Here is a 141184-nt window from a genome sequence, read left to right on the forward strand (position 1 = left end):
GTATTATGAAGTCAATAGAAGGCCCTGCCCACCCATGGAAGACTCACAAAATTAAATCGTTTATACAATTTAGCCCCACGAAACATTTCAGCAATGAGCGTAGTGACAATTGTTTATTTAGCCTTAAATGTTCCAGCTGTAGAGCAGCCTTCTCTTGGGAAAGTTCATGTGGACTATGCAAACTTTTGTTGTACTCCCATAGATTTCAAGGGAAAGCTTTCTAGGAATGCTGGGGGTGGGAGGGAAGGGCGGATAACATCCACTAAATAAAAAGGTTCCAAACAAAAGACTAAATCCTGGCAGGCTGCCACTTTTTACAACATCAATGGCTGCTTGGCAGCCTGCGTGTGGCCGCTGCGTGCAAACACATGCCACCAGCTCTGTACTGCAGCTGTACCCCAATAAACGTGCTATGTCAGAGGTGGGCAAAAGCCTTTCAGCGGGCCTGATCCGGCCCGCCTAGGCCTATAATCTGGCCCATGTGGCAGTTCCCAGCCCTGCCCCCTAGCACATTGCCTGGCAGCCATGGGGAAGTCATGAGCCCTTTAAATAGAAGCAATCGGAAGGGGTTTGGCCCCATGCTAGCCCATTGCCTGGGAGCCGCTAGCCCTTTCAACTGCTTCTATTCAAAGGGTTTGCATCTCCCAGGCAGCTGGGAGGCAAGGAGCTGCCAGCCCTGCTATGCGAATTCTAGGCCTCTCCTGCAGACAACTCTGGGAGGAGGCTCGCCCCCAGCACCCTCCCATCTGCTCCCGGCCCCTTCCATTGGCCAGAAGTCAGGGGGCAAGGTCCCCAAGCCAAGCAAAGTTCCTGGTAGGGTCGCTCTCCACTCCATCCCTGCTGCCCCAGGTCCTGCTCCTTCCCGGTCAGCCCACGACTGCTTTGGAAATTTCTGAAGTGGGCCCCCCTTCAAAACTGATTGCCCGCCCCTGTGCTACTGCACTGCAGCTCAGCTACACTGGTGGGCGGCCCCTCCACCGCCTGCAGCAGCTGGGGAAAGCCCAGGCCCCAGGCTGCTGCAGGCTGGGCACCAATGACCCAGGACAGGCAGGAGCTCAGAGCTCAGCCCCAAGCCAGCAGGAACTCCTACAGCCACCAGGGGGCTGCCCACCCTCCCCAGGCTCGCGCACAGAGCAGCGAAGCCGCGCACGCGCACACCCTTTCGGGGAAGGGGGGGGGAGGAAGCGTGACGTAGACGCCGGCGCATGCGCAGATCTACTCCTTTCGCGACGGTGGGGCTTTCCCCCAGCCCGTAGCGGCAGCCGCACTTGGCGGCAGCGCGGCTTCTCGCTGTTACCCCCGCCGCGCTTTGCGGCAGCGTGGCCGGCATGGCGTCTGCCTTCAGCGGGGTGCTGCAGCTGACTGACTTGGATGATTATATCGGGCCCTCCCAGGTGGGCGGGGGAGCGCGCGTCGGCGGCCGAGGGGCGCGAGCCAGGGCGGTGGAGACGCCGCGCGGGGCTGCCTGGAGGGGCCCTCAGAGCCCCGCCCCCTCCCCGACTGCCCCCTCAGAGCCCCGCCCTGCGGAGAGCTCCGAGGGGCCAGGTGGGAAGGGGGCGGGGCTCTGAGGGGGCAGGTGGGGAGGGGGCGGGGCTCTGAGAGGCCCTGTGAGGGGGCAGTGGGGTGGGGGCGGGGCTCTGAGGGGGCAGGTGGGGAGGGGGCGGGGCTCTGAGAGGCCCTGTGAGGGGGCAGGTGGGGAGGGGGCGGGGCTATGAGAGGCCCTGTGAGGGGGCGGTGGGGGCGGGGCTCTGAGGGGGCAGGTGGGGAGGGGGCGGGGCTCTCAGAGGCCCTGTGAGGGGGCAGTGGGGTGGGGGCGGGGCTCTGAGAGGCCCTGTGAGGGGGCAGTGGGGTGGGGGCAGGGCTCTGAGGGGGCAGGTGGGGAGGGGGCGGGGCTCTGAGGGGGCAGGTGGGGAGGGGGCGGGGCTCTCAGAGGCCCTGTGAGGGGGCGGTGGGGGGCGGGGCTCTGAGGGGGCAGTGGGGTGGGGGCAGGGCTCTGAAGGGGTAGGTGGGGAGGGGGCGGGGCTCTGAGAGGCCCTGTGAGGGGGCAGTGGGGTGGGGGCGGGGCTCTGAGGGGGCAGGTGGGGAGGGGGCGGGGCTCTGCGGGGGCAGGTGGGGGCGGGTTCCCCCAGGGCCCAGGGCGATGGATTGCCTGGCGCAGTGTTTCTCAGGGCTCCGCGAGACGTCTCCAGGGGCTCCGCGAGGTTGACAATCTGGAAACATGGATCGGTACAACACATGCAGTCAGTGGACCGCTGGGGCTCCGCAGACGTTTTTACACATGTAAAGAGCTCCGGAGCCCAAAAAGTTTGAGAACCGCTGGCCTAAGGGATTGGGGGGGGGGGGGTTGCTGGGGACCCAGGGTCTGCCTGGGGCTATGGCGGGTTGCAGAGGGCCTGTGCAGGGGGAGCTGTAGGTCTGTGGGGCTCTGCAGAGTGTGTGTGGTGGTGGGGGGGGATGTAGCGGGTTGCTTTCTCTTTCCTCAGTCCCCCCTCCTGGCAGGTGAATGCTTGGAAAGGTTCCTCCGGGGAGCCCTTGAGCCAGTACCTCTGTCTTCTCTCTGCTGCCAGTCAACGTGCCTTATAATTTTTTTATGACCAAAATTCATTCCACACCAACATGGAGATGAGTGACAGTAGGAACGGGCCCTCTGTGCATCGCAGACCTTAGCGCCAGTGCAGGGCTGATTAGGTAGCTTTGTGGACACACAAATTTAGAAGGAATCTTGCTCCAAACCCATGCCAGGGTCCTCTGGGCTTCTTTGCCCTGGGCTGGATAGCCCTAGGTTGGGGGAGCTCTAGGTGTAATTGTCAGATCAAGTACTATTTCTTTCCCCAACTGGTTGCCACTGGGGGCTTTTCACTGACCTGCCTTTCATCTCCACCCTGCCAGACTGGACCCATGCTGACAGGTCACAATCAACCCTACATGAGTTTTGTTTTCTGGTTGATTTGAAATAAGTTTTCTGTTTCAATGAGCTGTGGATGTCCCTGTATGTCTCCTTTACAGTTCTGAACTCTTAGGGTGGAAGGTGTAATTGACATGCACTGTTATTACATTTATGTTCTAATTCCTCCAGAAAAGGGAGTTTGTTCTTTGTTTAATTGCTGAAGTGCAGCCATCTCTGAAATAAAGCACAGCAGCTAATTAACAGTTCAACAGCACCACACAATCAGTGGAAACTTTCTTCTGCACTTCTAGGACATTTGGAAAACAAGCTGAGATGAAATCTTCCAATAACTTTTTTTTTTTGTTCTTTCAAGGGCCCCTGTAATATTACTTTTAAAACAGGTCTAAGATATTTTATGGATTACAATAGAATATAATTTATAAATAGTCTCTTCCAAACAGGTAGAATTGCTTAAAAAGGAAAGGTGACATAGAAGAGTAGAAAAGACATGAGTCCGAATCCTAAACAAAGCAGCTGTGGTATGGAGGGAGTAGAAAGTGGCAGGATCAGAGGTGAACGAGAGTACAGAAAATCCCCAAACTTACAAATGGTTTGTGTTCAAAAAGTTACTTTTATGAGTTGGTTATTTGGAACCTGGAATGCATTTTCACACAGAATCCATGTTATCAATGGTAGTTAGGTTCCCAGGCTGGCCCACAAAAGCCTTTTTAACCCATAATGAAGCTGAAATCTCTCTATATATATTTTAGACATTTGTGTGTCTATCTGAAAGTCTGTTTGCTCAAGAGCTGCTCCTAAATGGTAAGAGCTAGGACCACCAAATGTGGTAGGCAGCTTCCTCCTCTCCTAACACAAAGCAAGGACAGGGTTTGACTGCCAGGAAAATGAGATGTCCGTGGAATTCTGTTGTTTTCCATAATATGGAAAGGGAGGGGGCAGAGAGGACAGATGCTATAATGCAAAATGACCACTGGGGGCAGTTGCACCAGGAAGGGAGTGGCCAGCTGGGTACTGGACTTAACATCTTGTCAGCCACCTGTGCAGGCGGATGAGGCGGTAGGTGGAAGTTCTGAGGGGGGCTTCTGGGAATCCTCTGGCCCCTCTCCCGCACCCCCTCCCCCACCGTCCTTCCCCTCTCCACAGGCTGCACCCAGCTGCTGCTCACCAGAAGTAGCAAGCATGGGCCGGAGGACTTCAGAGGAGCAGGGGGTGGCTTTGCAGCCAGTAGGGAGAGAAGCGGCAGTTTCTCCTTCAAAGTACCGCTTCTCTCCAGCCACTGGCTGCGTGACTACTCCCTGCTCCTCCGGAGTCCTCCAGCTAGCACTTGCACTGCTCACCACCGCCTGTGCATTTTGCCTGCTCCCCTAGACTGTAGGTGAGCTTGTGTGTGTATGTGCGGATGTTTGTAAGTTGGATGTTTGTAACTCGGGGAGTACCTGTATTTGCTGTCATTTGAAAACCAGAGCAAATAGGAAAGCAAGCCTAGAGAGTAGGGATGTAATAGTATAGTTGACTAACCAATCAGCAAAAGCATATAGGTTAATGCTATAGACTACATGCATTTCCCTACCCCCACCCTTGCCTGTCCAGAACCTACTTCTGCTGCACCTCTGTATTGAAAGTGTATTAGGAGCCAGGCAGGCAGCCTGGCTCAGTTCCGGCTCATGCTGGGTCCAGGAGCTGAGACACACCTTAGACAGGAGCTGCTACCACTTTATCAGAGGCAGCAGCTCTGGGCAACAGGCAGCCAGTCCACAAGGGGAGCTGGTTTTTAAACTGGGTCCCCTCATGGACCAGCTCCTGCCTGACACCCTGCACTGCTGTCTCTGGTACATTGGCTACCTGCCCTGCCCCAGGGGACTACAGAATAGTCCAGTAACCAATAAGAATTCATTAGATTACTCAACAATTCAATTAATCCATATTCAGCATCCCTACTGGAGAGTTGCTAATACAGCAGCAGTAGCAACAGTGAGCCACAAGAGAGGAGGAGTATAGGGAGAGGTCATAGAAATGCAGATTAGAAGTGGGGAGTAAATCCATGGACAGGTTTTATTTATTCATTCATTTATGTAGATTCAATGAGCATAACTGTGGCTTCAGAGTGCTTTGTCCCTCTCTGCAATGGGAGCATTTTGAAGCCCCCTAAATTTAGAGCAGAGATTATAGGAGCAGGATGTTCTGTAGTCAAGATGGAGAAAAGGATTTTGATAAAATAAGCGTGATTTAAGGTAAGGATGAATTCTGGTAGGGCTACTAGCCAGACTTCTAGACAAAGGAGGTGTGGATGCACAAACAACGCAACTTTTGTAAAGTATAAAAAAAACCCTCAAAACTTCAGTTACTGAACTCTAGCACACTAAACTGGAAACAATCCACATAAAGTCATCTACTTGCCCTCAATATCAAATGAAACTTTATTGGTAGTTGCCACACCTTGAATGTAATGACCACGCCTCCTGTCTGCTAAACCTCACAATGAAGAATGCCTGATTGCCCTTAAAGATTCTGGGAGGGACAGAACTTCGAAGACAATCCTTTAAATCTGAGTGTTTCACTCTGTCAGCAAAATTGTTCTTCGGTTTTGGTTATTATGTTAGAAAAATGTTCATTCTGTAAAAATAAGGTAAGCAGATTTTGTCTGTTTGATTATGTTTTGCTTGTCTGCTTTATGGTTACAGGAATTGTAAGATTGTATACTAAACAAAGAATCTGATGCAGCTTTAAGCAGTTTCCACTCCGGAACTGATTTTTGTTTATACTCCGTTTCAGTCTTTTTCTCTCCTGCCTCTTTCCTAGCTAAAGTTTCCTCTCTTTACTTTTTTGCTTTTATTTCTGTTTTAGGAATGTGTAAAGCCAATAAAAGTTGAAAAAAAACCTGGAAAAACAGCAGCTAAGATCCGCATTGAAGATGATGGAACCTATTTTCAAATCAATCAAGTAAGAATGTTTTCCCTTGTAACATATTTAAATGCAGAATAAGGTACTTTCTGGGCATGCTACACAATGATTACAGCTATTAAATATATGATACCAAATGATTGCAATAGTGATGACAATCCAGATCACTCAGTTTGAGATGATGCTTGTCACTAGATGCTGATTTATTTTTGGTTCTAATTCTTTACAAGATAGTTGTAAAGTGGCTTATGTAATTGCATAACCTTTGGAATTAACTGATGATAGGCTCAAAGCCTACAGAATTGTACCAAACTATTTTTATGGTTGCAAAAGTAGAATTACAGTAGTTGGGGAATAGTTTATGGACTATATAAGATGGGAGCATTGTGGAAATGATACTTTCAACTTCAGGGAGCTAGGGTATACTTTCTGCACAAAATTGGGATGGTGCTTTTTTAAATAACTTGATCTCTATGTTGAGATGAATGTGGGATGCTGTTGTATTACTGCTGTCTGTTTAGAAACGTACCTGGAAATAGGTACCATGCAGCCGGTTGTCTTTGACATGTTCTGCGTGTGAATCTGAGTCCTATGGCTAAGACTCAGTCTAATCTCTTTTATTCCCCCCTAAGGATGGAGGAGCACAAAAGCTTGAAAAGGCTAAAATTACCCTGAATGATTGCTTAGCTTGTAGTGGCTGCATCACATCAGCAGAAAGTGTGTTAATCACACAGCAGAGCCATGAAGAACTTTACAAAGTGTTAAATTTCAATAAGGTATGTGATACCTAACCAATGCAGTAACCAGCAGGTTGGCTCAAGAATTTGAAAATCATACTGTGTATGAGTGATTGGTTTGCTGAAGCATATGCAAAGTAACATGTAAAAAGGTATTCTGTATCCAGATTAGTCTTCAAAAACCAAAATTACTGTAGCACATCTATAGCACGGCATATTTATCTGTTCTTTTGTTTGTCAAAATAAGTTTGTGAAAGGATCATAATATTTAATGTAGCAATCTCTTGATTTAGAAGTGCAACATGTCCCCCACTGAATCAAACTTTAAAAAGAAAATACTTGGTCATGAACAAGTATCTTATGAATTACTAAAAAAAAAAAGAATGGTCCTGCAGCACCTTAAAGACTAACAAAAAAGTAGGTGGTATCATGAGCTTTCGTGGGCACAACCCACTTCTTCAGATGAATGGAGCAAGGGGACTCATTATACCATCTACTTTTTTGCTAGTCTCTAAGGAGCTGCAGGACCATTCTTTTTTTGGTCACAGACTAACATGGCTACCCCTCTAAGACTTCTAAATTACTAGCATATCAAAGACGCTGTATCTTAATTATTCAGGAAATGTTCATATTCCACTTCTTGTTTTTCAGACTGCAGCTCTGAATCAACAGAAACTAGTTGTAGTTTCTGTTTCCCCACAATCCAGAGCCTCACTAGCTGCAAGATTTAACATTACTCCTCTAGAGACGGCAAAAAAGTTGACAGCATTCTTAAAAAATTTAGGTGAGCACAGATGAAATTTTGGGATATATCTTACTAACATTCCAAGTGCATCCTCTGTTAAAGTTTGTGGAAATTGCATGAATAAGCCTCCAATTACTGTTTGAAAAATCTTAACATTATTGGGAATTCAAACTTCTGTGTTTTTCATGGCTTTTTACCCTCAGTTCAAGGAAAGGGATCCTAAAACACTTTATCATCAATTCAGTTTTCTAATCCAGTTTTACTATTAGTCTTTCTTATTATGTACTCGGGAACGGTTCCGTTTCTAATTACAAGTCTATAGGTATGTAAAAACTAGCAGACTTACCGGTGTTGCCTGGGTGTAGCCCAAGGAAGGGACTATTCAGGCCTTCCAATGACACTCCCCCAGGCTGGAGGGAGGAAGGGGCCATGACGGTGGGGCCAGAGTGGGGAGAGGGAAGAAGAGGGCTGTGGAGTTGGCGGGGCCTCTCAGTCCGACACTGGGGACAATGGCAGTGGGGGACAGGATAGGGATGTAAACAACCGGTCGAGTAGTCAACTGCCCAATAAGCCTAGGCCTTGCTTTAAGTTAGGATAAGAGAAAGCTGCAGACCAAATTTTGGTGGTCCTAGCTCTTACCGTTTAGGAGGAATTCTTGAACAAATGGGTTCACAGACAGATGCACAAATCTCTAAAATATAGATACCAGAACTTAATCTATTTGGATTGGATTGTTTTTGGTGTCGTTTGTGGCATTTGTCAATTTCTTGGTGGCTTTAAAACAATCTTTATGCTATCTAGGTGTGCATTATGTATTTGATACAACTTTCTCAAGAAACTTCAGCTTGCTGGAGAGCCAGCGAGAGTTTGTACGACGCTTTCAAAGGAAAACTGAAGATAAAAAGGCTTTGCCCATGTTAGCTTCTGCCTGTCCAGGTATACTGTAAAATAGTTAAAATCTCTATAGAAGTGATTAGATAATGTAGCTAACTAACAGCAGAGAAAAATGTAATAACTACTGAAAGGGGAGGATATGATAGAGGTATATAAAATCATGAGTAGTGTGGAGTGGGTGAATAAAGAAAAGTTATGTATTAGTTCCCATAATAGAAGAACTAGAGGACACCAAATGAAATTAATGGGTAGCAGGTTTAAAACTAATAAAAGAAAGTTCACACCGCACATAGTCAACCTGTGGAACTCCTTGCCAGAGGAGGCTGTGAAGGCTAGGACTATAACAGAGTTTTAAAGAGAAGTTAGATAAATGCATGGAGGTTAGGTCCACAAAAAGCTATTAGCCAGGGGATAGAAATGGTGTCCCTGGCCTCTGTTTGTCAGAGGCTGGAGAGGGATGGCATGAGACAAATTGCTTGATCGTTGTCTTCGGTCCACCCGCTCCGGGGCACCTGGTGCTGGCCACTGTCAGCAGACAGGCTACTGGGCTAGATGGACCTTTGGTCTGACCCAGTACGGCCATTCTTATGTTCTTATGTAAAGAGTTAATAATAGCTAAATCCACTTGTAAGTGAAGTGAGACTTGCTCTTCGTGCCATGAACTTCTGTTGATGTTCTGTTACATTTAGACAGGGACTACTGTGCTGTGAGGGTATTAAAAATGTATTTACTGCTCTTAGAAAGAAAGACACTTGTTCCTGATTGGGATTATATGAAATATAGAAATTCTTACCCATAGTGGTACAGATGTTTAAGTGGATTGTTACTTTTTGAAGCTAGTCTCTTGTCCCAGACTCCTGGGCAATGTCTACACTGGCATGATTTTCTGGAAATGCTTTTAATGGAAAAGTTTTCCGTTAAAAGCATTTTTGGAAAAGCGCGTCTAGATTGGCAGGACTCTTTTCCGGAAAAGCACTTTTTGCAGAAAAGCATCCGTGGCCAATCTAGACGCGGTTTTCCACAAAAAAGCCCCGATCGTCATTTTCGTGATCGGGGCTTTTTTGCAGAAAATACTACTGTGCTGTCTACACTGGCCCTTTTCCGATACAGTTTTCCGGAAAAAGACTTTTGCCCAAACGGGAGCAGCATAATTTTTCCGGAAAAGCACTAATGATTTTACATTAGATCGTCAGTGCTTTTCCGGAAATTCAAGCGGCCAGTGTAGACAGCTGGCAAGTTTTTCCGGAAAAGCACTGATGATTTTACATTAGATCGTCAGTGCTTTTCCGGAAATTCAAGCGGCCAGTGTAGACAGCTGGCAAGTTTTTCCGGAAAAGCAGCTGATTTTCCGGAATAACTTGCCAGTGTAGACACAGCCCTGTGGTAAAAGTTATGCTTATAATGTGTACAGGAGAGAGGCTGAAAATGGTTGTTATTGGTTGGTAATAAAGCTGTTTCTGAAACCACTGAAAGTCTGTGCATTAATTATACTTCATCTCATCTCAGGTTGGATCTGCTATGCGGAGAAAACTCATGGAAGTTTTGTTATTCCTTATATTAGTACCACTAAGTCCCCACAGCAGGTCATGGGCTCCTTGATCAAGGATCACTTTGCAAAACAACAGGTAGTAAAGCTTTACATTGACAATGCTTAACAGGAAACTGTAGAAATTCAATCTTGATCTGTATCTAAAACACTGCTAAAGACAGTGTATCAAATTGGACTGATTTACAGGTATGGAAATTTTGTAGAGCACTAGCAAGTCAGCCTGTCATCTCCTTTTTGTTTCATGAGAAGCTGAGTTGGAGAGAAAGTGTTAAGATCACTCTCATGTCACCAATTGTCTCCTTCACATACTTAATCTTACAGCAGTCCTCTTCTCCTCTCCCTCCCAACTGCACCTTTAGCTGCCCAGCTCTTTCCCTGCAAGTGCCTATTAGGAGTGGAGTTTCAGGTTTGGCATTGTAAACGTCAGTTAAAGCCTTTATCTGTTATTCACCAAATCCAGAAGAATTGGATTTGTCACATCCCTCATCCCACTTTATTTGCTTTTCTGATGGTTTTCATATCTAAAAGCATATGACTATCTTAATCTCACACAGAGTTTGAGTTCGTTTACATGCAGTTATAGTCTGTCACTAAAAAACTGTGCTTTTTCCAAGTTTAATGTTTGTATTTCATTATCAATTAGTGAACATTCATTTTAACACTTTTGTTGAATAAACTCAGACATCTGGCACCTACTCAGAACATTTGGCAAGAGATACTAAAACAATGACCTTGATTCAATAACTTGTTTCCTTAGTCCCTAGGAGCTTCTTGGATTGTGATGAACTTCTGTACTTGTCTTTAGCTAACTTCCTGAAGTTGTTGTTACAGAATGTAAATTGTCATGGCTTTGAGACTGGCCAGTATATGTGAAACATCTGAGTACTCATGTAATTAGAGACTCTTAAGTGACTAAATTTGCCAGGGTTGACTGGCTTAGTAGAAAAAACAGCACCCCCAAAAAAGCTATTCAAGCTTACTACACAGATTGATACTCTTAATATTTTCTGCGCAATTGAGAAGGAACAGAAAGTATTAATTCAACTAGAATTATCCAGTATTGTCTGGGGTGGGTGGGGGCCTGCATACCTACTCTCCGGCTTCTCTTTGGGGCCAGCCTGAAGGGTTGAGGGTCCATGCAGGCCTCCTGCTGACAGACACTCCCCAGGGCCAGCTCAGGGAGGCAGGGGCTGGCAGCTGCTCCCTGGGACAGGCCAGGGTAGCAGGCGCCATGCTGCTGGCCAGGGACTGCTCACTAGGGTGCTTGCTGCCCCCTGTGGCCATGTATAACTGTCCCTGCTACTATGAACCCCCCCCCCCACTACATATTTAATACAAAACAGTCATCTTCCATGCACATCCCATTATCCTAGTACAACTAAACTGTGACCTTGCTTTAAGTTATAAAAAGAAGAAGCTGCCTACCAAATTTGGTGATCCTCGGTCTTACTGTTTAGGAGGAGTTCTTGAACAAACTGACTCACAAATGGATTGACAGACAGATGCATATTTCTAAAATATATTGTAAGATTTCTGAAATTGTTAATAGCAAAAGAGATTTCCAGAGGCACAGTTGGCTTCTAGATGCTTCATGCCTCCTTATGCCTTTATTAATTGAATTAACATTAGTTAGTGTAACTGTACAATCTTACTTTATTTTTTGCAGAATTTTTCACCTGATCAGACCTACCATGTGACAGTAATGCCCTGTTATGACAAAAAGCTAGAAGCTTCAAGACCAGACTTTTTTAGCCAAGAGTACCAAACTCGTGAGGTTGACTGTGTAATTACTACAGGTAAGGGAACAAGAGATGCTCCATTGGTTCTTATGATGTACAGTAATAGTTGCTGATCCTTAAAGAAAGCTCTGAAATGCCATGTAGACAATGCTGTCTAGCTTCAACTCACTCATCCTCTAATCTAGTGCATATCTGTGGGTTACAGTGCTTTGTAAAATATGCTTTCATGACCTCATTTGTTCTGTCAGTAATTTTGCATTTGAACACTTGATTTTCTAGGACACGAACCAATGAAAACTTGTCTGCTTGGAATGGTTTTTTGCATTCATCTTTGAGATATCTAAGTTCAGACCGCTTTCCTGCATTGCATTTTGAACTACCACACAATAGAAGTGAAATAAGTTATGGAAAAATAGGCACTAAGAGATAGCTGTAATTAATTACATTTATGGATCTAGGCTTTCATTCCGATGAACATTTTCCTTTCCCCTAAAAGAGAACACTTACATCTATGGTTCTGTCTCAGGAGAAGTTCTACGGTTGTTGGAACAAGAGGGCGTCTCCCTGTCAGATGTGGACCCTGCTCCTTTGGATACCATGTAAGAACAAATGATCTCACTTATACATGTACTGAAATGCTCTCTCAGCCAGGTTCCACAGCAGAATTTGCCCCTTCCTCAAATGGTTTTAACACCACAGAAGTTGCAGGTATTTGGATCTTTTGTGGATCTTGCTCAGACTTTAGCTGTTGTCTTACAGGTTTTGAATCTGTTAAGAACAATAGTGCATCATAAGGGGCTTGTTTAGTAAACCTTTTAAAAGAATCTGAAGTTAATGTCTTCTGTAGGCTTATTTTCATAGCCCAACCATTAAGAGCTGTTTTTCTGTAAAGCACCAAGAGTGGAGGAATTCACTTAGTAAGATTATAGTAGTGACATAAATTTTCTGCTGTCCACACTTTTCTGTCCTGTCTTCATTACTTTTAAATTGCTAACATTCATACTGCATCTGTTTTCAGAGATGTTTCTCCAAACACAAATTTAGAAATTAATCAGCAGATGGAAAAAAGTCTAGAAGGGAGAATATAATACAGAAATGTACAGGTCTGCTATATTTAGTTTTTTAGTATTGTATGTATTCCATTGCTAAAGAACAAATGAGAAAATATCAAGGTAACTTCAGCTATCGTTCTCTTATTCAATAGCATACAGACCATGTACAAAGCAAATGAGACTAATGTACAAAGCAGGTGAGATGCTTTAACTCGAAAATTAACATTGCTGGCTATATGCCAACTGCATTGAGAGCTAAGTGACTACAAGAATAAGGAGGATTTAGAAATCAGAGGGTTTTATTAATGTAAATTGGCATTAGCAGCAGTATTCCACAGCACGTTAAACTAAAAGGATGTGTTTTCATCAGTGCATGGAAAGTGACTTTGCAATACTTTGATACATTAATGAAACTGAAGTGTTACAAATTCAGTATTTCCCTAGAAGCTGTAAAAGGGGGAAAAATCCATTCACATGGCTTAGTAGACTAGTGTACAAGATTTTGCTTTTCACAAACAGATTTTTAAGGTTCCAGTCCTGCAAACTGAACCACATGGGCAGCGTGCTGCATCTACACAAAAACGATTTCAACAGAACTCCATGCAGATACCGCTTTCCATCTTCACATTATTATTTACAGGACCAGGGTGTTTATCTTGATTCAGGTTGCACATGAAACTGAGATTGCTGTTGATCCTACTCCCTGTTTAGACATAACAAATCTAATATACCTCAACCCCATTAGCTGTGTTCAAGAGAGCCTCTGACTGGGATACCTGGTCAGGTTAGATTTTTGTACTTTGGCAGAGCTGTGTAAGGAAACTTGGATGGAAGCACATTTGCTTGAGACCTGCTTAATCAGTCTTTCATTTTTGTGAAAGTTGTTCTCTCCCATACTTCTACCTAGTAAATGGGAATGTGCAATGAAGATGGCCTCTTTAAATCTCACTTAGTTGAAATCAAACTGCCTTAGTTAAAACAAAAAACAAAAAAAACCCTCAGATGTGTGTATTGCTGCCTGTTCCTCATATCCACGTAGTTCCACATAATTGACAAGTATTTTGATTAAAAATCTGCCTTTAGCCATTTGTATGCTGTGATGGATCATGTGTTCCAGTGCTTTGTATCTCAGTGAAACTGCAGGAGCAGATGTGTATTTTGGATTAAGGGCCTGATGCAGAGCCAGTTAAATTCAATGGTCTTCTTTCAGATTTCAAAAAACAGAAAACCACATCTCTGATGGTTAGCGCAGTGGCTCAGGAGTCAGTATTCCCTGTATTATTTTCAGAACTCGGACTCTGAACCAGTTGCTTACTCTTTGTTTGTTTCCTTGGCCAGTAAAATGTGGATAGTACACATACGCCTCACATGATGTGAGTCTTAAATACATCAATGTTTGGTTTGTAAAGAGTTTGGAATGCATGATGGTGGCAACTTTGAACTACTTCCTGCTTATGAATTAGAAGACTTGTCTGGTTGGCATGTGTGTGCATGAGGCTTTGCTTTTGTGTTGACTTACGGCTTGTCTACATAGGTAAGTGGAACCGTTAAGATAGAGTTTGAATTGTAAGTGCTGTAGTGGTACTGGACGTGAAAAGGAATACCAGTACAATAATGCCTCTTCACAGTTCAGTATAGGTTGCTTTGGAAGCGGTTTAAGCTAAACCTAGAACAGTCACCTTTATTCTGGAGTAAGTGTGTCCGCAGGGGGGAGTTATACTATTAGGCTGTATCTACACTGGCATCCCTTCCGGAAAAGGGATGCTAATGTAGCACATCGCAATTGCAAATTCCGGGGGGGATTTAAATATCCCCCGCGGGATTTGCATTTACATGGCTGCCGCTTTTTTGCGGCTTGGGGAAAAGCCGGAGAAAAGCGCCAGTCTAGACGTTATTCTCCGGAAAATAAAGCCTTTTCCGGAGGATTTCTTATTCCTGCTTGAAAGTAGGAATAAGAAATCCTCCGGAAAAGGCTTTATTTTCCGGAGAATAACGTCTAGACTGGCGCTTTTCTCCGGCTTTTCCCCAAGCTGGAAAAAAGCGGCAGCCATGTAAATGCAAATCCCACGGGGGATATTTAAATCCCCCCCGGAATTTGCAATTGCGATGTGCTACATTAGCATCCCTTTTCTGGAAGGGATGCCAGTGTAGACACAGCCTTATAGTTATACTGATATAACAGGAAAAATCTCCTATGTAGATATGTCCTTTAGTTTTATCTGTATACTTGTTAAGCTATTAGTCAAAAATATAAGCAATTCTGCAGTTTGGATATGGTCAGAGAATGCTGCTATGGAAATATCAGTTATAAAGGAGAACAAAATCTCTTAACTCTTTGATAAAATCTTTGGCTAACTTATTAGAAAAGCTTGTTTAATGTTGTATTTCATGATGATGCTCCTCTCTAACCTTTTGCTGTCCTTCTAGTAGATGATTAATTATAAACAGCACGTATTCCGCAGAGTCTGGAGGACTTAACATAAGCAGTCAGATGTCTGTTATTCCACTTTATCCTTTGGCATGTGGAAAAGGCTGCTAAGAGGTTCTGAAATTTGGCAGGAAAAATGCAAAATAAGTGCCAAAAAATCCTTGCATTTTGGCTACTATAATAACTGCTTTCCTTAGCCAGTGATGGGGCTTACTATCTGACTCTCTTTCCGAGAGCAGCAGTACGTGAGACTGGACACTGCAACACTTAACTAATGAATCTCAGTTCCTGTGAACAAGAACTGAGTTAAATATAGCCTCTGAAGCTGAGTACAGGGTGCAATACTGTTTTTCACCATTCTAAGGCTGAGATTTTATCTGCAAGAAGCGATATCTTAGATCTGACAGAAATCCCAAGTGTTTTCCCTTCTGCAACTGTGAGCAGCAGCGTGCAAGTGTCACACTGTTTGAGTGGGTATAAGCACATAGTTCTTCTGATTATTCTCTCGGAACAAAAGCCATTGTTGTGGCTTGCATGTGGTTTGCTACTTTCAAGAAGCATTACAGTGACTTTCCAAATAGCCTGCTGTGCTTTGATAGATTACTGGAATAGAACTGTTTGAGATGTTGGACCTATGGCTTTTCTTGGGCCATATAAAGAGTGTTGCCCTTTTGCTTGCAGGCTTCTAGGAGAGGCTGAGGTAATGTTCAAGAAGTTTGACCTCATTAATTTTGTTCCTCCTGGTTTCCTAGAAGTTATGTCATTAAAGATGTGGAACAAGCTGGCCAGAATTGATAACTGAGGCCATTTTCCCTCTTCATTAAACCAGTTGTACTGGAATATCTGCTGCGTAAATGCTTTTGGGAGATGTCCCCATTTCTGAGTCTGAAGTTGGTTTGCAGAGACTGTTCTTTTGGTATTTCCCAACTATTGGAGCAAGGTGTATAAATAGCAAAACCACTTTCAGTTAAAAAAAAAAAATCCATAGGGTTGCTGGTTATTCTGCAGGGTGGCTGTGACCCTGAGCAACAGCATTACCATCAAAATAATCTGGGTCCTTCAGGAATGGAAGTGCATGAGATATGAAGTGCAAGATCTGTTTAAATGCCCAGCTGCAATTAGTGTCCTAGAAATTCCTATGGGTAGACATGTTTGAGGATGGTTTCTATTGAATGGGTTCTCTAAATAAGTTGTCTAAGACTGTACAGTCATGTAAAGTTAAACATTGCAATCTCTATTTTTTAATGGCTGCTTCAGTTGAACATTTGTTGACATGGCAAATTAATGTCCGAAGAAAATGTATTAGGATGTTTAAATAGCCTCTTGTAGGAGGGATTAGCAAAGATGTTACGCATTTAAGACTTGAACACTCTAATAGTGTGACAGACTTACCTGAAGATGGCATGTTTGACTTGGAACTAATTTTCCTTTCAAAAAGTTTTCAGTAAGCATTGGATCAAGCCCATACCTAACAGTGTAAAGTTAAATTTACATTGCCCTGGAATTATAAATAGTCAGTACCTGGCATTTCACAGCTATCCTGAGGGTCTCATGGCAGTTACAGCTGGCTCCATATTACTTCTGAATTCCACAGATTCTTGTTACTGTGCGTGGTGTGGTAATTTTGTTTCAAGAGGGGGAAAGGAAGAGTGTTAACACAGTGACTTTTTTACTAGCAGTCTGAGACTATTCATTGTACTTGAAATCTGATTCTCGGTGCCAATGGACTTGGAACTGGGTATCTTATTATATAAGCAGTTGCAAAGAGGCACCTACATTTTCTTCCTCTCTCCCTAGGTTTAGCAGTGTTTCAGAAGAGGAGCTCCTTGGCCATTCGGGTGGTGGTTCTGGTGGCTATTTGGAGCACATATACAAGTATGCAGCGAATGAGCTGTTTGGGATCCAAGTGGATGAAGTTCAATACAAACCTTTAAAGTAAGGAATCGAAATTGTGTTACACAAATACTATGTGTCAGTGCCGTTCTTTATAGACTGGGGTGGGCAATAATTTTTGCCCAGGGGACGCTTCAAAAATGTTTGAAGTAGCCCCGGGCTACCCCGGAAAAGGTGGGCCTAAATGGGAAGGGGCGGGGCTACCCACCCCCACACCATGATTAGTCTGGGGGTGAGGGAGTCCCTCCGCCTCTAACCCCCCATTCCCACTAGGCTCCCATGTCCTGGAAGAGGCTCAGCACACTCCCCCACCACTAGGCTAGTTGGAGGAGGGGAGCGCGCGAAGCCTCCTCCGCTCTCCTCCTTCACCGTGCGGCACTTCAGAGCGCCACATGGTCCTGGCAAGGCGGGAGGAAGCTTCGTGTGCTCCCCCGCTCCCAGGCCCTAATTTGGCCTGGGGGCAGGAGAGCAGCAGGGCCTCCGTGGGCCAAATCCACCCGCTTGGCGGGCCGGATCCAGTCTGGGAAGGCCCTTTTGCCCACCCCGTTATAAACTGTTTTCCTGGTGGCAATCAAAGAGCAATATTCATAGTTAAACATTTTACAGCAAGCCATGGGAATTGGCTCCCTGCCCCCACAGTTAATTTAGCAATGAATTAGCCAGCAGTGTATGTAATATTTTCTTTGGTATCTTCTTGACCCCTTTCTCATCACCCACATAGTGTTGTAGATTAAACTACAGAAAAAATGTAGAGCAGCCAGGCAGCTGAAATTCTCACGGAAATGAGGTAATTCTGTGCCTGCCATCAGACACTGACACCAATGCACTGAGATTTTTAGTTTCTTCGCTTTAATTATGTTAGTGTTTAGATTAAAAGACCAGGTGTCAGGATTCCTGGATTCTATTTCCATCTTTGCCACCCAATTGCTGAGAGACCTTAAATCTCACTTAAATTGCTGAAAGTCACTTAAATCTCTCTGTGCCAGACTTTACCTGTACAGAAAATGAGACTCCTGCCTACCTCCCAGATGTCAGTTTAATGCATCATTTATAGGGCTCTATAGAAGTACATACTAGCAATATGGATTTTTATATCCAAACACTGATGCTCTTCAACAGTTCAAAGCCAAACAGCCGGGTGAGAGCATCTCTGGGCCTCAGGTACAAAGAGGAATCAAGGCACAAGTTCGTCTCATCTTTCCCAGCCACGTTTGCAGCGCATAGCTATTTGGCCAGGGAGTAACTCAGGTCAGACAAGCTGTGCTAAGTACCAATTGTGAGACTGGAGAGAGTTCTGAACTTGAAATGAAGAGATGTACAAGCACCAGTTTGGGGGAAATGGTTTCCACAGCGCACTGTTTCTAGTTTGGTAGTTGCTTGCATTGTAACTCTTCTGTTGTTGCTAAAGACACCAATAATTAACATTGACAAACTTACATCTGCATTATGTGGACAGCTTTACGTTAGAACATTTTTCCTTTTGGATTTGTTGGAATTGGGGTTTAGGTCCCTAACTGAACTAGATTTATGGAGGTTGTTTTCTTCCCAACAAAGTCTCTTGTCCTCTACTTCCTCACACAAGGACATTGTTTCTTTACTAGAATAAGCTTCTGCATAAAAGGTCACCTTGCTGTCTAAATTCAGTTGAGTGCCAAACAGAGAATTCATTTAGACAAAAGATTTTGCCTGTTTTTCATGCCCAAGAAACAAGGATTTCCAAGAAGTAACACTGGAAAAGGATGGCACAATCCTGCTGCAGTTTGCCTTGGCTTATGGATTTCGAAACATACAGAACTTAGTGCAAAAACTGAAACGAGGAAAATCACCTTATCACTTCGTTGAAGTCATGGCTTGCCCGTCAGGTAAGATGACACAGGGACTTTTACAGGTACATCGCTATATGTCAAGTTTTGCTGTGAGGCTGTTTAAGATTTCTGAAGTTCTGAGTGTTGGATTTGAGTGTGAGTGAGACCAGAGGTGATGTATTAGTGGGTTGTTAAGTCAGGCCTGTTGCATTTGTACTCTAACAGTTGAGTTCTTTAGCAATTACTTTATAGTCATGATTGCAACTGTGCATGTCAAAAACCTGAGTGAATTTCTTAATCAATAGTTCAGCTTTTAAAAGATTGCTCGCAGCTCTGGCCCTAGCTTTGTAAACCCAAATGTGTCCCAAGCCATGAAAAAATGGAAGTTTCACTCTTCAGCTAGCTTAGAGATTAGGTGGTGCTCTGTTCTAACAAGCTAGCAACAGCTTTGGGAGAAGTGGTAATCTCTCTCCTTTCAGCTCTGGCAGTGACGTTAAATTACCTTCCCTGTGTTCACAATTCATAACTCCTTCCATTTGGCTGGTGAGTGGTAGAGTCATAGTCTCAGCTCAGGAGTGACACTACCACCTCTAGAGAACTGCAGGGTGAGAGACGTGGAAGGAGTAACAAGTAGAAACAATTCTTAAATGTCTTAGAAAGTATGAAATAGATTCCCTTACTTTTCTGGTGTGGGAAGTGCTTCTGCCTCAGTTTCCTTCTTCTGGCTGGCTATGTGGGCTAGCCAGCTAAACTGGGGAACTTGGTCATACTGGGGTAAATGAGTCCAAATCAAACACTGACTCTGACCAGCCACTCTTCATTCTCTCTGGGCCACAGCTGCTCTGCTAGGGTCCATGTAACCTTCACCAAGTAGCAGTGTTCCCCAACACGGAAAAGTTGATTGTAAGGACCAAACTAGGCATTATGCAGCTGACTCTGGTAGCTCTGGTTCCATGCATGCTGCTCCCCTCGCTTGCAGTCCCTGGCTTCTTCCCATGGCCCCTCACAGCTGCTTTCTTCACACATCCATCACTCTTGCAGAGTCCCACTCCCAGTGTTCTGCTGATGGAGACTTTCTAGGCTCCTTGATTTAGTTGAGACTCAAAGGCTGTTCCTACCTTGCTCTAAGCATGGCCCTTTTCCAGGCTATCAGAAGGAGAGCCACAAGTTCTTGCTCCCTTTCCTCTCTCTGAGGAACAGGAAGTTCTTCTCGCTTCCTGGCCTTTTACCAGCTTGCATTGCTTTCCATACTGAACTAAGACTAGGCCATGACTGACCAATATGTCCTTTATAGCACCTATGCGGCTCCCCCTTACAGTATTTGATTTCATTCCCCTCTCATCTGTGCTTTCATTTATGAAGTCTTATGTGGCTACTGTCAGTTGCAGACTGAAAGAATTGCTTTGTAGTAGTTGCTTTTAGTTGCTCTAAGTTTTGTTAGAACATTTTCATCCCCACAGTCATGTTCTCTTGTTGTACCTAGGCTGTTTAAATGGAGGTGGTCAGATCAGGGCAGAAGGCGAATCCAGCAAAGATTTGCTTCAGCGAGTTGAGAAGTTGTACGAGCCTGTTAAAACTGAAATTCCAGAGAGGAACCTCGGTGTAAAAGAACTTTATGAACACTGGCTGGGCGGCACGGACTCGGAAAAGGCTGGGAAAATGTTGCACACGGAGTACCATGCAGTGGAGAAAATGAACTCTGGATTTAATATCAAATGGTGAAGATGTATAAACGCACTTTGTATTTCTACAAGACTGTACATTTATGTCGTCTGTCATTTTTAAGGTGCTGAGAAGCCAACATGGGCACTGAAATTCTGTGACACTGAGTGGAGGAACACAATTTATACATTGAAAAAATGTCTTGCAGCTAGATGAGAAGGTGATCTGTATACACCCTGGTACTGCTAATGAAGCCCTACAGCTTCTAGGGCCCTTCAAATGATTTGAATAAAAACAAATGCTGACTGGGGATGTGAATTGTCTCTTTAAAAGAAGCAACATAAGTCTCCATGCCACCTGTATGGACCCAGCCCTGCATTCCTTTTCATAATCCCATTCAAACTGGAGTCAGTGTATTTAAAGAACACAGGGAATTCAAGACTGACCCCAGGGCAGCAGAAACATCTTTTGGATGTTCCTGATGTAAGTGAAAATCGTATCAGTTCTGTACCTGAACAACACATCTGCTGTATTTGCACAGCATGACGTTTTAGGGCTGTGACTCTTAGGACGAATTAACATCACAGCAGAGTCTACCCAATCTTGCAGTAACAGAGTTCAGTGGTGAATGCTACCTGAAACAGATGAAGCAAATGATCTTTGTTGGGTAAGTTTCATAGAAGGGTTAAACAGTCACTTTCCTTTTCACTTCTGAATGACACATAATGCTCAGCATAAGTGTGCCTCAATTCTGAATGGGGCCTCTAGCTTCTCCTGTAATACAAATACTAAAACCAAACTATTAAGCCTGAGAGAGAGAGAAGAATCAAATGCAGTAACTTACCAGAAGGAATACCATGGTAGTGAGTATAAAGTCTGTCATTATTTAACACAAAGCACCAACACATCATAAGCAAAATGCTGGTCTATTTGCACTGTTTCACACATGTATACTTGAATTGGGTTGTAAGATCAGTATGTCTGAATTTTGCTTATTGCATTCTGAGAACTATTCATGTTCACTTTTCTTTTTGAGTTTACGGTCACTTGTTCCTGTTTGGGCACCTTTTTTTTTTTTTTTTTTTTTTTTTTAAACTCTTCTCTTCCCCACCCTGCTGTGTATGAGACCCACAAAGTGAAAGGAAGGTAACTAACGACAGAGAAAGTGTTGTGATGTGCACAATGTAGAAATTCTTTCAAGGAATCATTTTCCATTACTTTCAGCGATAATATATATGATTTTAAGCTTCTAAGACCCAGACAGAAACACAGCAGACCGTACTGTCATGTTTTGGTTAAACCTCGACCATCAAATTGGTTTCTTTTGATACCTTTTTAAGGAGCAAGCTTTCATCCAAAACATGCCTTGACAAGCTGTTAGAAACCCTCATTTGGAGAATTCAGACTAGGAATGTACTAGTATAGTCGATTAACCGATAAGCAAAAGCTTATCGGTTATAGCTATAGACTACATAGCATTTCCCTCCCTGCCCCTTGCCAGTACACTTTTTAGCAGGTTGGCCAGCAGCCCTACTCTGTTCTGGCTTGTGACGGGTCTGGGACCTACTCCTGCTGCAGCTTTGCATTTTAAGTGTGTTAGGAGTCAGGTGAACAGGCTCAGTTCTGGCTCATGCTGGGTCTGGGAGCTCAGACCCCCTCTAGACAGGGGCTACTGCCACCCCGTGCTGCTGTCTCTTTATCAGAGGCAGCAGCATGGGGCGACAGGCAGCTGGTCTGCAAGGGAAGCTGGGTTTTAAACTGGCTCCCCTCGCGGACCAGCTCCCACCTGGCACCTCATGCTTCGTGGAGTGGCAGGGGTTCCTTTGGAGTGTGGCCGGCTGTTGGCCCTGCCCTGGGGACTGTAGAATAGCCGACTAGTCGAGTAACCTCATGAATTCATATTGTTATTCAATTAACCAATATTCAAGTAGGCCCACGGAAGTCATTAGGAGTACTCGGATCCTTAAAAATTGTGCATGCATATTTGAAGAACCAGAGCATTATCTTTTCTTTAAAAAGAAAACACATTTAAAATGCAACTCACATTTTGTTCACTTACAGTGCTTTGAAACCAGTATCTCTTTTTGCATGTCTAGGTTCCTGCCTTTCAAATAAGGTTACATAGGCCTAATGCAGCATGGGGAAAATTAGGGAGAAAGATCTCATTTCACTTAACTTCTGCTTTACTAGAGGAAGGACTGGCCTTTTGATGTGACTAACTGTATAAAGTTTGAAAATCTCAAATTCCAGCACCTGTCAGATGGCTGAAGTATTCATGCAACAGCTGACCTCTCTTGCTTTTGGATCAGCTTGCTGTCTTTCTTAGGTATTTGTTGGTTTGGGTTCTAAACAGCACATCTGATCAAACTGTAGCTACCGATCTACCTCCGTTTTGTCAAAGCTAAGTTGTTCAAGACAATGATTGCCTTTTATACCTGCAAAGAGAAGTCTTTTTTTTTTTTTTCTCCTTGCTACCTCACTTTTTAAACTGATCAATCATTTGGTCAAAAATAAACAGTAACATGCAAGACAAAGTTTAAAAAAATTTATTAAAGCTTTAAAAGTTGTCATTACTACTTAGCAGTGAGTACACAGTGCTCATCTGGCAAGCCTCTTGCTCTTCTCCTATTTTGCAAGCAAGGGGCTACTTGTAAGAGAATGCCTTCTTATGTGTAGTTTTGCATAGAGTATTGCATTAGAACTGCAGGTTTTAACTGCAGCAAGATATATGGATTCTAATGATAAATGATGCTTAAGTTTAGTGCTATCATATCACAAGTACTATCATTCTGAATTTTGTTCTAAAGTGCAAAAGACCCAAGTTCAGTTTCTATTTAAAAGATACAAATAAAATGCTAATTAGCTATTGCACTGTAAAATTAACCCATTTAGTGATTTGCTTTTTGTTTTGCTACCCTTTTACAAGACCTGTGTCATACACATCAATAAAACAACCTTTGTCACACATTCAGTGGTTGTTAGTATCAAAGTGTTACATCTTAGTTCTACACCCAGGTCGTACCATGCAACCCTACAGTAGAGACTATTATATTGGTTTATATAAGAAAAAGTTCAGGCTCTTAACTCTCAGTACATAAAAGAAAAATCAGATAATCTATAATCCAGTGCTTGAGTTTTAAAGTTTAATAAGTCATGTGAAAAAAATTTATAGCAGACATTTTAATAGGCCCCAAATCCCTTCCTTTGATCTTCAGTCACCTGTGTAAAGGAGATGCAGAATCTCTGCAGGGTTAGAGTAGTGCTTATCCCTACTTGTGCACTTTGGTGTAAACAGTAATTCAAGGCAGTTCGCAGAGACCTGCTATTTAATAGTAAAAGCTACAGAATCATGAAACAGAGCAACTAGCTTCCTAAACCGGCTCCAAGTCAAGTCATGTGGATGTTCACAGCTGTTTACTGAGTTACTATCCATTTTCTTTCAAAGGAGACAACAGTTCTAAAAATGGTAGTAAATCGCTTCCAGATTAGAGATTTCAGATTTAAAAATAATTGTGGTATTCATTTTAACTAACTGGAAGGATGACATCATTTAAAAACTGATCATTTTTATTTCTAAAAAAAAAGACGTAAGTGCAAGTTTCGTCCACATATCTTCCCCTTGCCACTATGTTTAACATCCTTCCCTCAGGCACATAGGGGGAGAAAAGCAGAAAAACATATGCTATGTGCTGACCCTAGACCCTAATGCTGCAGGCCATGGATGTGCTTAATTTCACAAATATGAGTCATTCCCCTAGTCAGTTGCAGAGTGTTCAGTAGGCATAAAACTTGCATGGTCAGGCTTGTAAAATCCTTAATCTGCCTCTGCTGGTAAAGGGAGTGTTGAAGCAAATTTTAAAATGAGGCGGCAATCCTGTATGCAGCCGTAACTCCCAACGATGTCTTCCTTCGAAGCACCACAAGTGAAGCACTGGGGGGGTTAGTCTGTTCAGAAGCCCATGCTCTGTCCCTAGTAATTTTTTCTTTTGCAAATCCTTCAGTAACGTTTTGATTTGGGGTTATTAAAAACCAGGATTATTTGTTATGCTGCTTTTGACTTAAGACATTGCTGAATATTAAGCAAAAGGACAATTCCCCTTCAACCCCCTCATTCCAATCACCCGCCTTTGAGTTTCAGGACAAGACTTGCTGTACTTGAGTGACAAGTTTTCCCTTTTATGCTATTATTCGAATACGAGACAGTCAAGCTTCCAGAGGCCTTTATCACCACCTCTCAAAGATACACTTCTTTAGATACGTTACTTAATATACATGCAACCATCGGCTCTCACTACAAGGTGGCCCATTCGCTATCCATTTTTATTTTCTTCAGACAACTGTCTTCAGTTTTTAAGAGGAGTTCAGCACATAAATCAGCACCTTCAAGTTTCTCAGTTACAGTTTGTAAGAGTCACTGCTGACAAACAGGCATGGCTTAGTGCAACATGGAAGTGATTTTTTTCTAATGTTACATTGGTTCACAGAATAGCTCTGTTCCATTCAAAGAGGTGCCCCCTCTCCCCGATTATTAGAAGAATTAGAAATTTTAGATGTCCTCAAAATAGCTTGGTTTGGGGAGCTGGGGAACAGCTTCTAAAAACAAATGGGTCTAATAGCTGTTCCATTTAGAACCCTCAAGTTTGTCTTTTCAGCTGTCCCTGTTTTCCAGAAACTCGCCATTTCCCTCCAGGTACAAAAATGAACCTGGCTTTTACCCCTTTCAAGAGCCAGGCCTCAGAGAATGAGACCAGATCTATACTACACCTGGAAGGTCGGTTTAAGATACGCAGCTCCAGCTACATAAAATTTGTAGCTGGAGTCAATTTACCTTAAGCCGAGCTTGGCACTGTCTTCACAGAGGGAGGCAAATGCTTCTGTCAGCTTCCCTTACTCCTCGTGACTGCAGAGGAGTACAGGTGCTGACCGGAGCTGCCCTCTGTGTTCAATTCACGGGTCTTAACAAGACCTGCTAAATCAAACGCCGGAAGATCGATCTCCGACATGGCAAGTGAAGACAAGTGCCTTCAGATAAGTCTCAGACAGATGTAAGGAGCGAGGGGAATTGCTGAGGGTGGTTCAAACAGTTACAGCTGCAACTAATGGGATCAAGAGGAGTAAAGTTTAACGAGGCCCATGTGCTAAAGGAAGCCTCAATGGCCAAGTCATTTAACGCTAGGCAGGACCGAGCCCTACACAGTGAGCTGTGGGGACCAATTCTTGCCCAGCTGGGCACCAGACTGGCCTAGCAGCACTCCCCCACTACGAGGACCAGGATACTGCCTCACTACCACCTTTGCTGCATGTATATATTGGCACACAATCAACCCTGACAAACCCAGCTGCGTTTCACTTCTTTTCGACGAAAGGGCCGAAGAGTCCCCACTCGAACGCCAGCATGGCCTGCGGGTTCAGCCTCTCCTTCGGCTTCTTGAAGTTATCTTTTGCGGTGCGGAGAGCCCTCAGCACGTCCACCGGCGCCGTCTTGCCCGTGAACTTCTGCACGGACTCTTCCCTGCAAGTCAAAGCAACACCCACTGGGGAGAGCGGCAAAGGGAACTGAGAGGCAAGGCCGGGTTCTGTTTCTGCCACTCGGGGGGCTCTTGTTTTCAGAGACTCCCTTTGGCTTCCCATTGGAGGAACAGAGCAGAAATGGGCTGTAGTCTCTCTCCTCCCACCAACCTCACTGGTGGGGAGCAGGCCAGGGGAGATGAGGAGAGAGCTGCCCTCTGTCCCTCCTAACAGGGGAGGGTATCTTCTTCCTTAGAGGGGCTGGCCAGGAGTGAGTGATCCTGGATGGAGAGCTAGGAGCAAAAGAGATTCCCCTCCCTGCCCTAGGCCGCACCGAATGCTTCTCATAGTCCTATTGGATTCCGGGAGGTCTAAAGGACCTTCTCCCAGCCTATGGGAAGGGTCCACAAAGCCCAGAATGCCAAGTGCTCACTGGGGACAAAAAGAAAACAGGGATGGGGTGGAAGTCCTAGGGTCAAGACGAGCCGGGTGAGGACACGGAGCAGAGAACCCTGGACAGCGCCCACTGCCCCAAAAGGTATCGAGAAAGTCAGCGGACACCGCCCAGTGGAACTCTGCCTGGATGCGTGAACGGATACAGGAGCGGAAATAGGCCCCAAAGCCACAGGCCCCTCCCTCAGCCAACCTCTGCCCGCAACGTCCTAGGCCTGCCTCGTCGACTTTGCGGGGCCCCGGATGGAGTGGGCATGAATGAATAGGTACGGGGAGACGTGTAGCCAGAACCTCAACAAGAGGTTGTGGAGGAGCCAAAGGAGGGGCTGGAACCTGGCGCGCTCGAGGTAAACGTGCGCCGGGGTCTCGTGGTGGCGGGGAGGCAAGATTTCCCTTCCCCGAGAGCCCCCAAGTGAAAGGCAGAAAAGCAGCAGCATCCCCAGACCTCCCTTGCTTTGAGCACTCGGCCAGCTCTATCTCCCAGTGTGGGGCAGGGGTGTCTCCATGCCCACAGCTGGCGTGGAGCCCACCGTCTCCTCCCGCGCCAGTGGGCCTGGACGCTACTCACGAGACCCGCAGGAAGGGGTTGTAGTAGAACTCCTCCTGCAGGGTGGAGGGCACGGTGGGCAAGTCCTCGTCGTCTCGGAGCTGGGGAGGAATCAGACTCGCTCAGCAAAAGGAGCATCACGGGGGGCAGAGGCCGTTCTGGGGCCAGGCACCTTGGACCCCTGTTGACGGACTAAGAGGCGATGAATCTAGTGCCCACCCAGCTCAGTGTGTGCTCCAGCACCGCCCCCTCCCCCCGCTCCGGAAGAGGAGAACACCTACTTTGGCCCAGGCGAGTTTCTTTTTCACAGTCTCGTTCTCCGGCTCCACTTTCAAAGCAAACTTGAGGTTGCGCACGGTGTACTCGTGCCCGCAGAACACTTTCTGCAACAGAAACCAGACAGCCCCTGTATGGCCTGCTCCATGCCCTGGGCTTGGGGCCTCCCTGCCCAGGAGAGCCCCACAAGCGGAGGTATCCCGGGGCCAGCGATCCGCAGAGGTGGATGTGGAACATCCTCAGCCAGAGCCACGGGCTGCTGGGCTACCGGGCGCCGCTTCTCGGCCACGCAGCTGCTTGACGTTGGGGCGAGAACCTAGAGGGGCTGGGGTGGCAAGGGGAGGAGGCAGCGACTGCAGGGAGGAGGGGCGGCCGGAGGACAGCTCTGGGCTTGATCCCCCGTGTGCCGAGTGTCTAGAAATTATCTGGGGGAATCTGTTCTTCCTGAAAAAAAATGGCAGAACGGCTCTTGCGCAAGAGGGGGGTTTTGCCCAAAAAGGAGCCGTGTAGATGGCCCCTTTTTCGGCACAAAAGCCCCTTGCACAAAAACGGTGGCTCATTAAGTATGCAAATGAGGCACAGTGATATTCGCGGCTTTGCCTCGTTTGCATAGAGGGGGCAGTCTAGCCGTAGCCCAAGAGGCTGGTCCCAGGCGCAGAGAGTCCGGGCAGGTCAAGCAGCTCAGGCCGATGAGGAAGTGCAGACGCCAATCCCCCTGGACATAAAGCACCGGCCGGCCTGCTCCGAGACGCAAAAAAGGCAATGGAGGGAAACGGGGGGCAGGGCCTGGGCACCCCCGGCACTCACGGTCTCCTTCGGCAAAGCCCCCAGGATTTCAGTCAGGTTCCTGTACATCTGCTCGGCCGTCCCCTCAAAGAACTTCCCACAGCCACCGATGAACAAGGTGTCACCTGTGGGGGGGACACGCGGCATCTTATTTGGGTGAGGCCCTGCCGGCGGAGCAGGCGGGAAGCACGGATGCACTGGGGTAGCCTTCCCTGTGGCTGTACCTCTGCCGAGGGGCAAGACTCCCTCAGGCTGGCTGACAGGCACTTTTTCTGGTCTCGGGGGCAGGCACCTAGCCCTAGCTCTGCCACAGGCTTCCTCGGTGCCCTTGGGCAAGACACTTAGCCCTGTGCCTACTGGGTCTAAAGGAGGAGGGAATATAATGATTCCGGGTAGGATTCTCACTTGATGATCTGTCCCCCTCCTTGTACGTCTCACTCAGAGATCCCAGTGAGAGATTTTTCAGCTCCGTCGGGCTTCTCCAGAGGGTGCTGCCTACCTGAAAAGACTGCGGGAGCGTCAGGGGAGTTCTCTTCCCACATGAAATAGCACATGTGGCCGGAGGTGTGGCAGGGCGTGAACAGGCACCTCACGTTAATCTCCCCGAACTGCAGAGACAAAGGGACAATTGGGGCTGGTAAGACACAGAGGACCTGCCGTTACTGGTATTCCCACGGCACCCAGGGACCCTCCGTGACACTAAACACAGCACAAACCCGGAGCAAAGTGCGCTCTGCCCCACAGAGCTTCCAATATGGACGGCTCTGCCTGCTGCTCCCGCAGATCAGCCTGCTTCCCTGCCAGCGGAGAGCTGCTAGCAGGCGCTTTTCAGAAGTCACCGTGCTGACATCACTAGAAAGGCCCGGCTCTGCAGCCCTTTTCGAAGCTGCCCCTACCTGAGGAAAAGAGATGGATCTTCTTGTTGGGAACAAAAGGTGCATCAATAGGCACATATGCGTGACGGGGACCCCTCCCCAGGAATGGGGGGAGGCCATCAGTCTGCAAATCATGGCCCCGCCCAGTGTTCCCTGTAAGCTGTGTCCTTGTGCAGCCACTCAGGAGAGATTCAAATGCCCCCCCAATGCATCAGCAGAGCACTCGCAGCTAGGTTTGTGTTTCTACTGGTGGTGCACAGTCACACATGCCTCGGTGCACATACAAAATTATTCCACACATGGATGGAATGGATTAGAGGGAACATTGGCCCCGCCCATGCGCCATCCCTTCCCTGAGGCCCCGCCCTCTCTTTGCCCCCCCTCCTGGCTGGTAAAAAGCCTTTTTGGCTGTTTTCAAAAGTGGTTCAGCCATGGCAGGGTGGCCTCCCCCCAGGTTTGATGCCCCTCTCTCATCTCATCTCAATCACTAGATGACTCAAGATGGAAACGGGACGACTGAAGAAGAATTCCCAAAGCCAGACAGACGTGCGTGAGGATTTTTCCCATTCTCCAGCAGCTAATGCCAAAGACAACGTACAGGCCAGTAAGTGACGATTATGTTTTGTATTTGTTACGGCAATTTTCCTGACACGTCCCAAACAGGGCAAAGATTAGCAAATTAACATTCACTTGTGGCGGCTGTTCTCCCCGGGTTCCACGTGGGGCAATGTAGATTAGGAATTGGTTGTTTCTGGCTCGTCAATCTGTGCTCACCTTCACCCTACAGTGTATAAAGCCAGCTAGGCAGTTTGCTTACTACAGGATCTATTGTGAATAGAGACCGGCTGCAGAATTTTGATGCAGATTTCTGGCACTGCTGTGACTGGCGATGTTCAGATCCAGGAGTCTGGGTCAACCCATTCTAAAAAAATGAGTCGTTTTGCAAACCTCTGGCCCAGCACAAAGCTTTCCAGTAAATCCAGCCCTGCTAAATTTATTACTTTAGGAAAATGCCACCATCTACTGGCTGTTCAAAATGAGAATCTGCTGCAATTTCAACCGAGCCTCCCGCCTTTTCTCCACGTACCGGGAGTTCGCTGCGGAGATCGATCTCCTGGGGAGCGACTTAGCAGGTCTAGTAAGGACCCACTAAGTCGACTGCTGATCACGCCCCCGTCGACTCCGGTACTCTACCAGCTCATGAGGAGTAAGGGAAGCAGATGAGGGACTCCCCGCTGTAGGGATGCCACAAAAATTTGACCTAAGGTATGTCAGCTTCAGTGACGCTAGTCACGTAGCTGGAGTTGCGAACCTTTGTTCAGCTTTGATCTGGCCTTAGTGAAATGGGGCAGGGATTTCCCAGAGATTTTTGATGCTGGAGCCTAGCGCCCCGTGCCGAAATCCCACAGACTCCCAGATCAGAGAGTGAGCTAACGAATTGGCAGCGGGTCTTCGGGAGCACCTGACGAGCTGTAGCTTTTAGCTTCCTCGCCCACCCCCCATCCACAGCAGAAGGAACCAAAGCCATGAAAAATGTGTCGTGGGAACATGGGCCGAACTCTTCCCAGGGTTCCACCCCTGCAATCCCGTCCATTCAGCCCACGGCAAGCAAAGGACTTTCTCTCGCTCTCTGTTCCCAGCTCTCCTGATGACTCAGGTCACGGCCCAGCTCTGACCGTCACCCCGAGCCTCGGTAAAACAGGGGTCCCAGCACCAACCCCCCTGCCAGGGCGTGGAGGTGTTATTCAATCCCTGTGCAAAGAGCTTTGAGACCTTGGGGGGGCAGGCACTGAGCAAGACAGGAGCAGCAGCCACCTGACTAATAAGCCTCCAGTCTCGTACCTTTAACTCCTCGTTGTGAGCCACCTTGTGCGTCAAGGCGCCGATCCGCTCGTCCGCCCCATACACCTGCAGCTCGGGATACGCCTTGGCCAGCTCTTCGTTCCCTCGGGCGTGGTCCCTTCGCAGACAAGGAGCGCGATTAGCCTCCCTGCCACGCCCCGGCTGACGCCCCTGAGCACGCTGAAGGGCTAACGTGGGTCTTGTACCACGGTCACCCTGGGGGTGCCATCCTGCGGGGACAGACCCAGCGCGGGGTGGGACGTGAAAAAAATACCACGGTGCAAGATTTCGGTGCCTGGTTAAAAGGCCCCCATGCCTTTGGGAACAGGCCGCGACTTCCCCGTCTGCGAGCACCTCTGGCCAACAGAACTGCTCTGCACGGGACCCGATCCTGGGCGGGGGGGCGCACAGAGAGCAATGCGGCTCCACTGCGCAGGGTCGGGTCCCTTTGAGACATCACAGAGGGGTGGTGTCATGAGCAAGCAGGGATTTGTGCCCGGACCTTCCCCCTCGCTCCATGCACTCGGAGGAGCGCCCGGCACGCTGGGAGGGGGGAGTCGGGACTACCCCCCACCCCCTTTTTCACCGGTGATAAGTGTGAGTGGCGTGGGAACAGGGGCAGAGAGGAGCAAGTGGGGGCAGGGTCTTGGGGGGAAGAGGCAGCACGGAGGCGAGGGTTTGGAGCAATGCACCAGTGCGAGGGCTCAGGGGCCTCGGGAAATGGGTAGTGGTGTGAGGGGGCGGGACCACAATTTGGGCCCCGCCTCCCACACACCCCTTTAGGGCACGCCTGACGAGAGCACACTGAGAACCTGGGAACAGCCGCACTGGGTGTCACCAGTGGTCCAGCCAGTCCAGCAACCTGGCTGCCGACAGCGGCCAATGCCAGTCATCCCAGAGGGCAGGAACCAGGACAGGGATATTATCGAATGATCCCTCCCATCCTCCAGTCCTGGCGACTCTCAGTCAGAGGTTGAGGGACATACGGAGCATGGGACAGCGTCCCTGAGCATCTTGGCGAATAACCATTGACAGATCAATCCTTCAGAATACCCCAGCAACAAGATCCAGAGGTTGCCTGGGCGCTGGGTGAAGAACTTCACTATGCATGTTTTAAACCAGCTGCCTGTTCATTTCATTGGCTAACCCCTACTTCTTCTAAAAACAGCGAGGAGTCCTGTGGCACCGCAGAGGCGACCAGATTTATTAGCTTTTGTGGGGAGAACCCACTTCATCAGATGAATGGGAGTGGCGTTTACAGAGGCAGCGGTGTGTGTATATATACGAGGAAAACAAAAGAAAGCGGGTACTTGTGTAAATGAGGCTGATCAGGGCAGGGTGGAAGTGACTCATTCACAGCTGGCGGTGTGGAAATGTGAATATCAAAGGCAGGGAAGCTGCCTTTGTAATGCGTTATCCAGTTGAGATCCTTATTCAGTCCTAAATTGCTAGTGTTGAATTTGCAAATGAACTCCAGTTCCGCGGCCTCCCTTTATCATCCGGCTTTTGGAAAGGGACTCCAAGTGGGGCTTGACCCACAAAAGCTGATGCCCAAATCAATCTGTTCGTCTCTAAGGCGCCACAGGTCTCCTTGTTGGCTTTGCAGATACAGACTAATGTGGTGGCCCCGCTGAGACCCTACTTCATGCGTTAGGTGACGGGGCAAACAACCCTTCCTTATTCACCATCTCCCATCATTCATGATTGTACCGACTTCACAGCCAGCCCCCACCCCCACCCCTTGTTTGGTCCTCTCTCTTCTAAATTGAACAGCTTAGTCTTTTTTCCGTCTCTCCTCTGTTGGAAGCTGTTCCATCTCTGTTGCCTTTCTCGGCCCCTTTTTAACCTATCGCACTGTGCTCTTTTCCTCTCCCCAGCGCTTACCAGTGGTGATGGGTGGTAAGAATGGCTTTCAGGGTAACGCCTTCTTTTCTGACAATTTCTAGTAACTAAAATGGAAAAATAAAAAGTCGTGTCAAAGATGTGGATTTTAAAAACGACCCCAGCTCCTCACCGGGGCCAGGCGACTTATCACTGAAGACCCGAGTGGTGATCTTGAAAGTTGTGTTGCTCTCTCTGACACAAAGCTAGCCTCAGGCAGGGTCGCCCAGTGACTGCCGATCAAATGTGGCCTGTTCGCATCCTAAAGAGGCAGTGGTTCTAACTCACCCTGGGGTTAGAATAGTACTCACAAAGCCCAGCGACCGAACGGCAGCCTCAGAAACGGCTGACCGGTTTCCTGCCACTCAGTATGACGTGTAAATTGCAAAATGTCATTTGTAAATCAGAACAGGGGTATTATATTTAGTTTAATCAACTGATCGACTAGGCGATGGATTTTCCGTCGATTAGTCGATAAGTGGGGAGCCGCAGCGGGGTTAACTCGGGAGCTAACCCCGCTACAGCTTTGCCTTTTAAATGGATTAAGAGCCTGTTGGCTCTTAATACATTTAAAAAGCAGAGGTGCGTCTGGGGCTAGGCGCGAGCTGGGAATTAGCTGATTCCTCGCTACCACCTGGCTTTTCAGTCGGCTCCCCCCAGCACCGGCTCCTGCTCCCCGCCCCTTGGCAAGGAGCTTGCACTACTAAATGACTCCCTCTAAAAGCTCCAGACAGGTCACGCAGCCAAAACAGCAAGCCAAGGAGGGCTCCAAATTAGTTATGCTCAAACAAACATCAGACACCCACAGCATTTACTAAACTCATCAATGAATGGACATCAAGGGTCCACAGCCCCAGAACACAACTGAGAATTTTCAGTTCCGGTGCAGTCTCGAGGCTACGATACGGCTGCAAGAACTGGAGGTCTGCTGAAAAGTCAGACAGAAAACTAGAGCCCTTAGAAAGTAAGGGCCTACAAAAGAGTCTGGGCAGTGGCTGGAGAAACAGTCACCAGTGATCTGACAAATCACAGAATCTTCGCTTCACTGCCATGATCGATCTTCCGGAGTTTGATTTAGCAGGTCTAGTGAAGACGTGCTAAATCAAATTCAGAAGGTGCCCCTGCCAGAGTCTGGTACTCCTGCTCCTGTGAGGAATAAGGGAGGCTGACAGGAACTTTCCTCCCGTCTGCCTTCTGCTGTGGGAACGGTGTCCAGCTCAGTTTCAGATAAGCCAACTCCAGTGATATATTCTACACAGCTGGAGCTGCGTACCTTAAGGCGAACTGCCAGGTCTAAAGTAGACCTGGCTATAGAATCCTAGAACTGGAAGGGACCTCGAGAGGTCATCAAGTCCAGTCTCCTGCCCTCACGGCAGCACCAAGCACCATCTAGATCATCCCTGACAGGTGTCTGTCCAACCTGCTCTTACATAAATCCTGTGATGGAGATTCCACAACCTCCCTAGGCAATTTATTCCAGTGTTTCACCACCCTGACAGGAAGTTTTTCCTAATGTCCAACCTCAACCTCTCTTGCTGCAATCACCAACGAGCAGCTTATTTTCACCAGCCTCATTTCCTCCCACATGTCGCAGTCCAGTGGAAACAAACTGGCGGAAGGAAACAAGGACGTCCAAGAGAAACCGTTAGAACCCCGCTAGCAGGGCGGGCACAGCCATCTCTCTCCACATTGTCCGGCACATAGAGGAAGCAGCACATGACAGAGAGAAAGGGAAAAGACTAGTTTGCACGCTGTGTGCTCCCCCTGGGTGCACTAACGTCCTAATCATGCCCAGTGCTTTGGGGGGGAGGAGGTTTAAAATCAACATGAAATATATTTTTTGTACCAAATTCTTAAGGCTGCTTCTGATTAGGCCTTAAGTTAATTAATTGTTCGAATCAGCAAAGCAACGATCCCTAACAAACATGGCAGATTTCCCTTGGTACTGATGGGTGGGCAATCATTTTTGACTGGGAGCAGTTCACAAATTTTTGAATTGACCTCAGGCCACCCAGGAAGGGAGTGTCTTCCTGCTTTTCCGTTGGGGGCCACAGTGAGGGGTATTTTTCCGCTTCTCACTTGTGTGCAGCCCCTGACCCAAAAAACCTTCCCCGCCCCTGTTGTAGGGGAACATTTTAACCTGTCTGGACCCTCAATCGTGGATTTAAAAGTCGTCCGTCTGCTAGAAAGGAATTTCACCAGCCAATTACAGAGAGTGCAGCATTGACCTTCATGTGCAAATCTGACACCATGTCCCTGGGCTTGAACAAAGGCATTAATGGGATGTCGCATTACAAAGCCAGGCTCCCCTGCCTCCAACAGATGCATTTTTACATCAAAAGCTAAGACCAGGACACGTCCAGCCCACTTAATTAGCCTCGGTCCTACAATTGGCAGGTACCTTTTTTTTTCCTGTTATAAATAACTTGGCTGCCATTATTTCCACTCCATCTGAGGAAGTGGGTTGTGCCCACAAAAGCCCATGATACTCCGTATATTTGTGTTAGTCTCTGAGGTGCCACGGGAGTACTTGTAGCTCTTATTTTATGTCATTGTGTGTTGCTAGTGGAAGCCACATTTAACCCAATGCTAACCAGTCTCACTAACCAGTTAGGCTACGTCTAGACTGGCAGGATTTTCCGCAAATGCTTTTAACGGAAAAGTTTTCCGTGAAAAGCATTTGCGGAAAAGAGCGTCTAGATTGGCACGGACGCTTTTCCGCAAAAGCACAAATCTGAGCTGTCTACACTGGCCCTTTTGTGCAAAAGTTTTGCGCAAAAGGACTTTTGCCCAAACGGGAGCAGCATAGTATTTCTGCAAGAAGCACGGATTTCAGACAGTAGGAAGTCAGTGCTCTTGCGGAAATTCAAACGGCCAGTGTAGACAGCTGGCAAGTTTTTCCGCAAAAGCAGCTGCTTTTGCGGAAAAACTTGCCAGTCTAGACACAGCCTTAGTGTCTACAAACAAGTCAGCCTGATCTGAATGGCCAGAGCCCCGACCCTGCCTCTTTTAACTTTCAGGCTTGAAGTAGCCATATTCCTAGTTACCCTCTTGGGAACGGTCGCGTCCACCACGACAGCTTCCTTCGTATTTTCCTCGATGACCAAGTACATGTAGTTGTCTTCCAAGACTGAAATAACCTTGACCTTCATGGCCGCCGGGTTGCGCAGCTCCACATGTGAACTGGAAGGGAAATGCAATTATTTTCAAACCACGCCGTGCAGTTAAAAAAAAAAAAGCCCGATCCAGCAGCCGCTGTATCAGAACATAAGAACAGCCAGACGGGGGTAGAACAAAGGTCTAGCTGACAGTGGCCAATGCCGGGTGCCCAGAGCAGGGAATCAAGTGATTTCTCTCCTGTCACCCATTCCCAGCCTCTGACAAACAGAGGCCGGAGCACCATCCCTGCCCATGGTGGCTAATAGCCATCACTGGATCTATCCTCCATGAATTTATCTAGCTCTTGCTGAACCCTGTTCAAGTCCTGATCTTCACAACCAGGGATGTTAAATATCTGTTAACTGACTAGTCGATTAACCTCATGAACTCTTATCGGTCACGTGACTATTCTGTAGTCCCCAGTGGTGGGGCCTCTGGATCAGAGGCAGCAGCATGGGGTGCCAGGCAGGAGCTGCTCTGAGACGGGAGCCCGTTGAAAAACCGACTCCCCTCATGGACCAGCTGCCTGTCACCCTATGCTGCTGCCTCTGATACAGAGGCAGCAGCTCAGGGCGGCAGCAGCCCCTGTTGGGTGCAAGCTGGACTTGAGCTGGGCTGCCTGCCCACATGGCTCCTAAGGCATTTTAAATGCCCAGCTGCAGAGGGGGTAGGTCCCGAACCCGGCGCAAGCTGGGACTAAGCCATGCTGCTGGCCAGCCTGCTAAAAAATGTACTGGTGGTGGTGCGGGGGAGAGGAATGCTTGTAGTCTATAGCATCAACCTGTAAGCTTCTGCTTATTGGTTAATCGACTACACAATTACATCCCTATTCACAACATCCTCTGGCAAGGAGTTCCACAGGTTGACTCTGTGCTGTGTGAAGAAAAACTTCCTTTGGTTTGTTTTAAGCCTGCTGCCTATTCATTTCAGGTGGTGACCCCTAGTTCTAGAAAAAGGCCCTGGGGTGGAAGCAGTGTCAGAACGGCCCAACGGCCCAGGAGTCCTGCAGCTCTTTGCACACACTCCACCTCTGGCAAACAGACTCAGGCCAGTCACTTAATGGGCCGGGGGCAACTCCAGTATGAAAACCGGCCTTTCGCTCCTCTCCCCTCTTGGTCTGCAACACCCGCTGGCCTAGGCAGGAGGACAGTGGCCACACGGTAGCAACCCGAGCCCAGCCTCCACTGAGTTCGCCGCCTGTGCAAGCCAGGGAAAATCACCAGTTTATCAAGTGGGCTTTTTGGCCACTGGGAACCTCCAACTGGCTGGGCACATAGTCCTCAGGGCTCAGAAACCGTGTTGGGGACCAGGCGCTTTGGAACCGGCCTGGAGATCGTGTCATTTGCTTATGATCCTCATGGCAGGTTTTAATTATTCCCTCTGGGGTTGGGGCCTTGACAACCCCCTGGCTGAGACGTGGGGCCTGCCAACGACTAATTCCCTACACCGAGGGGGTCATGGGCGCCGACTTGCCAACAGAGCGTGGGGGCCACAGACACCTGTTCCCAGACGGGGGACAGGGCTAGCGGGAAATGCGTTCCCAGCATGCACCGTGGGAGAATTAATAAGCCACATGGATTCGCCCTCCCCCAGTATGAACATCGCCCCAACCCCCCCCCCCTAAAAAACCACGGCCTCCCCCCCCCACGTAACAAACCCACCTGCATGGTGCCCATCCCAAGACCCCGCACACCGATCCCCCCCCAGCACAGTACTCAACGCTCTGCCAGTGTCAGCCCCCCCCCCCGGGTCTCTGTGCTCCCCTTTGCACACGTGTGTGCACCAACCTCCCGGCTCCTCTCGGCCCCGTGTGACAGCCCCTCCCCCCCCCCGCCCAGGCTGCACCCCCCCCCCAAAACCCCCCCCCCCCACCCACGAGCCGAGTGAACGTCCCCAGCCCCCCCCCCCCCCTCCCACGTGCACATGAATCAGCTGCTCGTGTCAGCCCCCCCGGCCCGGCGCCAGCCCTGCAGCCCCGCGGCTGGCACCGGCTCGGGGCGGGCAGCGCCCTCCGGGCCCGGCAGGCTGCGGCGGCGGGGAGGCCCCGGCCGGCCGCTGGGAGCGCAGCGCCAGGGCCGGTCCCCCGGGTACCGGGGCCCGCCCCTCACCTGCCGCGGCGGCCCGTTCTCCTCCGCCGCCCGCCGGGCGCAACGCCCCAGCCGCAGCTGCCTCTGTGACACTGCAGGGCCGGGCCAGCTGCTGCGGGGGGGGGGGCGAGTCTCCTCCCCCCACCTGACCCTCCGCGTCCTCGCCCCCCCCCCCCCATAGTCCCGCCTCACCTCACCCCCCAGTGGCCAGGCTCGCCCTCGGGGGGGGGGTCCTCTCGCTGCCCAGCCCCCCCAGCCGGACTGGAGTCCGTAGGCAGCAGGTGCCGGCCTGGCCCGCGCAGAGCTGGCACCGGGGGCTGGGCACGGCCGCTCCCAGCTGGGCCCTGCTGCCAGTCACCGCCCGGGTCCGTGCAGCAAAACCTCCACTGGGGGGGGCAGGAGCAGGCTGATGGGGGTCGAGGGGGCAGGAGCAGGCTGACGAAGGGGGGGGTCTGGGTGGGAGGGGGTGTAGGAGCAGGCTGATGGGGGGTCTGGGGGGGCAGGAGCAGGCTGACGAAGGGGGGTCTGGGTGGGAGGGGGTGTAGGAGCAGCCTGATGGGGGGTCTGGGGGGGCAGGAGCGGGCTGATGGGGGGGGGGAGGGGGTCTGGGGGGGCTGGGGGGGCAGGAGCAGGCTGACGAAGGGGGGTCTGGGTGGGAGGGGGTGTAGGAGCAGGCTGATGGGGGGTCTGGGGGGGCAGGAGCAGGCTGACGAAGGGGGGTCTGGGTGGGAGGGGGTGCAGGAGCAGGCTGATGGGGGGTCTGGGGGGGCAGGAGCAGGCTGATGGGTGGGAGGGGGTGTAGGAGCAGGCTGGGGGGGCTGGGGGGGCAGGAGCAGGCTGATGGGGGGAGGGGGTGTAGGAGCAGGCTGGGGGGGCTGGGGGGGCAGGAGCAGGCTGACGAAGGGGGGGGGTCAGGCTGGGGGGGTGGGGGGGCAGGGCAGGGTGTGGGAGGGGGTGCAGGAGCAGGCTGATGGGGGGTGGGGGGGCAGGAGCAGGCTGGGGGGGCAGGGGGTGGGAGCGAGCTAGGGTGCAGGGTCTCAGCAGGAGCAGGCTCGGGGGGGGCAGGAGCGGGGGGGCAGGAGCTGAGCAGGTGCAGGGTCTCAGCAGGAGCAGGCTGCATGAGGGGTGCTGATCCTGCCAGCTCAGGCAGGACGGCCTGGCAGGGGCTTGCCATCAGAGGCCTCAGGCAGTAATTTATTGGGGGGGGGGGGGAGGAGAGGAAGAGAAAGGTCTGAAAACAGTTTCCGTTCACTCTGGAGAGGAAAGGAAACCGCCGCCCTTTCCCCTTGACATTCTGGAGCTTTTTAAAAACCGAGTCTCGTCCGCTAGCCTGCCGCTTCACAGCATGGGGGCTGCTGGCACCTGGCCAAACCCCACGCACACGTTTTGTGTTTCTTTGCTCCTCACAAGGCCGTTCAAGGTCACACAGTGTTCCATTTCACTGCTGGGGAAACTGAGGCAAAAGCTAAGTGCATGGACCGTGTTAGTACATCCTGTCAATACAGCACCTAACTCCTGGTCCCTGGGTAGCGCCCTCAAACCCGACAGTGACACAAATCGCCATCCAACGGCCGTCCCAGGGCCCCGCCCCGAACTCAGCAGCTGAGGCCCAGAGAAGAGGCTGCCCTCGTAACAATCAGCATTTCAGAGGCAGGAACCGTTCTGGGTTTTTAAACAACAGTAGCAAGATTTGGCTCCTGGGCTAATACAACTAATCTGAGGGCGCATCCGCCGTTCAGTCCCCTCTGTCCCTTTCTGCTCACAGCGAAGTCTTCTTTGGCTTTGGCATATGCTGGCAGCCAGTCAAGGAGAACCCCTGTTGCGGAAGGGAGGAGCTAGAGATCAGCACCCCCCTGTCTCAGCTCCTTACGGGTAGTGGCTGGCAACGATTTCGGTCCACGCCCACCCTGCACAAGGCCCGACCTTTCTATGGACCACCAGCCCTGATGACAAAATGGTGCAGCAGCGAGTGGAAGTGCAGGATCCAGCTGGGAAATAGGGTGCAGGGGTGGGCTGGGGGTGCAGGGTCTCAGCCAGAGGAGAGGGGTGCGAGGAGAATGAGGGCTCTGTGCCTCCTGCCCCTCCCGCTCCCATTGGCCATGACTGCAACCAATGGGAGCAGCAGGGAACATCTCCAGCCCCGCTTTCTTGCACTGCTGTTCCCCCAGCTAAGGGGAGACAGAGCGGCCGTATACAGGGCCACTTCCTCCTGCCATGAGCTAGATCCAGCGCACGAGGATCAGGCCTTCCCCGTACCCCAGCCACGCACAAGGCAGTTGCACGCTACACAAAGCCATGTCTATGCTCACAGCGTCTTGCGCCAGAAATATGCAAATGAGGCTAAGTGTGGACTATCACCATGCTTCATTTGCCTGCCCCAAAATCATGACACACTTGGGTTGGCCTTTTGCTTACTGAATCGCCCTCCCCCCACTCGCGTTGCCAGCTTTCTCCAAGAGAGTAAGGTAGTTTGCGTGCTGCGCAGAACTTCCCTTTTCCCTCTGCCCCCAAAAGTTGTAATTAGGGCCATTGATTAACACCTGTTAATGCCTGGGATTAATGCAGGGAAGAATTATCAAAAAAAATCAACGGGTGTTAATCGCAGGCGTTCTTGGGGAGCCCGGGATTAGAGGGGTGGCACTCCCCCTTTGAAATGCCACCACATTAATTTTTTTTTAATCGCCCCATTAATCAGGATTACATTTTTTTTTACTCGCTTGGCAGCCCTAGTTGTAATGAAGGTTGTGCTCCCCAGCGAAATTAACGATGCCCCTCCCACTTCCCTCAGCCAGTTTGCTTCTTCCTTCTCCTCCCTCTCCCACCCCCAAAAAAATCATTTATCTCCCTGCAACAGTGCCCCGCTGTTGAAGGGAGGCAGGCTTCTGCCAACAGAATTGACACTTGGAAAGGCTCAAAGGTCAGCGGGTGGTTTGATTTCAGTTCCAAGCGGAACGCTGTTAAATAAGAGCCGACCTACTTTTGAAAACAAGGCAGCAGGCCCTGGCTCACGTTAAGAAACGTCAGCACTTTTGCCAGGTGCTTTGCTTATTCCTAATGCTTAAGCAGTAACATTTCATTTTTCATTCTCCCCGTTTTGCGTATTGCCACTGGTTGGGCTGCTTACAGAACAGAACATAAGAATGGCCGTACTGGGTCAGACCAAAGGTCCATCTAGCCCAGTATCCTGTCTGCCGACAGTGGCCAGCACCAGGTGCCCCAGAGAGGGTGGACCGAAGACAATGATCAAGCTATTTGTCTCCTGCCATCCCTCTCTAGCCTCTGACCCACAGGCAACAATGCAGTAACAATGGTCCGCGGGGGTTTTAAAATCCAAGACGTTTCGGTTTTAGAGGCAGTCGGGAAATCTTGGTTACTGCAGGAATGTAGACATTTATATTAAACTGGGGGGGGGGGGAGTGTAAGTCACGTCCCTTGAAAAATATTTTCATCCTGCCACATTGCTGAAGACCAAGCAAACGATTAACTCGAATTCAAGAGGAGACAAAGTCCGCGGGGCCTGGGTTACTTATCAGGCGATACACAGAAGAGGAGGGTCCAGATCCAGCAGAAGCACAAAATGACTCAGCATGACTGTGTATGAGCTGCGAGGCGTTTATTGAAAAACATCCATTGAGTTGGTCACGGGAGGAGCAGAAGAGACACAGGAGGAGAATGGAATTAGGAGCCCAGTCCGTGAAGACGCAGGTGTCAGCACGGTGCCAGCGTGTGCTGGGGAGACACAACTGTGCCTATAAGCTCCTCCCATCCCCACACCGTGCCACGAAGGCTGTTTGCACACGGTAGGCCTCAGACCCCGAGCGTAAAGACACAGCCCTTGCATGGCAACAGGTGTCAGAAGACAAAGTATTAATAGCAACTTGCATCTTTGCTGCATTTCAGCAGTAACCCCTGCAGAGCTCAGAATAGCTACTCTGGGAGTCGCACACTGGATAGGATTCGCCCTCCCAGTTGTGATCCGGTATCAAACCGTGGGCACGACTGCCAGGCTTATGGCTCTTTCAAAAAAAAAATAAAGGTGGAAGGGGGGGAGTGAAAAGTATTTATAGGGAGCCTTTCCCTGCAGGGGACTCAGAGCATTTTACAAGCCTACGCCCGTTGGGCCTAGCCCCGGGCGGGCAGGGTCGTAGCGTGCACAGTCTAACCCCGCAGAAACCCAGAGCTTATCGGAAGATCAATCAAAGGGCAGCGACTTTGGAAGAGTCGGGTGAGCCCAGCTCCAAGGTGCAGAGGAGGAAGCTGCTGAGGGTGACAATGAGCAATGGGATGAACAGGCGGCTTTTGGCCTGGACTTTAGGAGATGCCTTTTCCAGCCAGAGACCAAAACTAACCCTGCTTCCCAGCACGGGGGTAAGGGGGCACCGCAGCCATGCAAAACCTCCCACCAGCCCCACTCAGCTCTCCAGGCCGATCTGCTGCCGCAGAACCCTTGGGGCAGCAGTTCTGTGCCCTGGCAAAAATCCCACAGGGCCCTGGACCGGACACTTGCTTGGCCCCTAGAAAACCACTCTCCCGGGCTCCAGATAAACCTGCAGCCCCTGAGCCCCAGCTGGTAACCCTGCGCATGCCAGAGGCTTTTTCGGATTTGCAGGAGCTCTTCGAGGCCAGCGGTTCAGAGCGAGCTGGGAGAGCGGCTTTCACGCCACGTGAAAACAGCCAAGTTGTAGGACACAGAAACCCACGAGGGAGGGAAATCTGCCTTGGCTCACGACCTCGCCAGCAAGGGCTCCCCCGGAGAAGCAGGGGTTCCTTGCTGGCACTTGGCTTCCATCACATTATGCTCTGCTCACCGTGGGGAGGGAGGGGAGAGGAGAAGGGTTCGAAGAGGACAGGGGGCCGGGGAGGAAGGGCCCACGGCTGCAGTTTCAGGCGCAGGCTCTGCTCCCCTACATCGGCCCCCGGCTCACCCCAGGAAGGGCTCTTTCAGCCGCATGCGCAAGGAAAGGGAAGGTTACCGGACAGCGGCACGGGACGCGCCCCCTGCGTCTGCCTAAGAGCCAGGCGTCAGCACCGCTGAGCCACCGGGACGCGCTTTGGCTTCCTCCCATCGAGCTGGACTCCAACTGGAAGACAAGGCGCTTGCAGGAGCGCAGGGGTTAAAAGCAGGCACCTCGCGCTGCTGCTCCTCAGTAGCCAGACCCCGAGGGGCAGCCCCAGCTCGAAAACAGCTGGGAGCTGGATGGAGCTGGGTCGCCACCCGCACCAGAGTTCTCAGCTGTTCAGGTGGGAAGGGCCTGCCTGAGGCTAACTCCGTTACACTCCAGTTTATTCACCACACAGCACCAAGAAGCGCTCCTGCTCACACCATGGTCGGAAAGGGCCTATCGACTCCTTGTGGGACACGCGTTCAGTCCCTCGACCAGGGTTAGTGCCGGTTAGGGTCACACTGGTCTATCAGCAGAGTCCCGACCTAAGGCAAGGGGTTGTTACAGGCACTATACATAGTGTATTCGGAGGGAGGGGAAAGCGGGGTCCTACAAGCTGCTTTAAGCCATTAATACTCGCAGGGGACAAGCAACATCATAGCCCATCAGCCGGGAAAACATGCTGGCTTGAGAAATGTTGAAGGGGTACCGGTGGCAGGGAAAAAATTATAGCCTCTAATGCAAGTGTAGACAGTGATTTCTGCAATCAAATACCAAGCCAGTTGGGGCAGCAGATTACATGAATTAGACCCTTAATTGTTGGTGGCAAACAGAGCCTGAACTATGATGCATGTAGCAGATCTTCAAGTGACAGAATCAGCCAGGTTAGTTTCTTACGTGGCAAAAGGATTCTTCTTCAGACAGCTGCTCGGTTCGGTGCCTTCCACGCTTTGGTGTTTCAGTTGTAGAAGGCTCATGCCCCAATCCTTGGGTCTACATGCAGGAAGACCTCCCCAAAAGCTCGTTGAGTTTGGGCCTGGAGAGGACTGGGCCTCCAATCTGCTTTCCCCTCCCACCAGCCCCTGCTGAACATCTGTAAGGGTTCATGCAAAACCTCCCTGCATCAGGCAGCCAGGAATAAATATTTTTTAACATCTTATAAATATGCCATAGAACATCTCAACAAGAACAAAGTGCTTTTCCCCCCCACTTAAGACCATTAGAAAACCTAACAGTGAATGCATCACCACCACAACAGACAATGAAACTTCTAGTTCCTAACACAGGGTGAAACTGACGTGGAAGTGGTTCCGGTAAAGGTCTCAGTCCTTTGGTACCTTGAAATTATCCTTCTCTTTTCTGATGGCTCCCATCGTACGGATGGGATCGGTTTCCCCCGCATGCTGCTGGACCGTCTTCTCTCTAGCAGAAGAGAAAGAGACAAGCCAATAGCATTTCCCTACCATAAGATTTAAATTTTAAAGAGTAACCAGAAATATTAGCACTCAGACCGGAGAGCTGGCGTTCACAACTAGCTTAAGAATTTTTTAAAAGATGCAATCGGCAGCCGGAATCGATGGCAGGTGTTAAAACCAGCAAGCCGAGCGGGGATTCTTACCTCTCTGTATTCTAAAATTGCACAGGCACATGCCACTCAAAGAAAGCATCCTTGCCAGGGTCACAACTTTTAGAACCTGTCTTCACTGGGAAATAACTAAATTCGAAATAACTCCCGGAATAACAAAGTCGAACTAGCGTGTCCCCATTACGGGGGAGCCTCAAAATGAGTCCGAGGCAGGCTCCGTTACTGCGGACGTGCTACCTCGACTTAGAGCCACAGGAAGCACCGGGAATAATTACTTCGAATGACTCCGGGGAGTCGTTATTTCGAAATAGCAGCAGAGCGTCCAGATGACTGTGATTTTGGAATCAGCGTTATTCCCCGAGGAAAGCAGGAGAACGGATTTCAAAAGAAGCAACCCGGTAGTTCGAAAGAACGGGCTTGGTCGTGTGGAGGCTCCATGTATTATTTCGGAATCAGGCGGGTTATCGCGAAATAACTCCCTAGTTTAGAGTGGGGCTTAGGTTCAGCCAGCCGGCACCCCTTCGCTCTGCTGATTCACGTCTTCTCAAAAATGCCCAGTTATTTATCATGGCGAGGAGGTCGCAGAATAACAAACTCCACTGTTAGGGCAGGCGACTCCGGCTCAGCTGGACCGTGCCGATGAAAGAGCACAAGAAGCGTCGACTGTTGCTTCTCTTTAAGAGGTTGCGCCCTCCGCCCCTTCCCCCCAGAACCCAGGCCCAGCGGTGCGCACGCAGATACCTCACGCGCATGAAGGGGTTGTATGTGAACTCTTCCGCAATAGTCGATGGGATGGTGGGTTCGCCGCTGTCATATTTTGCCTGTAAAAGGGGAGAGGTTTCCTGTGAGGTCGGGTACAGACGTTAAAAGCAATGACCTTCAGTAAAGCATTGACCGTCCTAGTGTCTTCTCTGAGCCCTGGGCTACACTAGGGCTTGATTTCAAAATAAGCCCCCTTCCCCGCTCACAACTGAATTTATCAGCAGAATGTCCGCACCACCGTTTTGAAAGAACGGGCCACGGAATGTGAAAGCTGTACGCCTGCCTTTCATCGGGAGTCACTTCATTCCAACAGCGTTATTTCGAAATAGCAGCCGTGTGGACGCTGCGGTGCCGCTATTTCGAAATAACCACGCCCCAGAGTCAATCGAAGTCAGGACTCCCCAGTGCTTCCTGGGGCTCTCAGTCTGAGGTAGCGGGTCCACAGGAACGAAGCCTGCCTGGGACTCGTTTCGAGGCTTCCCCGTCGTGGGGACACGCTAAGCTCGAATGTGTTCAATCGGGAGTGACGTCGAATTTGCTAATTTCGAAATCGTGTCCTAGTGTAGACGCGGCTGGAGTGTTCTGAGGGCATGGGCCAGCCACAGGCCAGACTCCTCCGAGGAGAAACGGCGTAACCCTCCTCCAGACACCGACGGGCAGCATTCCACAGGAGCAAGACGCGGGCAGGCGCCGAGTGGCCCTGTTCCGGCCCAGTTTGTACCAGGACTAGCCCCTGGTAGTCCCACAGGGGAGGTGGGACGGGGAGAAGCTAAGGGAAGCCGAGTGCAGGGGTCGACATCTGAAGTGCCCCTTTGGCTTCGCTCTGCCCCATTCTCTCCACGTGCTTCGAGGGGAAGTCCCCTGGCTGTGGCCACCAGCAACGTTACGGCTGCGGCCCCTTTGGGGGAGGGGCCATGTGCAAGCTCCGCCCACCTGCCTTGCTACTGCCGCCAGCCCCGACTCTCTTCGCACTGTTGGGCTTACCCCTGGGATGCAACCGCCCTCAGCCTCATGATCCCTGTTACTGCCCTCTTCCCACTCCCCTCGACTTCTCTCAGCCTTCCTGCCCCTCCCACCAACCACACTCGGCTACACCCACCATCCCCGCAGTACTTCGACTGGGTGCACACTAGGGATGGAAGCAACTAGTCGACTATCTGATAAGCAGAAGCTTATAGGACGGTCGACTGGTCCCTCGACTAGTCGCTCCCCGCCCCTTACTGCCACTATTAGAAGCAGCGGAGGAGGGTGTGGGGGGAGAGAAGCAGGAGCCGATGCTGGGGGGGAGTTGGCTTAAAAGCTGTTTTGCGCCAATGCCGTATCCGCGGGGGGGAGGGGAGGGTAGCGGGGACCAGGCACGAGCCGGCAATCCCGGTCCTGGCTTGCATTGGGTACCCCCTGCTACGCTTCAGCCTTTTCAATGTATGGAGTCGGCAGGTGGGGTTCGATCCTGGGACCGGGGACTAGCCCGCTGATCGACTCGTCGATTCAACTACATTTAACATCCTTAGCGCACACGCTACCTCTGCCCCACATGGCCTCATTACGGTTGTGACCAGGGAGCCGAAGAAACCGACGGGCATCTTGTCCCACACACGACTAAGTTCTTTGAGGCAGGGGCTGCGTCGAGCCGTGTCCGTACAAGCTCCTAGCCCTTACAGGGCCTTGATCCACAAGAGGGCTCGGGGCCTACCCCACTATAAACAAAGAATTACAGCGATCCACTAAGTCTCATACCAGGAAGCACTCCCTTACCTTGGCCCAGGCTAGCTTTTGTTGGATGGCAGCGTTATTGGGTTCAACGTGACGGGCAAATTTGAGGTTGTTGATGGTGTATTCGTGACCACAGTAAACTCTCTAAGAGAAGGCAAACAAACAAAGTGAGTGCTTTCCATCGCAGGACCTCAAAGCACCATTCGGTACAGGCGCTACTTTAACGTCCAGGTGCCAGGCTACGACAGTCCTGCTGCAATTTCACATTTGAGTTTCTTCAGAACTCTTGGGTGAATACCACCCGGTGTTAGTGACTTACTAGTTTAACGTATCAATGGGGTCTAAAGCATCCCCCAAGGAGACCTCGGCCTTAGGACAGCTCCTCAGACACGCCTCAGCTAAAAAGAACAGCTCAGGTGTGGGAATCTCCCTCACATTCTCAGCTGTGAAGACCGATGCAAGGGATTCGTTTAGTTCCTCCGCAACGGCCTTGCCGTTCTCAAATGCTCCTTTAGCACCTTGGCCATCCAGTGGCCCCAGTGGCGGTAGCACCTTGGCCATCCAGTGGCCCCAATGGCGGTTGAACGGGCATCTTGCTTCTGATGGACTTAAACATGTTTGTGACACCCTTCTCCACAGAGCCCTGGCTTTTCTACATGCCAGACAGCCCCTGGACATCACCCTCAGGCATTCTGAAAGCTCACGCGACCATTTTGGGCAACCTGGTATCAGGAAGGTGGCTGCTTCTTCAGTCTGTAATAGATGGAGCTGGGTTAGGCTGCTGACGCGCCCGGAAAGCTAGGTACCGTTTCAGGGTCCAGGCGGCCTAAGACCTCGATCAGAGCTTTGTACATTTCTTCTGGGGTCCCTTCGAAGAACTTCCCACAGCCGGCCACGAACAGCGTGTCACCTGGGAGAGGGGACAGGACACGGTAGGACAGCCAGAGAAGACCCTAGATAGCACATGGCAGGAGATAATTCCCGACATGACATAAACCTCTATCATATCCTCCCTCCCTCCCAAGTCTCCTCCTTTCTAAGATGATAAGTCCCAGCCTGATTCATCTCTCCTCATAAGGCAGCCGTTCCAAACCCCTCATTTTTGTTGCCCTTTTCTGAACTTTTTCCCCAATGTTCCCATTGCTCTCCCTGGCAGTAAACAGCCCCGGGGAGCTGGTGACCCAACGAGCAGCCCAAATTCCGTGATGGAGCCTGGTCACATGTCACAAGAGACACGTGGCGCCCATGCTAAGAGAGCCACGAGTGTAACAGGAAAAGAACCAGAATCCGGATAATCAGGAGACGAGCAGAGGAAAGATCTGCATGAGCCGCACAGAGACAAGGCAAAAGAAGCCACCCAGCTCCTCACCTGTAAAGACAGCCGGGGGCTCCGAACTATTAGGCTTGGTCACGTAGTAACAGATGTGTCCAGACGTGTGACACGGCGTCGAGAGGCATTTCACATGAAGCGATCCCACCTGAGGGGAAGGCAAACAGACTGAAGTTGCCCGGGAGTTTAACTCGAGGGGTTTCTAGATGGAGGATGGCACAAAATTTGGCAGGCAAGTTCCCAAGCTGCAGAGTAAAGAGCGCAAGTCAGGTTGCCATGGAGTCCAGCAAGCGTTCAGCGAGGGCAGCTTGCGAGATAATCGAGCGCGTTACTTCAGCGGGTACAAAGGGGAACTTCATTTCCTTCCATTACACGCAGAGACTCTGGTTGGCAGTGAGCGAGGCCAAGCAAACAGATCGAGACACTTACAAAACCCAGGCAAGTTAGTCAAGTGTAAACAGCTACTGTCAAGTAGGGATGTAAAATTTCAATTATTTGGCTAATCGACTAGTCGATGCAATCTCCCAAGGCAAAAGCACTGCGGGGACCATGGGCCAACGGGGGGCTCAGGCAGTCCCCAGAGGACCCTGGGCTCCATGTGGCGCTGCCGCTTTGAAATGCCGCAGAGAGCCCGGTGTCAGCCTCCACGCAGTGTTTCAAAGCAGCGGTACTGCACGGAGCCTGGGGTCAGCTGGGGACTTGGGCTCCACATGGCGCTGCCACTTTGAAACGCCCCCTGTTCTGTCCCTCCCCTTCCGCCTGCACTTGCTGCCTCTTTCTGTTAAGAGGCAGCAAGGGGGGAGGGAAGCGACTAGTCACCTAGCCTATCGACTATCTGAGATGAATTGCTTATCAGGTGGTTGACTAGTTGACTTGTCCTTCACATCTCTACTGCCAAGAATGGGGAAAGCGAGCTATATACCTGGACACACACTCAACTGCCCACTCAGCAGGCTAGGTGGCAATGTTTCCTCTATCTTTTTTCATCCATGTGTGGAATAAATGTTATTAGGTGCAGACGTGCATCACCAGTAGAAACACACGCTGCCAGCTGTGGGCACTCGGCTAATCAGCTGGGCAGCATTTGCACCTGTCTTGGGTGGCCGCCCAAGCGCTCAGCTTACAGGGAACACTGCCACAGGGCTATTTACTGCACACATGGCTGACCGACAGCAGCTCATTTTTAAACGCGTGGTCTCCACCACCAGCACCTCACAATCCAATGCATTTACCCTCCCCGCCCTGCTGTGAGCCAGGACAGTGGTACGATCCCCCAGGGCAGATGCGAAACAAAGGCACAGTGACTTGCCCAAGGTCGCTAGGAGTCCGTGGCAGAGCAGGGAGCGGAGCATGGTATGAGCTCTGGACCCTGGAGGGGATGTCTACGTAGACAAGTCCGGCCAGTTCTTAGTGGGAGACACGTGTTTGCTTGTTACCTGGAAGGACGTCAAGTGCGACACTTTCTGCGTCAGGGCTCCCACGCGGTTGTCTCCCCCGTAGACTCTTAGCCCAGACTCCATCTTCACAAGCTTCTCGTTACCCCCAGCATGGTCCCTGAAAGGCCCAAAGGTCAGAGTCTGGGCGGCCACAAAATGCGCTTCTTACAACTCGGGCCTTCCTCCGGCTAGGCTGGAAGTATTACCCCGCAGAAGGGCTGGCTAGTTCCCAGGCTTTGAACGTGACCCCCTCCGGAGCAGTCAGCTGCTCTGCCCTGTCCCCTGCACGTCACCTCCTCGCGTAGCCTCGGGGAGGACACGAAGGCCACGAAGCTACTGAAGTGAAGTCCCAGCAAAGCTCCTGCTCCACTTCATCGCTCAGTTCGGTTTTGAGACTGGGGTGGGGAACCGACGGCCCGCGGGCCCCATCCAGCCCGCAGCTTGCCTTGACCTGGCCCACGAGCACCCCAGCCCGCTCCTGCCCCCTCCCGCCCACACCCTGCAATCCCAGCCTGCTCCTGCCCCCTCCCGCCCACACCCCGCAACCCCAACCCGCTCCTGCCCCCTCCCGCCCACACCCCGCAACCCCAGCCCGCTCCTCCCCCCTCCCTCCTGCCCACACCCCGCAACCCCAACCCGCTCCTGCCCCCTCCCGCCCACACCCCGCAACCCCAACCCGCTCCTGCCCCCTCCCGCCCACACCCCGCAACCCCAACCCGCTCCTGCCCCCTCCCGCCCACACCCCGCAACCCCAACCCGCTCCTGCCCCCTCCCGCCCACACCCCGCAACCCCAACCCGCTCCTGCCCCCTCCCGCCCACACCCCGCAACCCCAGCCCGCTCCTGCCCCCTCCCGCCCACACCCCGCAACCCCAGCCCGCTCCTGCCCCCTCCCGCCCACACCCCGCAACCCCAGCCCGCTCCTGCCCCCTCCCGCCCACACCCCGCAACCCCAACCCGCTCCCTCCCCAGCCAGCTCCTGCCCCCTCCCACCCACACCCCGCAACCCCAGCCCGCTCCTCCCCCTCCCTCCCACCCGCAACCCCAACCCGCTCCCTCCCCAGCCTGCTCCTGCCCCCTCCCGCCCACACCCCGCATCCCCAGCCTGCTCCTGCCCCCTCCCACACCCCCAGCCCGCTCCTGCCCCCTCCCTCCCAGACAGACCTCACACCCCCCAGCCCAGATCCCGCACCCCAAGCCGGCTCCTGCCCCTCCGTCCCACACAGAGTTAATCCAGCCCTGGGGAGTGAACCCTGAGCCTCAGCACCCCCCCTCGAGAGGAGTGTCATTTTTCCTTCTTCTCAGGTGGGGGCCAAGTCTGTGAGGATTGCGGGTTCTCCCCCCTCACTTGTGTGGCCCCCAACCCAAAACAAGGCTCCCCACCACCGTGTTAAGAGCAAGGGTGGGGCAACTTCTTCCGGGGGTGTTCCCACCGCACCCGGCTGATGGGAGGGGCAGGCGTTCACTGCCACGAAGCTGCAAGGCCCGTCTCGGGGTTGGCGGCCAAGCCGGGGGAGGCCCGAGGGCAGCCGGGCACTGACTTCGTGGGGTGTGGACGCCCCCTACCTCCGGAGGGGGTTCTACTCTAGGGGCGAGAGAGACCGTCGGAGAGAATTACCAGTGGTGGTGGGTGGTGAGGACCGTCGTCAGCTTCACGCCGTGTTTCCGGACCACCTCCACCACCTACAGACAGAGCGCCAGAGACATTGGATTTCACAGCACCCGGCTTGGGCCCCGCCTGACTACGCGGAGGGGCTTCCCTGCCTCTGCGAAGGCGCTCGGAGACGGGACTGCACCCCTCCTCGGGCCAGGCGCCCATCAGCTTTGCGGGGAACTACGCCCGAGTAAGGACTGCATTCCCCGAGGGGATCAGCACATCCGGCCAAGGTCCCGCCGCCAGCAAATACATGTTACACTAAAACTCCGGTGGTCCGGCATCCAATGCTCCGGCACTCCTGATGGCCCGGCACCATCGGGAACCCGGAAGTGCTCCGGGCAGCCGGACAATTGGAGCTGCTCTTGCGCCCGGCTTCCCCAATTCAGCCGCTGCTGAAACTGACCAGCGGCTGAATCAGGGAAGCCGGGGGCAGAGCAGCTGGGGCGCTGCCGGGTTGGTCCCCTAGCGCTGCCCCTCAGGGCTGCGGGACCAACCCGGCAGCACCCCAGCTCCTCTGCCACAGGCATCCCCGATTCAGCTGCTGCTGAAACTGACCAGCAGCGGCTGAATCGGGGATGCCTGGGGCAGAGCCAGACTATCGGAAGGGGGGGCTATGAGGGCTCTGGTGTGGCATCCCCCCTACCTCAGTCCAGACCCTTCATAGTCTCCCCTTCCGATAGTCTGTCATATCTGATAATCCAGCACCCCCTGGGTCCTAAAGGTGCCGGATTATCGGAAGTTTACTGTACTTCATAAGCAGCCAGGAAAGGCTCCATCCTGCACCTCGCCAATTGTGCGTACAGCAGAGTAAGAGTCAGGACTGGACGAGACCTCAGGAGAAATTGAGTCCAGCCCCCTGCCCAAAGCAGGACCAATCCCAACTAAATCAACCCAGCCAGGGCTTGGTCAAGCCGGGACTTAAAAACCTCTAGGGATGGAGATTCCACCCCCTCCCTAGGGAACCCAGCCCAGCGCTTCCCCACCCGCCTAGGGAAATAGTTTTTCCTAATATCCAACCTAGACCTCCCCCACTGCAACTTGAGCCCATTGCTCCTCATTCTGCTCCCACTGAGAACAGCCTCTCGCCAGCCTCTTTGGAACCCCCCTTCAGGGAGTTGAAGGCTGCTCTCAAATCCCCCTTCGCTCTTCTCTTCTGCAGACTAAATAAGCCCAAATCCCTCAGCCGCTCCTCGTTGGTCACGTGCTCCAGCCTAGTCACACCCCAACGGACGCAACTGAAGCACCCGGATCTCAGCCGCCACACCGACCCGCAGCCACGGCCTCGGCCCCTCACCAAGAGCCAGGCTCACGGCCAGCCACCTCCTGCATTGCCACGCGGGGCTCGCACAGGCGGCCCTGACCCAACCTGTATCCGCTCTCCCCAGGCCGAGCCCCGGGCGCGCTACCTTCTGGGGCTGCACGGGGTCGACGATGGCGGCCTCCTGGGTCTCCTCATCGATGAGGAGATACATGTAGTTGTCCGTGAGGGCTGGAAGCAGCTCCACCTTCATGTTGGCCTGCGTGACTACCGCGGACCGTCTCAGCTCAGCGTCGGCGTGGAGGAAGCCAGTCCCCGGCCGGGCTGTCCCTGGGGACACAGGACAAGGGAAAACAGGGTCAGTGCGGCAGGAGCGCGGGGAGATGCTGGGGCTCAACGCCACGGCTCTGAGGGGCCCACGAGAAGAGCAAGGCGTGGCTTCATGCTGCCTCCTGCTGGAGGAAGGCCCAGGGTCCAGGCAGGGCGAGGTCTCCCAGGGAGGATGCCACCTGCCCCACCCAGGAGCCCAACGGCAGCCACCTGGCGCAGGGCCCTGCTCTCCCCGGCAGCACCCAGGAGTCCCCCCTGGAGCGGGGACACGGGCCCGGCACGCCCTCGTCGGCGCGCGACGGGACCCAGGGGCGACGGCAAGGCAGGACCGGGCCCAACGGGAAACCCGGCAGAGGAGGAACCGAGCGGGTGGAGGAGAACCGATGGTTCCCGTAGCAACCGGGCTCCGGAGCCCTGAGCAAAGCCCACGGCACGGCAGAGCGGAGGCGAAATGAATCACTTGGCTCGTTCCGGAGCAGGGCTCGTCGCCAGCCCGTCCAGCGCCCGGGCCCTGAGGTCTCGGGGACACGTTCGGGCAGCAGCTGAGTGACCCCGGCTCTCAGAGAGCTGGAGAAAGGCCGTTTTAGAGGCTACGGGTGCTCAATTTGCAGGCCAGGACCCTTCTGGGGGTTAGGAGGTTATCACGTGAGGGGGGTCATGAGTCAGCCCCCCCCCAACCTCTGCCCAGTGTTTGTAATGGTATTAGATATATCAAAAGTGTTTAATTTCTTGGGGGAGGGGAGAGTCACTCTCAGAGGCTCGCCAGGCAAAAGGGACCCCAGACACCAAGTTTGAAACCACGGGCGTAGAGAGACCTTTGGCCAGAGGCGCCAGAGCAAGCGAGTCGGGCAAAGGGGGAGAGAGCGCAGCCTCCAGTAGAGCGCACGGGACGCCTGTCGGTACCCGAGTCACGCACCAGCCCGCCGCGGGAGGGAAGGTTCGGGTTCGCCGGCCGCAGCCCCCTCCTCCGAGGCAGCCAAAAAAGCTGCTCCGCTCTTTGCTTCGGGGGACGCGTTTCAGCTGATCCGCAAAGAGCCCAAAGATCCCTCGCTCCTTTGGGGAACTCGCGCCGGGCGAACAGGCTGGGCAAAAGGATCAGCCCTTTCAATGGGGGAGAGGAGCAAGAAACGGCTGCCCACTGGGCCTCCCGTTTCTAGCGCCTCCAGCCGCCGTCGCGTCCGTTTCTGGGCTCCTCTGGGTAGTTAAAGGGAGAGGGACCCCGAGACGCTCCATTCAGGAGGAAGAGATTGTAGCCTGAACATGGCACTCCGGGCACACCAGCTACCTGGGATGAAACACCCCATGGAGCCGGCCAGCACACGGGCCAATACAACAGTATTACAGGATCAAGACCAGGCCCCATTGCGATGGGTGGGGTGTGGAGACAGTTCAGGATGGATCCTGTCCCTAGGCAGGTACAATCAGTGGAGGGAAACTCGTGACCTACACCCTCCCCCCCCATGTCCTCTCCCCCACGTCTCTCGCACCCTGGGCGCTTTCGGAGCATCATCAATCTGCTGATTCACACTCCATCCCAGCTCCTGTCCCAAGCCACAAATCAGCTGCTTGCGGCAGTTCAAGCTCTGGGAGGGAGGGGGAGAGGCAGGGCTGGGGCAGATCTGTGGGGTGCCGAAAGCGAGAGGCGCGTGTGGGGTCGTGGGGGAGCGCAGGCTGCATGTGGCCTGCTGAGACGGAGAGCCGCTTATGCAGCCTGCTTCCTCATCTCGTGGACCCCTCGCTGCGACACGGCAGAGACCCAGAGAGGGCAAGGGACTCAGCTAAGGTCCCAGCCACTCAGCAGCAAAAAGTAGGAACCGAATCCAGCCTCCCCCACCACATGCCCAGTGCTGGCCTCTGCCTAAGGGACAACGTCACCCACAGCAAGAGAAGAGGAAAGAGCTGCAACGCTGGAAGGGTTCCAAAACTAGGCTTTGGGATGCACAATACACAGGTATCGCCCCGCAGACCCAGAGTTACAATCCCACCAGAGCTGTGAGCACTGAACATGTAAAATCACAGCCACACGCACAGGCCGTTGGAACCCCGGCAGCGCTCGCTCTAATTTTTTTCCACCCATGTGTGGAATACATTTTTATGTGCACTGGGGCATGTGCACCACCCTTTGAAACACACGCTGCTGGCTGCGGGTGCTCCGCTAATCAGCTGGGCGGCACTGGGATCTCTCCTGGGTAGCTGCCCTGCTTACAGGGAACACTGGCCCATCTGCTCCCAGGAACACTGAACATACATTTAGAAATACTTTAAACACTCAGCCCTAGAACTGCAGGAGGCATGAAGCCTTTGGAGCCCCAATGCACCTGTTGGAAGCTGAGGGAAACAGACTCCCCCCTCACCCCTTTATAGACAGCTCCAGAGATCAGTTCAACAATCGACCTCACCGCACTTGCTCCTCCGCTCAGGACCTTCCACCCACCCCCATTCTCCTTCCTCACCTAGTTTGGAAGCGTCCAAAAGGCAGAGTTTAAAACTATCAGAAAAGTTTTTCTTCACTCAGCGCACAGTCAACCTGTGGAACTCCTCGCCAGGGGATGTGGTGAAGGCTAGAACTTTAACAGGGCTCAAAAAAAGAGCTAGACAGATTCATGGAGGTTAGGTCCATCAATGGCTATTAGCCAGGATGGGTAGGAATGGTGTCCCTAGCCTGTTTGTCTGGAGAGGGGTGACAGGGGAGGGATCACTTGACAATTTCCCTGTTCTGATCACTCCCTCTGGGGAATCTGGCATTGGCCACTGTTGGCAGACAGGACATTGGGCTGGATGGACCTTTGATCTCACCCCGTATGGCCATTCTTAGAGGCTTGACAATGCAGGACCTCAGCAGAGACCAACAGCAGCGACAAGAGTAGACAAGGATGTGAAGCACCAAGGAGCAGTTCTACTGAGCCAGCGTCACTTGCTCACACGGGCCTCGTTCGGTAGGTCACGGCATCTCAAGAAGAGACAGTCCCCCACTCTAGCGTCCCAAAATCTGAAGCCAAGTCAAGTTCCTCCGGGCAACTGCTGACCCATTTAGCCCAACGTGACACACGCCCTGCTGACAGCAGCAGCTTTGCCTAAGCAGCGGAACCTGTTTCTATCCCAACCCCAAGCAGACTGTTCAGGCAGCCTTGCCAGCCGATCTCCAGTCGGCTTTTATCCTAAAGACACAGGCTGCGTTTAGACTGGCAAGTTTTTCCGCAAAATTTGCCAGCTGTCTACACTGGCCGCTTGAGTTTGTGCAAAAGCACTGACGTTCTACTGTCCGAAATCAGCACTTCTTGCGCAAATGCTTTGACATTCCCGTTCGGGCAAAAGCCCTTTTCTGGAAATCTTTTTGCGCAAGAGGGCCAGTGTAGACAGCTAAAAACTGTCTTGCACAAAAAAGCCCTGATGGCGAAAATGGCGACTGGGGCTTTCTTGCGCAAAACCGCGTCTAGATTAGCACGGACGCTTTTGCGCAAAAGCGTCCGTGCCAATCTAGACGCTCTTTTCCGCAAGTGCTTTTAATGGAAAAGCTTTTCCGTTAAAAGCATTTGCGGCAAATCATGCCAGTCTAGATGCAGCCTCAGCGTCTGGAGGTAGGGGTGGTGATTTTTGGATGTGGGCAGCTGGCGACGTTGCGCTTGCCAAGATGAAATGCCCTTCGCCTCCAATACAGCGTTTGCCCATGATTCTATCACAGGCATCAAGATGAACGAAAGAAAAAAATACCCTGAGTAGTCCGGCAGCACCGTAGAGACTAACAAATTACATATCGGATCACGGGCAAAACCCACTTCCTCAGATGAGTGCAGAAAAAAAAGAGAGAAACCTCCCACTGTATGATGGAAAAAGGAAGAGATGGGAGAAAAAGGTAACTGTCACTTGTAGTGCGGGTGCTAATGAGGCTAATTGAGTGGGCTGGGTCTCATACTTAGCTTTTGATGTCATTTGGGTGTTGAATATAATGGCCCATCGAGTTCATGTCTTTGATCAAGCCATGAGAGATGGTGTCAAATTTGCATACGAAGGCCAGTTCCACGCTCACTCTCTAGTTGGTTTCTGAAATTCCTTTGGAAGAAGACTGGCTACTTTTAAATCCACGAGTGAGTGCCCAGGCAGGTTAAAATGTTCCCCTGCAGGTTCGTGTGCTCCCATTGCTGAGATCTGATTTGTGGCTGTTTAACCTTTGTCATAGAGACTGCCCTGTTTGGCTAATAGGTCAACGGATGTGAAAGATTAACCAGTGACCCAGTTAACGGGTAATGTTCACTGGTTCTGGTTAACTGGCAACCAGTGGGGGCTGGGGCAGCCTCCCACCTGACGCAGGCAGGGGCTGCTCTCCTTTAATGTTTAACCCGTGAACTGATTAACCCAGATTTCGCATCCCGAGAATGAACTTTCCGCCTGATCTTGCTCCTGAGGAAGCCACTGGCTAGAACTGGCCCAGCGGGAGTGGAACCCTCTTGCCCATCCAGTAGCCTCATACGGGTTTCAGCCGTTCCATCCCCCTGGAACAGAACCCAGCTGTCTGGACGCCAGAGAGAACGGAGACACAGCAAAGGCGCCAAGCATGCTCCTTTGAGCTGTGCCGGCACGAGGCGCTGCTGTTTTGGTTTACTCCCACGACTCCCAACCCTACGTTTTCAGAGATTTGGCAATTTGCCGTTTTCCTGGAGTGCCGCAGGCACAGCTGGAACGAGAAAAGGCAAATCGAGGCAGCTTCTGAACATGCCTCAGACAGCTCAGCAATATCCATGTTTGAGAAGAGACTTTTTTTAAAAAAAGGCCTCGTAGTCTTAGACTGGGCTACAAAAGCGAGCCCTGTACAGTTAAACCTGCTGCGGAGCATCACTCTGTAACAAATCAGAATCTCTGCAGCCATCTCATTACTGATTACAGGAGGCAGACAGTTGTAGCTTATCCCTTTTGGCTTATTTTTCTAGCCCACCGAGCGTTCTTGGTTTTTCCTTCCACATCTGCCTTGTACTAAATTAGAGCTGAAAAATGAGTAAAGGAAGAGAGCGTGAAAGGCTATGTCTACACTGGCGCGATCTTGCGCCAGAAATATGCATATGAGGCTAAGCGTGGAATATCGTCAGCCTCATTGGCATATCTAATGAGCCGCCATTTCTGCAGAAGAGGCTCTTGTACCAGAAGGAGCTGTCTACACTGCCCTTTCTTGAGCAAGAAAAGCCTCTTGCGCAATGCCGCCACGCTGATTAATTTCAGGAATAACGGCAATGCGCAAGAGGGGTTCTGTGTTGAAGGGCATTTTGGCAGGTAGGAAATTGGTCATGTTATACAGAGTATGGATATTTGCTGGGTACTAAGAGAGAAGCAGAGTTTGATGCAAAATTTCTTTACGAGAGAGGTCACGAATCCATTCCTGCGACATTATTATGTTATTAGGGATCAGAAAGGAAATTTCTTTATATTCTGAATCCACTAATTGCCTGTGTTGGGTTCTAGATTCCCTATTTCTTCTCCATCAGGAATAGACCACAAGACCTACTGCTTACAGCAACTGAGATGCTAACGTTCTGGCTGTACCAACTGTACGGTCCTCAGAATTTCAATACGACTTATGCTCCTATTCGGGTTTCTCCCCCCACAGGGACCAATACAGCTCCCACAGAAGCTCCCAAAAAAATCTGGGAAGGGCCCATCACATCCATTCTGCATCTGTAAGAATGTAAGTTACCCCAACACGACTTGGTACTTCCATGTTCAAAGCACTGTACAAACATTAACGTCCTCGCAAACCAGGGATTCCCTAACGAGATCGTGATGCTGCTCTAAAACGGGGCACAATTTTCAAGTTTGACAGCAAATCTAGTCACTAAGTTAGGTTAGGGCCACTCCTACAACTGGATTCCTGTAAAATCCTCTGCTCCTTATTTCACTGGGATTGGGGTAACAACTTCACATTGAAATCAGAGCCTCAAAGTAGTCCGGTGGCTGCTTAAGTCAAACTTGGCTGCTGTTTCTAGCGTGACAAATAGGTCTGCACTCATAAACTCCAGTCATCTGAAGAAGTGGGCTGTGCCCACGAAAGCTCATGATACCATCTACATGTTGCCTTAGTCTATAAAGTGCTACCAGACCATTTGTTGTTTTTTTAAGTCCTATACTGGGCTATCCCCCGAAAGTTGCCCAATAAAACTAAGCATTGTGGCTGTGGGTTGTACAGATCAATAAAGCGCAGTTAGGACCCAGTTTTCCAGACCCATTCCCAGCCTATGTCCCGCAGGAAGGCCAGGAGGAGCAGACTACAGGCAGTCCCCGGGTTACATGGATCTGACTTACATCGGATCCCTACTTACAACCCCGCACTAGCTGCTTCCCCCCCCCAGCAGACCAGGGAGACGCAGAGCAGCTTTTCTCAGCAGACACCTCAGCTTGAGAATAAAGGCCTGAGGGAAGTGAGGTGTGGGAGAATAAAACTGAGCTCTGGAGAAATGTTTGGGTAGAGTTTCCCTTACAATATGTACCAGTTCCGACTTACATACAGATTCAACTTAAGAACAAACCTACAGTCCCTATCTTGTACGTAACCGGGGACTGACTGTACAAGCAAGGGCGAAGCGCTCCCTGCAGTCAGTGCGGGGGGCGGGTTGTAGGTTCCCCCATGGGACTAGCCCCAAGACGGCCCGGCGGGGAGCAAGGCGTCCAGGGCTCCGACCTGTAACCCCCTGGCGCACGTTTAGCCAGGAGAGGGGCTTCCCCTCCTGCAAGGTCATTTCCAGCCCAACCCCGGGGCGGTGCCAGGCTCAGCGCAGCCAGAGGGGGACGCGCCCGGCCCCAAAGCGAGAGGAGCGCAGCCCGGCCGCGGAGGGGGGTACTGGCGGCTCCCGCAGCAGGGGGCCCGCAGCAAGCGCCCCCCGGCCGCCGACCTACCCGCTCGGAAGGCACCAGCAGCTGCTCCCAGCACCGCGAGCGCGCCGCCGAGTCCCCGCCCGCCCCAGCGGCCCATGGTCCGGGCGGCGGCGGCGCGGCGGGCGGGTTACATAAGCGCCGCGCCGGGCTCTGTTTGGTCCAGCCCCGGCCGCGGCCCCGTTCGCTTTCCTCCCCGGCCCGCCGCCAGCCAATGGCGCGGCCGCTCGCCGGCCCGGCCCTCCCAGCTGGGCGGCCCGGCCCCTTGCACTCACCGCGCTGCGGGGCGGGCGTGGCGCCGCCGAATGCGCATCGCGGCGCAGCTGGATTTGCAGGGGGGGGCGGGGGACGCTGCCCCGCAGCTGGACTTGCAGGGGGGGGGACGGACGCTGCCCCGCAGCTGGACTTGCAGGGGGCGGGGGGTGTTACAGTCGCTGGCTGCAGAGGAAGCTTCACCCAGGAAAAGAAACGCCGGGGCGGGGCGCCGCGCTCCAGCCCCGCTCCGTGGCTCAGCTGCGAGCCAGGGGATTGGCGCAGAAGACACGTGTCGCCCCCGGCGTCCCGAGCTGTCAGAGCGCCGCTCCGCGCTGCTGCACTTCGCCCCCGGAGCTGGCCGCGCTCATGGCCTCGGCCAAGCCTTTGGGCAGGTTCTGGGAATGGGGCCGGAACATCATCTGCGTGGGGAGGAATTACGCCGAGCACGCCCAGGAGCTGAAGAACGCGCTCCCCAGCGAGCCCCTTTTTTTCCTGAAGCCTTCTTCGGCCTACGTCCGGGAAGGAGAGCCGATCCTCAAGCCCTATTACTGCAGCGACCTGCACCACGAGGTGGAGCTGGGAGTGGTGATCGGGAAGAAAACCCAGGCGGTCCCCCAGGAAGTTGCGATGGACCACGTGGCGGGTTATGCCCTGTGCTTGGACATGACCGCCCGGGATACCCAAGCTGAATGCAAGCAAAAGGGCCTCCCGTGGACTTTAGCCAAAGGCTTCAATACATCGTGCCCGGTCAGTGAGTTTGTGCCCAAGGAAAAGATACCAGACCCGCACAAGCTGCAGATCTGGCTCAAGGTCAATGGTGAGCTGAAGCAAGAAGGGGAAACCTCTTCTATGATCTTCTCCATTCCCTACATCATCAGCTATATCAGTGAAATAATCACACTGGAAGAAGGGGACCTGATTTTGACAGGGAGCCCCAAAGGTGTTTCAGCTGTGCAGGAGCACGATGAGATACAAGCAGGAATAAAGGGCATCCTCAGTATGCAGTTTAAGGTGGCCCAACAATCACGCCGCCGGTCTTGTTAAGAAAATCAGTCGTTTTCCAACTTCTTTTTGGAGGGAATGTTAATTTCGCTCTACAGGTGCCTTTTAAAATAGCTGGAGAATGAAGAACTACCCAGATGGCTGTGCAAGTCTGTGCCCCAATGGCCTAAAAGAATGTATTGTCAGCTCGCTTGGACACAATCGAGAATTAATTATACTGAGGTAGAAAACTGGTTTTGTAAGCTTTCTTTATAAAGGCCCGGATAAGGACTACCACTGCTCTGAAGGGCCAGCTTTTCACATAATTGAATGGCATTCAGCTCCAGCTAAAAATATGTATATATGAGAGAGCCACTCAAGCTGTCTGGTTAATAAAAGGCAGCAGCTTTAAGAAAGTACTGGTATGAGAGAAAGGAAATGGTAATGAAATGCTTCTAATAAAATTGGTTTACATTAAATGTTCTGTCATATCTTTGCCCTAAGCTTAAAACAAATTTATTGCATGAGGCACAGGATTTAAAATAAACATTGATTTTTTTTCCCCTAAGGCCTTTGGAAATGTGTCCATAAAATTAAAAGTGTTTAAGAAAATCAGCATTATCTTCGATGCTTTTTATTTTTTACTTTCCATTTCCTTTTTGTTGGAGCAAGGAGACATTATGGGCATATGAAATCTGGTCTTGTTAAATGAACATTTCACTGCAATATGCTGCACCACAGGTATATGTTCCATTATGTGACTGTCATTAAAAATAATTTTTTTCAAAGGAAGTTTAAAAATGAAGGAATAGCTGGCATACACAATATACAGTGTATTTACAAATGGGTTGATAATGTATCTATTTATCTAGGCATGGCCCACTAGCCTAGCATATAGAAATCAGTCAAGTAATCTTATTGCGCTTGTGTTCCTTGGTGGAGACCCTGACCATAAAAGGGTAAAAAGTGAAACTGAGGGTGTACAAAGTGCTATCAAATACACAAAAAGAACACATTGAAACCTTTTTGTCCTTCACTAGCTTCTTTCAGTTACAATAACCTTAGGTCACAATCCTGCAAAAATTAAACATGTGAATCTTAATAAGAATACTCATGCTTAAAGTTAAGCACATGCAGAAGGGAGCTCTAGTTGTTACTTCTGAAATTGCACCAGACACAACATTTTGAGACTGAAATATAATTTTCATGTACATAACTTAATGTTGCTGCCAATGCTATTGTGAAACAAGGATCTGAATTAACCTAGCAAAGTATCCTATTCCACAAAAAAATCTCTTGATACTCTCAACAGCGAAATCATAGTTTCTGCAAAAGGCCAACGTAGCGAGAACAAACTTCTGACTTTTACAGAAGTCTCAAGTCCCACTAACAGCTTTCCATTTAACACTGTACACAATGACCAAATTTCTGTTAGTTTATGGATAGCCTTCGGGTATTGGCGCTCCTTGTTACCAGATTCTTGAAAGTATCAAAATACAGCGAAAAGTATTATATTTTCCCAATGATGCTTTCCCAGATAAACAATTCCCTTTGTCACAGAAAGATTACAAGTTTATGAGTGGAGGGGAAAGATGGCCAGTGCACTCCTGAATCCAAGAAGAAGTAAGTCCATGGTCATTTTAAGATGTGATATGAACTATGAAAAAGTTTGAGATTCCTGGTGTAAAAAATCCCTTCTTGTCAAATACAGCTAAGCACAAATAAGTGAAACTAGAATAGGAGCCATGCATAACCACAAGGAGAGAGGATATGTGGACTTAGAAGCGGATCAGTAGCTGGTAAAGCTTTGTAGACAGACATTTTTTAAGTGTAAGTGTATTCAAATAGCATTTTTTTTACATCTGGGACATGCATATTGGGCTTTCTATGGTCTTCCCACACAGGCTTCCATTCTTGAAGTCTGGGAGAGCTGTTCATAGCATGCTCCGGGCTCTTTCTTCCCATACGTTATAGGATCCTCTCTCTATTACAAACAGAATTGTACAGAGGATCTGGTTGCAACACAGTTATCCTCTAATACGTTTAAATGGTTCAATTTTAAAGCAGTCAGCCATATTTGGAATCAACAGCTCATCTTATCAGTTTTGGATTGTGGCCCCTTCCACATTCATGTCAAGCTGACTAATTTCTGTGGGGGAAAATACTTTCATGGCATTCTGAGGGATTCAGTGGGCAAGCTCAATGCAGCGTCATTCTTAAGTAGTATGCTGGCCCTATGTAGAAAATGAGCTGGAGAGTATGATGGCCCTATGTAGAAAATGAGCTGGAGTGGGCAAGCTCAATGCAGCGTCATTCTTAAGTAGTATGCTGGCCCTATGTAGAAAATGAGCTAGAAAGTCTACATGACTCCATTATGGAGAAGCAGGAAACACAATGTCTATTCTGGTGTCTCTCAACCTTTCCAGACTAGTGTTCCCCTTTCAGGAGTCTGATTTGTCTTGTGTCCCCCAAACTTACACCTCACTTAAAAATGACTTGCTATCAGTAAAAACCAGACATCAAAAATACAGCACAATATTACTGAAAAAATGCGTTCTCATTTTTATCATATAATTATAAAATTAACTGAAATATAAATATTGTACTTACATTTCAGTGTACAGTTTATACAGTAATATAAGCAAGTAATTGTATGAAATTAGTTCATACTAATTTGCTAGTGCTTTTTATGTAGCCTATTGTAAAACTAGGAAACCATATAGATGAGTTGATGTACCTGGGGCTATGCAGAGATCTTCCAGGGGGTACAAGTACCCTTGGTTGAGAATCACTTGTCTACTATGCTTTGTGGTTTAGAATTACAAGGATTTTCCCTAAAAAGGAGTGATTATCCTCTTTGGCTAAAGAACACAGAACTTCAGTGAGCCAGCAGTCTCAGAGAATAATTTTTGGCTAGACAGAATTCTGTGATCTGCTACTCTCCCATGTTATACAAGATCACAGATTATATCTACTAAAATAAATCAAGAAATATATAGTTTTAGAATTTCCTTTCTGTGGGATATATTGTAATAAAAACATGTTTGCAGTTTAGATTAAATAACGGTTTTTATTCCTTTGATCAGTTTTCAAAATTTACTATAAACTGAATGAAAAATTGTTTCCCTCTCTACTTAAAGAGCTTAATTTACCAGAAAGTACATCTAAATGTCAGACAGATTTTTTCCTAAAATGAGCCCTAAACAAGCTTTTCTAAGTAGAATAACATAAAATAGAAAGATCGAGAAGATATAGACCTGTTTGTAAAGATCAGTAAGTAATAAACCTGTTTCTCTTTTACCAATTTAAATGCATTTAACAAATGGAAGTATTGCATTAAACTTTTTTATAATAATGTAGTTTCAATGAACTGCAAACTTTTAAAATCTTTCCAGCTGTTAAAAAGCCAAACAATGTTATTTTCTTCCTTTTCCTGACAAGCTCTGACTGGCCTCTACAGGATCTGCCAATTTGCACGAAAGCAAGTTCACTCTCAATCCGGTTCTCAAACTGGGCGAAAAAACCAACTGTAAAAATAAAAACGTGTATTTTTTCTGATAAATGTTTCAAAACTTATTCTTTCCAAATCTAAGTGAAACATATTGCTTATAATAAATATCAAAGTTAGTGCTTCCATTTTATGGGAACCAGAGTATATGTAGGTTAAGGAAAGGTATGTGTTATAAACTGTAAATTTAATGAACGTTAAAAGTTTTAAGTCTGATTACAGTAGTTCTATAACAGCCAATGTTATTTAAACAGGAAGTACTGTCCAGCTCACAATAAAGTGTATGATTTTAAAAAATCCAGGAATGTTCCATCAAAGGAGCAAATGTTTTAAATAATTCCCTTCTCCATCTGTGTGGGTCTGTAGCTATTCCCAAGACATGTAAAGACTAGATACTATTACATTTCCTTCCCCAAAGGCAAAACCAATATTTTTTTAAATTTTAATTTGCATAATTATATATGAAAGATAATATTTACACAATCCTAGATATTGTATGCACAGCCCCATGTGAATACAAAACTGTATCTGCATCTGCATCCGCAAAAAAGATGAATGGATGTGGATACCTATGGATTTAAAGCAAATATTTACAAATTTGCAGGGCTCTAAATAAAAAATTTGTATCCATATCTGCAAAAATTATCTGTGGATAGCCACATTCACATCCATGGATCTGCAGGACTCTAACTGTATGATATAATCAAACATGTAACTTGGTCCCTGATCCTACAAACATACATGTGCTTAAGTTTATGCAGGCGCAGTCCCAATTAAATCAGTGGTTCTAATATGTTTACAGTTAAGCACATGCATAATTCAAGACCAAGGTTCTACTCAGCAGTGGCTAGATCCTGCAGGCCTCACTCAGATTTTGCGCATACTACTGTCAAAAACCCAATAATAAGGATTTTTGTTGTTTTCTTGGAATAATTACAAATATTAATAACATAAATTCACAGGCTGCATCTACATTGGCACCCCTTTCCGGAAAAGGGATGCTAATGAGACCAGTCGGAATTGCAAATGCCGTGGGGGATTTAAATATCCCCCGCGGCATTTGCATGAACATGGCTGCCGCTTTTTTCCGGCTCGGGGTTTTGCCGGAGAAAAGCGCCAGTCCAGACGGGATCTTCCGGAAAATAAGCCCTTTTCCGGAAGATCCCTTATTCCTTTTCTGGAAAGGGGTGCCAATGTAGACACAGCCTTTAACTACATTAACAAGTATACTAGGTGACTTTCTTATCTAAAATAATCCTTTCCTTAACTGACACCAACAACTGGTTTACTAGTATAGTGTTAACACTACATACTAACTTTAAAATACATTTTGCTTCGTTCCAAAAGAAGGTGCCATTTTAATGCTGTCTTCTGCTCTTCTGTCAGAGTGAGGAACTCATGGACCTATTAAAATGATCAAACAACATACTTATTTCTGAAACACGCAAAGATATACATAAAGGCTACGTCTACACTGGTCCCTTTTCCGGAAGCGGCATGTAAATTTCATGAGTCGTAGTAGGGAAATGCGCGGGGGATTTAAATATCCCCCGCGGCATTTAAATAAAAATGTCCGCCGCTTTTTTCCGGCTTTTAAAAAAGCCGGAAAAGAGCGTCTACACTGGCCCCGATCCTCCGGAAAAAGCGCCCTTTTCCGGAGGCTCTTATTCCTTATTCACTTCAAAGTAGGAATAAGAGCCTCCGGAAAAGGGCGCTTTTTCTGGAGGATCGGGGCCAGTGTAGACGCTCTTTTCCGGCTTTTTTAAAAGCCGGAAAAAAGCGGCGGACATTTTTATTTAAATGCCGCGGGGGATATTTAAATCCCCCGCGCATTTCCCTACTATGACTCATGAAATTTACATGCCCCTTCCGGAAAAGGGGCCAGTGTAGACGAGCCCATACAACAAGGAGTCACTTATTTCTTTGGTCTAATGTTCTAATAATCACACCTCACAAAAAAATTGCAACAAATATTTCCCACTGAGTGGGAGATGGAAAGAGAAGCCGTTCATTAATAAACTTGTAAAGCAATCAAATATCACAGTGTTTATGTTCTATAAATACTTAAATATATTGAACAGAATACACTACTTAGTGTTCAGGGAGACAGAAAAATTGAAATATCAATCATGCCTCCACAAAAGTGTAATTTTAAAAATGAATCTCTTTTATTCAAAGTAAGGTTTTAAGAGGTACCATTATAAATTCTTAAATAAATTTAAACATAGTTTTGTTAGTTTCTATTCTTTGACAGGAGCAATAGTTGGATAGTAGAACCTCTGAGTTAACAAACAGGAGTTACAAACTGGCCAGTCAACTACAAACCTCACTTGGAACCAGAAGTACACAACCAGGCAGCAGCAGAAACAAACAAAAAACAAATACAGTGCTATGTTAAATGTAAACCTCTAAGCAATAAATAGAAAGCAGCATGTTTCTTCTTTGTAGTAAAATTTCAGAGCTGTATTAAGTTAAATATTCAATTGTAAACTTTTAAAAGAGCAGCCATAACATTGGAGTTACGCACATTTCAGTTACAAACAACTTCCATTTCTGAGATGTATATAACTCTGAAGTTCTATTGTATAAGAAGTAAAAACAAAATAATTTTTGGCTTGTTTCACATAGCTGAATCTTCACACTAGAAAACAGGTCATATCAAGCAGGGGACACTGATTTTTATTTACCGTGCAACTTAATGTTTCCTCAGCTACAACGTCTGAGAGGTTACAAGAATTTAAAGTGCCTGTGTGATCTGTAAGATCAACTAGCAAATCAAAACTGGTAAAGACAGACTTAGCATTTGAAGAACTGTCACTGCAGAAAGTGCAGGTGTCTGACATTTCATTGACCACATAGTGGCACCCTGAACTGCAAGGAACAGGAAAAGACAAAGAATTCATTACAACAGGTACACATTTATTATTGTCAGTTTGAAATTGTTCCCTGTACCACCTGATTTTCTTCCAAGCCCACCCTGACAGTGGACTCTTCCTTCCAGCCAGAGTCCTTCATCTTTTATACACAGACACAAAATGGCTCTTACTCTCCTCTCTCTTTCCAAAGGCCAGGTGGGGCATGCCCCATCTCTAGCAATCTCCGACAAAATACTACATATGAAATCCTCCATTCTAAAGAGACAAGATCCCCTCTCTTCATGGGTGAAAGTAACTTACATTTCTTACAGGTACTGTAGTATCAAAACCTGTTCCCCCCCCTTAGGAAGGCTAAAGAGGGGGAGTGTGACACAACAGTATCTGTAAGAAATGTAAGTGTGAGGTGGAGTGCGGGCTGTTCAGGGCAGCGGGTGGACCTGTGGGTGCAGGAGTCAGGGCTAAGGATTTTAAGAGGAGGCTAAATGCCTAACCATGTAGTCGATCTAATCATGTAGTCGATCTAATTTGTATCAATTACATGATTAGCCAATAACAGGAGGTACTCAGAAGGAGCTACCCCCTCTGCAACTCTGCAGTTTAAATGTTAAAATGCAGTAGGAGCTGGGCATGCAGGTAGCCTGGCTCCTACTACATTTAAACTGCAGAGCTGAAGCAGGGGTAGTTCCTAGAACGGTGTGAGCCGGGATTGAGCTGGGACTGCTGTGGCTTTGCATTTTAAATATAGTAAGAGCCGTGTGTCTCTTACTACATTTAAAATGCTGAGCTGCAGCAGTCCCGGATGGGTGGGAGCCATGACTGAACCAGGCTTGCTCAGTCCTGGCTTGTGCTGAGTCCAGCAGCCCCTGGTCACAGCCAGCCCGAGCACTGTGAACAGGGGCTGCTGCCGCAGCAGCCTCTGTTCATGGTGGCTGTGGGTGGCTACAAACAAGGGCTGCTGCTGGAGCCGCCTCTGCCTGTGGCCAGCCAAGGTCGCAGTGGACAGGGTCTACTTTGTGGCAGCCTACCCTAACCCCCGCCCACTGCTGCCTCTCTTAGAGGCAGCAGCGTGGGGCAGGGGGGCAGGTGGCACCGTGGATATTGTGATGAGGGGAACCAGTTTTTAAGTCAGCTCCCCACAGCACTGGCACCTTTTCCTTCCCCACACTTGCTGCCTCTCTGATGCACTACTTGATTACCTCCCTAGTCAGGGCAGGGGGTTGGAGATACGTAGGGGAGCAGGAGTCAGAGCTGGGATGTATGACCCACTACCAAACCCTCCCGCAGCAAATGGGGAGCAGATCTTTAAGGCTATCCCAGAACAGGAGACAGCTAACACAACTGCAGCCAAAGAGGGGCCAATTCTGCAATCCACCCCACCGACAGGAGCAGGGCCAGATACTGTAGCCAGATGGAAGCTGCTGCCAGCCCCTCCTACTAACCCAGCTGGGAGCATGCTTGCCTCCCGCATATTCTATTTGGCCCCATTAAATTGCCTGACTGCCTCCCGCAGAGTGGCATGCCCCAGAGGGCTCTTACCGGAGTGCAGCCCACTCTTACCGGAACTGTGTACTGGGGTGCACCCGCTTACTTTCACCTCTGCCTTCCTCCCTCCCATCCACCCCAGGCAAAACAGTTTCATTTTACTGTTCTGGAACTAGGCTAAACACTGTTTGATGTCAACTGTGAAAGGCTAAAGGAGAGAGGGGCAAGAGCTTTTCATATAGATTTAAAATATAAACAGTTACTTACCACCTGTTTCGTATAAATTTAGATGTATCATTATCAATATTCAATGTAGAAATATATGCATAAATAATGCCATAGATTGGTTCAAGTTTTCCCTCATTCTGCAAAGCTTTTACCTTTAATTGCTCCACAGTATAAATGTCAACTATAGTCTGCACTAAAGTTGAAAGGAAAATATTAAATAAATCCTAGAAAACACCACTAAATAAAAAAGAACGATTAAGTTTAAAAATAAATATTGGGCCTGATCTAAAGTCCATCTGAAATTAATGGAAAGACTTCCACTGTCTTTAATGGGGTTTAGAGTAAGTTCACAATAAATATAAAAAAGTGAGATGTTCAATAAAATACCTAGGAGCTCCATCGAAAAGAAAATGAGGTTTACTGTAAAACATTTTCAAATAAATATTTGTTCTAATTTATTCTATGCTTCTTTTTCTAAATATATTCATGTATAGGTGTTTTATGTGTGATAGTTTGCCCTCGCTTATGTATTCAGATTTATTCAGTTTAGGCCTCTTGCTCCAAGGCCGGTGCATTTCTAAGAATAGCATGTCAAAACTATGCAGGAAAGCAGTCATCCACAGTTGAGGTACACAACACGGTCAGACAATGTTTAAAGTAGCTCAGTAATGGCTGGCTCCTGAAATTCTTGAGTGAAATTTTCCATTGAAGTCAATGAGTTTTACCCCATTTAAAAATAAAAACGCTTTAGGAACAGGCCCAAAAAGCAAACGATAGTACTACACAATAGGGATGTAATAGTGTAGCCGGTTAACCGATAAGCAAAAGCTTATAGGTTAATGCTATAGACTACACGCTTTCCCCCTTCCCTGCCAGTTACTTTTTTAGCTGGGTGGCCAGCAGCCTGGTTCAGTCCTGACTCGCTGCTGGTTTGGGACCTACCCCCGCTACGACTCTGCATTTAAAGTGTATTAGGAGCCAGGCGGGCAGGCAGTTTGGCTCGGTTCCGGCTCATACCAGGTCCGGGAGCTCAGATCCCACCTGGACAAGGGCTGCTGCCACCCCACACTATTGCCTGTTTATCAGAGACAGCAGCACAGGGCAACAAGCAGCCAGTCTGCAAGGGGAGCTAGTTTTAAACTGGCTTTCCTAGTGGACCAGCTCCTATCTGGCACCCTGCACTGCTGCCTCTGGTACAGTGGCAGTGGGCTCCTTGGGAGTGAGGCACACTGGCTGCCAGCCCTGCCCCTGGGGACTATAGAATAGTCCACTAATAGATAAGAATTCATGCGGTTACTTGATTATTCAATTAACCGATATTTAACATGCCTACTACACAACAGTTACATGAAATCAAAGGCATCTGGATGAATGCTTACAATTTATAGATTCTTGTAACTGATCGTCAGTTATATCATTCAAAGTTCCCATTGCTGCACTCTCTTTTACGAAGTTGTAAAGAATATTCGATTCTGGTGTGTCTTGAAAATATAAAATAAAAACTAGATATGAATAAAAGTTCCCTGCAAAAAATGACAAGTAAAACATCTGAATTCTGAAGTTATTGCTATTTTTATTCTGGTAGCACCACAACCACATCAGTCTGCAATTAGCAGAGAGATGCTTCTCTCTTTCCTTCTCCAACTATTAATACATGCATGGGATGCATGAAGGAAGCTTAGATGGAGATGCAGCAGAAAAACTAGAAATTATTGTTCCCTCAACACCTGACTCTCTCTTTCTGCAAGAGGGGAAAATACTCTAAAAATATGAGCAAAATATTACAGTATCAACATCATATAACTAACACAAAGATAAGGCCTCGGAGGAGCAGAAAAGTCAGAAAGTCAAATTAAATCAGGCCTAGCCCTGCCACCCAGATCTGTAAAGCTGAGATGCCCCGTGCACCATCCAGGCACTTTTCCCTGGCATCAGGACCAGCTTCAAGACTACACTGCCACGGCTACTCTCCTTTATGGAGATCTTGTCACAGTGAGGGTATGTCTACACTAGGAAACTATTTCAAAATAACAATTCAATTTAATAACTCCCGAAACAACAACATTGAAATAGCATGTCCCCACTACAGGGAAGCCTTGAAATTAGTCCAAGGCAGGCTCCATTAATGTCGATGCGTTTCCTCAACTTAGAGCCCCAGGAAGAACCCGGGGAGTAATTAATTCAAATTACACTGGGGAGTAGTTATTTTGAAACAGCAGCACCAGACTGTCCACGCTAACACTATTTCGAAATAACTATTTCAGAATTAGTGTTATTCCCCGGGAAAAGCAAGAGTAGAGATTTCGAAATAACGGGCATGGTAGTGTGGATGTCCCCCATATAAATTCAACCTAAGGGAGTTATTTTGAAATAACTCCTTAGTGTAGACCAGGGCTGAGGGAGCTAAGATCAGTTTGCATAAGCACCTATATATGTGCCATATGTCCAGAGACTGCATGGCACATTCAATACACAGTAAGCTGTGTTTATCAGCTCTTGTCTGACATTTTCTCCAGTCCCCAAAATCAAGAGTTCTCAATGTACCGTGTTCACACAAGGGTCTTCCCTGAACTCAAGTGAAGTGATTGGGAGCCCTGCTGCTGATCCAACATTCTCCTGCACAGAGGATGACTCAGCCCAGATCAACACCTGTTCTCTCCTTCCACCCCATTTACACAATGAAATAAAATATCTGGCCCTCAGAAAGGATGCAAATATTAATTTCACAAAACAAGCATAATGCTATTTGCAGGTGAGACAAAGCCTTTAGAGAACATTTCCAATTGAACATAAGAATGGCCATAATGGGTGAGACCATAGGTCCACTTAGCCTAGTATCTTGTCTTCCAACAGTGGCCAATGCCAGGTGCCCCAGAGGAAATAAACAGAACAAGGAATCATCAAGTGATCCCACTCCTGTCATCCATTTCCAGCCTCTGACAAACAGAGGCTAGGGACATCATTCCTACCCATCCTGGCTAGTACCCATTGATCAACCTAACCGCCATGAATTAATCTAGCTCTTTTCTGAACCCTCTTAAAATTCTGGTGTTCATAACCTCCTCTGACAAGAAGTTCCACAGGTTGATTGTGCACTGCAAGAAGAAAACTTCCCTTGTTTGTTTTAAACCTGCTACTTACTAATTTAATTTGGTGACCCCTAGTTCTTACGTTATGAGAACAAGTAAATCACTTTTCCTTATTCACTTTTTCCACACCAGTCATGATTTTATAGACTTCTATCACGTCCCCCCAATGGCTACATTTACACTGAGGAGGTATCCCAAAATAGCTTTTCTGCATCTTTTGAGCAAGCATGTTATTGTGAAGTATAATGGGCTCACTATTCCGACTATAGTCAACAATATGTGGGTTTTGATAGTCTCTTACCTGGATTAGTTGTAATAATAGTTTTTGATATAACAGTTGCAGTCATACAGTTCCTGAATTTGTCAAAATTTATTCTCACATCTGATGCAAATATTACTGGGTACAAAAACATAATTATTTGTTATTTAAAATAAGTATCACACTAAAGATAAACAATAGCAGAAATCATTCACAAAAAAGTCGAAAGGGGATACCTGTTTCTCGTGGCATCCAACTCTGCGCAAGCTGGATAGATTCATTATCCCAACTAAATAAAAAAAACCCTATTTAATAGTTAAAGTATAGGAGAACATTGATGACAATATATGAAAAACATTAGGTATTAGCCTTTATGCCAGGTGGGGAACCTTTTGTGTGTCGGGGCCACTGACTCACAGAAAAATCAGTTGGGAACCGCATACAAGTGAGAAGGCAAAAAACCCAAAATAACCCTCATTGATATGGGCCCTGACTAAGAAGGAGACACTCCGCACATTAGGGAGGTTAAATTTAGATTAATTGTCTAATCAAATAGTCGATGCAATTTACATCAACTATTCAATTAGTTGATAGAAGGTGCCTCCACCTTTGAAGTGTATTACACTTCAAAGGTGAAAACACAGCAGGGCGCACAGGGTCAGTAGGGGACCCAAGCAGTCCCCCATTGGCTCCAGCCTCCCTGCAGCGTTTCAAAGCGGAAGTGCCATGTGGAGCCCGGGGTTAGTGGGGGCGCTGCTGCTCTGAAACATCACATGCAGCCCAGGGCCAACTGGGGACTCCTGGGACTCCCCAAATGGCCCTGGGCTGTACATGGCGTTTCAAAGCGGCAGACCCAGGGCTACATGCAGCGCTGCCACTTTAAAATGCCACATGCAGACCAAGGCCGGTGTTTCAAAGCAGTAGCACCGCACGGAGGCCTGGGCTCCATGCAATGCTGCCGCTTTGAAACACCTCCTCTTCTCCCCCTCCTTTCCTGCCTCTTTCTGATAGAGGCAGCAAGGGGGAAGAAGTGACTAGTCAACTAGTGTTTCAACTGTCCGATAAGCATTTGCTTATTGGCTAGTCAACTAGTCATTTACATCCCCACCCCATATTCCTCTCGCACATCAGGGCCTATTGGGGCCCAGGCTAGTAGATTTTGAGTGTTCCTGTCCCATAATAGGCACAGGCTCCCCAATGCTGGAGGGAGAGGAGCCCTGAGCCTTGGGAGCCGTATCCTGAGGTTTCCCCACTCCTGCTTTCTGCCATTAAGAAGCATTTATTCCTCTCATCATCCGAAAATATTAAACAAGGATGCAATTATAAGTTAAAATTGTCAGAAATACTCCAATCCAGCTTTTGATTGTCCATGAACAATTTGTACATGCAAACTACTGGGTTTAAACAAACAAACTGAATATGTATACTATGTGCACAAGCACAAAGCATTTGGGTATACAAATTATGTCACAGGTACATTCAAGTGGTCATATAAACAAAACTATGGGAACACCAAGGGTGTATTTTGAAAATATAGCCCACCAAATAACTATACAACTTTCCTAGATTATTTCAAAACATTTTTATGTTAATGCTATTTTACACTAACTCCACTTCCTATTATGAATTCTTAGTCTTTTGTCATATTTTATATTCCCTTTATAACTGTTTGGTTTGGGGAGGAAATGTGCTGCACTTGTAGATCTTTTAAAAAATGGCAGGTGCTACATAAATGCATATCCAATAATATGTTTACTTGATATTTTCTAGATTTAATTACAGAATGTGCAGACAGGCATGAATAAGTACATTCATGCAAAAGTAGATCTATGTTCGGGAACAAACAATAAATCTCTTTTCATAAATAAAATGTCTAGTGGTCTGATTAGGAACAGTTTCTTTATTTTTCCATATCACTGATGACCTTTCATAATTTATTTGTAGTTCAGCTTCATTCTGACACTACTGGGCTGTAAGTTTGTCAATAACTCATAGAAACAAATAACATATCCAAGGTCATACAACCAGATATCCTTTATACGTACTATTGTTTAATGGACACTGCTACCATTCAATAAATATTGCTGCCTCATCACACAGAGGCCACCCAATTAATAATGTATGTCAATTAACTACTTCAAGATTATGGCAATATTTACAGCATTCAATTTTTCTACCTTTGCTTTGTATATTTGAATAATGTATATAATTTACCATATCATCGCAAAGGAAAACTCTGTTTCATCATACAGCTTTACTTCACACCTTTGACCCTTCCTTTTGTCTGAAGTTGTAAAGTACTTTGGCTCCCCAACCTTGACAAGTAAGAACAATGTTATTATCCACCTAAAATATATAGAAGAATTAAGAAGAATCAAGCTAGAAAGGAAGACTCAAAATGAGCAAAACATATAAAAGTGACAAGCAAGGATACACCATGGGGTTGCATCCCTGACCATCTTAGCTAATGGCCATGATCCTCCATGAATTTATCTAATTCCTTTTTTTAATCCAGTTATAGTTTTGCCTTCACGACATGCCCTGACAACAAGTTCCACAGATTGTGTATTCTGTTGAGAAGCAGAGTTTGACAGTGTTGTCTTTTACTCACAAAGGGCCAAACTTGTGTGTTTCATAAACATGGAATGAATTATGTATGTGAAGGAATCCCTAGACACTCTGATTTACTTTGAAAAAAAGTTGATTACCAGATATTTATGTCTTCTATTCATATGATGAGATGATCCCAAAACATGCGTGTGTTTTTGGAAGGTTCCATTCTCATAAATCTGTACTGAAATCACCTAAACAAAAAAATAGCTACTTACCGTCTCTTAACTCTTGTTCTTCAAGATATGTTGTTCATATTCATTCCAATCAGGTATGCGCATGTCACGTGCACAGTCATTGGAAGCTTTTTCCCAATGTCAGGGATGGTGTAGATGGAGCTTGGTCCTGCCTTGAGGGCGGGGGGCTGGACTCGATGACCTCTTGAGGTCCCTTCCAGTCCTATGATTCTATGATTCCCTTTGCACCTTCCATCGGATCAAGTGGGAAGCCCCCTAGAGTGACACCTTCATGTCACTCAATATTAACTCCGCCAACCCAACCACTCCTTTCATTCCTTCTTGCCAGCTACTCCAACAGAGGGAAAGGAGGATCCGTATGGAAGGGATAGGAACAACACATCTCAAAGAACAACAGTTACGAGAAGGTAACTGTTTTTTCTTCTTTGAGTGCTTTTTCAAATTGATACCGATCAGGTGACTCGGGGAGGTACGGTCGAAGCTAAAGAATTGCTGATTGGAGCAGGGGTGATGTGGGGGTGACAAAGGGTCACCCCCCCAATTCAGTGCTGGGGGGAGGGACAAGGGGCCAGCAATTGGTATGCAGAGCCCGGTGCATCCAACTGCCTGGGGCCCCTTATTTTGGGGTAACTAGCAGGAGGGACCTGGTGCCAGCAGTAGAAGTCCCTCCATATACTCAGTGGCAGGCAACAGTGACCTTGCCTGAGCCTAATGCACTCACCAAGATCTCTGCCACATTGCTCCGCTTCTCATCACCAGCGAGTGTGGGGGCGTTTCCACAACCTCCCCCAAGCCTCCTCCCCTAGGCAAAACAGCCTGAGGAATTAGCTAGAGACCTGAGTGATCTGGTCCCAGCCTGCTCCGAGGAGTAGGGGTGGGATGAGGAGGAGAGGAGGGGACAGCCAGTGCTCGGGGACGGAGGGGGGAAGAAAAGGAGGGGAACAGGCGTAAAAGCTAGCTCCTCACAAACACTGGCTACCGCCTGCCCCTCTATGTATAAAGGTATTTTAACATCTCTAGTGAATACCAATAGAAGGAAAATTGCTTTTGTAGTGAACCAGCCATTCAAACTCAGATTAATAGTGTCAAGTATGGAAAAGAATTGCAGCTCTGCAGTTTCTCTTTAAAGTCTCTTTCTGAAGTTTTGTTGAAGGATGGCAACTTTTAAATCTTTTCTGAATGTCCAGGGAGACTGAAGTGTTCTCCTACTGATTTTTGTATGTTACCATTCTTTGGGTACGTCTAGACTACATGGCTCCATTGATGGAGCCATATAAAATAGTTTACTCGGCATAGTCAATGAAGCAGGGATTTAAATAATCCCCGCTTCATTAAAATAAAAATGGCCGCCGCGCTGTGCCGATGATCAGCTGATCCGACACAGCGTGGCAGTCTAGACGTGGCGTGGTCGACAATGGAATCCTTTGTTGACCGCTCTGATAAACCTCATTTCATGAGGCATACCGGAGCAGTCGACAAAGGCTTCCCTTGTCGACCGCGTCGCTTCTAGACTGCTACGCTGTACTGGATCAGCTGATTGTCGGCATAGCATGGAGGCCATTTTTATTTTAACAAAGCGGGGATTATTTAAATCCCCGCTTCATTGACTATGCTGAGTAAACTATTTTACATGGCTCCGTCGACGGAGCCATGTAGTCTAGACTTACCCTTAGTGTCTGTTTTGTGTCCATTTATTCTTAGGGACTGTCTGATTTAACCAGTGTATGTGGCAGAAGGGCATTGCTGGCACGTGATGGCATATATCACATTAGATGTGTTGGTGAATGAGCCCTTGATGGTGTGGCTGATGTGATTAGGTTCTATGATGGTGTCACTTGAATAAATATGCTGGTAGAGTTGGCAACAGGGTTTGTTGTTGGGATTGGTTCCTGGGTTAATGTTTCTGTGATGTGGTTTGTAGTTGCTTGAGAATATTTGCTTCAGGTTGGGGGGCTGTCTAGACTTTTATACATCCCAAAGAAGTCCTAGCATGGCAACACTTAAATACTACATTCATTAACTTAACTGTATAATCTAATTTTTAGTTTATAAAAGTGGACCTTTATGTAGGATATAACAATTTAAATAAGTTTGTCCCTTTGCTTTTTGTATCAGATAAAGCAACATATATACATCAAACCTTATGTTACATTTTCTTATGAATGTTAAACCAATAATTAATGTCACTTGTTACCCTTACTTCATATTAACTCAATCCATATGACTGCAGACCAAGACAAAAGAAAATAATTATTTCAGGCATACATGATTCCATAAATCTAAATCTAGACTGAAATCAATCATAGCTTCAGCAGGAAAAAAACAACAACATTTTATTATAGCATTTCTAACTTACTGACTTCACTGCTGCGAGCACATTAATGATTCTTCCATCAAGGCTTTGCCCATTTGCAACAATGTCACCTAGAGAATAGTAATCCTGAGGATCTTTTACAGGTAGATGTGACAAGGAAAGCAGTTTGGTGTCCACTTCATAGCGGTAACATATTTTGACCACTGAATGAGACTCACTGAGCAGTAATTTGTAGCAGCTAAATTGAATGCACAAAAATGTATTTAACACATCACTGATATACTATCCAGTGAAGTTATATCAGTTCACAGCAAACAATGTCAGTTAATTTTTTTTCTACAGAACTTATGTGGAGGATGATAAAAAGTTAGGAAATGAAAGTTGTTCTATCTTTATAACAACCTGCAATTTTTCATCCTAAGGAACAAGGACATGATGTCAACATGGATTGTAAGCAATTGTAAAACACAAATCCATCACACTTTCAGCACTTCTCAGGTGATTTCTATTTTGTGATATATACGCCATGTAGTGAAACATTTAAAAAGTGCTTTGTAAAGTGTTAAAACTACATACTCTTAGGGTAGCTACTCAGTAACAATGGATATAGTCTATAGTACTGTACTTAGATTGTAAACTTTTTGGGACAAATACAAATACTACTACCACCACCACCACCACCACCAATAAAACACACACAAGGAAAACATTAGCTAGGATAAAAGAGTTCTCTCTTCACATATTCAAATGACTGAAGAATATATGGGGGAAAAAAGGTTGTTTCTCTCTCAAACAAACAATCCTCAATCAATATTCCACACTGGAATTTGTGTAGATAAAAGTTTGCACTCAGCTGTTCAGCATCTGTGAAAAACTTAACTCTGAGGCTAGTTAAACTCATTGTGCCATCTCAGATTTCCAGATGCCTTTCACAAAGTTAAATAAAACCAAAATCATAGTGATACCATGTAAACACATTTTTAAAAATAATACTTTAGTGTACTTAAACTGCCTTCCAGACAAAGACATGCAAATGGCTTTTGACAAGATTAAACACCTTTCCATAAAATTATTCAGTGTTTAAATAAATACAATGGGCACAATCATCTTTTGAATAAATTCAATTAACTTCAACATACCATACTGCAGACATAATGGAAGTCCTACTTAGCTATTGAGGAGCTTTACTATATTAATATAAAAGCCAAAGGTCCACATCATGACTAAATAAATTTTTCCTGTAAGACTGTTTGGAAGAATATATATCTATACTTAGAAGATTTACCCAGCATTGCTCAGGTCCTTAATTAAAATATTTGTTTGTTTTCCTTTATTTAAATCATTGTTCTGGGGTGGGGCTAGGAATGAGCTGGGTTCAGTATGCAGGCTGCCTTTGGGAGAAAGGACAACCCCAGCCTTCTATGACTATAGCAGCTTGGGACTAGACAAGAAGCATCTCTCCATGGCGACTGCAACTGTAGTAAGCACAGCCAAGAAAGAGGTGCATGTCCCTCCCCCCCCCCCCCCGGGGGACAGACAGACACACAAATTCTCAGAAATATAGATAGCTGTGCCTTTCTACACTCCTGCCCCATTCTGGCCTAATGAGGTTATAGCTGTCCTGGTCCCCATCTCTCTGGCCTCATGCTGCCTCCTTTGGTCATTCTCCTGTATAACTGTCTCCTGCCCAAGCCCTTCCTTTCCATTTTATGAGAAATAATTGAATTCCAGGCACATTCCATTGTCCTGGCACAACCAAATCCTGACCTTGCTTTATGTTATGACAAGAGGAAGCTGCATACCAGAGTGGGTGATCTTAGCTCCTACCATTTAGGAGGAGTTCTTGAGCAAACAGACTCACAGACAGGCAGACAGACAGACACATTTCTAAAATATATAGTAAGTTGAAGATATTGTTCAGGACACACATTGAATGAGGACAGACACGTGAATTCATTTTAAACAGCAGGCTACAATTGCATTAAAATGTAACACTACTTTCTTCATCGAGTAGTGTCCCCAAGGGTGCTCCACTCGAGGTGTTGGGCTCGTCCCAGCACCGCAAACCGGAGGATTTTTCATTAGCAGTAGCCCCTACCGGACTGCGCATGCGCGATGGCCCCTTCGCGCCTTTCATCTGAGCGCAGTCCGGTCTTGTCAGTTTCTCTCCAACCGTCTGCACCCGCAGACGGAGTTAGATTGGGCTCCCTTCTCCTCTCTGAGAAGAAAGGGAAAGTCTCTTAGTTAGAGTTAGTTTTCTTGTTTAGTCAGAGATAGTTATCAGTTATAGTGTTAGTAGTTGTAGTCCCCCTCTTTTTTTCCCTGTTTAAAAAAAAAAACAAAAAAAACCACCTGTTTTTCTTCAGCGGTCAGTCAGTCTGTCTTCCTGACTGAAATTGACAAAAGAACTAATTAACAGAAAAAAAACTCAAGGATGCCAGGATCACCTGGCTTCAAGAAGTGCCTTCAGTGCCAAGAGACTATCCCTGTCTCCGATGGACACTCCCGGTGTGTCCGGTGTCTCGGGACGCGCATGTCCCAGCAAAGTGCAGCCATTGCGCGAAGCTGACAGCTCGCACCAGAAGAGATCGGGAGCTGAGACTGAGGGTCTTTTTATTTAATAAGGCTCTCGAAGCTCCAGAAGACGCTGAGCCGCGCTCTGCTCCCAAAGATCAAGCTGGGCAAGAGATCTCCCGCAGGATCCATAAGACGCCGGGCGGCAGTTCAGACAAACCGGGGAGCTCTGGCTGTGCGCCGAGTTTCCCCGTGGACAAGTCGGGCAAGGGCCACTCCTCTGCCCCAACTGCAACCCGCCACAAAAGCTCCGCTCTGGTACCCGCAAAGGCTTTGCGAGCGGAGTCGGTGCCGGCAACGGCTTCAACGGCCATGGTGGAGCCGGCAAGAGAAGCCCCAGCACCGGGAGTTCCTGCGCATGCGTGCCTGCAACCAGCTGTGTCGGCACCCGCAGCACCTCCTCTGAGTGCCGTTCCATGTTCCTCAGTGCCGGGCACATCAGCCGCTGATGCGGCACCGCAGCAAGAGTCTCTGCCACCCCAGCCCCCGGCTTTCACGTCATCCCCGGCTGATCCAACGGCACCGAGCCCTTGCTCTGCCAACGATCAAGTGGTACAGGCTCCACTGCTGCCTGCTGTTCTGCCACAGGCACTTCCTCAGCCTGCCTTCAATTCCTCAGTGCCAACTAAAGCGCAGCAAAAATCTGCAAGGGTCTGGACACCGTCCCTGACACCGGACCGTGTCACCTTCTCCCCTGGGCCAGATTCACCTACCTCGTCCCATGCTGGTTACCATCGTCATGTTCATCGTTACACGGCCCCCAGGGAACTCTACTATAGGTCACCTCGTCGTTCGCCACCACGTCGATACTATTGGGACCACTACTCACGGTCTCCTTCACGCTATTATAGGAGATCCCTTTCACCAAGGTCTCCAAGACGTATAGAGTGTCCTCGTCGATATGACATGATGAGAAGATACAGCCGTTCTCCCTGCCACAGCCGCCGGGACAACCGATGTTATCACGAGTGCTCTTCTCATTCATCTCGCCGCAGAAGGTATTCGCGATCACGGTCACCGCAATCTTCTCGGCCTGAATCTCCACATGGTCCAGACGAGCCTACTCCTCTTGTTGCTCCACCATCCTCGGCTTGGGATTTGGATTCACATGATCAGGAAGATAGGCAGGATCACACTCCTCTTCAAGGACACCAGAGCCCTGATTCCCTGGCGCAGCGTTCCTCTTCCTCGCCGGATGACGCAGTTGTCCCTGTGGACTTGTCTCCTACGGAGGACCACAAGCAGTTCCAGGAACTCTTCAAGAGGGTTGCGCAATCTCAAGACATCCAGACCACGGATGTACAACAGAAACAGCATCGCCTGCTGAAGAACTTACAACCTTCCCAGAAGTCAAAGCTCGCTTTTCCCTTTGATGACGCTATACTGGAGGTTGCCAACGACATCTGGTAGACTCCGGCCACATCGCTACCAACTAATAAGCGGTCGGATAAGAAATACTTCATAACTCAGAAGGATATGGAGTTTATGTTCAAACATCCTCAGCCTAACTCCCTTGTTGTAGACGCTGCACAGCAGAGAATAAGAACGTCTCAAACCAAAAATTCCTCAAATGACAAGGAGGCTAAAAGGCTGGATATCTTGGGCAGGAAAGTATATTCCTCCTCCACTTCTGCTCTGAGGATGTGTAATTTTGCGGCACAATTGGCAAATCACGATTTCGACAACTATTCAAAACTGGTCCCTCTGTTTGAGCACTTGCCGGATTCCAAACGTCAGATTCTTAAGGCGGTGATACAAGAGGGCTATACGGTCGCCCGAACAGCCTTACAGATCGCCCTCGACACGGCTGGTGCAGCTGCTAGATCCACAGCTTCAGCCATAGTCATGCGTCGGGCGTTTTGGCTACACCAGGCCGCTGTCCCAAAGGAGTTGCAGGCCAAGGTGGAGGATTTTCCCTTTGATCGCAAGTCACTATTTGCCCAGTCAACGGATCAGGTCTTCCACTCAGGCAAGGATACACGTACAACTTTGAGGACACTGGGGATGTACACGCCCCCCTACAAACGTAGGAAATACATACCCTACAATAGGCAGAGACCATTCTCGTATGCGACACCTCGGAGCAGACCATACGATCAACAGAGGCCAAGACAACGTCCCCAAAAGTGTCGCCAACAACCGAACAAAGCGTCCGTCCAACAACAGGGCCGGCAGCAGGTTTGATGTGTTGATCGAGGGACTTCGGATCACCCCGTTAACAGAGACTCTAGGCATCACAAAAGGCGTATTCCATCATTGTCTCAGGCCTTATCACCATCGTTGGGCTCTCATATCCACCGACTGGTGGGTTTACGACGTAATCACTTCAGGATATGTCATTCCCTTCACCTCTCTTCCTCCTCCCTCCCCCCTTCCCCGTCCCTTTTCAGGGACCCCTCTCACAAGACTCTTCTCCATCAAGAGGTGTCGTGCCTTCTCACATTAGGGGCAGTGGAAAGGGTGCCAACACGCTTTTTGGGGAGAGGATTCTATTCTCGCTACTTTCTCACCCAGAAAAAATCAGGGGGTTGGAGGCCTATCCTGGACCTAAGTCGGCTCAACCGTCATCTGAGAAGGCAAAAATTCAAGATGGTTACGTTATCTTCGATCATCCCTGCTCTAGACAAAGGGGATTGGTTCGCGCCCCTCGATCTCCAGGATGCTTACTTCCATATAACGATCCACCCAGCCCACAGAAGATTCCTTCGGTTCATAGTGGGGTCCGACCACTATCAGTATCGCGTGCTACCTTTCGGACTATCGACGGCCCCACGGGTTTTCTCCAAGACCCTTGCGTTAGTGGTGGCCTACCTGCGGCGCCTCGATTTTACAATCTTCCCGTACCTGGACGATTGCCTGCTAAAGGCTTCCACACTCGACGAGGCCACGAGGGCAGTGTCGGCAACTACCACTCTGTTTGCAGCCCTAGGACTCATAATCAATGTTGAGAAATACTTCTTGACACCTACTCACGACCTGGAGTTTATCGGAGCAAGACTCGACTCCCTGACCGCGAGGGCATGCTTGCCGGTAAAAAGGTTTCAACTCATACAGGACCTGGTGAAGTTGGTATCAATTTCTCCCAAGTCCCGAATACTTACCTGTCTACAGCTATTGGGGCACATGGCGGCCACCACGTATGTGGTTCCGCATGCCAGACTCTATATGCGCAGTCTTCAGCATTGGATGTTCACCGTGTACACATCCCGGGTTCACAGTACGAACAGGTTGGTTTCTCTACCCAGCCGGGTCCGGACTTCCTTGGCATGGTGGGACAGCCCCAACAATATGCTAACAGGGGTCCCCTTTCATGCCCGCAAACCATCACTGCAAATCACCACAGATGCCTCTCTGCTCGGCTGGGACGCTCACCTTCAAGAACACCGGACACAGAGTCTCTAGACGCCCCAGGAATCGCAACATCATATAAATTTTCTCGAGAGCAGTCTTCAATGCTTGCAAACACTTTCTGCCCATCATCCGAGGATGCTCCATACAGATTCTCACCGACAACATATGCACAGTGTATTACATCAACAAACACGGGGGGTCGCGTTCCCGCTCTCTTTGCGCAGAGGCTGTGCGCCTGTGGAATTGGGCGATTCAACAAGGCATCACCATAACCGCAGAATACCTTCCTGGCAAGGACAATGTGATCGCCGATACTCTGAGCGGGCATTTCCTCTCACAACACGAGTGGGAATTACACCCCGAGGTGCTCCGCGACCTCTTCCTGTTATGGGGCTTCCCCAAGGTGGACTTGTTCGCCACTCGACACAACAGGAAATGCCCTCAATATTGCTCATGAGCGGGCATAGGCACAGACTCTCTGGGGGATGCCTTCCTCCTGGACTGGGATCGGCACCAATTGCTATATGCCTTTCCTCCTCTTCCACTCATTCCAAGAGTTCTGGAAAAGATAGCACTAGGCGGCACAACAGTAATTATGATAGCACCCTTCTGGCCCAGACAGACCTGGCTAACACAGCTGTCGAAGATGTCAGTTGCCAATCCACGACGACTACCGGAACTGTTCAATTTGCTCTCTCAGCAACACGGCACAATTCTTCACCCAGCCATCGACCGCATGCACCTCACGGCATGGCTCCTAGCTGGCTCCAGGCTTCCGAACTCTCCTGTTCTCAAGAAGTGAGGCGCGTGTTGATCAACAGTAGGTGGCATACGACGCGTAAAGCCTATCTACAAAAATGGCGTCGTTTCCATTCGTGGTGCTTGGCAAAAGATCTTGACCCTCATTCGCTGTCTATACAACAAATCCTAGATTATGTGATACTTCTAAAGACGACGGGAATGGCTATTTCTTCCCTAAGAGTACATCTGGCGGCAATCTCAGCCTTCCGTCTTTCAATTGACGGCCATTCAGTGTTCGCCTACCCTATCACCAAAAGGTTTCTGAAAGGATTAGACAATCTGTATCCGGCCCATAGGATCCCACCAGAGCCTTGGGACTTGCCTCTAGTATTGGACACTCTGACTCACTCCCCTTTTGAGCCGCTCGCAACATGTGATCTACGAATGCTCACGATGAAAACGGTGTTCCTACTTGCCATTACGTCGGCGCGTCGAGTAAGTCAATTAGCAGCTCTTTCTGCCGATCCACCGTATACGCAATTCTTCAGTCATGAGGCAGTATTGCGTGTTCAACCAGTGTTTTTGCCAAAAGTCAACTCTGCTTTCCACATAAATGAACCCATAACCCTGCCGACTTTCCACCCAAAGCCTCACTGCTCATTGGAAGACGCACGTCTACACACTCTAGGTGTCAGGCGAGCACTGGCCTTTTACCTGGACAGAACTCGAGTCTTTAGGAAGTCTCAGCGGCTTTTCCTTTCTACAGCCGAGCGCTCCAAGGGAAAGCAACTTTCTGCGCAGCGTATTTCCCGCCTGGTCGTCGCTTGCATCACACAATGTTATGCCTTGCGCAACAGATCTCTTCCAAGTGGTCTTTGTGCTCATTCCACCCAGGGCATGGTGACATCCATTGCCTATCTTCATGGAGTACCGTTGCAGGACATATGCCGTGCGGCAACCTGGTCATCTACCCTCACATTCGCTAGACACTACGCCCTCGCGAACATACTTACCTCTGATTCAAGGATAGCTCAGGCTGTCTTGTCTACAGCATGAGGACGATAGGCCCGAAGCACTCATGTAATGTTAGACCACTGCTGTGTACTCACCTCGAGTGGAGCACCCTTGGAGACACTACTCGATGAAGAAAAGAGAGTTACTCACCTTGTGCAGTAACGTCTGTTCTTCGAGATGTGTGTCCCCATGGGTGCTCCACGACCCACCCTCCTCCCTGCTTCGGCGCTTCTATTTATATATCTTTCAGATGCTTCCGGTTGGGAGGAAACTGACAAGACCGGACTGCGCTCAGATGAAAGGCGCGAAGGGGCCGTCGCGCATGCGCAGTCCAGTAGGGGCTACTGCTAATGAAAAATCCTCCGGTTTGCGGCGCTGGGACGAGCCCAGCACCTTGAGTGGAGCACCCACGGGGACACACATCTCGAAGAACAGACGTTACTGCAAAAGGTGAGTAACTCTCTTATCTTCCCTATGTCCAGATACCAGGCATCTGAATTGGGTCCATTGTTGGGTTTACAGGGCTACTACCACATAGCTCAACAACTCTCTCAGGGTATGCTTTTCACTGTTTATCACAAAGAATCAGCTTGCTCTTCTGAATCCTCTCACTTTTCCCCACGCAAAGCAGATGCAAGGAGGATGGAGGGTCCCAAAGAGGAAACCCATTCCGCAGAGACTTCAGGTCTCCCTTTTCTCCATAGACCTAGGATCCACCAACAAAATCCTATGTCTCTGATGGTCTGGTTGCTGGCCCTTTAGCCTTTTATCCAACTGAACACTGGCCATAAGTTGTGATAAACTAACATTCATATAATTCATCACATGAAATTCCTAAATTCTATACCTATTTAATGTGATTGTGTCATCTGGACTATAGAAGGAAGAGCACTCAATATTCCAGTACATGTCCTATTTTATCCAGCTGTCCAGCACCTTATAGATCCAATCAAGTATCCCCCCATCTGTTAAATCAGTGATATTAATGTGTGGTGGAAAGCAGAGATGCATAAAATTAAACTTGAGATTTTTCAAGGGAAATTGCTTTATAATAACTGTCCAGTCTAACAAGTATATACAATATTAATCATGATCATTCCACAAAAGAAGCTTGACACCTACTTTAAATTTACCTAGGAGTTGTGGGATTGAATTTTTCTTCCTTTTCTAGCTCCTTTGTTTGCACTAAAGGATTTTCAATTGTCACTGAAATGAAATATAACATTGAAAATATTAATACAGAAACATATATTTGGGCAATTTTTTATGTGGCCTAGGTTAGATAGCAAAAATTCACATAGTTATTACCAATACTTTAAAAGTGTTTTACGAGTCAAATTCACACCTGTGCAGAGGGCCACACAAGGACAATATACCATAGAATCACAGAAATGAAAGCCGCCTCTAGAGGTCATCAAGTCTAGCCCCCTGCATTCATAGCACAATCTAGCTCACCCCGATAGATGTCTAACCTGCTCTTACATATCTCCACAACCTCCCTAGGTAATTTATTCCAGTGGTTAACTATCCTGACAGGAATTTTTTCCTAACATCCAACCTAAACATCTGTGCTACAATTTAAATGAGTTGCTTCTTGTCTTATCCTCAGCAATGAAGGAGAATATTTTTTCACTCTTCTCCTTGTAACTTTTTAGATACTATTTGAAAACTGTTCTCATGACCCCTCTCAGTCTTATTTTCCAGACTCAACAAACCCAATTATTTCAATCTTCCTTTATAGCTCATGTTTTCTAGACACTGAATCATTTTTGTTGCTCTTCTGTGGACCTTCTTCAATTTGTCCACATCTTTCCTGAAATGTGGTGCCCATAACTAGAAATAATACTTCAGTTGAGGCCTAATCAGTGCAGAATAGAACGGAAGAACTACTTCTCATGTCTTGTTTACAGCATTCCTGCTAATGCATTCCAGAGTCATGTTTGCTTTTTTAGCAACAGTATCACACATTTGACTCATATTTAACTTGTGGTCCACTAAGACCCCTAGATCCTTTTCCTCAGTACTCCTTCCTAGGCAGTCATTTTCCATTTTCTTTGTGTGTAATGAATTGTTTCATCCTATGCATGTGTATATGTATGTAATGGATTGTTTCCTCCTACCATGTCTCACTTGAACCCTCAAAATATAGCTTATATAGACCTAAAGTGGTACACATCTTTGTGGAGGCTTTTTTTCATCCCATAGGCATGTCTACGCTATTGAGAAGATCATCCCTCTGGAGGTCAATCTTCTAGTGTTTGATTTAGCAAGTCTAGTGTAGACCCCCAAATCAAATGCTGAGGGCAGCCCCCGCACCCAGCATCCTGTATTCCTTATCTGTGAGGAGTAAGGTAAGCCAACAGGAGTGTAGATTCTTAGGCGGCTTGGCTTAAGGTAAGCCAAATCCAGCCATGCATTTTGCGTAGCTGGATGGCATACCTTAAGCCAACCTGCCTGGTCTAGTGTAGACCAGGCACATAGCCTAATACAAAGACCACTGAAGGCAATGGAACTCTTTCTACTGATTTCAAGAGACTTCGGCGGAGGACCTATATAATTAAATCCGCAGTCGTGGAGAGTTTTGGGGAGGAGGGGTGGATTGTGTTGTGGAGTGGGGTTGATGGGCAATTGTGTGTGATCACTTTAAAAATTAAAACTAAAATAAATATGCTGGCAAAATGCTAAATTATCCTAACACATACAATTCCCTTTTTAAAAATTATTAAGAATTGAGCACAATATGAAAATGTAGATCCATTAACTATTGGTGGGTTCTGAGTAGTAATACTGAGTGTTTATATCTGGGGCTTTGGGTGCTGTTGGCAACTGTTGTAATTTTGACTTTTTATTCTAAAAGATTTATGCCTTCACTCTCTATGCTTATATAAATGAACAATCTGTTTCCAATTAAACTGTTCTTCTAATAGTCAGATTAAAAATACAGTATAACTACAAACACTTAACACTGGTTTACAGGAAAAAATATTGAAACAGAAATATGTTAAGAGTAAACTCCAACTCACCACAGTCACCTACTCTAAAACTTTCTGAAAGTGATCTAACATACTCTTCTCTGCCCCAAGAATTTACATTTATGAAGCAGGCTGGTGAATCACGAATGGTAAAACCGAAGGTGTATCTTTCAGATCCAATGTCTATGAAGAGAGACAATGTTTTTAATGTCAGATATGCATCAAAACATATCAATTTAATCTGAGATTAGTATTATTGTACTTGACCAGCTTTTACCATAACTTTAAATAAAAATATTAAATAGGCTAGTAATATTAATAAATGCCACTAGAGGTCATGGTGTTAATGAATGGGAGCTATCTGGCAAAAATAAATACTATGGTTCTGACATATGCTGTGCAAGTCTCCCCGCACTACTTTGCCAATGCATTGATCTTCAATGTTCCCTCTAATTTTTTCCATCCATGAGCTGAATTTTGTTATGTGCATCAACGCATGTGCGGATGTACACCACCAGTAGAAACACATGCTACATGCTGTGGGTGCTCTGCTAATCAGCGGGGTGGCATCTGAATCTCTCCTGGATGGCCACTCACACGCTCAGTTTACAGGGAGCACTGCTTGTCATCCAACTTTTAATGGAATATTATATTCTGTAGCATCATGAAAGTTTTGGGGTGTAATTCGGATGATGAGCACCAAAATGTGATGGATACATCAGAGAAAGATTTAAAATCAGCCAACTATAAAAATATGTATCAGTGCAAAATGGTAAAGCAACACTAAACAGAGAATATACTGAGATAACTGCTCTTATGGTGTAACTCCTGTGGTCTATAGGTAAGAGAATATGGCCTGCAGCAACCTCTCCAGTAGTACAACTGGCATAAAGAAGTGTAGATATGACACAAAAATACTCATGGGTTGAGATTGTCACCCGTTCCAACCCCGTTACACTGCTCATATGGGCTAGAGCAGTGATGCCCCCAGAGTAGGCAATCTGGTGAAGAGGCTTAAGGCTGCCTCTGGAGGACCTGTTTGCAAACCCTTGCAAAGATGGCATGCCTGGGGACAGGAGGAATGCACCACAGGACAGGACAATAGCTCTGTAGTTTCCAGGCATTCCCCATTCCTGGGGAAGCCACCATAACTTAGTTTTACCAGTGGCCTTTTCAGCACTTTGAAGAGTCCAGGATCAGGAGAGAGCAAAGATGGGGGGGGGGGGGGGGGGGGCGAGGAAGCCAAACCAACAATTTTGCTCCCTTCTCTTTCTGGGCTGTAATTACTGTGCTGAATGTCGACTCTTATCCATGAAGCTGTCCTCTGATCATTCTGCACTGTAACATTTGTTATTAGCAAGTTTTCTATAAAAATTGTATGGTAAGGATGTAGTCAGCTAGGGGCAGGGTTCTGGATGCTGCTGGCCACCATACACAGGTGAGATTCAAGTGCCAGTGTTTACATGGGTGGTTCACCCCTCCCTGCCTTCCCCACAGGAGCCCAAACCATCCCCCCTGTGGCCCCTGTCCCCAGTGCCAGATGGCTGGGGGCTAGGCCCCAGTCCCAGTGAGCCTAAGCCAGCATCCACTGCCGCAGCAAGGTCTTGAGATTAGGAAGCTTGGGCAGCGCAGTGGCCACATTCCCAGCCCCGAGCTCCCCCTGCAATCGCTGCCCTGAGCCCCCCACTCCATCCCTCAATTACATTTCTTACAGGTCCTGTCATATCATACCACCACCAACATTGCCTATCCTAAGGTCCCTCTCCCCCAAGGGAGAGTACCTGTAAGAAATTTAAGTTATTTTCACTGCTGATGAAGACTGATGTATTCTCTCTCCCTGAATGCATTTCCTAACAAAATCTGTATCTTATCTGTTCTCTGGATAAAAAGACAACCTCACTTTTTAGTGCTGTCACTTTGGTACCTTGCAATTCCAATAAATCACATCTAATACAGTTCTCATACAATTTGTAAAAGTTATTCAGAGATATGAATCTCTGCCACTGAGATCCAAACAGCCCTATTTGCTTTGTTCATAGACCCTTAACACTTCTATGAAGACAAAGAATCAACATAAAAAACTGAGAACATTCCAGAAATGTTGCTATTACAGTGGGGCAAAAATTGGCATCATATCCTTCATAATGTGAGGTAGAGTCAGGAACAATGGATCTCAAGCGCTTCTGCTTTAGGGTTTGGGAAAACAAAACTCATGAGAGTTTGTCAAATTAATGCTGCTACTTCTGTCTCTGAAAAAATACGTTTTGTCTTTTCCATTTTTTTTAACATCAAGAAAAGTAAATATTTTGTTGGTATAGTCATATAAGCCTAACTTGCACCATATGAGAAACTGAAATATAAACAAAAGAACTCTACTTTTTCGGTCTGGAAAACCTTTGACATCTGTTTTCCCAATAACTACACCGATTATACTCTGAAAAACAAAAAATATTATAAAATACAAATATTAAACACAGATGTACATGATAAATTAAATGTCATGGACTTGTTATACTCTGATGATAATAAACATATTATTAACTAGTAACCATTTTAATACATTTATTCCACTGTGCTATATAAACTAAAGGCTTAAACATAAACATTCAGTTTTATGAGAAAAAAAGTAGTAACTAGTACAAAATGGTACAGGAGGCCCAAACATTTGACTGCATAAAAAGCTGTAGGAGGGAAAAGGTTACCTAAAAATGTCTGTAATTTTGACTTTCCATCAGAATCTCTCCCCTCACATAGGCAGGGAGAACATGTTGCTGGCACAGCATGTGGCTCTCAAAAAGGTATTGGGCTAAGATCTACTTAAATTCACAATGGAGTGAGAACCTGTGGCTTTCAGCCTTTCTGTTGTTATTATGTATCTCTGTAGCAGTTATTGAGCAGGATCCCACTGTGCTAGGTGCTGTACAAACACAAAAAATGGTCCCTGCCCTCAAAGAACTTATAATCTAAATATGAAAACAGACAAAAGATTGATACAGACAAATGGGGAGTACAAAGAAAAAATCCACATTGGTCAGCGTGATAAGCAGTGATCTCGCCATACGAGCAGCCTGACCACAATCAAGTTTTTTGTAGGCATCACAGAAAAGAAGGATTTGGAAGCAGGATAATGAGGTAGCTTAGTAGATATTTATTCAGAATGCCTCCCAAGTGTGAAGGCAAGCATGGGGGAAAAAAACCACGAAGATGGTTGTTTGAAAATGTAACAAGCGAGCAATGGAGACTAGCATTGTGGGTTGACCAGTGCAGGAGTCAGCACCTTCATAGTGAATGAGACAAGGTAGCAAATTGAATGAGGATAGCATGTAAAGGGCCTTAACAGTGAATACCATAAAGCTACAAGTTGCTTCTGCACTCTTAACATCACAACTTTAGTTCTCACTAGTTGACATACTTCCACGAGCTCTATAGGACCATTCCAAGGGATCACAGAACATGTATCATTTATATTTGATTTTAGAAAGGGCAACATCTCTGCATAGCTCTTGCATTTACATTCAAAGCTATCCTGCGACTGTGTTGTTTCAACAACAGATAAGACTATATGACCCAGCTATAGCTGATGTTTGCAAATGTAAAAAATTAGTGGTCAATATAAGTTGAATTCTGAACTAATTTACAATCGCATGCCAGCCACTTCTTTCTCTGGAGGTACACAGGTTAAATCTGGTCAGAACATGAGACCATGTTTATAATTTATTTTCAATCACTAGATGGAGCACAGTTACTGTCCTATCCTCTAGTTATTAAAAGGATTTCATTCAAAGCATATGTTTGATACAGTGCAACTTCCTCAAAGTCTTTAGAGCTCTCTTTCATACATTATCTATCAATCCACATAACATTGTTTAGTTTTTTAGGCCATGCTGGATGGTAATGGAATTAACTCGCAATACATCCCATATGTCGTTGCTGGTAATAAGGAGCTAATTTCTTGGAATATTAACAGCTGATTTAAGGTCTTCTTAAAAACTTTAAAGTATAATTTATTTCAGCCTCTACTAACAAAATAAAATTACACTACAGTAAACTAAACTAATATATATATTCATTAGTTTAACATGTTAAACATATATTGATAGATTTCTAATTCTTTTAAATGATTTGCCCATCAAAAGCTAATTAGAAAGTCAGGTTTGACTTGTAATAATTGGATGTTTCTCAGATTAAAGCAACCTGTTGCACTAAAAAAATTACAGTTTTGCATTTAAAAGAAAATATAGATTTAAATGAGCTACTGGATCAATTTATTTGTGAGTGATGGCAAATGACAAAGCCTTGAATGCCTTTAGCTTGGACAGGGAGAATGCATATGTTTTCATTATTTAAAACAGACAAAAACACAGGTCTAAATTGTCCTCTCACAGAGAAAAGGCTATGGGTATGTCTACACGGCAACACTATTTCAAAATAACTAGCACTATTCCGAAATAACTTCGTCCGTGTCTACACAGCAGGTATTTATTTCAAAATAGTGACAAAATACTGTCAAGCTGTAAAAACACAACAAATGGTCTGGTAGCACTTTATACACTAATAAAACATGTAGATGGTATCATGAGCTTTTGTGGGCACAGCCCACTTCTTCAGATGACTGGCGTTTTGAGTTTAGGATCCTAAGCTCAAAACTCTGGTCACCTGAAGAAGTGGGCTGTGCCCACGAAAGCTCATGATACCATCTACATGTTTTGTTAGTCTATAAAGTGCTACCAGAGCACTTGTTTTTTTCTGTACAGACTAACTCGGCTACCCCCTGAAGCTTCTGTCAAGATGGAGGACTTCTTAATCCAACTCCTATAACCCTCATTGTAGGAGGAGTAAGGAAAGTGGGAGGAAGAGTGCTCTATTTTGAAATAAGTGCTGTGTAGACACTCCCAAATTCAAAATAAGCTATTTCAAAATAAGATACGCAATTGACGTAGCGCAATTTGTATAGCTTATTTCCAGTTAAGCCCTGGTGTGCAGACACACCCTATGGCAACAGGGAAGGTACTTGGAAAATCCCATGTATTTTCATTTCTGTTTCTATGTTATCAGAACCTCTTTAGCATGGCTAGCCCTGCAACTATAAGTGCCACCGGGCAGATTTGAATCTGGGACCTCTGAAGCAGAATATAGGAACCTCTACCCTCTGAGCTAAAAGCCAGCTAGCTCCCAGCCCATGCTGTAGAGGTCTCTTGGTCTTAACTGTTGCTGTGGTCTAGTTACCACTTGCATTGCTCAGTAACCACACAAGGTGTGTGGGTTACACAACCATGCGATTCCCTTAGATCTGGGGAGATATCTCGATACAACACCACCGCCTCCAGTGTATCCATGCTGAAATTCAGTCTCTGTTCTCCAGGCTCCTACTGCAAGTAGCACAGAACATATGACACATACTGTCACTGGTGGCCAACTGGAGGCCATTATAGCCCACCACAGAGCAGACTGTTTCCTGCAGCAGAAGAAATGATATAGCCCAGAATATTAACATCTAAACTTGAAAGGCAAAGAATGAAAATTAAGAATATGCACTGGGATTTCCTATTCTGATAATACAAAGTCAATAAGCTAAAATACAAAGGACACTTATACAACTGTATATCATAGGCCTAATCTTGCAACCTTTAACTCTCATGAATAGTGTAGTCTTGGTTCGCACTCAAAGTGTTAACATATAAATGACAGAAAACACAGTATAAATACATACATAAGTCTAAGCAAAGATCATAGAAATAAAAAGTAGTAGTACATTTCACTGCTCAATGAGATTGTACCTCATTCCCCTTCTTTTTCCGCATAGTATATTTATGTTTTTTGAGACCGAGTCCTTATAATCTCTTAAGTGTCTAGACCATATTTTGTTTCAAATAATGAAAAATAATAATAAACCCATTGTATATATAATTTTGAAATCTTTACACTCACTGACTTCAATGAGAGTTTTGTCTGAATAAATAAATACTGCAGAGTTTGGCCCAAACTTCTGTGAGCAGAGGTTGCAGGATCAGGCCCTATGTCTATAACTTGTAGCCAAAGAATATCACACATCCATTGTGTGTTGTGACTGTGTACTGGTAATCACTCATTCAGCATTCATTTAAAATGATACAAGAGGTCTCTGATACTGCCAAATAAGGAATTGTCTAGGCAATATCTACATTTGTAGAACTCACACTATGGACAACAGTTGGAATTTTCATTTTCCTGATGTATACACAAAGAAGGTGCTGCACTACATATTTAACAATGACACTGATGTTATGAGTTTCTAAATACCGCAAAATTATGCAACTGTCATATAATTCAATATAGTTAGATACAATTTCATAAAAGAACAAAAGTACGATGTTGCTGAGACCTACAGGGCGAGCCAGATTTGGATGTAGATCTGAAAGCGCAACAAAATTCTGTGCTGAAATGGAGTATGCCATTCTTTATCTGTAATTGAAAAAACTAATTTAGATCTAAAAATCAAAACATCACTTTGAGCTATTCATACCGAGATTCTTAACAGAAGTAATTTAAAGAAATTTATTTTGACAAAGAAGTTTGATAAGCTGGGTTCCATAGGTTTTAAATGCATTTCAGGAATTGTGAACAGTTTTCTTATTGTTCATGTTGGTATATACAGACATTACTAATTTCATTTTCTAACCATATTTCCCCTCAATATTTTGGAGTTTATTTTTGTACTGAATGACTCTCTCTTAGGCCCTAAACTTGCACATATCCACCCTACTTTTCCTATATGGGTAGGCCCATTGAACTTGGGACAGCTTGCATACACAAAGTTACGCAGTTGCATAAAGTGTTTCTAGAGCTGTGGCTAGGGTTGCCAGATGGTTTAACCAAAAATACCAAACACCTCCCCCCCCCAAAAAAAAACAAAAAAAAACCACCGGGGAAAAAATTCTGCGGAGAAAAAAAAACAGGGGGAGACCAAAGTTGTTGAGGGGAAAAAAAAGGACCCCGAGAGTTATTAAGCAAAAAAAACAAAAAACAAACAAACAAACAAAAAAATAGCATGGCCCCTTTAAGACATGCCATTGAGGCTTTTTTTGGCTTTAACAGGCTGCCAGCAGCCATCTTGTTTTCCTTCCCGAGCCAGAAGACAGCTCCCTTGAGGAGCCAGGTGTGGGGAGGGGGGGGGGGTTGCTGAGTGTGTGTAGAGTTGCCAGGTGTCCAGTATTTTTGCCTCCTGGCAGGGAAGAAAATCAGAAAATATCGGACATTTTAGGTGTCCAGTATTTTCTGAAATTTTTTTTACCGGACAGGAGGCAAAAATACTGGACTGTATGGGTCAATGCCGGACACCTGGCAACCCTAATCACGGCCTTAATTTTAATTTATAAATAAAAACATAATATTGAAAAAAAATAATAGCCCTGTTTTCTCATACTTATTCTTCAGCAGCATGTCTATGTCTGGTGCTATGAAAAATAGTTTCTAAGAGATGTTTCGTGCCAGAACACACTCTTTTCTCACCTTCAATTTGCTTATTTGCTAGACTTTTCTCATTATATTCAAGATGCAAATTTTGATTGTAAAGGGCCCCTTCCTGTGAAATACTGAGTACCCAAGACTCCCACTTATGTCAGTGTTGGGCCATAAATGCTTTGTTAGTCTTCCTAAATGCCTTTTGTAATTTCAGTGTTTCAGTTCTACGGCTGCTCCCTGAAACATTTATTGATACTCTGCAATGAGGTATCAGATTCTCCCTTTTATAAAAGGTGCCATCAAGATGTCTAATACATAATAAGACTAGGGATGTAAACCAGTAGTCGAGTGTATGATTAACCAATAAGCCTAGGCTTATTGGAAAATCTTCTTGACTATTCGCATTTCCCCCCACCTCGCTGCCTCTGTATCAGAGACAGCGAAAGGGACAGAGCAGGAACTGGTCCCGAAGGGAGCTGGCTTAAAAGCCGGTTCCCCCCAGCACCAGGTCTGCGGTGCTGCCTGCCCCCTAACCCCCCAGTGTTGCCTCTATCAGAGGCAGCAGTGCGGGGGGGGGGGGGGCGCAAGGGAGCAGGTTCTGCCCGCGGTGGGCCCAGGCTTGCCATGGAGAGAGGCTACCTGGGGGGAACCTGGACCCCTCCCCCATCGAGAGGTGCTGTTGCTACCCGCATTGGTGCCACTTTTTCAGAGGTAGCAGTGTGGGGTGGCAGGCAGCCGGTCTGCGCAGGGAAGCTGGTTTTTAAACTGGCTCCCCTCACAGACTGGCTCCCACCTGGCAACCTGTGGTGCTGCCGCCTCTGATGCTGGGTGCTGGCCACAACCCCAGGGACTACTGAATAGTTGAATAACTAATAGGAATTAATGCGGTTACTCGCCAATTTAACTAACTGATATCTAACATCCCTAAATAAGACATATCATAAGTAAAAATAATTGAATAACTGTCAGCCTTTGTCAGAAGACCGACCTGTAAAGACCGAAGACATCTTTCTTCCAACTCACAACACATGATACGTTGTAAGAGTTTGTAGTTGTTTTATTCTGCACCAACACCCTTATATCTTTTGTTATCATTTAAAATCTCTCACTTTCCTTTCTTCAAATATTATATATTTATATAATATATAAATAGCTTTGATAGCTCATATGAGTTTATAAAAACATTTTGTTTGCTAATAAAGGTAAGACGGGCTGCAGAGGGAATTTTGCCTATTCTTTCGTGGAAGGCCTTTTTCATAATCTAATTAATCTTACTTTCAGGATGTCAGACACTAGACTCTTGCTTTTGTTAATTATAGAACATTAGTTAAGACTTCCAGAGCTCCTTGAAATGAGCAGTCAGTTTTTGTCTCCAAAAGGAAATAAAATTTCCCAAGGCAACTACTAAATATCATCATGACATAACATGAAAATGAACATGAAAAATAGCAGAGGGAGATAAATACTTCCTATGTAGAAGTTGGAAACATCCAGCACACATTTAAGGAATTTTAGGATTCTCAGATTATGGTTTAAAGAATTTTCAAGATCTTAATTTTCTGATTATGATTTCTTATGAGAATCACAACAGAAACCTATAGTGATTCCAGCTATCTCCAGAGTCTCTATATACAGTATTCTCAAAAATTACTATAGGAGACTCTAGTTTAGTAAGAGCAGGGTCAGTGCTAAAAGATTTCACAACTACCGTATTTTCCGGAGTATAAGGCGACTGGGCGTATAAGACGACCCCCTAATTTTCTAGTTAAAAGATAGGTTTTCGTCTTATACTCGCCGTATAAGACTACCACCCCCCCCTTAAGAGGCCAACCGGCAGCGCCCCAGCGCCCCTCCGCCTCCCGGCTTTGTTCCCGGTGTCCCTGGTCTGCTGGAGATGGTCCCCAGCAGACCAGGGGCACCGGGAGCAAAGCCGAAGCGGCAGCGGGGTGCCGCGCATCTGAGGCTTTGCTCTGGCAAAGCCTCAGAGGTGCGGGACCCCGCCACGGCTGCAGCTTTGCTCCCGGTGTCCCTGGTCTGCTGGAGACGGTCCCCAGCAGACCAGAGGCACCGGGAGCAAAGCCGCAGCAGCGGCGGGGTCCCACGCCTCTGAGGCTTTGCTCTGACAAAGGCGCGCCTGGGCTGCCCCGCTGCCCAAGCCCCTCCGTGGCTTTGCGAAGCCTCGGGGGAAGCCGGCAGCAGGGCATCCCAGGCGCACCTTGGCTGCCCTGCTGCCGGAGCCCCTCCGCAGCTTTGCTCCGCGTCTTCCTGGTCTGCAGACCAGGGAGACGCGGAGCAGCTTTTCTCGCCCCGGAGTACACGGGCGGCGGGACCGCAAGGTCCTACCGTCTGTGTCCTCCAGGGCAAGAAAAGCCCCGGCGTATAAGACGACCTCCGATTTTTGGGGGATGTTTTTTAGCATAAAAAGTCGTCTTATACACCGGAAAATACGGTATGTGGTTTACAATCACATCTTTCTTCAAACACCAGAACATCTTACTTATACTTTCTTACCTTTTTAGTGACTCATCAAAAGGTAGAACTTTTCATATGTTGATCCTATAAAATAAAGTTTTATAAAAATAAAAATAAATCAGTGCTTAGATATTGCAATGATTTGACAAAGATGTACAGAAATAAATATACAGAAAAAAGATTAAAAAAAATAATTCTTACAAAATATCCACTCCTCTCTCACAGAATTTTACATCCCAAATTATCTCAGGCAAGTCTCTAATTCCACTGAAATAGAAGTTTATATTTAACATAATTATCTACCACTTGGAGCTTTTGATGTACTGAAAGATTAATGTCACCAACTACCAAATCTATAATACAGCACTGTAAGTAATATTCAAATTGGCTGCCCTATGATGTGTATACCCATGAGGCTACTGCAGAAGTCCAGGAAAAGTAAATTAATGGTACTTCTCATCCTTAAGGTTTCCCTTTTCCTCTTTGACATACATACAGCAATTCTATTGGATCTCGTTTTTTAAAAAGATGGATCATAAATTCATCAGATTATCCTAACACAACATCCATTTATTCCACCATCTTGTATTCCATAGATATATAAACCATAAACTAACAGACTACTTTATAATAAACTTGGCTTGACAATTACAATTGAATCAAAACTTGTAATCTCCCATTGTATGTTGGGGTTTTTTTTTTTTTTAATTATTACTTTGGGACAGTTTCTTGGCCATTTTAAATAAGGCATTCCTAGATCCCATAACAATATCCTGGAAATTCTCTTCTGTTTATAAACTTTAGTCTATAAACCATGATTAAGTGAGTATCACAATATCCTGAATACTAGGACTAACAACTAACTAACAACATATTATTTAACACAAGCAGTAAATGCTCATCTACATGAAACGAGATTCCTTCAGAGTGACTTCACAAATCATACAGCTTACAAAAAGAAGTCAAGGGGAATTGAAGGTACTCAGGAACTGCTCATCTCCTTCCAGGATCAAGCCATTACTGAAGAGGGAGTAAAGGACATTTTTCCAAACAGGATGATATAGTTATACTGGAAAAACTAAGCAGAAATCTTTGGTGGGTCAGAATATCAACCTATCTCATTAAGGCATTTTATACCACACTATTCTATACATATGTTTATAAAGTGGCATTCGCGTCTCATTAGCCATAAGTTGTCCTTTACATATTTTATTATATTGATATAACTTTGCTGCAATATGGGAGTGGGTTGTTTTGTTTGGTTGTTGCACTTGTTAGAGCAGTTAAGACACTGCAGTCTTGGCATGACTGCTATATGGTTCTGATCCTACACTGTTCCAGATAGGTTGCAGAAGGATAGCCGTGTTAGTCTGTATCTTAAAAAAAACAAAAACAATAAAAAACAAGAAGTCCAGTGGCACCTTAGAGACTAACAGCCCTAGTTTCTAAGGCGCCAAGGGACTTTTTTTGTTGTTGTTCCAGATAGGTGATGAGCATGGCATAAGAACCTAACTATCTGAGCTCCTTCCAGTAGCATGTTAACAAAGCAACATGACTACATGTTGTTTGTCCTCTCATTTTCTTCCATGACGGAGAAGCGATTGTAACTTGTTTCAGTTGTGTTTTAAATTTGTTTAGTTGTTTTTGTGTATATATAAAAATAGCCTGCATGCCACCCTTACTCAAACCCAGGTGCCAATGAAGTCAATGGGGACTTTGCAGGAACCTGGGGAGGTAAGTGATTATTGTTAGAATCCTGCAAATACATGGACCATTATTGCAGCTTGGATGCAAATACAAATTTTGTATCCCCGCAGGGATCTCATTTTTGTCACTCATCCAACACTTCACAGACACCACCAGGACTTCACAGACACCACTCTCTGGCATAGAGGACTTGCTCAGCTGGTCCCAACACAACAGGAAGCTCCGTCTACAAATTCACACTATCTTGCACTGGCTACTCTTGGGTGGGGAGAGGGTACCAGAGCAGGGTTGGGCAAGATGCAGTCTGAGGTGGCGGATCTGCCCCACCTAACACTTTGATCTGGCTCACAGATTACATCTGGCCACTTTCTATTCATATCCTACTGCCTATGATCCCGAATTTCCAGGCAGTGACTCAGGCAGAAGGATCCTATTTAAATGGCTCCCCGGAGGGGCCGGAGCCCTTTAAATAGCCCCAGCAACCCCAGGCGGCTGCCAGGCAACACAGTAACAGCGGAAACAGGAGCCCTTTGCCCTGTTTTTAATTCAAAGCCTCCCCCCCCCCAACAACTCTGGGGGGGAGGCTAATCCCCAGACCCCAGCCTTCTGCTTCGGGCCCCACCCCTTTCTGGGGGTGGAGCCCGCCAGCAACCACTTACCAAAATTCATTGTGCCCCCCCTCCCCTGGTGAAACCCCCCTCCCCCCCCACACACACCAAAGGGCTGGACCAGCAGAAGGGAACATGGGGGGGAACAATGGGGTGAAACAAGGCAACCCCAGGGTGAGGTGAGGGGGTCCCCGAGGCACCAGTTGCATTCACTGGGCCCCCCCCCCACAGGCTGGGATCCTGGGGGGGGGGCTGAGGTAAAGAATCCCCCCCAGGGCCGGAGGGACCAGGCCTCAGGGAGGTGGGGCCCCAGGGGCTGAGAAATGGAGGGTCTGTGGGAGTGGGGGGCAGGGGGCGGGGCCCCAGAACTGGGGCTCCCCAAGTCTCCCCCCGCGGGGAGGGGCCCTGGAGGGTTACAGAGGGAAGGGAGGAAAATCTCCACGAGCCTGGGGGTCCCGGGGGGGGGAGGGAGCCCGCTCGGCGCCCCTCACCCGCCGCCTCACGCCCCTTTCCCTCGCGCGCCGCAGCCTGGGCGGGAGGGAAAAAAAGGCGCCAACCTGCAGCGCGCGTGCGCAGCCTCCACGTTCGCTGGAGGGGGCGCCAGTCTGCAGCGCGCATGCGCGGCCTCCACCACCTCCCGAGCGCTGCCGCGGACAAGTCGTCACCCGGGAGCTGGCTGCGGCGGCACGTGACTGCGTCTCCCAAGCCCAGAGCCACGTGCAAGCGCAGGTGCGAGGCGGGGCCTGGCTCTAAGCACGTGCCCCGGGCTTGGCCCCAGGGGCGGAGTGCGGCGCGTGCTACATCCCCCTGTGGCGGGAATACGCCTGTGCTCATCCCTCAGCACGTGCTTCATGCTTTGCAGAAGCGCGATTCGTGCGTGGGTGACAAGCCAGAAGTTATCTGCTCATAGCATCCTAGGGCTGGAAGAGAGCTCGGGAGGAGCCCAACCCCCAAGCCCAAAGCAAAAAAAAAAAAAACCTAATACTGGAAAAAAAATTTGTCCCAGGAGATTGCATGCGTCCTGTTCAAAAGGAGCGAGTCTCACTTTCCTCCAGAAAGATCATTTGTTTTCCCTAAGCAAATATGCCCGCTCTTTCTTGGAGTTATTTTTAACAAGTATTTGCATACCATTATAGCTGCACTTTACATTTGCTGCAGGCAGATTGTTCTGTCACCTCCCAAAAGCCCTTTCTTCATGGGGCCAGGATTTTTTCTGGCGGTATTGTAGCTTAAGTATAAAAGGCAATAATATTGTCTTCGGCTATAATAAAATTATGCCTATAAATGACTTCTACAAAAGCAAATTATCAACATATTAAGGAATATAATTCATGTTTTTGTCAGCAGCTTGTTTTGGTGTGTTTTTCATTTAAATAAATGAATATTTGAATAAAGCTACATTTCAGGGTATGCTAGCACAGTCAGTCTCAACACATCACCATGCCTACTTGTTCCATGAAAATCATCCTGCTTCACTGCACATTACATTTGTTTCCGGAGATCAGCTTTACAGAGAGGGACCATACTGTCTCCATAATGAAGTCAACATTTCTGATGTGCAAAGAAATGGTTTCTGCTTTTTCTGGCAACAATGCTGTGAAATAGTTTTTTTCTTCTTAACAATAGCATTGACTTGTCAATACAGCCTGGATGAATATGAACAGAAAAAAGGGTAACACATGTCTGGTTCTTGCCACTTGATAAAGAAGTCAAGGTTGACTGAGCAAAGGTCAGAGCTGAAATAATTTGCATGTATGGCGAGAGAAATGATACCAGATTGCATCTGTCAGGTCTTCTGAAAATGCCAGGTGTCAAACCGTCAACAAAACATAGTGACCATATCATTGGTACAAGTAATATTATTTAAAAGACCATCGAAAAAAGAACATGAGTCAATACTACTTCACAGGCTATAAAAGGAACAACTGTAGGTGAATAGGGCCCTTTTTTCAAATTGTATTACTGACAAACCCAAATAAATAGTATAGATCCAAAACAGGCATGCCTTACTGAGACTAGGGATGTAATAGTGTAGATGATTAACCGTTAGGCAAAAATGTATAGGTTAATGCTATAGACTACACACATTCTCTCCCCCACACCTCCAGTAAATTTTTTAGCAGGCTGGCCAGCAGCCCAGCTCAGTCCTGGCTTGCACCAAGTCCAGGACCTACCACTGCAGCAGCTCTTCATTTCAAGTATATTAGGAGCCAGCCAGGGACACAGCTTGGTTCTGTTCCAGTTTGCGCTGGGTCCAGGAGTTCAGACCCCCACACTGGACAGGGGCTGCTGCCACGCTGTCTCTGTATCTGTCCACAAGGGGAGCTGGTTTTTAAACTGGCTCCCCGCGCAGACCAGCTCCCACCTGGCACCCCGCAGCAGCGCAGAGTGGCAGGAGGCTCCTCGGGAGTGGGGCCAGAGCGCAGTGGCTGCTGGCCCTGCCCCTGGGGACTATAGAATAGTCGAGTAACCAATCAGAATTCATGAGGTTAATCGACTATTCAGTTGACCGATATTTAACATCCTTGACTCAGACAAGAAGTCCTAGGGGGCTAGTGTAGACGTACCCTTACTGAACAATGTACACGCTGTACCTGGAAAGCTTTTTAGGAACTATTGTTCCTGCAGTTGGAACACTTGCTTCCCTCAGAATCTGAGACAGTGAGGAAAGAGTCCATCCAATTTTTCTGTTAGAGGTGGACTGACTTGGGTATTTGACCAAAAAATATTCCATAATTGTGAAGTATGTGGCTTCCCACCTCTGCCCTTTATAATTTAACATTAAAAAAGTTGCGTATGGTTCCCCACTCCTAGCTTTAAATTTTTTTGAAATTGATCTAGAGTGCACTTGATTCCATAACAAAATATTTTCTATAGAAGCCACTGAGGTTGTTTCTGCACCCTGATTATATAGGTCCCATAAGCGCCGAAGAGAGCTCCAAACTAAAGCCACAACATTAAAGTCTCTCTGAAGTCACACAGTTAAGTGCTTTCCTTAATCAAGACACTATGCAGAATGTAGGGTTGCCAGGTGTCCATTTTTGATCCAGATAGTCAAGTATTTGAGCTTTCTGTTCGGGAAACAAATTGAGAAAATATCAAAGAAAAAATATAAATGTCTGGTATTTTCTAAATAAGATGCAATGTAGATTGTGATGTAATGTCAAGTGTGTCCGGTATTTTTGTTGAAACCATCTGGCAACCCTAACAGAATGTATCATCTCACATTTTTCACAAATATGAATTCTCATTCAGACTAGCCCAGATCTGTTTCTAATAACATCATGCCACACAGAGAGCTGTAATGGGAATCAAACTCAGCCCGGATACTTACCCACAATGCAAAATATGAAATAACGCAATCCCTGATTTCCACAATGACGTAGGATACAAACTGTAAACCTCACAATAACATCCTGAATTTTGTACGCTCTTGATTGAAGGGTATACTCCAATTTGTTAGCCTGACACACCCACGAGAATCCTCAAAAGGAATGAGCCACAAGAAAAACTTCCATGTGAAGGCCTAAAGTATATATCCTCGGGAAATGTGTTTTATTTAAACTGCACTTAAATGCTTCCTTCCTGAAGTTAGAAGAATAATTTTGTGGGATTAGAGATGAGCCAGTTCCAATGCTCCTTTCCTCCCCTGAAATCCAAATACCAACAATTTGGGGGAAAGTCTATATCTAGTCCAAACTTCACAGCCAGCGTCTCAGTCTGAACCAGAAACACTCTCCAAAATTGGGAAAGTTCAGATCCCAAAATGCCCAGTTTTGTATTTCGGACCTGTCCATGTAGGACATACCGGAATCACAGATTTGTTTGCTACATTTAAATCCACTAATTGTTACTTCCCCAGGAGAGTGAAAAGAATATGATAGCTGGATCACATTGGGAATGGATGAAAAAAAAACCAGAAAAACATATGACTACAAAAGGGTCCAGTTATTGTTACTGGGCCAAACCCTGACTTTTTTGTAGCTCAATCAGATAGTCCCAGATCTTCAAAGGTGTTTAGGTACTCAGTGAGTGTTAGCCCCCTTTAAGGATATGGGCCTCATTCTTACTCAGGTAAAGATCCATTCATGTCTATAAGAATTTGCCTGGTAAGGATTTCAGCCTTTGGTCCATTGAGTTTTATATTTTCTTTGGTATTCTTCCGATGAGTCTTTCATGCTGTGGTATGCTGGATTCCCCCTTCCCCCACACACTAGTTTAAAGAGACCATGATTCAGTTCTGTATCTGGTATAAATCAGCCTGACTCCAATGAAGTCTATGGAGCTACTGTAGTTTACACCAACTGAGAACTAAACCCAGGATTTTTAATCTCATTGTCCGGGATATCCAAATTATGGACAAATGCACTGTAGGATGCTTTGCTCTGTAGTAAAAATTCTCTGGCTCTTCATTTTCTTTGGTAGCCCTCACGACCCAATGCATGTCATATTTAACAACTGAATTAAAATTTATGTGTTTAGACTTAATTTGTATTGATTCAAATGCCACACTCTCGGGTTTCCACAGACATGGGAGAACGGAGTAGACCATTTTGTCCATTTATGATACGGATAAAAATTAAAAAAGAATCAATAAAATTCACTTCTAGGTCATAAAACTTCTTTTAGTCCTGATCAGTAATTTTATGACCTCCAGGTCACAGCTATTGAAATCTTTAGCATAGCATGGCAAAATCTAGGAGTCAACTCCATACTACAGGATCTTTCAGTCCTTCAATTAAACAACTGAAAATGGATACCACCTGTGCTCTCCTATTTATTATGTCAATAAAGTCCATTATAATTATACTGTGCTGATGACAAATGGCATGCCAGAGAAATGACGGCCTGTTTTTTTAGAAAACCATTTTATGCAACATGAACTGCTGATCTAACTTTTTTTCAAACACTTGAAGACTGATAAACACAAAGAGGGACTAACCATGTGGCTACTTTTTTCATTAACATTTCGCCAAACTGAATAGAGATTTCATGTACCCATAGGACTCCACTCGCACTAGAAGGAATCAGACATAGGAAATCTGAAACATTAAAATGCTAGAGATTATGAGACTGTTTCTTATGTAAATTACACTGATATAAATCACCAGTAACTCCACTGGTCCCATCCAACCACTGTAAAACGAGTGCCAGCAAGATTAAAATCAGGCCTTATATTTATTGTCTAGGCTGTTAAAAGATTATTATTATTGGATTTCACGTGAATTCTAGTTAAAAATAACTTGTGAGAGTGCTTACTTAATGGGACATAAGCGTGGGTAGCTGATGAACCATCAGCTAGAAGAGGCAAGGCCCAAGCCCGCCCTGCCCAAAGACCCACCCTCTTCCTCCACGGGAGCCAGAGCCCAAGTGCCCCCTCTCCATCATGGCTGACAGCTCACCCCAACCCTGGAGCATTGGGCAGGTGATATATAGGCCCCCCCCATAGACAAGGTGGGCAGCCTCATAATAAATGGTAAATTTTCAGAATGGAGAGGGGTGACTAGTGGTGTCCTCCAAGGGTCAGTCCTGGGACCAATCCTGTCCAACTTATTCATAAATGATCTGGAGAAAGGGGTAAGCAGTGAGGGGGTAAAGTTTGTGAATGATACCAAACTGTTTAAGATAGTCAAGACAGAAGCAGATTGTGAAGAACTTCAAAAAGAGCTCACCAAACTGAGTGATTGGGCAACAAAATGGCAAATGAAATTTAATGTGGATAAGTGTAAAGTAATGCACGTTGGAAAAAATAACCCCAACTATACGTACAGTATGATGGGAGCTAATTTGGCTACGACAAATCAGGAAAGAGATCTCGGAGTTATCATGGATAGTTCTCTGAAAATTTCCTCGCAGTGTGCAGCGGCGGTCAAAAAGGGAAATAGGATGCTAGGAATTATTAATAAAGGGATAGAAAATAAGACACAGAATATCTTACTGCCCCTGTATAAAACTATGGTACGCCCACATCTTGAATACTGTGTACAGATGTGGTCTCCTCACCTCAAAAAAGATATTTTGGCCTTGGAAAGGGTTCAGAAAAGGGCAACTAAAATGATGAGGGGTTTGGAACGGGTCCCATATGAGGAGAGGTTAAAACGACTGGGACTTTTCAGTTTAGAAAAGAGGAGACTGAGGGGGGATATGATAGAGGTATATAAAATCATGAGTGGTGTGGAGAGGGTAAATAAAGAAAAGTTATTTATTAGTTCCCATAATAGAAGAACTAGAGGACACCAAATGAAATTAATGGGTAGCAGGTTAAAACTAATAAAAGAAAGTTCTTCTTCACACCGCGCGTAGTCAACCTGTGGAACTCCCTGCCAGAGGAGGCTGTGAAGGCTAGGACTATAACAGAGTTTATAGAGAAGCTAGATAATTTCATGGCGGTTAGGTCCATAGAAGGCTATTAGCCAGGGGATAGAAATGGTGTTCCTGGCCTCTGTCAGAGGCTGGAGAAGAATGGCAGGAGACAAATCGCTTGATCATTGTCTCCGGTCCACCCTCTCTGGGGCACCTTGTGCTGGTCACTGTTGGCAGACAGGCTACTGGGCTAGATGGACCTTTGGTCTGACCCAGTATGGCCGTTCTTATGTTCTCAGTGCCCCCAGCCTTCCACCCTCCCAGTGATGGGCTACCCAGCGCTGGACAGCCCTAGCCACCTCAAATCTCAGTCATCCTAGCCCCATCCCCAGCACACTTCCCTGAAGAGGAACAGCCTGCCCGTGCTCGGGCCTAGGTGTCCAACCAGCTCTGAAGCAAACTAGCCACACCAAATAGCTAGCAGCTAATGCGGTGAGACACCATGGGCCTAGGGGGAAGGGCAAACAGCAGGGAGCTCAGGGAAGAGCAGGGGTGGGGTCCCACCAAGCCATTTGAGGAGTTGCAGCCTTCTCCTGCCTTTGTGGCACCCGCGGGTGGACACAAGCACACCTTTAAAGTACGTCCTTAAATGCCTCTGAATGAGAACCTTAGTGCTGCCTGTGTTCCCAGTTCCTTGAGGTTCTCTCTCGTTGGAATTGCTCTCTCTCATTCACGCACAAACGTTAGATGAAATCTGACTCTGACTTCGCTCCTTCCTTCCCCGTTAGGGCAGCAAGTCACGGTTGGATCCAAAGAGAGGGAAATAGGGGGCCGTCGTGCGCCGTATCTCTGTGTGACTGGAGCTGGTGTGCCATGTTGCATGAGCAGGTGACTTGTCCTGTGGATTACTTCCATTTCCCCGCTCTTCTCTGCAGCGGGCCAAGGTACTTGCATTTTGAAAAGACCACAATGGACTTTCCAGTCACACTTACTGTCAAAACGAAGTTACCAGGAGGACATTAAAGAAGCAAATCACAACGACAGTGTCGTGCCCAACAGGTTAGCGTAGCAGCAGGGGTGGCTGACGGATTTCACCGGGCCTTGTGCCGGAGAGCCGACAGTGTTGCCGGGCCCAGCGCTCCGGTGGCAAAAGGGGCCGGGGCTTCTTTGCCCCTTCCTGTCTGGAGGCCTGGGCCTAAGCAAGGTGGGGGCCAGCTCCAGGCCCCTGGAAGGTCTGGGGCCTCAGGCAAAAAGGCCAAGGCTGGGGGGCCCAGCTAACTTTTCCCAGCCAGCCCTTCAGTGCCACGTGGCACACACTGCCTGGGGCTCCGTCCGCAGCTGTGGCCGCTGTAGTGGCAGTGGCCGGGAGCCCCAGACCCTCTTAAGTCACTGGGCCCCCTTTCCGCCCCATCACCGGGCCTGCACGTCAGTGCCAAGATCACGTTCGCTAACTCTGCCAAGCACAACTGAGTCCCGCTCCGCGACTGGGGAGCCGAGGTGCGACAGGAATCGTCTCTCTATGCGTTAAAAAAAGTTTTCCCTGCGGCACGACAGAGTGACGTCATCACGCCACTGTGTCCCGCCAGCCTCCTCTCTCTCTCCCATCCCCTCTCCCCCAGCTCGCGCCCGACCTCGCGGCTTCCCCTCGCCACTTGGAATTGTTATTTTAAACCAAGCCTCTGCTCCCCATCCTCCACCCCCACCCCACAGGGCTTTCTACGCCAGGAAGCATGGCACAGGCACCGGCAGACCCCACATGGCAGCTGTGACAGCCGAGGGGCGGTGGGGGAGGGTACAGTGCTCAGGACAGCAGCCCGGGGACAGGCGCTAGGAGGGGCGCCCAGCCGGGCTTGTGCGCCAGCAGCAGGCTCTTGGGGCTCCTCACCGCGAGGCTCTTGGGGAGCTGGAACGCAGTGCCCGACTGCCCGGACTCCAGCTGCCCCCACGGAGACTCTACCTTCCCCAGTAGCTGCACTTACCTCCGAACCACCCGGGGAGCTGCCGCACCAGCGGGCAGCCCTGGGCTCTGTGGGCAGGGCTAGAGCGGTGAGCAGCGCACGGGGGAGAGGGCGGGTCAGCGGTCCCCCACGCTGCTGCTTTCCCCGCCTTAGCAGGCTGCAGTGCCCCAGAGCACCGCGTGCACAGTAGGGATGTAAGGAACTAGTCGACTAGCCGATAAGCAAAAGCAAAAGCTGATCGGACTAGTCCCTCGACTAGTCGCTTTCTGTCCTGCTTGCTGCCTCTATGAGAGGCAGCAGAGTGGAGGGGAGCAGGAGCCGGTGCTGGGGGGAGCTGGCTTAAAAGCCGGTTCCTCCCAGCACTGTCTGTACAAGGGCACAGGGGGGTAGCAAGGACTGGGCACAAGCCGAGCATCAGCTGATTCCCAGCTTGCGCTGGGTTCTGCCAGCTCTTAATGCATTTAAAAGGCAGAGCGACAGTGGGGTTAGCTCCTGGAGCTGGGAGCTAACCCTGCTGCAGCTCCCCCGCTTATTGATGAATCGACTAGTCGATGGAAAATCCATTGACGAGTCTATTAGTTGATTAAACTAAACGTAGCATCCTTAGTGCACATGGCACTACCTGCACCCCACGTGGGGCGAGCAGGCACCCCTGCACCTCCCCAGCTGCCAGGGTTCGAGCCAGGCCTGGTGAATGCCGCAGCTGGGGTGGGGGGTTTAGGGTTGGTTCGGAGAGAGAGAGAAGGGGCCTAGGCTGGCACAATGGGGAAGGGAGAAGGGGCCCCAGCTGGTGGGAGAGGGGAGAAGGGGCTCCAGCTGGTGGGAGAGAGGAGAAGGGGCTCCGGCTGGTATGGCTGCAGCCCAGCGCTCCCCAGTAGCCAGGACAAGGGGAGAGCCAGGGTTACCAGCCCCCTTGAAAGAGGGGTTGGCGAGCGCAGAAAGCAGGGGGCACAGCCTCCTAGTAATCATCATAAAAATGAGCACTCCAACTTGAAAATATTCAGCCCGTTCACAGGGGCTCAAACAGATTCTCAAAAGATTCTCAAGGATTTTTATACCAGTTGTCAGAACCTGCAAAAAGATGTAGCTCTCTCAAGGACAATACCTCCTAGCTCTTCCCATCAGGGTACCTCAGAGCACTTTACAAAGGAGGTCTGTAGTCGATCGACGATGAAACAGTGACACAGAACTAAGGGGAAGGAGCTTGGCTAAGATCACCTGGCAGAGGTAGGAACAGAACCCAGGTCGCCTAGGCCAGAGGGCTACACTTCAGACCATACTGCCCCTTTGAATCAGGGTGCATCCTGGGATCTGCACTTTTCAGTTTTAGGGCCCAGTTCTTGCACGGGATTGAGCAACTGCACCCTTTATTGACTTCTTCGGCGCTCAGGACTGAGCCGTTAATTAGGAAAGAGACTTTCTACCTATGACAGAGCAGGCCATGGGCCCCGCTCTACCTTGATAAATGCATCGGTCTGGTCACGCACTCCACAGACCATCGCATCGATTCACTGAGCAATCGGTTCTATCACAGTTAACGTTGCATGCCTGCGGGGAGCGTGAATCTGGAACGCCTCCCTTCTGTGGACATGTAAGGCATGTATTTTTAGCTTTAAAAGGCTCAGAGCCATCGTGCACCACAATATCTGCGCCATAAACTGTCTGCCGCCCGCTGCGTTTATTGAGTGGACTCATCTACTGTGTGTACATGCTGCAGCCCATAAGAATGTGTCAAATGAAAAGGGCAGCCCTGTAATTGACCTGATGGAATGCCCTATATGCAGCAGGTTATTAAAGGTAGTCCCTGTTCTTTGCCTTCGGTGGATACCTGCACTGGCTGGGAACCAGGAGCGCTGACTGCATGCTGATGACATTTTTTATAGAAGCAATACAGGAGCTGATGCAGCAAAACAGCTGGTTGGGGCCTGAAAGGATATTTGCTCAAAACCCGCTCGCCATCACCGCAGGACGCCCCATCCCCCACAGCCCTACTCACGGAAGTAGCCCTGGCATTGATTTCAGTGGGGCTGCCTGCGTGCGGGAGGGCTCGTAGCATCAGGCGGGGACTGCTGCTCCTTTCCTAGTGGACGTGTTGGGAGTCGGAACCGAGGAACGTTCCAGCTGGAAGCAGAAATTGGTACGCGTCTGGTGTCTTCTTTGATGCAGCCTTGTTTATTTACAAGGACTGCATCTAATCCTGGCTCTCGCCAGAAGAAACCAAGCCCAGCTTACGCAGGCCCATGCACAGGGTGGTGCGAGGGGTGAAAACACCCTGCCCCCAACTGTTCCCCAAGTAGTATGCTCCGGTTGGCTGGGGCGGATTCCCTGCCCCCCCAAGGAGCGAGCCAGGCGCAGGGCTGAACCTCGTTTCTGAGGAAATCAGCCCTAGCCTTCCCCCGGCCAGGAGAGCACACTTACTTGGAGGACCATTGGGGCGGGGGTACATTCGCACCCTTGTGGTCTACATTTACAAAAAAAGAACCCCCCACAGAAATTCTTGCATACGAGCCTGTTACAGCTCTCCAGCCTCACCACAATCAAATCTTTTGCCAACACCAAAATCAAAACCTGGCCCACGAAAGCTCATCATCTAATAAACCATCTTGTTAGTCTTTAAAGTGCTACATTGTCCTGCATTTTGCTTCAACTACCCCAGACTAACACGGCTACATTTCTTTCTCTCCCAGTGTCTCCTGAGCTGCCCTGTACTCACACGCTCACTACTTGGCTTTCTCGCATCTCCCTCTCTCTCTTCTTGCTAGTTCTCAGCTTCTCTGTATTTTTCTCTACACACACAACACAACGCTTGGCCTAAGGATCCTGTGCAGATTCACACACACCTTTTGTCTTCGGTGCGGGTTTATGCTCACAGTTATGTTGACTGACGGATGAATTGCCATCGCTTGATCTCACCCCATAACAAGGTGTCGTCCAGCTCGTAACATTACTCTGAGTAGCTTTACAATTTCCTGAAGCCCAAGAAGAATGCGTGTATGCATGCTCATTTGCCACCGTAAAATGAAATTGAACCATGGTGGTCTTTGGTCAAAAAGTCATTTATGTGACTATGGCACCTACCTTTGACTACTATGCTCCAGCACAAAGCCTTCTTGAGTTGCTAAGACAGGGTATGTCTACACTACCACCCTAGTTCGAACTCGGGTGGTAATGTAGTCAACCGGAGTTGCAAATGAAGCCCGGGATTTGAATTTCCCGGGCTTCATTTGCATGTTGCCGGGCGCCGCCATTTTTAAATGTCCGCTAGTTCGGATTCCGTGCCCGCGGCTACACGCGGCACAAACTAGGTCGTTTGGATTAGGCTTCCTATTCCGAACTACCGTTACACCCCGTTACACCTAGTTTGTGCCGTGTGCAGCCGCGGGCACGGAGTCTGAACTAGCGGACATTTAAAAATGGCGGCACCCAGCAACATACAAATGAAGCCCGGGAAATTCAAATCCCGGGCTTCATTTGCAACTCCGGTTGACTACATTACCACCCTAGTTCGAACTAGGGCGGTAGTGTAGACAGACCCTCAGTGGTTGTGGCGCCGGCCCCAGGAGTGTGGTGCATGGGTGGCGCCAGCACCGGGCACACAGCGTATGGATGGCTCCACCCCCAGGCGCGTGCGCAGCCCCACCCCTGGGCACGTATGCGGCCCCGCCCCTGGGTGCGTGGTGCATGAGTGGCCCCGCCCCTGGGCGCCTGACAGCCCCAAAAGGTTGGGGACCACTGTGCTAAGACATGAGGGTCCTAGCAGACAGAATGCTATGGATGTACAGATGTGCCCAAGCAGGAGGAAGAATTTCTGGCTCGGATGGGTATGAGTTAGAGAGAAGGATGATTCGTTCTTGCTGCCTGACTGGGGTGAGGCCTGTATGCTAACACAGATGGAAAAGGACAAGCTTTGAGGCATAAACGTACTTGATATGGTGCGTGTGAGCAATGTAAAGTTTCTTGTAAGTTGCTCCATGCAGACATGCGCGTACAAGGCAAATATGCTTATTAGCAGAGCTGTGGCAGTCTATTCCATACTCTAAAAATTGTGCACTCAAGCAGCTTTGAGCAGTGCTGGGGGTTTTGGATTGCAATGGGGCAGTCTTAAATGGACACAGGCATACAATTAGCATGCCACACTTGGGTTGGTATAATGCCGCTTGAGAGAACCACTGAGCATCAGTGCATGGTAAACTTTACCCCACTTGACATATGTGAAAACACAGTGCTTTGTAAAAATGTCTCCCATCATGAAGTCACTATTGTCCTTTAAAATCCCTGCTGCCATACAGTACAAGTCTATTTCATAAAATACAGGAAAACCTTAAAAAACAACAAATAGTCTAGCAGCACCTTAAAGATTAACAAAACATGTAGATGGTCTCATGAGCTTTCGTGGGCAAAATACACTTCTTCAGATGACCGGAGTCTAAGTCCAGATCCGAGAATAAATAAGGGAAGAGGGGGGGGGGGGGGGGAAGGGGAGGAGAGGAAGAAAAAAAACAGTGAGTAGATAGTTCAAATAGTTACAAGAGGCTGTTAAGAACCATTAGCACCTCCATTGTTTGGTTGGTTGGTTGGTTAAATCAGTAAAAGGTGGAAGATAGTGTGCAAGTCACCCTACAGCCCCCTCCTTCAAACCATTTGCGTAAGAATTAAACTTGTGAATGAAGTAAAGTTCCAACCCTTCTCTGTGTATTTGGCTTGTGGAATTGGCCTGAAACAAAACGGCAACTTGGAGCTCCATTAATGAGTGTCCAGGAAGATTAAAACAACAAATGGTCTGGTAGCACTTTATAGACTAACGAAACATGTAGACGGTATCGTGAGCTTTCGAGGGCACAGTCTATTAAGTGCTACCAGATAATTTGTTGTTTTTTTCTGTGACTAATTCGGCTACCCCCTGAAGCTCCGGGAAGATTACAGTGTTCTCCAACAGGTTTTTGTGTATTGCCTTTTTGGGTATCTGATTTGTGTCCATTCATTCTTTCCTGTGGAAATTGTCCAGTTTGGCTAACATATATGGCCGTGGGGCATTGCTGGCATTTGATGGCATAGATCACATTAGTGGATGTGCAGTTAAACGAGCCTCTAATTTGGTAGCTGATGTCATTGGGTCCAGTGATGAAATCGCTGGTATAGATGTGAGGGCAGAGTTGCAGGGGTAGGTTCCTGGGTGATAACATACAGTCCCTGTTTTAGAACAGATTTACCCTTCTGTTGCAGGGTACACCCATGGCGTGGGGTGCACCCACCCCCTTCTAAGGTCTCGTTGCCCCAGTTTGGGCCCTAGATCAGGGCATACACAGTATTAACAGTCACAGTTTGGGCCCCCCTATCAGGGCAGATACGGTACCAGAGGCCTAGCCCCGTGAAAAGCCTCTTCCTAACCCTAACCTGGCTGGGGGTGATTGCCCAGGGTGCGGAAAGGGGTGGTAGGGGGACCTGGGCCCTCCCTCTCTACCAGGTCCCAGCCCAGGGCTCTGTAGGTAGGGACTCTTGCTCCTACCTACTCGGCGGGGAATCTGGCCGATACACACCGAGCTGTGATAGCAATCCCTTGCCCTGGGCTGCTTCCCACCACCCAGGCACCCCTATAATCGGCGTCGGTCCTTACCGGGGCTGGTGCTGGGGTCGTTAGTGATCCGGTCCCCCCAGCAGGGTTGGCTGCTGGCTTTTCTCCCGGCGTCTGATGCTGGCCCCAGCTGCTGCAGGAACACCGGGGATGCTGCCTGTGCCCTTCTGCCCTCCAGCTGCCTCCCCCTCTGCAGGGCTCCCTCTGCATTTATACTCTGGCTCTGCTGGGAGCAGGCCCAGCAGGGGTGGAAGGGCGGGGCTTTTTCAGCCAGCTGGGCCTGGGCTACCCCCAGCCCTTCAGTGCAGGCCAGTCGCCCTGTCACACCTTCCCAGAGGGCAGAAAGAATTTGAAAGGGACAGGATGCAGGGGAGCCAACAGCATTGCAGGCCCTCAAAACAATTCCCCAAGAGCCTGTATCTATGACAGTTTGCAGTTCTCCTTCTCCAAAGCCTGAGCCGACGGCCTAGTAATCAGCAAGTTCGGTAGAAGACCTTTTACACAGAATTTAAGCCCTTCCAAGTGAGATCCTTAGTGCTGGAAATGCAGTGTGTCCTAGGATAGGATCTTCAGACATGGGACCTACAGCTCAGGAACTCTCTTCCCATGAGGGTGACCCAGATATGGTCACTTCAATCTAAAGAGGTGCGGTAGGCCATATGAGAGTCATGCTGTAAATGGGGCTACTTGGCAGGCCACATTGAGTTCACCACCCGTCTATCCATTAGAGCTGCACAAATACTTCCTAAAAGAATTTACAGTTCTTCATAAAAGCGGTGAATTTCCACTGACTGTATTTACAGCCCTTTTTGCCCACAAGGACTTCCTTGTGTGCTTTACCAGATGCAGCAGCTTGTGAGAATCCAATTCTTCTCAATATAAATCCAAAATGACTCCACTAAAGTCAAAGGACTTAGCCCAGTTTTACACACATGTCATTGAGAGCAGAATTTGACCCACCCTGGTCAAACCAACATTTTACAACAAAGCATTGTAAATATTAAACAAACGAGACATACAAAGGGAACCTGGCCAAGAATGATCTGGGAGGAGCAAATATTTGAAAACGATTGGCTGTTTTCTTTCCAACACAAAGAAACAGGGCTTCAATGAAAATCAAATGATACATCCAAGTTAAACTTTTCAGCATAAATATATTTTAATATAATGAATAAAACCCAGCCTCCCTTGAAGTCAATGGCAAAATTCCCATTGACTTCAACAGTCAGTATTTCACCCAATCTTTTTCTTTAAGTGACATTGTGTCAATGTTTCTTTTACTGTCTGTATTGTGTTCAGTCAGCTGCTGAGAAAATTCTTTGATTGATACTGACATGTAAAGTGGTCACCCACATTTTTAAATCTAAAGTATCTATTGAGAAAGCAACAAATGTAAGAGCTGATCAAAAGTGGACTTTCCCTACAAATTGGATTTTAAGAAAAATGAACACTAGAGGTCAATCTAACAACTTGTACCGGAAATGTATATCCCTCGAACAACACACTGTGGACTGTTTTCTGTATATTGTACACCTCTAACTACAACCACATTTACCGAATTGGCAACATACGTCTATGTTTTTAAATTTGTTCTTGTCTTACCATAAAGTAGTATTTCTTTGCTAGTGTCTGCTTGTATGATTATTATCCGTAGTCACATAATTTGCTCATGTATTTAACTACCAGTTTATGAAGTGAAGAGGAAAAGTAAAGCTTGAGTATACAGCTACGTGGGGCCAAATGTCTCTTTGATGTAATTCCACTGAAGTAGATGGTTGGAGTCAGATTACAAATGAATGTAGGAACAAAGGAACAGATTAGACTAATGGTCCATCTAATCGGGGATCCTGTCTCTGGCGGCCAGAACCAATTGTTTCAGAGGAAGATGCAAGAATTCTGTCAGTGCAGCATTATGGAATAGACTCAATGTTTGGCCTATGACCTGAAGAATTAGGGCAGTGGTCTCCAACCTTTTTACACCCAAGATCACTTTTTAAGTCTCAGAACAGGTGAAGATCTACTGCCCCGCCCCTTCCTTGAAGCCCCGCCTACATTACATGAGGAAATCTAATGTAAATGTACTGCGCAGGTGCGCAGTTCAGAGAGGGCTCAAGAGCTACTCTTAGAGCCCCTGAGATCTACCGGTAGATCGCGATCTACTGGTTGGTGACCACGGCATTAGGGTGTTTCTTTGCCTAAATCAGGGGTGGGAAATCTAAGGCTTGGGGGCTGCATCCAGCCCCCAGCTAGCCTGGATCTGAGGCTCAGGGCTCCCCCCCCCAACACTGGGAAGCCCATGGTGGTGCTCCAGCTCCCCATTGCCTCCTCGTGGGGCTGGAGCACTCAAAATTTACTAGCCTGGTCCCCCTAGGCTCTGGTGTGCGAGGGGAATGTGGGAAGAGGAATTGCAGGGGGCAAAGGGGTTCTGTTTTAAATGTGACGCCTTTTCAGTTTCTATTTCCACTTTTTCTCCTGTTGTGGGAAATGGAGAGCCGCTGCCCCCTTCACCTTCTTTACACCACATGTTACTCTGTAAGCCTCTATCATGCCAAAGGCTTTGACTTCCTAAAGCCCAGCTTTCTCCTTGACTGGGGTTGGTCCCACGTCCCGGAGCTGATAATGACTGGCGGTTGGCCGGGGGTGATTCTCGATGTGAAAGCACACTTCCTTCTCTACTTAGGAGTTTTGTTTATGAACATGAAGCACTTAGTAACCTGCTACTGTTGTTCAAAGCAATTATCTAGCGCAGGGCAGAGGTGGGCAATAAAACAGCAGTGGTTCGCTAGGGTTAGCCCCTGGCAGGTGGCCGTTGCTATGTTTACCTGCGCCTCCAGAGGTACGGCTGTTTGCAGCTCCCGTTGCCCGTGGATCACCGTCCCCGGCCAATAGGAGCTGTAGGATGCGATGGAGACTGGGACGCACCTTCCGACAGCTCCTATTGGCCAGGAACGGCATTCGGCAGCCAACAGGAGCTGCAATTGCCTGTTCCTGCAGTGGCAGAGGTAAATGTAGCAGCGGCAGCCTGCCCGGGGCTCATCTTGAGGAACTGGATCTAGTATTTGCCCCGATCTAACCATCACTGGCCTAACAATCTCCTGTCTTCTGTGGCCTGTAAGACAGATAATGCTAGAAATAAATGCTGAAGGAAAATTCAGGCTTCTCAAGCTGTGAGAATGTCTCAGCAGGCGAGACGCTAGCGCAACAAGAGGCGATTCCAGGGAAGTCGAAGCAAAAAATTAAGGACGCTGATCCAACAAAGCACGTGCTTACCTCTAAGCACAGAAGCAGACTCACTGAAATCACCAGGACTGCTCATGTGATTAAAGTTAAACACACGAGTAACTGCTTTGCCGAGTTAAAGCGAAAACAGAACTCGTCTTTCTGAGGGCTTGTCTACATAGAGCAGGGGTTCCCAAACTGGGGGGTGTGCCCCCCTGGAGGGGCGTGAAGAAATTTCAGGGGGGGCACGAGGCGACCCGCGGGCCCCCCCCCCAAGTTTTGCTGCTATTTTTGTTTTTCGGTCAGTTCTGTTTTTTTTTTCTCGCAACAAGTTTTGCTGCTATTGGGGGCAGGGAGGCATGAGGGTTTCTCAAAAATCAAAAAGGGGGCTTGATGCCGAAAAGTTTGGGAACCACTGAGAATAGCTGTTCCAGATTAACTCCATATAGGGATGCTCTTATTCTGGCAGCAGAGTGCCTGATTCCAAAATAGCTTACTCCACTTTCAAAGTGGACCCCCCCCTTTAAATTCATGCCCTACTTTATTCCATATTAACTTTCATGTGTAGATAAGTGCTTCCTGTGAATCAGATTTTGTAACCCTTCTGTAAGCGGAGTAGCCTTTATTCACACAAGCAATCCCCGTGGAGAAGGGCTGTGAATTTTGGCCCTGAATAACTTTCTGCAAGAAATCAGCCCCAAGCGCACTCCATATGGCCATCCAGAATATTCACTCGACAGCTTGGCTTTCACCAGCGCTTTCATGCAAATGGCCCAGCAAGACAGAGAAGCTAACAGGCTGCTACTCAATGCTTCATGTTGAAATTGCCACTAAAGATCTGCCAAATGGACTCCTTCAAAATATTCCAGGGAGCGCCACCTACTACCCCTCTCTTTGTAACAACTGGGGAGGCCTATGTTGCAATCAACGCCATTCCCGGCACTATAACTGCGCAGCATCCTGGAATGCTACAAAGTCGGACCCTCATACAGGATGCACCACGATTAACATTAGCTGCTTCTTAGAGGATCAGAACAGTTCTCAGGTGTTTGCACAGGTAGCGTATGCGTATCAGAGAAAGCCTGAACTGTTTCACTCAAGGAAGCGGCTACTGCAGACCTTAGGGCACACATGGGTTCCCTGGTTTTCAAACTTTTTGGCCTGTGGCCACCTGGCTTAATGCAAATCTTTCCGTGGACCACCAGGTGCTAATGCTAATTATGCCCAAGCCATTTTGCCAGTCCTGCAGCTAAGGAGAAGGGTTTAACCAGTAAGAAAGGGAATATTCAATTATTAAACAGATTACGTGTTTTAACTCTCTCGTGTTAGTTTATCAAACTTCATTTTAAATGAAGTAAAATGTTAATTTATGTCCAGCACAAAAGGTTTCAACTTTTTCTTTATTTATGGCAGGGGCAAGGAACCTTTTTTGGATCAGGGCCACTGGCTGACAGAAAAATCAGTGGGGACCACACAAAAAATCTCCTCCAAAAATGCCTGACACACCTGACTCCTCCCAGCCAATGGGAGCAGCGGAGAAACCCTCCAGGCAGCGTCTGTGCGCTGCTGTTTCTCCAGCCCCAGGGAGGGTGAGCGGCAGTGTGCAGAGCCGCTTCTGGCTCCACTTCTTCCCCATGAGCTGGGTCTGGTGGGGAGGCTCGGGGCTCCCCCTCCCACCCTGTCAGTGAGAAGCCAGTGCTGGTGTTTTAGCCCCCCAGGGGGCACAAAGCTGGAGCGCCAGCGCAGGCTCCTTGTTGTGGGCAGAGGGCAGAAGGGTGGGGGGGCTGAGCTCGCGGTGTGGACCACCTGGAAGGTGGCTGCGGACCACTAGTGGTCTGTGGACCACAGTTTGAGAACCACTGCTGTAAGGTGACTGCTTGGGAAGCCACCCAGGAGAGAGTCAAATGCAGCCCAGCTGATTAACAGAGCGCTCACAGCCGGCAACATGTGTTTGTATTGGTGCACATTAGTGCCTGCCTCAGTGCATGCAACAAAATTTATTCTGCACAGACATTGAAACATCAAGACAGACCAATGACCTTGATTCATCCACAAAGACGCATGGACATATAACAGAAGATGCTACAGGACAACTGCGCTCCGCCAGCAGGATGAGGAGTGGCAGCCCCGGTGAATCCTGATTGTTGTGAATTAGCCAGTACACAATGACCCCCATCATCAACTTCTGCCTGCAGGACCTAGCCAGTCCAGTAAATGGCTCCCATCACGTGTGAATGCTTAAAACCCAATCTGAACTGAGCACCAAGTGCCGTGAAGAGCTATCACACACATTCAGGACGACTTCTCCAAGTGCCTGGGAGCCATTCCCCCTGCCCCCACCAACCAGCAGCCTGCCAGCTTTCCTGGAGTTCGGTACGTTCATCAGGCAGTTCGGGACACCTTAAAGGAGTCTCGTGCCCAGATGTGGGAAGCCAACCCGTGCCCTTCCTGGTCTGGGAAGGAGGTGCCACTCCCGACCAAAAGAGCCAACACATCAGCCAGAGGAGTCTCCCTGTTTCCCTTCAAATGTGCCACAATCCAACCAACTCTGGAGAAAGCTTCCCTAAGCACACCGGTTCTAGCCAACTAGCACCCCCTGGCAAATCCGTTCCTGAGCTGGCTCGTAAGCTAAACCAGGGCTACTCAACTTTGGGGGCCACAATGATACGCACGGCACATGCCGAGGGCTGCAACTTAAGTGTGGTTACACAGGCATGCAAATATATATGCAAATATGTGCAAATAGCTTCTTTCACACTGATAGGCATGAATACAACGATTAAGGCAAGACGCGACAACACACAGGCTCCATTTAAGTCAGTTCTGCTGATATTAATAACATGCGTGTGTGTGTGTGTCTGTGTGTACCTCAGGGCCGCCCCCGCAGCTCTCTCTGCATGAGCAGGGAAGAGGCCACGCATGACTCATTGTGGAAATATGTCAGTGTCCAACCTCCTGTGGACCAGGTAACAGGAGATACGCCTTGGGTCTGGGAGCAGGAGGCAGGGCTGCCTGGGGCTGGAGTGACCTGTTGCTGGGAGGGTGAGCTAGTCTCGGCTGGGCTAGGAGGAGTGAGGATGTTTTAGACTAAGGAAGGGGGTTCAGGGCCCATGGGCCCTTTCCCCCCAAGAGGAATAAGGCTGCCTACCTGGCTCCGGTGTTAACATTGAACCTAAGCTAAGTCATGTCTCTGGGAACCAATAAACTTTCTACTCTACTGGCTGGCTAAAAGTCATATCGGGCTGCAGATGGGGGTGCAGGGTCGGGGGCTCCCCAATGCGTTGTCACAACATGTGACAGGTGTGTGGTCACACAAAAGCACACAGCGCACAAAAGCGCACTACTGGAAGGCTCTTGGGTACTACAGTGATGAGCATGGTATAAGAATCTGCACAGAACACAATAGATTGTGACTAGCTCCTTACACTCTGGGGAGCAAGAGAATAGCTCTCCCTTAGACTACCTGGCCTTGAGGGTAATTGACTCAAGCCAGGGATATGTCCCTCAGTTGGTCTGTTAGATGCAATGGACAGAGTAATAAATAATGAATATGAACACAGCTGGGTCAGATACACCATGCAGTAGGACTGAGATCAGTGACTTCCCCTTGTGTGCAGACCAGTGTTCATGGTAAGCTGCATGCCTGGGCGGTCACCCAGGAGAGATTCCCATACTGCCTAGCTGATTAGCACTGGTGGTGCACATCTGCACATTTATCAGCACACAAAATTTATTCTGCACATGGAGGGAAAAATTCAAGGGAACGTTGGTGCAGAGCCTCCCTCTTAGCTCTTTAAATTTTTGTTTTAACAGAGTTTAGAGAAGTAAAACTGCATCTTGTTCATCTAAGGATCCTGCCCTGGTATAATTTGGCATGAGCTTTAACACTGGTCTGAAAAAGTAGCTGCACACAGGTTGGGACCAGTGTTTCCTGGAAGCTGAGCACTTGGGCAGCCACCCAGGAGAGATTCAAATGCCGTCCAGCTGATGAGCAGAGCACCCACAATGCCCACAGCCATCAGCATGGGGTTCTATTGGTGGTGCACATCCACATGTGCCTCAGTGCACATCAAATTTATTCTGCACATGGATGGAAAAAATGAGAGGGAACATTGGCTAGGACATTCACTCCAATAACATGTAGTGTCTGCGATGACTTTCTGCTCCCTTTGCAGTCGGTAAGGGACGAACGCACGCACGTTCAAAGGGCTTCCCTTTCCAAAGAGCTCATCTGGGCACACAGCATGACCTCTTCCAAAGCTGGGGAAATGCCAGGCTTTTCACTAACACAAAACACTGCTAAGCCAAGAGAAACCAAGCCACTGCCACCTCGGTGCCAGCTTACCGACACAGGGAACAAGCACAAAAGCAAAACAGGGTGGGCCAAATCATACCTTCAGCTACACCTGTCAAATCCTACTGCCTGAGTACAATGATAACCAAAATGTATGTATACACTAAGCTTTTCTAGCACTGTAGTATGCGAGTGGCTTGAATACCTTAATGAGTTTATCCTCTGCATCAGTAGGGCTGGAAAACAGATTCTCCTTCTCGTATCAATTCCTTTTGAGCTCATAGTGAATCTCCATTAGCAGTATAGGGACTATGACACAACATTCAATGCTGCTAACTCCACCCAGAAGAGGGCAACAGTGTCACGTTTAGAGGAACTGCCTCATGACACTTGCCACATACACTCATTTCTCAACGGCCAGCGTGCCTAACTGCTGGCAAACTGGCATTTTGCAAAGGTCTCCGATGCTAGCGGTGAAGAGATGTACATGCCAAAAATGATTGGCACCAATCGATGGGGAAATGGTGTTTGCTCTGTGCTGATCGCGGATGTATTCATCATATCACTGATGTTCTGTCCCCTCTGGCTCTGCCTCCCTCCTTTAATTTAACACGGCCTTCTCGGTAGGCAAGAAAACTGCAACGTGCAAAAATGAAATCAGCCATGCAGACGATGGTGCCCTGGAGGTGAAGGTGAAAGATGCCGGACGTGTGTCCAGTCGTTGGCTCACTTCTCACTCTGCAATGGACTGAGCACCAGCACCAGGCCAGATCAAGCCTTACATTGGGGGATTCTGGCGAGCACAGGTTGCATTTGCAGAGCCTTTCTGAATCCCCGCAGGCCCGAGTCTTTCTGCATTTCATTCTGATTACTGCTAAATCAATATGTATGTCTTCAAGCATGTCGGGGAGGGGTGGGGAATTGAATGGCTCACAGGGTGCCTGGCGTCAAGACGATTTTAGTCAACAAAGCCGGGCCATTCGTTTTTAGCTCCCTTCCCCCCACGGAGCCTTCTCCCACACGCAACATGAGCTCCAGATCTACCTCCCCTAAGGAAATGAGAACCAGAAATGCTGGATCACCCAGCAAGAAGCCCTCTGTGCAAAGATCTAATGCCTCTTCCAAGCCAGAGCGGATGCACTGCTACCTGCATTGATTTACGCCTGGCTTCTGCATCACTGGGGTGAGGGAAACGGTTAAATGCTAACAGAAGGAAGGGGAGCCGAGAGCTCCTTGTGTAGACTGTCTGGGTGAAAGAGGCAAATCCCCCAAGGCTGGCGGGGCTAAATAATTGGCCTACTTATTGTACTAAGTTTTCGTATAACTCGATCTATATTACATTTTCAAGGAAAATAAATAGCTCCGAGACAGCAGCACACCCCGCTGGATTACAAACCCTCCACCAGAATAAACGCCAGGAGGAGGAAATTGGCATAAAGGAAAGAGATGTCACTGAAATGAACATAGGGACAGGACGTGCAGGGCGGGGGCTTAGTGGAACGTTGACCACAGACGTGAATACGGATTTCAGCAGGGAGCCAAATTACACATTGAAGATCTGAAGCTGGGAGGTGCCGGCTTCTCTTTTCATTGACTTCTACAGATGATCTATATCTCACGTCCAGGTCACAGGGCAGGGGCATTCACATCTTGCCCAGCGCAGGGTCTCGTAAACTGCACACCAATGGAACAGATTGCAACTGCTCTCCATCCTTACCGCGGCAGGGCAGTCCACGGGGACTGCTCCCAGCTTTCAGTTTTTCAAGTCGTGTCATTTCAATGTGACTGCATTGGCCTGACAAGATATGCATGGGTGGCCAAAGTGTAAGAAAAAGACAGAACCCCCTCAGCTGTGTGTCAGGCTGGGTTCCACTCATGTCTTCGCTAAACGGAAGATCAACGCTGTTGCGATCAATCTTCCGAAGTTTGATTTAGAGGGTCTAGTTAAGACTTACCAAATTGAGCTCAGAGGGCACCCCCATCGGCGCTGGTGTTCCTGCTCCTGCGAAGAGGTAGGGAAGCCAATGGTAGCGTTTGCTCCTGTTGGCCTCCTGCTGCGGGGATGGTGAGATAACTCGAAATAAGGTACATCGACTCCAGCTATGTAATTAATGTAGCTGGAGCTGCATATCTTTATTTGACCTTCCCCTTACGTAGACCTGAGCTCAGGGGATTACATGTCCTGTTCAGGGTTTGATCATATACCCTTTCAATGTTTCTGTCTGTTCCTGACCTGGCAGCAGGCTGCAAGGTACTGTGATGCTACCTCTCTCCTTTCTTCCAACCTGCACTACTAGGCTGACCTTGTCATATTCCAGAATGCTGCCCTTTGTGCTAATGTTACCCGGGGCTGGGTCTATTCAAGGCAAGCCAGGAGCAAGCCATTGCTGAATGGCATAGGAGCAGACTCGGAATAGGGCCTGCGGAGCCATGTAGATAGTTATCCGCCTCACGGCCCTTCATGATATAGGTGTTAATTCAGACTCATGTATGCTTTGGTTTCATGTATTGCTGTCTCCAGCCAGGGGCTGGGGAAAGGACGAACATTTCCACTCGATGACAAGTCCCTTTTACCAGCCCAGATGGGGGCCCAGAAAGCTCAAAAACAAAACAAAACAAAACCCACCTTTGCCTCTATAGACACTGGTTACAAAACACTTCCTCCCAGAATCACAATACACAGATATTGGGGAATCACTGCCGCCATCAGAAGCGGTCAGAGAGGAATTTGCAGTTGACTTTAACAGGACAGTGGTGACCAGGAGGCAGCTGTAAATTGCCTGGTACAATTCAAATTGTTCTGCAGTCTAGTCTAACATCTAGACTACACCTCTCCATCGACAGAGAGATGTAGATTAGGCATGTCGAAATTGCTAATGAAGCGGAGATTTAAATATCCTGCGCTTCATTAGCATAAACATGGCCGCCACTTTTTTTCTTAAACGGAGCTTTTTGGAAAAAAAACCTGGCAGTCGAGAGGCAGATCTTTCGAAAAATAAAGCCTTTTTCGAAAGATCCTGTAAACCTCATTTCACGAGGAATAAGGGATCTTTCGAAAAAGGCTTTATTTTTCGAAAGATCTGCCTCTAGACTGCCGCTTTTCTCCGACAAAGTTCTGTGCCGAAAAAAAGCGGCGGCTATTTTTATACTAATGAAGAGCAGGATATTTAAATCCCTGCTTCATTAGCAATTTTGATGTGCCTAATCTACATCTCTCTGTCGGCAGAGAGGTGTAGTCTATACACACCCCAGGTGTCCAGAGCATTTATCAGGAAGTTATTAGAGCAATGACATGGCACTGACGAAAAAAAACGACCATGGCTGTGATGTAATCAGTAGTTAATGTAGATCTGGCATAAAAAATAGGCCGTTATTAAAAAGAAAAGCCCTGCGTAGAGATGCTTTGGGTTGATGTGTGCACATTCGGGGGTGAAAAATAGTGCATTAACCATCTGCGTATAAATAGTTACTCAATTAGCATCTTTAACGTCTGTGGAAATGATTCAGTGTCGGTGGGTTCTTAAGGCTTTTTCCAGGAGTAAGATCAACGGGAAAATCTACATAATGCTGGCTGTGCAGAACCATCTCGCTCAACTGTCCCAAATATTTCATCAGCTCCCGCCCCGCTGCAGTAAAGAATGGAGACGGGGAAAGCAGAGCATCCTAGGTTTCAAGCTGATAGATCTGTATGTAATTATCTTTGGGCGAAGGCGGGGGGGATGCAACAAACAAGGAGGAATAGCTGAGCCAACTCATCAGCGGGTGTAAATCCATGTCGCTCTATTGACTTGATGGAGACCAGCTGGAGCTCTGACCTCCTGATTTGCTGAATCTGCCTCTGTTTAGACCCAGGCTCAGAGGGATCCATTGTTCTGCTCCAGTTCTGCAGCAGGTTCTAGGACGGCGTGCCATCAAGTGACTGCCAATAATCCATGAGAAGATTCCTCGGGGTAGACAGGCCAAGTGGGAGATTGACCGTTGCTCCAGGAAGTGCAGAATTCAAACTACTTTCGCCTCAGGATTCCAGGCGATACGTTTTGGCATTGTGCTGTGTGAATCGCTTTCACGGTGTCTGAGAAGAGAAGAGAAGAGAAGAGAAGAGAAGAGAAGAGAAGAGAAGAGAAGAGAAGAGAAGAGAAGACATTTGGATTCACAATAACTCAGTGTACACCAGATTGGCGCTATCTGGCGAAGTCTTTGCTCCTGCTGCCCATCATCATTGTATCTGATCACGTTCCGGGTAAAATCAGGTGCAACAGTGAAGCCCTTAGTGTGTCCGGTCTGGTATCCTGTCTCTGGAAGTGGACGTTCCGGTGCTTCGGAGCAGGGGTGGACGTACTGCGGTCTGTGGGCCGTATCTGTCCTAGCAGACTTTTTTATCCAGTCCGTGAGCTCTTGCTGGGGAGCAGGGCTGGGGGAGGGGTTGTGTTCCCCAGTCCCGACTCACAATTCCACCCACTCCCAGCACGTGCAGAGCCACACTGCACAAGTGTGACTTCATCGCGCTGCTTCCGGGATCAGAACCCCAGCCCGTGCACCTGGTCCCTCCCCAGCATCCTACCACCTCAGCCTCAGAGCCTCCAAACCATCCAGGGGCAGTGCCATCTCATCTTGGGTGCCACCGCCCGTTTCGGTGCCCGGGATGGCTGCCTTGGTGTCACTTAGACCCCGCCCCCTCTGGCTGAGGAGCAACTCATTAATAACAGCCCAGATGTAGTACAAGTGACTTACTGGCCTTTCACGCTCCCTACCCCATGACAGACTCTTGCCCTGTCACATAGCCCGAGAGGTTTTCCTAAAGGAACAGGGCCAGCTGGTCAGAAGGTTTCATTGCCAGAAGCAAAGTAGCAGCTTGGCTCAGATTCTCAGGGGGTGTAAACGAGCACAACTCCAGGGAAGTCAGTGCTGCTACGGCTGACGTGCACTGAGGATCGTACCGATTGCTACAGAAGTTATGGCTTCCTCAAGGCTAAGGGATGAGAGTCTAGTGGACACTCCCATTCCTCCGCCACAGCAGAACCCTCTACAATAAAGCTTATTGGGGAGGAGGACAACACTTCCTTGGGGGGTAGCGCCAGACTCTGGAATCAACTCTCCCAGCCCAAACCGTCTTGCTTTCCGCTGCAAGGGCCAGGTGCATTGCTTGGGCCTTGCCTAACAAACGTATCTATGAAACATCCCTACACAATCTCCCAAGACATCCCCTCTGCACTGCACACACGTCTCCCGCTGGAGAAAGGATGAGAGAACAAACCTGTTGTTAGCCTCGTCGCTTAATGCACTACTGCAATGGTCACCAACCAGTCGATCGGGATCTACTGGGAGATATTGGAGCCTCTATCAGGGGATCCTGACTGGTTTGGCTGGGAGGGTATCAATACCAGCACTTCAGCTGCCCCTCCCCGCCCCCCACTGCCGTGCTGCTCCTGCCCTCTGCCTTGGAACTGCCCCCAGGTGTCTCCTGCTTGCTGTGCAGGGTAGGGAGATAGAAAAGAAGGGCCACTAATGTCAGGGTGTCCCCCACCCCTGTAGCACAGCTCCACAGAGTAAGCAGGGCATAGGGTTGCCAGGTGTCCAGTTTTGAACTGGACAGTCCAGTATTTGAGGGTTCTGCCTGGGAAAGAAATTGAGAAAATACCGGACATATAAAATGTTGGGTATTTTCTAATTCGGTAAGTTTTATTATTATTAGGAGTATCAGTACGTAGTTGCGAACTTCCTGGCTGGTAGACACGCTCATGCTGCGTCAGTGTGTCTACCAGCCAGGCAGTAAGCAACTACGCAAGGAGGGACGGGGACAGGGACAGGATGGAATCCCCGGGGCCGGACTCATTCGTGCTTTGCTGGGACCGTGCACGGGACAGGCAGAACCCCGGGATCTGTGCGTGCCTGGGTCAGTTCCCCCCCCACCCTGATCTCCCCTGACCCCCCTCCCGGCCAGCCCTGTTTCCTGCCGGCTGGTCTCTCCCCTCCTCCCCCCATCTCCCCTGGCCAGCCGGTTCTCCCACCATCCTCCCAGCCAGCCCCGTTTCCCTCCCAGCCGGTCCCCTGCCCCATCTGAGATCAAGTGTGTCCGGTAATTTTTTTTAATCCATCTGGTAACTGTAGCAGGGCAGAGCCTTGGAGAAGGGGCAGGGTGGGGCCGGGCCTTGAAGAAGGGGTGGGGAAGGAAGGAGGACAAGGGTATTTGGGTCTGAGGTAGATCCTGGCTTGACAAATTCAAATAGTGATCTCATGCTTAAAGAGGTTGGAGACCTCTGCACTACCGCAAGTCACCCAAATCCCACAGAGGCCGGGGGGCTGTCAGAACGTATAAAGGATAGACTAGACCAGAGAAATTCTGGAGTGGAGTTCTCTGGCCCATGTTGTGAAGGAGGACAGATTAAATGAGCACAATATTTCCCCTTCTGGCCCTAAAATCTGTATCTATATATTTATAATCTATATAGTTTTTTCTTTATGCAGAACAAAAATATTTGCATTAGATTTGTTTTCCAATCCGATAACAGCCCGAGGACGCAGCCTTCTTTCTAAAGAATGGAAGAGGGGAAGATCACATCTGACCTACAGAAAACCATCAAGTCGGGGCAAAACTTTTCTATACACTCTGCTGCACCTGAAGAGAAGAGAAACAAAATCCCTGATTGTTCTCCATTGCCTGCTCGGTTGGGTGGGGTTTTTTTTTCATTTATTGCATGTGTATGAAATTCTTCCGGCTATGAGCGTTTGTATCATCTGCTTTTCGTTGTCTTTGCTCGGGGTGCTCTCAGCACAGGACATGGAAAATGTGGATCAAATTAAAGGGTATGAAAAGAATGCTTCTCCTTCAAACCAGGGAGCAGAGATCTTTTGTCTCTGTCTCCGAGTTATGCTTTCAAAAGGCATTTTTCAGTGGTTGGCTCCCGCCTAGCTTACTGCATTGAGCATTCCTTCCTGGCCAAGGTGGTCCTGTGTCGAGTGACTGCATCGAGGATCAAAGCATGTGAATTTAGGAAGGTGGGTAATCCAGCCAGTGCGAGAGCAGAGTTTATGGAATAATGTTGACACCATGGGGATATAGAGCTCTGAGTTTTGTATTGCAGGTGCTCATCCTGCAAACAATTAAAGCATGCACATGACTTTATACAGGTGACTTAGTTCACCGATTTCAGCAGGATCTTAGATATGGATCACGTTCAGCACCCTGCGTTACTGTTTGCAGGAGCAGAGCCGGAGGCTGCAAAACACAGGCCCGATCCTGCAATGTATTGAGCATCCTCCAGTCCCTCTGAAGCCAGCAGGAATTGAAACTGCTCTACAGCATGGTAGCGACCTAGCAGGTGAAGCTGCGATTTTGGGTTGGGCTGAATCTAAACGACAGTCTGAGAGAAGCACGTTATCTGCGGGCTATGCATTGCAACATGAAACCAAGACTCATTTCCGGGGCATCTGGTGGTTTTGAGGTATGTTGTGAAGATGGCATCTGGATGTCTAAGAGTAGAGAGGTCTCCTTCCAGTTCACCTGGTCACCATCCCAAAAGTGGATGGCAGTACCAGAACCCCTCAAGATTTGATAAAGGATCCTCCACCCTTGTGTCAACAGGAATAAATGGTGCTGGGCAAAAGGATGAATGGAACATGCATGACAGTGATCACACACAATGGCTACATCTACACTGGCATGATCTTGTGCAAAAACTCTTCCAGAAGAGAGTGTCTACATTGGCATGTGCTTTTGCGCAAGAGCTGTGTTTTTGCGCAAGAGCATCCGTGCCAGTGTAGACGCTCTCTTGCACAAGAAAGCTCTGATGGCCATTTTAGCCATTGGGCTATCTTGCGCAAGAAATTCATGTTGCCTGTCTACACTGGCCTCTTGTGCAAGAACAGTTGCGCAAAAGGGCTTCTTCCTGAGCGGGAGCATCATAGTTCTTGCGCAAGAAGCCCTGATTTCATACAGTAGAACGTCAGTGTTCTTGCGCAAGAACACACGGCCAGTGTAGACAGGCAACAAGTTTTTGTGCAAGAGCGGCTGCTTTGGCGCAAGATCGCGCCAGTATAGACACAGCCAATGTGTTTGATACAAGCGCATTGCTGGCAATGAGACTCCTTAGCTAGCTTTCACAGTCAGCCCTCTGCCAGTGAGAATACAAAACCACTCTGATCACGGGAACCTCGAACAGCCAGCATCCCTACTTGCCCAAATCAGGAGTATGCTTCCTAGGAGGAGCCTTCGTAGATCAGCTTGTGAGGGTTGCTCCCTTACTCATCCCAGTATGTTTGGAGTCCTTGAAACGCGACCTCTCGGTGTCCGGTACACCCTGTCCTCATGCCACCATCACTGTTTTTATGCTGTTCTGGCATAATTGACTTCTGTAGCCCTACTCTGGATTTGTGCCAGCGTGATATCCGAATCAGATGTCCTGTATGAAACGGTAACTCAAAGTTATCTTTCTTACTCTGCCATGACAGAGAGCCACACCGATACAAACCGTCGCCAGCCCCGGTCTTCTGGAGCGGCCTTACATTTTTTGCATGAGCCAAACCATTGTGGGTTTAAAGAACGATGGTGCATTTGATAACATTGAGGCATCCACCTACTTAACTGCACCTGCAAAGCCGCCCCTGGAATTATTTGCGGCCGGAAGCATGCAGGCGCACAGTTCACAGAAGCCCGTCTCAGGCCCAGGCCCCGCGGCGTTAGAAAGAGACTGACGCGGGACTCACACTTCAGAGAAGGAGTTTTGGTGCAGCCGGTTATCACCAGGAGCCGTGTGCTAAGTTCAGGGATGGCTCCCAGGGTGCAGTTTCGTGACGTGCCTCTAAGGAGGCACAGGAAAAGGCGTTAGCCCCTGCAGCATCCCAGAACTGGTTTATCTACGTTGGAACAGCCCCAGTTAGCAGGGCCGGCCTGAGTCATTCGTGCGCCCCGGGAGCGTGGCGCTGCCCCCAGGAGTGCATCGCATGCGTGGCCCCGCCCTCGCCTAGTCAGGCGCATGCGTGGCCCCGCCCCCTGGGCGCCTGGCGCATGCACGGTCCAGCAGTCCTGCACAGCGCCCCCTACAATGGGGCGCCCTGGGCGGTAGCCCAGTCAGCCCGTAGCTTAGGCCGGCTCTGCCAGTTAGCATAGGGCAATCTGACGTCCTGATGATATAGGAACAATCTTGATATTTGGGACTTTTTCTTATATAGACACCTATCACCTTCCCCGCCCCTGCAACCTCCTGTTCTGTTTTTTTTCCACTTGTTGTTTGGTTGCTCTAAGGGTATGTCTACACTACCCCGCTAGTTCGAACTAGGAGGGTAGTGTAGACAGACCCTAAGTTAGTATCACCACACAAAATCACTGCCGCAGTGCCAGCTACCAGCTGGGTCCTTAACAACCACTGGAGATCATGGAGGAGAGTTTGTAGCCTCTCCCATAACAGAGGAATTCTTCCCCAGCCGAACCCAGGGCAGCATGAACTGGCCACAGCAGGGAGGAAAATCCCTGCCTGGGTTTCAATCCATGTGCTGGGTTTACACTAGTCTCTGATTAAGACAGATGGGGCTACGTTCTGTTCTCCGGGACATTACGGGAGCAGCAAAGTTCTGCGTGGGTCATAGTTGCGACCATTACAGCGCACGTGAGTGAAACGATTCCGCAACTGAAAGCCTCGAGTCATTGTTTTCTCATTAAACCCCAAGACTGTTGAGCTAGATAGAGTCAATGATCTGTGCTTATTGTCCACAACACGCTGATTGCTGCTCGCGTGTGTCGTTATTTCAGGCTTGCCTTGCTTCCTCCCCTGGAGATAAGGGGCAGACGATGGAAATAACTGTGAAGTCTCGTAAGATTTGCAACTTATTCCATCGGTTATCGGGCCCCACTGGGGGTTGTACTTCAATTTACAGGTTCGTACATAGCTTCTCGCATGCAAGTCCCGTGCGCTGCCTGCTGTCGGGCTGACATCGTATCCCGTTGCTTTGTGTAACCTCTGGCACCGGAAAGGCTGCTGGAGAAAAGTGAACTTTGTTGGGTTAGGATTGTTTCTGGGCCTTTTCCCTAAGGCCTAGCCCTTTACTTGATCATTAAGTCCAAGATCTTTGCACCAAACGGGTGCAAAGAGAGCGTAAAACAGCACTAGAGTGGTAGCATTTTACTCTCCCTCTTTACAGGAGCAAATGGGCCCAGGAGGAAGATAGGGCCACACCAGACCCTGCTGGGTTGAAACATTACAGCGGTTTCCAGCACGCTTCCGTCGCCACTTTCCGGATTGTTCCGCAATGCGACAGAACAGGATTTTCTGACGGAAGCCAGCAGCGCAGTCACGTCTTACATCAGCGGAGGATCGAGCCCACGAGGTTTCCTTCAGCACCTCTGCACAGCAGCTAACGATATTTTGGAGCGCCGCTCCGGCGAATTGCTCCGCAGGGGCGACGCCCCTGGCCGTGGGGTTTTATTCGGTGCTGTGACAGCCTCCCCCTGCTTTATGACGTTTGGTTTATGAACGCAACTATGCCCAACTCACAGATATTTTCAACAACATGCCTCACACAGCCGTTTTCGTGTTACAGGCTGAGGGAGCTGCGTAGCCTGTTTTGGCGCATGTGTCTTTCTTCTCTGTAAAGTTAGAAAGATGAAGGAGGAGGCTGTTTAGAGTTTTCAATGGGCTAATGGCAGCCAATCCTGCTGTTCCTCACCCGAGGGAATCCCTCTGTTTAGTCACAAAACCAGAACAGACCAGGAGCAAAACTCCACACACTTAGGAGCTGCGAGAGGTTAATTCACGCTCCTCGCCGAAGCGACCCGTAGTTTGCCTTGCTCTGACTGCACACAGGGATGTTAACTCAGGTGCTGGTTTTGTGCTCTAGGACTGGCCTGAGACCTAACCAACTCATTTCACATAAATCAGCTGCTCATGACATTTGCGCCCTGCTGGATTTGAACCTGTGGCCAGCACAGGTCACAGACCCCTCTCTGCGGCATCTCAGGGAGGCACCCCTTTAAGGCTTGCCGAACATGGGGGGTTCTGCCGAGATGTCACCCACAGCCTGAGGCGGTATTTCCTTCCGAGCTGATTGTCGAGGGGGTTTGTGATTCCGGTCCCATCCTCCCAGGGAAGGTGTTCTGCAGGATCGGGGATGCGGGCGCTGGCGGGCGGGAGCTGACACCCTCCTCGTGTGTTAAAAGAGGTCAGACATCCATGCACAGAGGCTCTTCCCAAAGCCTCGCTCTCCGGGGGACTATCCAGATAGTCACACGAATACTTCTCAGATGAGCCGCTGATCTAGGACTAAACCTGACAGAACAGGGGTGGGCAATAATTTTTTTCGGGGGGGGGGGGAGCAGTTCAAATTTCGGCAGTGGTCGCTGCTGCCCCCAAAGGGGCGGGGCTTCAGGAGGAAGGGGCGAGGCCTAAGGCAGAAGAGGGCGGTTCCCTCTAGGTGTGGCCAACCCCTTTCAGGGGGAGGAGACTTCACTTGCTCCCGTTCCCAGGTCTCGAGTGGCCTGGGGGCGTGGGAGCGGCACGGACCCTATCTTGCCTACCCCTGTGCCAGAAGAATCGAGTCCCATTGCACCCTTACAAAATAAATAACCAGATCCGTTAAGCTTCATTTTCCCACGCTCCAAACCAAAACCGGCATCCCAAGGGCTTGATCATCTTCCTACCAAGTTCAAGGACAAAATTCCAATGGGAGGCTGTCTCGGTGCACTCCCCACCGTGCCTCAGTGCCCCCTGACTGTCCTCATCTAGCTCCTCTCAGGGCAAGTTACAGTCTGTACAGGTTGCTCATCATTGGCATTGGGGTTATCTCTACTGCCCTGCTTACCTAGGCTGCATTGTAATTCGCCTCCGAACCTTGGGCCTTGCCTCCGGCCCCTAGCCCAGGGAGTCTTAGCTGGCCCTCTCCCAGCCCTAGCTGGCTATCCCCAGCTGGTCTCCCTCCTGGGAGCTCCTGCTTCCTCTGCAGTCAGCCCTTCACTGGTCCCCTCTCTAAGCAAACTGTGCTGCCCTACATAGCTGCCAGCTGGGCTCTCTGTTCCCAGCCCCGGCTCAGGGCCTGAGTCCTGGTCTTAAAGGGCCAGTGCAGGGCAGGCGCCCTGTCACAGAGGCTCAATTGGGCCTGAGCCTTCAGGAACACACGGCTGTTCAAGAACAACATGGGCCCGATCCCACTCCCACTGAAGTCAGTGACAAACCTCCCACTGACTCCAGCACCTAGTGCCTCCTATCTAAGTCCTTCGCCTGCCAGCACCCAGAGGCTTCGGTCATTCTGAAATCCAGGCTACGGAAATATCGCTCGGGATTAGCAGTTAAATCTGGAACCTATTGCGCAGTTCTGGGAACACGAAGGTTCATTTGGTTTAATGGCGTAACTTTTCTTTCTTTCTTTTTGGTCTCTGATTCTTCAAAATATTGTATTCAGCTCTTTCCAGCCCAAACTACAGCCCCTGGATTGGGGCGGGGGGAAGAGTTGGAAAGCAATCGCAGTAAAGCCAATTGTTGGGCAATGCATTGAGCGCAAGCCTGTGTTTTCTGGCAGGTCTGGAAATATAAAATCTAACTCTCTGAAATCAAACGAATCAAAGATTTACATACACACACTGCGCTCCTTGTGCACCCCCCCATAAATCCACGCTCTGATGGCGCTGCCGTGATATAAACTGGTTTTTAAATGTCTGCGTTTATGAGCAAAACTCTTTCAACCATGGTTGGGAGCGTCCCGGCGATGTGTTTCTTTAGCCCCATTCATGAGTTCTTTTCTCTCGCTCCTTTTTTTGTTTTGTTTTTTGTTAGTCTTCTGTAACTTTATAGTATTAAAGTTTCATTTTAGTCTCTATTCTGATTTCCAGCAGATAAAAGAATGGAATGAAAGTGGAAAGTGCCCCGGAGCCAACCATATCATTGGAGTTGACAGATTCGGGAGTTTCAAGCTGGGAACGCTGTTGAGGACAGGACTGTGCTCTGCTGCGGGCCTCATTCAGGAGGGAAAGGACGGGTATTCATCAGCTCTGCCAGTCATTCAGCAGCTTTGATCAAGGGACCATTTAGGGGTGGGAAAGCACATTTCATGTCTGAATGTTTTGGTGCTGGCCTGGGGTAGGGTTTTTTTTTTAAGTCAGAAATTTCATCGTTCCGAGTGAAACGGTTTCTGTTCCGCACAACCCACCGGGGGACACGCCACGTCCCAGGAGAGAAAAACAATGAGGGGTCGGTTGCAATCCCTCCCCTTGCAAATACAGTTTGGAACAGAAATAATTGGGACTCCGAAGGGAAAAAAAAGTCTTCGAATGAGTTTGTTTTCGTTACAAGAGGGAACTAATATGACCGGGGAGAAGTTTGAGGATGTAAATAAAATACGCAATATTGGTGTTTCGATTTAAACCAACATGCTAGCCAGCCTGATTTCCAGTGGGGTGTAGGCGCTGATCTTTCAATGCCTCATTGACTTAGGACCTACGTTCCGCTGTCAAAAGGGCCTTGTGTAAAATGTTCCCAGGAGGAACAAAACTCAGATTCCCATCTGCACCCAATGTGGTGCCGTTCAGAAGAGCCTAATCCCAGGCTGCTTTTCTGCTGGCTCTGTCTACAACATAGATTATCGCAGCCTCGGGGCTGCTCTGAACTCCACAGGCTGGCCTCTGGGACTCGAGGCTGTTCTGCCAGCGAGGGATCACCAGAGAGCACTGACACACGCGGCATGACCCCTACGCTGGAGGCTGAACATGGGCGACAGTGGAGGCACCTAATGCAGCTGGGAACTCCTCCATACTCAGCTGGGGAGGCTGGCTAACGTGACAGCCCCTCTGTGCCGATAGGCAGGTGCAAACTGGCTGTAAGTATTTGGGGCAAAGAGGAATATTTGCAAACGAAGGAGAAAAAGTCAAATCATACAATATTTCTCTCCGCCCCCTCCCCCCCTCCTATCTTTAGCCTTCTTGGTGTGATCCCAAAACATGGATCCAACATGGGACGGCTGTTCCCCAACGTTCTGGAGCCTTCCGACACAGGGCTTTGGACTGGCTCGATTTAGCAATAGGAACCTGCCGATCTTATCCAGCGAGGAACTAACCCCGCCCCTCCCCGTCTCCACGGTCTGGCTCAGGCACATTAGAATCACAGGACTGGACGGGACCTCGAGAGGCCATCGAATCCACGCCACAGTGCTCAGGGCAGGGCTATGTATTATCTACACCCGGGGTCGGCAACCCATAAGTGGCACGCTCAGCCCCACCTCTCCTCCCCACGCAGCCCTGGAGCCCTCCCTCGTCCCCGGCAGCAGGTTAGGCTGTTGTGGGAGGAGGCCCCATAGCAGCACCTCCAGCCTGCGGGGCTGGCTCGAGACCGCGTGGCAGCGGCAGTGGCTGCAAGGGGGCACGAAGACAGGTAAGCCCCCCCTCGTGCCCAGATCCCCACACTCCAATGCCCCTTCCTCACTCCCTTCCCCCTGCCAAGACACCTCCAGCTTGCTCCGACACCCTCCCTCGTTCCTGCCCCCTCCCTCCTAGCCAGACACTTTCCCCACTGGCCAGACACCAACCCCCATCCTGTTCCTGCACCCTCCCTTGCTCCTGCACCCTCCACCCGGCCAGACACCAACCCCCATCCTGCTCCTGCACCCTCCACCCGACCAGACACCAACCCCCATCCTGCTCCTGCACCCTCCCTTGCTCCTGCACCCTCCACCCGGCCACACACCAACCCCCATCCTGCTCCTGCACCCTCCACCCGGCCAGACACCAACCCCCATCCTGCTCCTGCACCCAACCCCCATCCTGCTCCTGCACCCTCCACCCGGCCAGACACCAACCCCCATCCTGCTCCTGCACCCTCCCTTGCTCCTGCACCCTCCACCCGGCCACACACCAACCCCCATCCTGCTCCTGCACCCTCCACCCGGCCAGACACCAACCCCCATCCTGCTCCTGCACCCTCCCTTGCTCCTGCACCCTCCACCCGGCCAGACACCCTACTCCCAGCCTGCTTCTGCACCCTACCTCCCACCCTGGCCTCGCAACCTCTCCTCCTTCTGCACCCCACCTCCCTCCCAGGTCCTGCACCTCATCCCTATCCCGCTCACTGGCAGCCCTGTCCCCCACACTGAACCCCTCATTTTGTCCCTACCCCAAAGCCTAAGGGGGGGTCCATAAAATCCACTAACTCCAGCACCCCAGAAAAGGAAACCTGGCCTATGGGAAACACTGACCCTCAGTCCTCCCTGGTGGCTGGGAAAGGAATGGGGATAATGGAGATTGGAATTGTGAGGGATTCTCCTACCTCCGGGGTCTGTTCAGGAGGGGCCAGAGTCCCTTGCACGCTGGGAAGGGGCGACTGGCCGAGGCAGATAGGCAGGGATGCCGAAATGGCAGCCCCTCTCTGTCCCACAGGCCGGGTGTTTGGCTCGTCAGCCTCTATGCGGTGTCCCAGTCGGCTCTCCATGCCCCCAGGTTATTCCCCTCAGCGCTACGGGGGGGCAGGAGGGGGTTAGGCCACGGCTGTGATTCTTTATAAGGCCGGGCTCTTCTCGCGCTGATGTCACAGTGGTCTGGGAGGAAGGGTTGAGCATCCCCGTAGGTCTGTACATCTGCCAGGGGGGGCTCCTTGGGTTTAATGCAGCGGATGTTTACAAATAAAAGGGGCTTTCCTTGCCCGGCACTGGGGGGGGCTGAGTTAGGGGAGGGCTAAGTGAGGCTGGGGTGCTGGCCAATGTTTAATGTACCGTTTATAGGCTCTCGTTACAGCAGGACCATTAAAGTTTTAACGTCGCTTTATATCCTGCGAACATTCATGCGGCTTGGAACCGGAATAAGGCGGGTGCAAGAGCCGGATGTTGTTCCTATCCCTCCACCTGGGTGTGCGGTCACAGTGGGCTCGACCGCGGCGCGCACAAGGCCACCCACGCCTGACCACCCACACGCACCCCCGGTGGAGCCAATCTGTAAAGAGACCGACTCCTGTCGAGACCAGGCAGCACGTGGACCGTTGCCCTTGGTGAAGGGCGCGGGGTGCAAAAGGAAAAATAACGAAGCAGTTACGTTTAAAACAGCCCCCCGAGAATATTAACACACAATAAAAGGCACCACCCAGTCTTTATACAGGTAGCTTAGGAACCTAATATTCTCCCGCACATTCATATGCAGAAAGTGCAGGTATGTGGGGGGGGGGGGGGTCAGCTCCTTTTTAAGAGACCTGGGATCTGACACGGCAGGGGGCGCTTTAGAGGGGATTGGAGCAAAAATCTCCATGCAGAACACATTTTAAGCATTGTAAATAACAACAGCAGATCTCCTCCTCTTAAAGGAGCCAACCCAGGTGAGGAGAAAGTGGAAGAGGAACATGGGTAGTGGGAGAGGGTAAGACTGGGGGAAGCAAGCCTGTTGGCCCCCCCAGCACCATGGGGAGGGCAGAGGGCATGTGGCCCCAGCCTCCTCGGCCCTGGAGCACTCCATTTGGGAATAAAATAGCCCCAGGTTTTCTGAGATACCCCGAAGTCCGTCAGTGGCTGAGATTTACGTGAAAAGCCTTGGTTGTAAGGGCAAGCCCGTTGTGCTGCTGCCGCTTAAACAGCCCGCAACACACGACGTCATCCCTTTACGGACTCCCTTCCACTGTGGGGGTGTAAGGAGAGGCACGGATGGGAGGACGGTGGAAGCAAGGTTTGGTACGACAGTGCCACAAGGTGGCCTCACCGCTGCAGCGCCTCCTGCTGGCAGCTCTGGGAATTGGGTCTCGTGAGCAGGGCACCTTCCTCTGGCTGGGGTCTCCTCTGTCACTCCACTCCGTCCACGGTCGGACGCTGGACCCGCGTCGCTTCCAGACCACGGTGGCTGACGGTGGCCTCCAAGTCTAGCCCCTCACTTCGGGGGCAAGCCACAGTCCTTCCAGGCCACAAAGCAATGTTGGCTAAATGTTGTGCAAGGGGGGCCCAGGCCTGCCCACTACTCTGGGTCCAACCCAGGGACCCTCCAGAAGCAGCCTTGTCCTGCCTTCCTGTATTCCCCTTTATTGCCTCCAGTTCCCCTTAGCACCCTCTTGGCCCTTGCAGCAAAGCCACAGCCTGGCAGGTTTCAGGCAGGAGCCCCCCTCTCTAGCTCCACTGAGCCCAGTACTGCTCTCACAAAGGTGCTTCTCTGAGACCCACATCCTACACCATCCCTGGTCAGGGCCTCATTGCCTATGTGGGGCTGGGCAGCTCCTTATATACAGGGCTGCCCCAGCAAGCTACACCCTGATTGGCTCATTGAAAGCTTCTCCCTCATTGGCCAGGGCTCCATGCAGGCTCCCTGCAGCCTGCACTAACCCCTTCCCGCCAGTGTGGGGCAGTCACGCCACCACATAGAATAATTAAAGTTAAAGGCTGCGTCTAGACTGCTATGATTTTCCGCAAATGCTTTTAATGGACAAGTATTTTCTTTTGCTCTTTTGAAGAAGTTATTGAAAGTCTGTGGCTGCGTCTAGACTGTCAAGTTTTTCCGCAAATTGCGGAAAAACTTGCCAGCTGTCTACACTGGCTGCTTGAATTTGCGCAAGAACACTGACGATCTCATGTAAGATTGTCAGTGTTCTTGCGCAAATACTATGCTGCTCCCGTTCAGGAAAAAGCCCTCTGGCGCAAATGTATTTGTGCAAGAGGGCCAGTGTAGACAGCTAAAAACTGTTTTGCCCAAAAAAGCACCGATGGCGAAAATGCCGATCGGGGCTTTCTTGCGCAAAACCGCGTCTAGATTGGCACGGACGCTTTTCTGCAAAAAGTGCTTTTGCGCAAAAGCGTCCGTGCCAATCTAGACGCTCTTTTCCGCAAATGCTTTTAACAGAAAAACTTTTCCGTTAAAAGCATTTGCGGAAAATCATGCCGGTCTAGACGTAGCCTGTATGTCTGAAGAGCCACGCATTTAAGGCTAACGCTGAATACGCAGCTTGGGCATCTAAATAGCTCTGCAAGGATTGCTTTAGAACTGCGACTTTATGATCTTCAGCCACGAACTAATGAAATATTGCAATCAAAAGTCAAGGAAAGTCCAGTGGACATGGAATGCAGGGCTGTTCGGGATCTGCCCATGCCTGTGAAATGGTTTCATTGCGACTTAATGGCTCTTTCACACGTCCAGTGTTATGCTAATAGGCCTCGAAAGCTGGAAGGCTTTTTATTTTTAAGTTAACAATCCTGGGGGCCGGAGAGGGGCTCTCTGGGGACTCCCTAGGCAAGGCTGGAGCTGAGATACATAGAGTCAATCGACTGTGCAGCTGCGTTGGCCTTCTGGCTTCCTGGGTCAAAGGGAGGAACTGGCTAACTTTACCACCTGCTGATATTTCCAATGCCCTGTGCTCTGCTGTGCAGCAAGCTAAGTCCCTCCAGCAGGGGGTGCAACGCTCACTCATACTCGCTGGACCTTTGCAATGTATTTGAAGCTGGTGGTTGAGTCTGGAAAAGAGCAGACTGAGAGGGGACAGGATAGCAGCTTTCAAGTATCTAAAAGGGTGTCACAAGGAGGAGGGAGAAATATTGTTCTCCTTGGCCTCTGAGGACAGGACAAGAAGCTTAAATTGCAGCACGGGAGTTTTAGGTCGAAAATTAGGAAAAACTTCCTACCTGTCAGGGTGGAAAAACACTGGAATAAGTTGCCTAGAGAGGTGGTGGAATCTCCATCACAGGAGATATTTAAGAGCAGGTTAGATAGGCATCTATCATGGATGATCTAGATGATGGGTTCCCAAACTGGGGGGCATGCTCCCCTGGGGGGGGGGGCGTAAAGCAACCCAAGCCCCCACCCATCAATCTCCCCCCCCCCCCCCCAAGTTGTGCTGCTATTTTTGTTTTTGTTTTTTTTGCTCAACAAGTTTTGCTGCTATTGGGGGGTGGCAGGGGGGGTGAGGGTTTTTCAAAAATCAAAAAGAGGGCGTGATGCTGAAAAGTTTGGGAACCACTGATCTAGATGGTGCTTGGTCCTGCCGTGAGGGCAGGGGACTGGACTCGATGACCTCTCGAGGTCCCTTCCAGTTCTAGTGTTCAATGATTCTAAGATATTTTCCCACTTCCAAGCTGTCCCAGAAAACGGAGGTCAAAATTACAAATGTGGATGGAAAAAAATGCTGACAAAAGTGTGGGGGGGAAGGGAGCGTCTTCCCCTTGGGGGGGCTTTGTTTGGAACAGCTTCGCCATCAGGCTGTTTGACAAAACCAGGTGTCCTTTAGGCACCGTGATCAGCGTTGACATGCAATGACACTTCTCCCTCATGCAGAAACAACACGGAACACGGCCCAGGCTATGGCCAGATGGTGAGAAATCAGGAAGGAAAAGGCTGCAAACAGGGGGAGGCTTGGGGTGCTGAACTGTCTCCGGGCCGGGAATCTGCAGTTTCGCTCATGAGCGGCCGTTCTCAACAGGGCCTCGCAGCAAGCTGACTTGTTCTACTCTGTTCCAACAAAGCCCCTGTATTATTTACAGGGCTTTGCTGCAGGCCAGCTTGACTTTGATTCATGGGGCACTTTCAGTTCTTTCATTTGGATAATAAATCTTGCCAGCAAAGGAGGCACCGTGTATCACATCCCACAGCTTTCTTGCTCCTCAGGACCACTGGGGTTTGTGCTTTAATAAGGATAAAGTCGATCTGAGATGAAGCAATTTTGGTGTCACATTGAGGGGGGGAAATGTGCCAAGGGAAC

The 141184-nt window shown here is 48.5% G+C and overlaps 5 protein-coding genes across 11 annotated transcripts; 2 read left to right on the forward strand and 3 right to left on the reverse strand.

The window, feature by feature from the left end:
• The first annotated feature begins 1217 nt into the window (after positions 1–1217).
• Positions 1218–20623, forward strand: CIAO3 (cytosolic iron-sulfur assembly component 3). Of its 2 annotated transcripts, none has more exons than XM_075899819.2 (11): positions 1218–1394; positions 5753–5848; positions 6442–6585; positions 7198–7330; positions 8093–8227; positions 9692–9810; positions 11401–11530; positions 12000–12072; positions 16751–16888; positions 18551–18708; positions 20135–20623. In XM_075899819.2, the coding sequence occupies exons 1-11, from the start codon at positions 1329–1331 to the stop codon at positions 20371–20373; spliced, it is 1431 nt and encodes a 476-aa protein (XP_075755934.2). In that variant the 5' UTR covers positions 1218–1328; the 3' UTR covers positions 20374–20623. The 2 variants fall into 2 exon arrangements, with proteins under 2 accessions (XP_075755934.2, XP_014432141.2); XM_014576655.4 differs by lacking the exon at positions 1218–1394 and adding an exon at positions 2438–3497.
• A 2220-nt stretch (positions 20624–22843) lies between these two features.
• LOC102451525 (hydroxyacylglutathione hydrolase-like protein) lies at positions 22844–38070 on the reverse strand. Of its 2 annotated transcripts, none has more exons than XM_075899822.2 (9): positions 37920–38070; positions 35529–35664; positions 32485–32549; positions 30601–30718; positions 28383–28491; positions 27905–28008; positions 27103–27204; positions 26843–26922; positions 22844–25825 (listed from the first exon to the last, which is right to left on the reverse strand). In XM_075899822.2, exons 2-9 carry the CDS (start codon positions 35631–35633, stop codon positions 25660–25662), a joined length of 849 nt encoding a protein of 282 aa, XP_075755937.1. In that variant the 5' UTR covers positions 35634–35664; positions 37920–38070; the 3' UTR covers positions 22844–25659. The 2 variants fall into 2 exon arrangements, with proteins under 2 accessions (XP_075755937.1, XP_075755935.1); XM_075899820.2 differs by lacking the exon at positions 37920–38070 and adding an exon at positions 37749–37883.
• A 3255-nt stretch (positions 38071–41325) lies between these two features.
• On the reverse strand, positions 41326–60014 carry LOC102451277 (hydroxyacylglutathione hydrolase, mitochondrial). 3 transcript variants are annotated; one of them, XM_075899827.2, is made up of 9 exons: positions 59811–60014; positions 52499–52680; positions 51054–51118; positions 49437–49554; positions 48040–48148; positions 47477–47580; positions 46713–46814; positions 44937–45016; positions 41326–44032 (listed from the first exon to the last, which is right to left on the reverse strand). In XM_075899827.2, exons 2-9 carry the CDS (start codon positions 52601–52603, stop codon positions 43933–43935), a joined length of 783 nt encoding a protein of 260 aa, XP_075755942.1. In that variant the 5' UTR covers positions 52604–52680; positions 59811–60014; the 3' UTR covers positions 41326–43932. The 3 variants fall into 3 exon arrangements, with proteins under 3 accessions (XP_075755942.1, XP_075755941.1, XP_006129352.1); XM_075899826.2 differs by lacking the exon at positions 59811–60014 and adding an exon at positions 59560–59741; XM_006129290.4 differs by lacking the exon at positions 59811–60014 and adding an exon at positions 52891–53010.
• On the forward strand, positions 60013–61392 carry FAHD1 (FAH domain containing oxaloacetate decarboxylase 1). The gene has a single exon (XM_006129289.4). The coding sequence runs from the start codon at positions 60157–60159 to the stop codon at positions 60832–60834; it is 678 nt and encodes a 225-aa protein (XP_006129351.1). The 5' UTR covers positions 60013–60156; the 3' UTR covers positions 60835–61392.
• A 2762-nt stretch (positions 61393–64154) lies between these two features.
• On the reverse strand, positions 64155–100871 carry MEIOB (meiosis specific with OB-fold). Of its 3 annotated transcripts, none has more exons than XM_075899825.1 (15): positions 100771–100871; positions 97938–97982; positions 94352–94427; positions 90363–90420; positions 88038–88169; positions 86148–86220; positions 77377–77572; positions 74428–74528; positions 72450–72502; positions 72256–72351; positions 70245–70346; positions 68905–69058; positions 66967–67150; positions 65597–65683; positions 64155–64298 (listed from the first exon to the last, which is right to left on the reverse strand). In XM_075899825.1, the coding sequence occupies exons 3-15, from the start codon at positions 94418–94420 to the stop codon at positions 64188–64190; spliced, it is 1416 nt and encodes a 471-aa protein (XP_075755940.1). In that variant the 5' UTR covers positions 94421–94427; positions 97938–97982; positions 100771–100871; the 3' UTR covers positions 64155–64187. The 3 variants fall into 3 exon arrangements, with proteins under 3 accessions (XP_075755940.1, XP_075755939.1, XP_089625448.1); XM_075899824.1 differs by lacking the exon at positions 100771–100871 and adding an exon at positions 100705–100758; XM_089769322.1 differs by lacking the exon at positions 100771–100871 and adding an exon at positions 98100–98235.
• Positions 100872–141184: the final 40313 nt, after the last annotated feature.

Source organism: Pelodiscus sinensis, chromosome 15 (genome assembly GCF_052426305.1).
Source record: "Pelodiscus sinensis isolate ZL-2025 chromosome 15, ASM5242630v1, whole genome shotgun sequence".
Classification (NCBI taxonomy): Eukaryota; Metazoa; Chordata; order Testudines; family Trionychidae; genus Pelodiscus; species Pelodiscus sinensis.

What these genes read in the sequence shown, in the direction of transcription:
- LOC102451525 (XM_075899822.2), bottom strand. Translation starts at nt 35,633, where the DNA reads ATGAAGGTCAAGGTTATTTCAGTCTTGGAAGACAACTACATGTACTTG. An exon ending in CGCTCCCGCAGTCTTTTCAG is followed by an intron (nt 28,009 to 28,382) that starts GTAGGCAGCACC and finishes TCCCCCCCACAG; the next exon opens with GTGACACCTTGTTCATCGGT. An exon ending in AACCCCTTCCTGCGGGTCTC is followed by an intron (nt 25,826 to 26,842) that starts GTGAGTAGCGTC and finishes TTTGACTTGCAG; the next exon opens with GGAAGAGTCCGTGCAGAAGT.
- MEIOB (XM_075899825.1), bottom strand. Translation starts at nt 94,420, where the DNA reads ATGGCATACTCCATTTCAGCACAGAATTTTGTTGCGCTTTCAGATCTA. An exon ending in AGGTTTTCCAGACCGAAAAA is followed by an intron (nt 88,170 to 90,362) that starts GTAGAGTTCTTT and finishes CTCTCTTCATAG; the next exon opens with ACATTGGATCTGAAAGATAC. An exon ending in GAAGCAAAATGTATTTTAAA is followed by an intron (nt 64,299 to 65,596) that starts GTTAGTATGTAG and finishes TTATTTTTACAG; the next exon opens with TTGGTTTTTTCGCCCAGTTT.
- FAHD1 (XM_006129289.4), top strand. Translation starts at nt 60,157, where the DNA reads ATGGCCTCGGCCAAGCCTTTGGGCAGGTTCTGGGAATGGGGCCGGAAC.
- LOC102451277 (XM_075899826.2), bottom strand. Translation starts at nt 59,635, where the DNA reads ATGGGCCGCTGGGGCGGGCGGGGACTCGGCGGCGCGCTCGCGGTGCTG. An exon ending in ACCCCGTGCAGCCCCAGAAG is followed by an intron (nt 51,119 to 52,498) that starts GTAGCGCGCCCG and finishes CTCTGTCTGTAG; the next exon opens with GTGGTGGAGGTGGTCCGGAA. An exon ending in AACCCCTTCATGCGCGTGAG is followed by an intron (nt 44,033 to 44,936) that starts GTATCTGCGTGC and finishes CTCTTCTGCTAG; the next exon opens with AGAGAAGACGGTCCAGCAGC.
- CIAO3 (XM_014576655.4), top strand. Translation starts at nt 3,396, where the DNA reads ATGAGTCCGAATCCTAAACAAAGCAGCTGTGGTATGGAGGGAGTAGAA. An exon ending in AGCATTCTTAAAAAATTTAG is followed by an intron (nt 7,331 to 8,092) that starts GTGAGCACAGAT and finishes TATGCTATCTAG; the next exon opens with GTGTGCATTATGTATTTGAT. An exon ending in TGACTGTGTAATTACTACAG is followed by an intron (nt 11,531 to 11,999) that starts GTAAGGGAACAA and finishes GTTCTGTCTCAG; the next exon opens with GAGAAGTTCTACGGTTGTTG.